The 120000-nt window shown below is 41.8% G+C and overlaps 5 protein-coding genes and 1 long non-coding RNA gene across 9 annotated transcripts; 5 read left to right on the forward strand and 1 right to left on the reverse strand.

Moving 5' to 3' along the window:
• The first annotated feature begins 28312 nt into the window (after positions 1-28312).
• Positions 28313-36693, forward strand: LOC143296453 (uncharacterized). Its single transcript, XM_076608392.1, has 5 exons — positions 28313-28467; positions 31100-31162; positions 31582-31895; positions 34682-34786; positions 35222-36693. Exons 1-5 carry the CDS (start codon positions 28446-28448, stop codon positions 35744-35746), a joined length of 1029 nt encoding a protein of 342 aa, XP_076464507.1. The 5' UTR covers positions 28313-28445; the 3' UTR covers positions 35747-36693.
• LOC143296173 (uncharacterized) lies at positions 28589-30993 on the forward strand. Its single transcript, XM_076607982.1, has 4 exons — positions 28589-28638; positions 29250-29516; positions 29717-30621; positions 30965-30993. Exons 1-4 carry the CDS (start codon positions 28589-28591, stop codon positions 30991-30993), a joined length of 1251 nt encoding a protein of 416 aa, XP_076464097.1.
• Positions 36694-38425: 1732 nt separating the features above from the next.
• Positions 38426-50162, reverse strand: LOC143295736 (kanadaptin-like). The gene is made up of 11 exons (XM_076607358.1): positions 49510-50162; positions 48330-48507; positions 47440-47568; positions 46831-46894; positions 45398-45540; positions 44104-44261; positions 43206-43275; positions 42399-42588; positions 41556-41703; positions 40701-41205; positions 38426-40123 (listed from the first exon to the last, which is right to left on the reverse strand). Exons 1-11 carry the CDS (start codon positions 50152-50154, stop codon positions 40074-40076), a joined length of 2280 nt encoding a protein of 759 aa, XP_076463473.1. The 5' UTR covers positions 50155-50162; the 3' UTR covers positions 38426-40073.
• A 1028-nt stretch (positions 50163-51190) lies between these two features.
• On the forward strand, positions 51191-65940 carry LOC143296225 (DNA repair protein XRCC3-like). The gene is made up of 7 exons (XM_076608051.1): positions 51191-51296; positions 52757-52894; positions 55838-55927; positions 59008-59130; positions 60446-60585; positions 61548-61760; positions 63812-65940. The coding sequence occupies exons 1-7, from the start codon at positions 51236-51238 to the stop codon at positions 64124-64126; spliced, it is 1080 nt and encodes a 359-aa protein (XP_076464166.1). The 5' UTR covers positions 51191-51235; the 3' UTR covers positions 64127-65940.
• A 5182-nt stretch (positions 65941-71122) lies between these two features.
• LOC143295868 (uncharacterized) lies at positions 71123-109677 on the forward strand. Of its 4 annotated transcripts, XM_076607532.1 has the most exons (10): positions 71136-71227; positions 76701-76764; positions 91945-92208; positions 100382-100480; positions 102470-102583; positions 103772-103831; positions 104263-104564; positions 105227-105331; positions 107544-107784; positions 109514-109677. In XM_076607532.1, exons 3-10 carry the CDS (start codon positions 92130-92132, stop codon positions 109534-109536), a joined length of 1023 nt encoding a protein of 340 aa, XP_076463647.1. In that variant the 5' UTR covers positions 71136-71227; positions 76701-76764; positions 91945-92129; the 3' UTR covers positions 109537-109677. The 4 variants fall into 4 exon arrangements, with proteins under 4 accessions (XP_076463646.1, XP_076463647.1, XP_076463648.1 ...); XM_076607531.1 differs by lacking the exon at positions 76701-76764 and having other exon boundaries at positions 71123-71227; XM_076607533.1 differs by lacking the exons at positions 71136-71227; positions 76701-76764 and adding an exon at positions 90586-90808.
• A 3005-nt stretch (positions 109678-112682) lies between these two features.
• Positions 112683-114718, forward strand: LOC143295870 (uncharacterized). Its single transcript, XR_013057084.1, has 2 exons — positions 112683-112836; positions 112871-114718. It is a non-coding gene; the product is annotated as an uncharacterized LOC143295870 (long non-coding RNA).
• The last annotated feature ends 5282 nt before the right edge of the window (positions 114719-120000 follow it).

Genomic DNA, 120000 nt, shown 5'->3' on the forward strand with positions numbered 1-120000 from the left:
TTTATTCTCACTGCATGTCGGGCTGGCCACAGCCGAAGATCGATGGGCATGGCAAGGCAAGGCAAGGAGTTTATTGCGTGTGCCCCCCCCCCCCTCCCCTCCCCCCCCCCCCCCCCCGCACCCCCCGGCGGGGGGGTGGGGTGGGGGTGGGGGGGCATTTAAACATACATTCATTTTTTACACGTATCCTGTAAATGAAAAGAGTGATGTCAAAAACTAGAAATAGGCTCATTCGTTCAATCACTCAGTATACACAGTTACAATTACTATTTCACTCATGGTACAAAAAAAAAAAAAAAAATCATATCAATAGACAAAACATTAATGAAAAGAACTACGTATAGCAGAAACAAAGGATTTAAGTTTTATAATTATTAACAGTATTCTTTTGATGTTGTTTTTTCAGAAAAAAAAAGTAAGTAAAGTGTGGGGTGGGGTGGAGTGTAGCTGAGTGATGGGATGTCATGGTGTGGGGTGGGGTGGAGTGTAGCTGAGTGATGGGATGTCATGGTGTGGGGTGGGGTGGAGTGTAGCTGAGTGATGGGATGTCATGGTGTGGGGTGGGGTGGAGTGTAGCTGAGTGATGGGATGTCATGGTGTGGGGTGGGGTGGAGTGTAGCTGAGTGACGGGGTGTCATGGGGTGGGGTGGGGTGGAGTGTAGCTGAGTGACGGGGTGTCATGGGGTGGAGTGTAGCTGAGTGATGGGATGTCATGGTGTGGGGTGGGGTGGAGTGTAGCTGAGTGACGGGGTGTCATGGGGGGTGGAGTGTAGCTGAGTGATGGGATGTCATGGGGGTGGGGTGGAGTGTAGATGAGTGACGGGATGTCATGGGGTGGGGTGGGGTGGAGTGTAGCTGAGTGACGGGATGTCATGGGGGTGGAGTGTAGCTGAGTGATGGGTTGTCATGGTGTGGAGTGGGGTGGGGTGTAGCTGAGTGATGGGATGTCATGGTGTGGAGTGGGGTGGAGTGTAGCTGAGTGATGGGTTGTCATGGTGTGGAGTGGGGTGGGGTGTAGCTGAGTGAGGGGATGTCATGGGGTGGGGTGGAGTGTAGCTGAGTGAGGGGATGTCATGGTGTGGAGTGGGGTGGGGTGTAGCTGAGTGAGGGGATGTCATGGGGTGGGGTGGAGTGTAGCTGAGTGATGGGATGTCATGGGGCAGGGTGGGGTGGAGTGTAGCTGAGTGATGGGATGTCATGGGGTGGGGTGGAGTGTAGCTGAGTGATGGTATGTCATTGGGTGGGGTGGAGTGTAGCTGAGTGATGGGATGTCATGGGGTGGAGTGTAGCTGAGTGATGGGATGTCATGGGGTGGGGTGGAGTGTAGCTGAGTGATGGGATGTCATGGGGTGGAGTGTAGCAGAGTGATGGGATGTCATGGGGCAGGGTGGAGTGTAGCAGAGTGATGGGATGTCATGGGGTGGAGTGGAGTGTAGCTGAGTGATGGGATGTCATGGGGTGGAGTGGAGTGTAGCTGAGTGATGGGATGTCATGGGGTGGAGTGTAGCTGAGTGATGGGATGTCATGGGGTGGAGTGTAGCTGAGTGATGGGGTGTCATGGGGTGGAGTGTAGCTGAGTGATGGGGTGTCATGGGGTGGGGTGGAGTGTAGCTGAGTGACGGGATGTCATGGGGTGGAGTGTAGCTGAGTGATGGGATGTCATGGGGTGGAGTGTAGCTGAGTGATGGGATGTCATGGGGTGGAGTGTAGCTGAGTAATGGGATGTCATGGGGTGGGGTGGAGTGTAGCTGAGTGATGGGATGTCATGGGGTGGAGTGTAGCTGAGTGATGGGTTGTCATGGGGCAGGGTGGAGTGTAGCTGAGTAATGGGATGTCATGGGGTGGGGTGGAGTGTAGCTGAGTGATGGGATGTCATGGGGTGGAGTGTAGCTGAGTGATGGGTTGTCATGGGGTGGAGTGTAGCTGAGTGATGGGGTGTCATGGGGTGGGGTGGAGTGTAGCTGAGTGACGGGATGTCATGGGGTGGAGTGTAGCTGAGTGATGGGATGTCATGGAGTGGAGTGTAGCTGAGTGATGGGGTGTCATGGGGTGGGGTGGAGTGTAGCTGAGTGACGGGATGTCATGGGGTGAAGTGTAGCTGAGTGATGGGATGTCATGGGGCAGGGTGGAGTGTAGCTGAGTGATGGGATGTCATGGGGTGGAGTGTAGCTGAGTGACGGGTTGTCATGGGGTGGGGTGCAGCTGAGTGACGGGATGTCATGGGGCAGGGTGGAGTGTAGCTGAGTGATGGGATGTCATGGGGTGAGGTAGGGTGGGGTGTAGCAGAGTCACGGTGTGTCACTCGTGTTCGGACTTCAACAGTCACCCTTACCTGCCTGTTGGTGACAAGAGTTACATATATATGCCTAGGGTTCGTTCACCTGCACAGTCACGGCAAACAGCTTCAACCCTGTTTCGTCGAGGTCTCTCTCTCTGTCTCTCTGTCTCTGTCTGTTCCTGTTTCTCTGTGTCTCTCTGTGTCTCTGTCTCTCTCTCTATGTGTCTGCATACTGGTATATGAGTATTTCTGTTCCTTACTTCGGTTGAAGTTCTTCAGGGCTGCCTTCTGTCTCCAACACTCTTCTTCTTCTCCGCTCGTGGGCTACAACTCCCACATTCACTCGAATGTACACGAGTGGGCTTGTACTTGAATGACCGTTTTTACCCCTCCATGTAGGCAGCCATACACCGTTTTCGGGGGTGGAGGGCTTGGGAGGGGGTGAGGGGGGCGGCATGCTGGGTATGTTCTTGTTTCCATAACCTACCGAACGCTGGCATGGATAACATGATCTTTAACATTATGTATTTGATCTTCTGCTTGCGTATAGGTTCCAGGCGTAAGCAGGTCTACACTTACGTTGGCCTGGGAGATCGGGGAAAAAAAATCTCCACCCTTTACTCAACAGGTGCCGCGTCACTGAGATTCGAACCACGGACCCTCAGATTGAAAGCCCAACGCTTTAACTCACTCAGTACGGCCAGTCCTCTCTTCTCCTCTACACAGACCCCTCGGATGTCCAGTGGGTGTCTGAATGACCCAACCTTTAGCTTCCGTCGTCAGAATTGTGGTATTCTTTGTCAATATTCACGTCTTCAGTATAAGAGCGTTCCGCTTGCAATATTTTGATGATGGAAATTGGGATGAAACGCTGTTAACGTCGTCTCTTTCGCCGTTCGTATGGAGAGAGTTAACCACTCGGCTATTAGCGCCCGTCACACTGTCCCGCTGTGTCTGGCACAGTGGTGTGGAGCACATGACTCTTCTCAGTCTGTGATGCAGAGTTTGCAGTTCATTTATTAAAAAAAAAAAAGAAAGAAAAAGAAGAGACTAGAAATAAAATAAAATAATAATAATAACAATAAAACTCTTCCGTTCTGCCAGTAATCTTATTCACGGCTGTAATGATTGGTATAAGGACAGGCCCGGCGCTTCCTTTTTTGAGGAAGTGTCTGGGTTTATTCCAATGTACCTTTTATTTACCTGTCTGCTAGCTGAATCGGTAGCGTAAGCATCACTGACTTGCATTTGTGTACCTTGTGTAATGGAGAGAGTTACCACTCTTTACTATTTGTTAATGATTTCATCTCCTGGCCTCATTATTTGTTAATTTCCATGACATCCCATATAATTTCCATATATATATAAATCATATCAAATAAAAACTTTTTCGTTCTTCACTGGCTCTTCAGCAGACCCATCTGTGTATGCTCTTGCCCAGGTATCGGGTATTTGGTGCTTAGTGCTTCCAGAGTCTGCTGGCTGTGTTCGTGCGTGTGTACGTGTGCTTGTTTCCGTGTTGGTGTGTGTGCACACGCTTGTCTGCGTCAGGCCTGTCGTACATCAATGAGTCAATCTATATTATTGTTACTGTTTCTTCTGCTGGTGGTGGTGCTGCTGCTGCTAATGATGATGATGACTTTGTATTTTTGTATTTCTTTTTAACACAACAGATTTCTCTGCGTGAAATTCGGGCTGCTCTCCCCAGGGAGAGCCCGTCGCTACACTACAGCGCCACCCATTTTTGTTGTATTTTTTTTCCTGCGTGCAGTTTTTTTGTTTGTTTTTTTTCCTATCGAAGTGGACTTTTCTACAGAATTTTACCAGGAACAACCCTTTTGTTGCCGTGGGTTCTTTTACGTGCGCTAAGCGCATGCTGACCACGGGACCTCGGTTTATCGTTTCATCTGAATGACTAGCGTCCAGACCACCACTCAAGGTCTAGTGGAGGGGGAGAAAATATCGGCGGCTGAGCCGTGATTCTCTCGCTTCCTAGGCGGACGCGTTACCTCTAGGCCATCACTCCACTATGATCACTCCATCATGTCGATGATGATGATTTTGCTTCCATTACTACTATGGAGAAGTTCCCCCCCCCCTAGCTCCCTCCCCCCCTAACCCCCCCCCCTACCCCCCCAACACCTCCCCCAACCCTCCCCCCCCCCGGTGGAAGTTTTCAGAGGGGAATAAAATTGTATGCTACACCGGCTGTACCGACAGGACAAGCGCTGCTCAACAATGCAATGACTATATATAACGTGAGAAGTATGTAACACCTGTTGAGGACGTGTTGTCACGTGTCGACATCAGTTTTAGGGGGGAGCGGTCACTGTGAGACAGGGCTTCAATGGAAACAGTTTGACTGCAAGAGAGAGGAGGAAAAGAACCTGGGAGTAAAAAAAGGTTTGGTGTGGTGTGGTGTGGTGTGTTGTGCTGTGCTGTGCTGTGCTGTGCTGTTCTTTGTTCTGTTGTGCTGTGTTGTGTTGCATTTATTTTATTTATATGTATATTTTTTATCTAAAAAAAAAAAATGTAGGGCCTCTGTTGCATGCAGACAATGGAGCACCCATGTATCTTTTTCTTTTTCCTTTTCTTTCCTTTTTTCTTTCTTCTTTTTTTTTAAATTTGGTGCATCATCTTGCCTCTCTTCATTGGCCACAACAACAACAACAAGAAACAAACAAAACCAAAAAAACAACAAAAACAAAAAACAAACAAAAACCCACCACACATACATTCATTTACAATTCGACATGTCACTGATTTTTTTTTATTACAGATGGACAATACTACATCTTGCTTTAGTGTTAGCTCATGTCACAATCATGTCTGGGTTTTTTAACTGACATAGAGTGCTTTGTTTTAGTGCTTGTTTCTGTGCCCTCTCTCTCTCTCTCTCTCTCTCACACACACACACACACACACACACACACACACACACACACACACACACACACACACCACACACACACACTCCGTACAATTGGACATGCTGGCATAGAGTATCGTGCATTTGTGTTTGTATGTTCATGCGCATCCTCATGGAGGTGTGTGTGTGTGTGTGTGTGTGTGTGTGTGTGTGTGAGAAAGAGAGCACGTGCGCGTGCGTGCGTGCATGTGTGTGTGCGTGTGTGTGTGCGCGTGCGTGTGATCTCGTGATAAAACAAACTTAAAAGTAATATGTAGCATTATTTGTGAATGCACAGGTCTGTTATCTATGATTGCTGTTTTGCGAGTTTTTTCAATGACAATTCTCTATCAAACATACAATAAAGGTGTATGGCAGTGCCATAGCGAAATTTGCTGATGCACATTTTCGCAATGAGAATTAGACGATTCAAGTATTTTACCATTTTAGAAGAAAGACCACTCTTCGCAGGACTCCCAAGTAAGGCTTCCGACATAGATAGAACTAATCGTATATAAAATTTTCAACAACAACAAAAAAAGCATTTTCTACGCATGACCATATGTGACTAATTTTGTAGCAGTCAAAGAAAAAGTGTTCAACATAATCTACCTCGTTAGTGTAAAATGTACATTTCATGTTGTTGACAATTCCCATTTTGAACAGCAGAATGTTTGTTGGATATAATTATATTGTGCAATTTTTTTACAGTGTAACTCCCGTAATCTGCTTTCAGCAGTTGTTTTTCTAGCTAGACTCCAGTAAGTCTTGGCTATTGAGATTCCAGATTTATTTAACCAGAAATTTTCACAATGAGGTATACAAGCAAACCGTTCAGTCATGCTTGTGTGAAACTTGTATTGTATTGTTGTCCTTTTTTCTTTGTGTTGCGTTGTATATGTATTCTGCAAAATTGCACTGGCTATTAGTGCTGCGGCCTTGTGGGCTGGTTGGCCTTTGGGAGCCGTCCCTACGCCGACTGTCCTAAAACCCTCTTGGCCGAGAGAGTGGGGATGTACCTTGGGCAAGACACTCTCCACTATAATCAAATTCTAGCCCAAATAGTCGGAACAGCAGTTGCCTCCTCTGCTGTTCTGATGGTCATAGTCGGACACGACTGACTGTCATATATATATTCTGCTTTGCAGTGTTGCGGGGCGTTTCGTTGTCTTGCCTTGTCTTTCCTTGCCTTGGTCCCTTAGCTCCGTGCCGGGGACAGTCGGGGCACCGTGATGTTGACTCGTGCTCCAGCTTTCTCCATTCTGGACGGTCATGTGTCAGTGATTGTGTCTCGGCAAATGTCAGCCCCGTCCACACTTCAATGTTGTCAGACCTTTTTTTTTTTCCTCCCTTTGTCTGCCTCTTCTTCTCTTCCCCTCTACCGTTCCTTGGAGGATGACTTTGGCGAGGCCGTTTGATGTTGCGGTTTGACCATACCGTTTCAGTGTCCGTTTCTTCATGATGGTCAGTAGGTCGTCGTGTGGCCCTGTGTGTTGAGTGATGGTGTCGCGCCCCGACCCTCCTGGGACGGGACCCACCTTCTCACACAGAAGGAATCAGGAACTTGAAAAGTTAAATAAAGTTTATTCCCCAACAAACAATTGCAAATACAAACAAATGACAAAAAAAAAAAAAAAAATTTACTGTTACAAACTATGGCATACAACACTGATGCAATCAAAGCACACACATGCACGCGCACGCGCACTCACCACACACACACGTACACATGTTCACACATACACAACTCGGATCCCGAGTGATGACTGATGACTGATGACTTCTGCGTTCACTCGTATGCACACGAGTGAGCTTTTACGTGTATGACCGTTTTTACCCCGCCATGTAGGCAGCCATACTCCGTTTTCGGGGGTGTGCATGCTGGGTATGTTCTTGTTTCCATAACCCACCGAACGCTGACATGGATTACAGGATTTTTAACGTGCGTATTTGACCTTCTGCTTGCATATACACACGAAGGGGGTTGAGGCACTAGCAGGTCTGCACATATGTTGACCTGGGAGATCGTAAAAATCTCCACCCTTTACCCACCAGGCGCCGTCACCGTGATTCGAACCCGGGACCCTCAGATTGACAGTCCAACGCTTTAACCACTCGGCTATTGCGCCCGTCTAATGACTGATGACGAAAGTCGATGATGCTCCTTCTGGGAACGTGAGGGACAGAAGGGGAGGGGACAAACACATATCTTGATCTCTCACCTAACCCCTGACCGCAGACGGTGATCGGCAATGTCGAAGGGGTTGGTGGACGAGCTGGATGGATGAAGTTCTACACTTGCAGTTGAGCAACGACTGTGATGACGGATGATTTGAAGATGGGTGAAGGGGCGTTGTTGGGGGAGGGTCAAAAGGGCGTTGTTGGGGAGGGTCAAAAGGGTGTTGTTGGGGAGGGTCAAAAGGGTGTGGTTGGACCGGGAAACGGGAACCAATTTGGTGGGCCGGAAGGGAATAAATGGGCTGTAGTGTCCGCGCTCAACTCCGGACATCGTTGTAGTCAGGCGAAGAGACGCTGACTTGTTTGCCGTCCCAGCGGACCCAGGCGGAAAAGAAAAAATACCAAGAACAGGAACAGGCCTAAAAGGCCAACATTACTATGACAGTAATATAACGAACTAGAAAAAAACAGTTGAAAAACGATTTTAAGACGAATTCAATTATGTTATCTGCGTTAATAGTGCTGCACTTGGCAAAAATGGCTCAGTTCCGATAAATGGTTTACATAAAACCCAACTACAAAACAACAACAACAACCACTACTACTACTACCATAACTGCCACCACCACCACTTCTACTGTCACTACCTGGGAAATGAACTTTCCGAGACGTATTACGATACGGGAAAAATTACAACAATGAATTTGACTCAAATCCCCCAAAATACTAGGATGAGTAATGATTTAATAAAGTGCAACAAAAAAAATCAATTAACCACGTTTTACATCAAACAAGCTAGCCAACCACTTTTACACTTTACAGAATCATTTCGAAAGAGACCCCTTCCTATTTATCCAATGTCGCATTCAGACAAAAAAAAACACGAGAACATTTAAATGTTTAACTGAACATAAATACTGGCTACTCATATGGAACAACTTGTTCCCCTGGTGGACTTGGTTAGTCAGGAAATCCCGACCTCAACACACACAGGTGTCATACAGAACTGGGCAAGACATATTGCCACACAGAGAACATCCACTTGGATGTTACCTTTGAGAGCTCTACCGCGCGTCTGCCTTCCAAAAATCAGTTCTAAAATTTCAGCTGCTGCTGCCCTGAGTACAGATGTAGATGTAGATGTAGATGTTTTATTCATATAGGCCATAGCCCCTTAGAAGGGGGTACACATGGAATTGACATTAAGTCACATTACTACAAAGAAAAATTATGTTACATAAGCATTGCGTTGTTTAAAAGCTCTATGCAAATATAAAGCAAAATGTTGTACAATAGTTTCGTTCGTAGACGACAATAACAAAATGAGTTTAAATAAACAAGGCTGTCTATAAAATTTGAGTGGAATTAATCGTTCTCTAATATTTCTCAATGCTGGACAACTAAGCACAAAAAGTACAGATTAATGGAGAAAAAAAAAACAGCACGTGAAAACCCAAGAAATTACACTATATGAAACTCAAGCACAAAAACAACAGGCGTTCGAAGTTTATACATTATACAAATCCATCCACACACAGGCACACGAAATAGGAAAAGGATCAAAAGGTAAAAAATGTAATCCATCTCGCGACAGGTGGTCTGGCGAACTTGCTCATTGGTGATGTGTTCCAGATATCATTTTCACAGCTTGGATTTTCTTTTTTCTTTTTTTTCTTTTTCTTTTTCTTTTTTTTTTTTTTTTTTTTTTTTTTTTTCAGTTCTGCCGTGAGTGTCCAAGCGTAGAAAAATCTGGAGAGTACCAATGCACACATGAGCCTGAGCTTGTGACTGATGATGATTCTGCTCTCTTTCCACATGGGCTTCAGTCTTGCCAGTTTCTGCAGCTGTTTGAGCAACTCTCGTTTCGCTGCATTTCGTTGTATTGTGTAAGGTTTGTAGCACATTACTATGCATTGCAGTACATTGTCTTTTTTGTCTGTAAGTGTATTTGTTTTGTGTTTTTTTTACTATCAAAGTGGATATTTCTGTATAATGTTTGCCAGTGACATCATTTTTTGTGGCCACGGGTTCTTTTACGTGCGCTGAATGCACGCTGTATATATACCCTGACAAACTAAAAGAGGAACTTACACTACACTACACTACACTACACTACACTACACTACACTACACTACACTACACTACACTACACGAAACAATCATAATACAAGCACTACTTTGTAATTATATTGTGTTATGGTTGCATTATTGTGATTGTATTGTGAGTGAGTGTTTTGGAAGCAGGTCGGATTCGTCAGTTCCCCTCTGTGTGTGTGTGTGTGTGTGTGTGTGTGTGTGTGTGTGTGTGTGTGTGTGCGTGCGTGTGTGCGGGGTGTGGGGGTGTGCGCGCGTGTGCGTGTGTGTCCATATGCGTATGTTTACTCATGTATGTATGTATTCTATTATTCTGTATTCTATTATCTACACTACCACTCCACATACCCTTCCCAAACCCCTACTCTACCCCCACACCCTTCACAAACCTCTACTCTACCCCCACACCCTTCCCAAACCCCTACTCTACCACCCCCACACCCTTCCCAAACCTCTACTCTACCCCCACACCCTTCCCAAACCCCTACTCTACCCCCACCCTCCCAAACCCTACCTACCCCACACCTTCCCAAACCCTACTCTACCCCCCACACCCTTCCCAAACCCCTACTCTACCACCCCACACCCTTCCCAAACCCCTACTCTACCCCCACACCCTTCCCAAACCTCTACTCTACCCCCACACCCTTCCCAAACCCCTACTCGACCCCCACATCCTTCCCAAACCCCTACTCTACCCCCACACCCTTCCCAAAGCCCTACTCTACCACCCCCACACCCTTCCCAAACCCCTACTCTACCACCCCCACACCCTTCCCAAACCCCTACTCTACCACCCCCACACCCTTCCCAAACCCCTACTCTACCACCCCCACACCCTTCCCAAACCCCTACTCTACCACCCCCACACCCTTCCCAAACCCCTACTCTACCACCCCCACACCCTTCCCAAACCCCTACTCTACCCCCCACACCCTTCCCAAAGCCCTACTCTACCACCCCACACCCTTCCCAAACCCCTACTCTACCACCCCACACCCTTCCCAAACCCCTACTCTACCACCCCCACACCCTTCCCAAACCCCTACTCTACCACCCCACACCCTTCCCAAACCCCTACTCTACCCCCACACCCTTCCCAAACCCCTACTCTACCCCCCACACCCTTCCCAAACCCCTACTCTACCACCCCCACACCCTTCCCAAACCCCTACTCTACCCCCCACACCCTTCCCAAACCCCTACTCTACCACCCCCACACCCTTCCCAAAGCCCTACTCTACCACCCCCACACCCTTCCCAAACCCCTACTCTACCCCCACACCCTTCCCAAACCCCTACTCTACCACCACACCCTTCCCAAACCCCTACTCTACCACCACACCCTTCACAAACCTCTACTCTACCCCCACATCCTTCCCAAACCCCTACTCTACCACCCCCACACCCTTCCCAAACCCCTACTCTACCACCCCCACACCCTTCCCAAACCTCTACTCTACCCCCACACCCTTCCCAAACCCCTACTCTACCACCCCCACACCCTTCCCAAACCTCTACTCTACCACCCCCACACCCTTCCCAAACCTCTACCACCCCCACACCCTTCACAAACCTCACCACCCCCACACCCTTCCCAAACCCCTACTCTACCACCCCTACACCCTACCCAAACCTCTACTCTACCCCCACACCCTTCCCAAACCTCTACTCTACCACCCCCACAACCTTCCTAAACCCCTACTCTACCCCCACACCCTTCCCAAACCCCTACTCTACCACCCCCACACCCTTCCCAAACCTCTACTCTACCCCCACACCCTTCCCAAACCCCTACTCTACTACCCCCCACACCCTTCCCAAACCCCTACTCTACCCCCACACCCTTCCCAAACCCCTACTCTACCACCCCACACCCTTTCCAAACCCCTACTCTACCACCCCCACACCCTTCCCAAACCCCTACTCTACCACCCCACACCCTTCCCAAACCCCTACTCTACCCCGACACCCTTCCCAAACCCCTACTCTACCACCCCACACCCTTCCCAAACCCCTACTCTACCCCCCACACCCTTCCCAAACCCCTACTCTACCCCCACACCCTTCCCAAACCCCTACTCTACCCCCACACCCTTCCCAAACCCCTACTCTACCACCCCCACACCCTTCCCAAACCTCTACTCTACCCCCACACCCTTCCCAAACCTCTACTCTACCCCCACACCCTTCACAAACCTCTACTCTACCCCCACACCCTTCCCAAACCCCTACTCTACCCCCTACATCCTTCCCAAACCCCTACTCTACCACCCCACACCCTTCCCAAACCCCTACTCTACCACCCCCACACCCTTCCCAAACCCCTACTCTACCACCCCCACACCCTTCCCAAACCCCTACTCTACCACCCCCACACCCTTCCCAAACCCCTACTCTACCCCCACACCCTTCCCAAACCCCTACTCTACCACCCCCACACCCTTCCCAAACCTCTACTCTACCCCCACACCCTTCCCAAACCTCTACTCTACCCCCACACCCTTCCCAAACCCCTACTCTACCACCCCACACCCTTCCCAAACCCCTACTCTACCACCCCCACACCCTTCCCAAACCCCTACTCTACCACCCCCACACCCTTCCCAAACCCCTACTCTATCACCCTCACGCCCTTTCCAATTCTCTACTCTACCCTCCGCCCACCCACCCACCCCACCCTCACACACCCTTCTCAAAGCACTACTCTACCACCTCCACACCCTTTCCAAACCCCCTATTCTGCCACTCCTACACCCTTCCCCAATCACTACTCTAAACCCAAGCTGTCTTCCCTGCTATATTCCCTACAATACCCTTCCCTAACCCACCCACCCCCCCCCAAAAAAAAAAAAAATCCTTCCTCTCTGGACTCTAACCCCAACCCCACTATTTCCTTCATCAACCACCGTACCCTACTGATACTGACATGAAAAAAGCTAGCATTTCCCTCCCACAGTAAACTGTTCTACTGGATTTTTCTCTTGTGAAATAGAACTCCTTGGTATTTCTGACACAGATTCAGCTATGTCTCTCCTCTCTCTCTCTCTCTCTCTTTTTTTTTTTTTTTTTTTTTTTTTTTTTTACACAACTGTCTTTTTATCTTCTCTTTGCTAATTCTCTGAAGAGAGACACCCACCCGCACCCCATCTACAGAATGAGAGAGAGAGAGAGAGAGAGAGTCAAACATGAAAAGAAAAAGAGAGGCCGGGAGAGACAGAGACACAGGTGTGTGAGAGTGATGCAAGAGAGTGACGTTTCACGCGTGACACACGTCAGTCATGGAGATGTCACCGCTGTATAAAGTGACAATGGCCTCCATCCACCCACAGGACAATGTCTGTGTCTCATCCCTCTCTCTCTCTCTCTCTCTCTCTCTCTCTCTCTCTCTCTCTGTCTGTCAGTCAATCTGTCCGTGCGCCTGTCTCTTTGCCCACCTATCTGTCTCTCCCTTCCTCTCTCTCTCTCTCTCTCCTTCCTCTGTCGGACGCTTTGCTACAAAGGCAGCTGCTTAGACACATAAAATGCTATGCCGCATTTTAAGAAAGCTTTTGGTAGAGTTTTCATATAAAAGATTTTTTTTTTTTTAATGTTTAAATGGCAAAATAGCGCAGGCTCTAGAAAAGTATGCATGAAAATGTTAAAGCAAAGGTGCGAGTTGGTGTCCTCGTTGTCTGAAACAAGGTACTCCCCATTACTTTTTTTCTTTATTAATTTATGAATCGGTCTCAGATGTACCTACGGGTTGGATACATAGCATCCTTATAATAAAGATAATAATAATAATGATAATAATAATAATAATAATCATAATAATAATAATTATTATTATTATTATAAGTTTATTCATATTGCGCCTAATCAAAGTATTTTGCTCTAAGCGGTGTACAACTACAGTTTTATCCAGCCTACAGCCCTTGAAACAGACGGTTTCTTCTTCTTTTGGGTTGACCATTATATCAGACTGTAAGAGAAGAACCTTTGCCATGTCAGCCAAACGTTACAGAAAACCAACTATGTCCAAATTTGCTATTTCGATTTTTCTGTGCGCAGTTACGAAGCTGTCAATTTTCGGTTCACAAAGCATTTTAGCATGAGTGCAGAGCTGAAACAGGTCGTGATATGCATTGCCGTTGTACTGTAGTGTGTCAGTTTTTTTATTTTTTTTTTTATTTTTTTTTTTTACCCGGACTTTCTTGGGTCGACCATCGTTTTATATATATATATATATATATATATATATATATATATATATATATATATATATATATATATATAAAGGAACAAAATAACAGCAACAAAAAGGATACAGTGAACCTGAGCAAACACACACACACACACACACACACACACACACACACACACACACAACAAAAATAAAACAACAACAAACAAACAAACAAAAAACCGTGTCAATAATCAAAAGCAATACCCTGCATTCCATAACTATGTCGTTTTTTCCCCTTTTCTTTAAGATTCATAAGGTATTATATAATATATCGATGTCTAATACTGAATTGCTGTTCAAAGATCAGTTGTCAAATAGACAGTCTTTTTGGGGTTTTTTAGCAATACTGATACACATTTTACCTATCAAAATAATATGATTTATTTTTTATAAGATCATGTTTGCTATATCTGTCATCCTGAATTCCAAATAAAACGTCTGTGGGATGTAATTTCATACCTTCACCTTCACCTCACCTCTCCCGTAGTCTGGGTTCAGACCGTTGGGGCACCGCTGCTGACCTGGCCACCACTCCTCTCCACTCTTCACGGTTTTCTGATTTCCTCAGGGCGTCACCGAGCGTCAAGCCTGTCCACCCCCGGATGTTGTCTTCCCATCTCTTCTTCTGCCGTCCTCTCCTTCTGCCTCCTTGTACGGTGCCTTGCAGGAACGTTTTGGCAAGACCAGATGATCGGGAGATGTGTCCATACCATCTAAGTTTGCGTTTTTTCACTATGGACAGAAGGTCTTCGTAGGGTCCAATACTTTGCTGGATTCTGTTCTTCACTTCCGTGTTAGTGATGTGGTCTCTGTAGGAGATGCCAAGTAGTCTACGAAAGCATCTCATCTCGACAGCTTGGATTCTTCTCTCGATGTCTGCAGTCAGGGTCCAAGTCTCGCAGGCGTAGAGCAATATTGATATAACCAGGGAACGCATCAGTCTGATTTTTGAGCTGAGAGCGATGTTTTTGTTGTTCCAGATGGTGTTCAGCTTGTTGAGTGCCGTTGTTGTTTGGGCAATTCTCGAGAGTACTTCTGGTTTAGATCCTTCATCTGACACGATTGCTCCCAGATATTTGAAGCTGTGGACTGTTTTAAGCTTTTCGTCGTTGACTTTGATGTCAATGCTGATGCCGTTGGTGTTGTTAGTCATCAGTTTGGTTTTCTCCGCACTGATTTGCATTCCATACGATGTGGAGGCTTTGTCTAGATGTTTGACCAGGCTTGCCAGTTCTTCTTCTTTTCCAGCCAGTCCATCAATGTCGTCGGCAAAACGTAGGTTTGTGATTGTTCTGCCGCCTATGCTGACTGTTCCTACATGCTCTTCCAGTGCGTCAGTCATTATTCTTTCTAAGAAGATGTTGAAGAGTGTTGGGGAGAGTAGGCAGCCTTGTCTCACTCCGACTGTGGTTCTGAACCAGTCCCCGATGCTATTGTTGAGGTAGACGCCGCTGGTGGCTTTGTCATAGAGGTGCTGTATCAGTCTGATCAGGTTGGCGTTGATGTTGTACAGATTCATGGTAGCCCACAAAGCTGCATGCCAGACCCTGTCAAATGCCTTCTTAAAATCAATGAAGACATGGTAGAGGTCTTGTTGGTGTTGATGGTACCTCTCACATAGCAACCTCAAGTTGAAGATTTGTTCAGTTGTGCTCCTTCCTGGTCTGAAACCTGCCTGTTCTTCAGCAATGATGTTTTCTGCTTGTGGTTTCAGTCTGTTAAGCAGGATTTTCAACATGACTTTGCTGGGATGACTAATCAGGCTGATGGTGCGGTAGTTTTGACACTGCTGGAGATTGCCCTTTTTGGGAAGGGTGATGATCAGTGATTGTGTCCACGGTGTGGGCCATTCCCCTGTTTGCCACTTACCAGTATTTCTAAGTAGGTAGTGTGGGGGGTAGTGTGTCAGTTAACATGACTGGTCGATTCGCGCGATTAGTATGTTTATAGTTAACAAGTTTTGTCAGCGTCATTTTTTGCATTTCATTTAAAATCCATTCACATATGGTTGCCGCTGGATATGTGTGGTAAGCACGTACGCGCATGTGTGTGTGTGTGTGTGTGTGTGTGTGTGTGTGTGTGTGTGTGTGTGTGTGTGTGTGTGTGTGTGTGTATTCGTGCGCGCATGGGAGAGAGAGAGAACACTGAAATGTTTCATATTATTTGGCTGATTAGCTGTAAAGCTCTAGTGACAAAGTAGGTTCAAATCAGAACAAAAATGGTGCAAAACAGATGTAATGGAACAGAAAGAAAAAAAAACCAGAATTGAAGCAAAATAAACAACTAAGGGATAAGCGAGAGAGAGAGAGAGAGAGAGAGAGAGAGAGTGTGCGTGTGTGTGTGTGTGTGTGTGTGTGTGTGTGTGTGTTCGTGCGCGCATGGGAGAGAGAACACTGAACACTGAAATGTTTAATATCATTTAGCTGATTAGCTGTAAAGCTCTAGTGACAAAGTAGGTTCAAATCAGAACAAAAATGGTGCAAAACAGATGAAATGGAACAGAAAGAAAAAAAAAACAGAATTGAAGCAAAATAAACAACTAAGGGATAAGCGAGAGAGAGAGAGAGAGAGAGAGAGAGAGTGTGTGTGTGTGTGTGTGTGTGTTCGTGCGCGCATGGGAGAGAGAGAGAACACTGAAATGTTTGATATCATTTAGCTGATTAGCTGTAAAGCTCTAGTGACAAAGTAGGTTCAAATCAGAACAAAAATGGTGCAAAACAGATGAAATGGAACAGAAAGAAAGAAAAAAACAGAATTGAAGCAAAATAAACAACTAAGGGATAAGCGAGAGAGAGAGAGAGAGAGAGAGAGAGTGTGTGTGTGTGTGTGTGTGTGTGTGTGTCAGTGTGTGGCGTAATTCCGGTGATTGGAAACAGACACATCTTTCAGCGTTCCTCCGGTTATTGTTATTTTTGTGGTCTTCTGCGCTGTTTGTAAGTACAGGTTGCATCGAAAACATCACTTTGTTTTTGTGCAACTTACTAAATGTTATTGGCAATATCCACAATTCTTCCCCTCAAGACGGAATGAGTAGTGTTCACAACAAGGTGTGGACGTTCAGTCACACAGAGGAGTGGAGGGGAAGAAAATTTAAAATGGATATTCCCGTTTTATTTTTTGTATGATTAACGTGTTATATATATATATTTCTGCATGTGGTGCTTCGCAAGCGGCGACACACAGGTGCATCTGTTCTGTGTTCAATCAGTGTTTTAGTTGTGTTCGAATCGTTTCTGAGATTGTATTTTGTTACAGAGTGGTGCATAAGTGTGAAATTTAAACAAATGTGTGATGATTGTAAAGCTGCTTGTGGTGACACTTGCGGTATTTCGGACTTGTGTGTTTGGTGTATTTGTGTCACCCTGTGGTGAAAATGGCGGACAGCGAGGAGGTACAGGCGCCTGACGGTATGACTGCGACTTTCTTTTAAGTTTACAGTCAGTTCGTGACCCCAACATTTATCACAACTGTTTCCCAGTGAGCTAATCTGTGACAACGAAAATGAAAGAGCGGATGGAAGAAAGAAAGTGCGCAAGAGAGGAAAGAGAGGTGGTGTGAAGAGAAGATTGAGGAAAAACACAACTGAGCCTCCGTTGCCATCAGTGATACTGCCAAATGTCAGACCAATTAACCCAAACGGAAAGGAGTGTGACTTGGACGAACTGTCGATTTTTAAGTGACTTTAGGAACGCGTGTGTACTCTGTTTTTACAGAAACTTGGTTGTGTGAAAACATGACGAATGAAAGTGTTACGATTGATGGTTTTAGTTCTCCGTACAGAATGGACAGACATTGTGAGAAAGTAGGGGGAGAGAACTGGTGGTGCAATGAAAAGTGGTGTGACAGCGCAAATTTGTGCGTGAAAAAGTGATTGTGTGCGCAAGAACCGGAACTCAGTGTCTCTGAGACCTCGGTATCTGCCACGTGAGTTCGACCGCAAATTTCTGACTGTTGTTTTCGCCCCAGTTTTCAACCAGGCATGAGCTGCGGGAAAGATGACCCCCGCTGCTGTGCGCGACCTGTGGCCATCTCTGCCGACGCCCCGTGTTTTATGCTTGGAGATTTAAATCACTGTGACTTTACGGAATGCCCTTCCTTCTTTTAAACAGTATGTTACATGTCACCCGACTGGACAAGACGATTGACTTGTGCGATGGCAACCCCATGCACAAAAACCTGTGCACATGGCACCAATTGGTGCATCTGATCATGATGTTGTCCATGTAATTCCATCCTTTTGACCAAAGATAAAGACAGAGCCGATTGTGAGGAAGAGTGTGAAAGTATGGACGTCAGAGAGTGTGGATGAACTGAGAGGATGTTTTGATTGTACTGACTGGAGTGTGCTGACTGACCCACGTGATAATGTGCATGAAGCAGCCGATGTTGTGACTTCATGATAATTCCAATCAAAATGATTAAACTCTTTCCCAGCAAGAAACCTTTGATCTCAAAGTCTGTCAAAAGCATTTTAAACAAGAAAAAGGCAGCATTTCAGTCAGGGAATATGATGGATGGAAAACTAGTGCAGAGGTAGCTTAGAGGGGAGTTGTGGAAGGGACAGAGGGAATTCAAAGCTAAGGTAGAGCAGCAATATCAGACTGGAAGAATGGCTGATGCTTGGGATGAGTTAAAAACTCTCACTGGAGAAATGAAGAAGAAAACAGTTGTTTGTCAGATGACACCACACCAGCAGGCTGACTTCTCTAATAATCTGAACAACGTTTACTGTCGGTTTGAAAGGAATGATCTGGCAGGGGAACTAGATAGTGTGATGTCACAGATGTAGGGAAAGATCAAAGACAGAGACAGTGAACAAGACTTTGAGATCGATGGGAAGGTTGTTAAATCATTATTTTCCAAACTGAACGTCAAGAAGGCAATTGGTCCTGATAACGTATGTGGAAAACTTTTGAAGACATGTGCTTCTGAAATGTGTGATATATTTTGTAAACTTTTCAGCCAACTGGTCTCTCAAGAACTGCTCTGTCCCAGACATCTGGAAAAACTCTACTATCTGTGCTATCCCCAAGAAAAAGAACCCAACTGCACTGAATGATTACCGTCCTGTGGCCCTGACTTCAATAGTAATGAAATGCTTTGAAAAAATTGTTCTCCGCCATCTATCATCTTTCACTAACCAACACCTTGACCCTCTTTTCTGTAAAAAAACAGAGTACACATGCGTTCCTAAGTCACTTAAAAATCGACAGTTCGTCCAAGTCACGCTTCTTTCCGTTTGGGTTAATTGGTCTCTCTCTCTCTCTCTCTCTCTCTCTCTCTCTCTCACACACACACACACACACACACACACACACACACACACACACACACATTGTGACACGCGCATGCATACATAGTTCTCAGGAATTCAGGGATTTAAAAGGTGAATTGAACATCGTAACATGGTCTTCTGAGCCCTGGAGTTTATTTTAAACGTTCTGTAGCGTCGTCCTGATGGCAGCAGCTCATGGTGCTTTGCTAAACTATGTGTGTCGTCAGTTGTTATCTGCCTGGCTTTCTGAAACACTCGCCTTTCATACAGCTCTTGTATACTAGCTTGATTCTGTCTTCTCATAATTGATGTGCGGTATGATACAGGCAATGTTAGCCTGGGTGTATTTCAATATGTTTTCAATAATGATTAATTACAGCATTTTAATTAGTGACAAGAGAGGCAAGGCCTTCAAGACTCACTTGTGATACACTTTAAAAAAAAATCTAATCGTTAAAATGTGTTCTGTATTTGTTATCATAAAGCTTCGCGCTAAAAAAAAAAAAAAGAAAAGAAAAAAAAGTCTTAACCAGATTCGAATTAAGTCCCCTAGCATTAATTACAGAGTAATTTCCCTTTTTTACTATCTGCGCCAAAACGTTTGCAAAATAAATAAAACTTCCATGCTTAGCAAAAGAAGTTCCTGTTTGAACAAAAAATGATAATCAGAATATCAGATCAAAGTGCCAAGTTTAGAGAATACAAAAAATATAAATATAACAGTAAATGCAGTTTGCATATAATTAGGCTTCTTTTTTTTGTGCCCATCCCAGAGGTGCAATATTGTTTTAAACAAGATGACTGGAAAGAACTGAATTTTTCCTATTTTTATGCCTAATTTGGTGTCAACTGACAAAGTATTTGCAGAGAAAATGTCAATGTTAAAGTTTACCACAGACACACACACACACACACACACACACACACAACCAAACACCGGGTTAAAACATAGACTCACTTTGTTTACACAAGTGAGTCAAAAATATGCAATAGTTTTTATATCAGCGTCTTATATGTTATTGATTCTTTTCATATGTCATGTTTATGTTTTTGTGTTGGGCAATCGTCAACGTTTGTTTTGCCACACCTGGTGTAATTTCTCTTAATGAGATGATAAAGTTATTCTTTTCTTATCTTATTTATCGGCAGTTTTCAAGATTCGTCGACTTGGGTAACCATACCGTCACTTCAGTTTCAGTTTCAGTCGCTCAAGGAGGCGTCACTGCGTTCGGGTAACCATATACGCTACACCACATCTGCCAAGCAGATGCCTGACCAGCAGCGTAACCCAACGCGCTTAGTCAGGCCTTGAGAAAAAACAACAACAAGAAAACAAGAAAGGCAAGGCAAAAGAAAAGTCCTAACCAGTTTCGAACCCCGTGTGTTCGGGTGAGAAGAAACTGTCTTACCCATTACACTATCGTGGATCCTTCACTTCAACGTACCATTACTGTACCATGTCTGTTGCTGCCGGACCCAGCGGTATTATGTCAAAACAACTCAAGTCAATTGAATGTGAAGATTGTGAGTTTGAGGAGTGTGTGATGGGTGCCTGGAACCCAAACTGTGCAGCGAAGGGGAAAGGGAAGGGGGAAAGGTAAAGCAAAAACACTGATGGCGAAGCTTGCTCTGTCAACCTAACTGATAGTGAAGTGGAGAAAGACCTTGGTTTCTACATAGACAACAAGAACTCCTTCAAAGACCATGTGGTCCAAGCAACGTTGAAAGCCAGTAGAACGTTAGGAGTAATAAGACGAACTTTCGACCACCTGTCGAAAGAGACATTCGTCCAGCTGTACAAGTTTCCCGTCAGACCTGTGCAGGAATACGGCCAGCTTCACCATAAAACTTTGTGTGCTGAAGTTGAGAATGTCCAACGCAAAGCAACAAAACTCCTGTCCTGTCTCAAAGACAAACCACACCCGGAACATCTGGCTGCTCTCTGCCTCCCCAGTCTCCAGCATCGACGTGCCCGTGGTGACATGATAGATTTATATACTAAATCCATGGTATCTACAAAGTGCAGAATCCAGGATTTCGTCTACTGGAAGGTAGGGACACAAGGGGCAACTGCCTAAAAGTGTATAAGGGGCACAGCCGATTGCACAGAAGTCATTACATTGCAGAATGTGTCATCAACACCTGGAATAACCTTCCGGCCCATGTACTTACAGCACCAACGGTCAACAGCTTGAAGTCCAGACCAGATGCCCACTGGGCAAACTTACCGATAAAATATAATCCTGCTTGCCTTGAATAGGTAGATAACAAGACCTGAACCACCACGCATGCAGGAAGAGTTCAAATCCTGGCGGTGAACAGGCCTTGAACGAAGCCTCAAGCACCACAGGTCAAGTTCAAAACATAAGTCAAAAAAATCTGAAGTAAATAATGATGACGCTTTTGATCTTGCGTCACAAGTAGTAGTAGTGGTGGTGGTGTCGGGACTGGCGGGTTGTCTGCCAAGGCCTCACGGCATTTTTATGTCCCCTTCAATATCTGTCTCTTTTTCCTTATTTGTGGGACACGCATACGCTATTTCGCTGTCTCAATTATTAGCTGTAATTCATTCATCAAAGTAAAGAAGAAAAAAATTGGTGTTCTTATCAAGGAGATTTTTAAACAGGTCAGTATTCCGTGCAAGTTTAGTTTCAGTTGGTAGTGCATTCCATATTTGTGCAATTCTTTTAGCTAAAGAATTTTTCCTTGGGTTGGTATTACAGTGCTTCTTACAAATTATCATCACTGAGTTTCTTGTGCTGTCATAATCTGACACTCTAAAAATATCGTTTACATTAACATCATTAAAGCAGTTTTAACATTTTGTAGGTTTCGAATAAGTCTCCACTTAACCTTCTTCCCTTTAATGGATGGAAATTTAAGTATACAAGTCTCTGTTGGTAGCTTTTAGCAATTGCTCTTCTTTGCACCCTTTCTATAGCTATAGATTGTCTCTTGAGGTATGGGTGCCACACAACATTACCATATTCTAAGTGTGATCTAACGAATGTTTTATATAGTTTAAGGAAATTATCTTTATCTAAATAAGTAAACGTTCTCTTAATTACTTCAATCATTTTGTATATCAAAAGTAAGTCATGGAACTTCTTGTTCCTGTTATACAATCAACTCTGAAAAAAGCGTTCACCAACAGTATACAATCTATTATTGCTGGACTCTCAGATTTGCTCATCTGTCATCTCTGTCTCTCGTGTATACCTAGATTTGTTTACCTACGTATGTGCTTTTTCACCTTGCATGCGAGGATTACGATTGTGTACACGCGCGTGGTTACATATTTATTTATTTGAGTGCATTCGAATTTCCGTTTCTGTCTGTGCTTCAGTAATTCTACATTATCTTAAGCGAATATTTTGATTTAGTTTTCTCCGTTGTCCGACGGCTAGATGTACTTCTAATCTCTCTTATCTCTCTTTCTTCTTCTTCTTCTTCTTCTTCTTCTTCCCTCTCAATTTATCGCTTAACATTTTTACCTGGCAAATTACCCTCGGTTGGTCATTTATGATGGCACTAATTATTTTTTTAACCAACATCGTCCCACTGAAAGTGATTGCCTTCAACGTTGTTTTTATAGCTGACTATCGATCCAGCATACATAGTTTGCGCTTCTTTGTTGACTTTCCTGTTTTGCTGCATGTGTGTGTGTGTGTGTGTGTGTGTGTGTGTGTGTGTGTGTGTGTGTGTGTGTGGTGCGTGTGTGTGTGTGCGTGTGTGTGTGTGTGCTTTCTTTTTTCTTTTCTTTTCTTTTTTTTGGAAGGGGGAGGGGGGTAGTTGTAACATAAAAGCCAAATAGGTTATTGTCAATGAAGAATTTTCATTTCATCTCTCTCTCTCTCTCTCTCTCTCTCTCTCTCTCTCTCTCTCTCTCTCTCTCTCTCTCTCTCTCTCTCTCTCTAAGCCACTGTATCTTTATTTCAGCATTACTTTTTTTCAAGATGGATGCATGTTACTTGTCTTTCGTCAGTTTTTTTTTTTTTTTTTTTTTTTTTTTTTTTTAAGAGCAAAGTTTGACATTTGGGAAGACGTTTGAATATTGTGCATGTTTGTAGATTGGAAATCAGTGGTCTAAGTGGAGTCAGTGACCCAGCTGCTTTATTGACAGTGCAACAATCGCGACTCTGAAACTGCCAAGGATTAGGACACTCAAGAAAAAAAAATATCAAAGTTTGTATTGTGTCTGGATTTTTTTCTTTTTTTTTGTATTTTGTATTTCTTTTTATCACAACAGATTTCTCTTTGTGAAATTCGGGCTGCTCTCCCCAGGGAGAGCGCGTCGCTAAACTACAGCGCCACCCATTTTTTTGTATTTTTCCTGCGTGCAGTTTTATTTGTTTTTCCTATTGACGTGGATTTTTCTACAGAATTTTTGCCAGGAACAACCCTTTTGTTGCCGTGGGTTCTTTTACGTGCGCTAAGTGCATACTGCACACGGGACCTCGGTTTATCGTCTCATCCGAATGACTAGCGTCCAGACCACCACTCAAGGTCTGGTGGAGGGGGAGAAAATATCGGCGGCTGTGCCGTGATTCGATGTGCTCAGATTCTCTCGCTTCCTAGGCGGACGCGTTACCTCTAGGCCATACCTCCACTGCATTCTGTTTGTACGTCTTGTTGTTGTTGTTGTTGTTTTATTTTTGTTGGTTGGTTTGTTGTTTGCTTCTTTTTCTTTTTTGTAGTGTTTTTGTTGTTGCTGTTTTTAGGTTTTTCTTTTCAGTTTCATATCTATTCAACGTGAATGTGAAAATACCTATTGATTAAAATGTATTCAAAATATTTTAAAAAGGAATTATGAAGAACAAAAAAGGGGAGGGTGGGGGTCGGGGAGGGGGTGTGGGGTGGGGGTGGGGGGGACTGAAGACGATCAGGAGGGAAGAGAATGCAAGAAGACATCACCATTACTATCAATATCATCAAATCATCATTGTTATCATCGTCACCATCAGAATCAGAACAACTTTATCATCTCGGAAGAGAAATTAATTGTGGAGAAGTCTCTGATACAAACTACAAGCAAAGCGGTAAAATATGGCACACACAACAAATATGACAAAATTGCAGTCATTGCGTCATTATAAGATAAGATAAGAATAACTTTATTATCTCCAACTGGAGAAATTTGGTCAGGTGCATTATCATAACATAGACAAGTAAACAACATGGGGACCGTAACTGTAAAAGCCAACAACAGCCCCTACAAATATTACGAAGATACAAATGTAAAAAATATCACATACATCGTTTCATACATACATCCACACACTGCAGGTAATAACTAGTATTCTTAATGTAAAAACAGAAAGAATTAAGAAACATTATTTGAATATAATTATAAACATAGCCTACTGTACTGCACATTGATTATAATAGACAGATAAGATAAGAATATAGATGAATTGCGGAAAACCACACCCACCCCACACACGCGGATAACTTGATTAAACAAGAGTAATAAACATATGTTCTCAAATAAAAGCATTTCACATATTCGCTTTTAAAAACATTGCAATTAATTATTACATCGTAATTATTAAACACCGTCAACATCATCATTATCATCATCATCTGTTCGTCAGGCATCCTTCTCCAAGGTGGTGACATGCGCAGACTACGGGTGTTGCTGGTGATCATTGTGACAGCGGGTGCTGGCTTTGTGGCGGTGATTTTACGTCACCACGTACATGGCGCTTGGGACTGGGTCCAGACATTGCCCCGCCGGCAGCAAACTCAAACCCTCCGCCTTCGAAATGTCTCCCCCTCCTCCTCCTCCTCCACTACCTCCATGGATGTGTTCCCCGAGATTGTATCAGGTATTGTGCAATTATACAATCATCAGTTATCATGTAGAAAGAAAATCGTTTTAGGTAAGATAATGTTACATTTTAATGTAGAGTAAAACATCTGTGTTTGTGCATGCGAGACATGTGAGACGTGTGAAAGTCCGTGCATGATAGGTTGTACCTTGTTCTAGTTGTGGTGTGTGTGTGTGTGTGTGTGTGTGTGTGTGTGTGTGTGTGTGTTTACTGAGCTTAAAAACGTGACAATTGGTTATAATGAATGTGCAATATGTAGGAGGAATAATGTGCAATATGCAGGAGGAATGTACAATGGAATATGTCTAATGCTAACGTCCATATTCTAAATATATTTCTGTTAATAATTACGATATAATAATTAATTGCAATGTTTTTAAAAGCGAATATGTGAAATGCTTTTATTTGAGAACATATGTTTATTACTCTTGTTTAATCAAGTAATCCGCGTGTGTGGGGTGGGTGGGGGGTGGGTGGGTGCGGGTGTGTGCTGATTATCTGGTTGCGGTTTTCCGCAATTTATCTTTATTCTTATATTATCTGTCTATTATAATCAATGTGCAGTATAGTAGGCTATGTTTATAATTATATTCAAATAATGTTTCTTAATTCTTTCTGTTTTTACATTAGGAATACTAGTTATTACCTGCAGTGTGTGGATGTATGTATGAAACGGTATATGTGATATTTTTTACATTTGTATCTTCATAATATTCGTAAAAGCTGTTGTTGACTTTTACAGTTATGGTCCCCATGTTGTTTACTTGTCTATGTTGTGATAATGCACCTGACCAAATTTCTCCAGTTGGAGATAATAAAGTTATTCTTATCTTATCTTATATACTTCACGTCTCTCATTACCTGTTTCACATCTCTCAATCTCTCCTTTATGTCTGTCGACATCTGCTTCGCATCGCCCCAACGGTCAGCTTATATTACAGACTGACTTAAGTATACTGTTGGGTCAACAGCAGAGTGATAGCTGCATGGTCAGTGGTTTCTCCGTTGCAGTGGGAAATCATTTCCATCTTAGTCTTTTGTGAAGGACTATGACTCCCAAACTAGGAGGCAAGATTGCACCAGCTCTTAGTGCTGCAGCCTTTGGGAACCATCCAAACGCCGACTGTCCTAAAAACCCTCTTTGCCGAGAGAGTCGGGATATAACTTTGGCAAGACGCTCTTTACCATAATCAAATTCTATCCCAGATAGTTGGGACAGCAGTTGCCTCTTCTGCTGTTCTGATGTACAAAAAACAGACACAACTGACTATCACACATCTGCTTCACATCTCTCAGTGTCTACTCCACATCTGTAAACATCTGCTCCACATCTTTAAACATATGATTCACGCCTCTCAGTGTCAGCTTCACGTCTCAATCTGCTTAATGTCCTCAATAGATAATGATAATGATAGGGAGGCTCATCTTGCGTGGTTCCTTGCTTTCAAGAGCAGGCTCACCGCGCTTTACAGTAGGAACAGATATGTAACATTTCAAAGGTATGATGATTAAAATAAGATATAACGATTCACACCAACATATCATTCACTGCGCAGAACAGGTACATCGCACACATACACGCGCGCGCGCGCGCGCACACACACACACACACACACACACACACACACACACACACACACACAACTAATAAATCCTCCTAAAAGGTAAAAAAAAAAAAAAACGACACAGAGAATCAAAAGAAATTAACGAACAAAAGAGGAAAATTTTTCTTTGAACTGCACATTGCACTCATAGCATAAAATTAATCTGAGTAAAATAAAACACAACAGACACTTCTCATGAAAATAACCAATTGAAAAAATTAATATGCAATAAGCATCTGAAGTAATAATCCAGTCACACTTCCCCACTCTTCAGTGGAGTGATGGCCTAGAGGTAACGCGTCCGCCCAGGAAGCGAGAGAATCTGAGCGCAGTGGTTCGAATCACAGCTCAGCCGCCGATATTTTCTCCCCTTCCACTTGACCTTGAGTAGTGGTTTGGACGCTAGTCATTCGGATGAGACGATAAACCGAGGTCCCGTGTGCAGCATGCACTTAGCGCACGTAAAAGAACCCACGGCAACAAAAGGGTTGTTCCTGGCAAAATTCTGTAGAAAAATCCACTTCGATAGGAAAAAAACAAATAAACTGCACGCAGAAAAAATGAAATGGGTGGCGCTGTAGTGTAGCGACGCGCTCTCCCTGGGGAGAGCAGCCCGAATTTCACATAGGGAAATCTGTTGTGATAAAAAGAAATACAAATACACTCGGTCACATAACGCATATACAAACAATACTCAACATGCAAATGATTACTCAAAATCACAACAGGGAAAGCTTTAGGAATTAAAGTAAACGTTTGAGTAGCGAACAACATGAATAAAAGACTAAAGAGCAATGAGTGATTGTTTCTGTTTTCTGCAGATGGCGATGTGTTGTGCGAAGAGGGGCTGGGGGTGGGGGGTGACTTTTATTTTTAGATTTTGTTCGGTGAGATTACTTGTTTGTGCATTGTGGTATTTGTGACTGACTTTTAAGAGTTGGGAGTGGATTTTCAGTATTGTGATATGGTTTTGATGTATTAGGAAATTGAATTGGGAGCAGTTTAAATTTTTGTGATTTTTATTTTTTTTTTTTTTATTTTTTTTTTTTAGTTTTGTGGTATTGATTCAGGAATTGTGATATGATATCTGAATTATTTAGGCATTGTGATGTAGGTGTATAATTAATGTTCTCTCTCTCTCTCTCTCTCTCTCTCTCTCTCTCTCTCTCTCTCTCTCTTTGTCTGTCTCTGTGTGTGTGTGTGTCTCTCTCTGTTTCTCTCTCTGTCCCTCTGTGTGTGTGTGTGTGTGTGTGTGTGTGTGTGTGTGTGTGTGTGTGTGTGTGTGTGTGTGTGAATAAAGATTAGTACTTGAGTGCTTCGTCGGCTTACTGCGCAAGTTTATGCATGTAGGTTTTTCAGTTTAGTGTTTCACGTTGTTTTGAATGTCTGCTTCTACATTGAAAAGCACAAGTGGGCGTGTTGTTAGCACGGAGCGCGCTTTATGAATTCATTTCATAGTGGTAATAGTTGTTGTTTTTGTTGTTGCAGCAGAAGCAGTAGTAGTATATGCTTCACGTCTCTCAATAATCTGCTACCTCTCCCAATATATGCTTCACGTCTCATTATCTGCTAAACATCTCTCGGTGTCTGCTTCACGCCCCTCAGTTTCTGCTTCACGTTTCTCAATATCTCCTTCACGTCTTTCAGTGTCTACTTCACCTCTCTCAGTATCTGCGTCACATCTCTGAGTATCTGCTTCTGCTCTCAATATCTGCTTCACGTTTCTCGGTTTGCTTCACACAGTGTCAATATCTGCTCGGTATCTGCTTCACGTCCTTTGAATATCTTCTGCTTCACATCTCTCAATACCTGCTTCACGTATAACTCAATATCTGCTTCACATGATCGGTCACCTCTCAGGACCTGCTTCATATCTGGATATCTGCTTCACATATTATATCATTTCAGTATCGGCTTCACATCTCTCCCTGTCTGCACCGCTGGACGGCGATCCATCAGGCGCCGGACGGGCGACAAAACCCCACGGAGGCACGGTGCCAGACAACGGAGCAACGGACACAGACGACAGCTACAGCGCTCTGGTGCAGATGTACCTGGCCAGGTACAGAGGTGAGCCACCAGTTCTAGCACTCTGGAGTGCAGAGACAAAGAGGCGCTAGCAGTTAGATCTCTTGAGGTGCAGGAACAAAGATGGTACCAGCAACTAACTAACTGGAGTGGAGATGTAAATATGAGCGACCAGTTACCACTCTGGGGTGCAGACACAAAGGTGGACCAGCGGTTTAGCTCTCTTGAGGTGCAGAAACAAAGATAAGCCAGTAGTCAGCTCTCTTGAGGTGCAGAAACAAAGATAAGCCAGTAGTCAGCACTCTGAGGTGCAGAAACAAAGATAAGCCAGTAGTCAGCACTCTGAGGTGCAGAAACAAAGATAAGCCAGTAGTTAGCACTCTGAGGTGCAGAAACAAAGATAAGCCAGTAGTTAGCTCTCTTGAGGTGCAGAAACAAAGATAAGCCAGTAGTTAGCTCTCTTGAGGTGCAGAAACAAAGATAAGCCAGTAGTTAGCTCTCTTGAGGTGCAGAAACAAAGATAAGCCAGTAGTCAGCACTCTGAGGTGCAGAAACAAAGATAAGCCAGTAGTTAGCACTCTGAGGTGCAGAAACAAAGATAAACCAGTAGTCAGCACTCTGAGGTGCACAAACAAAGATAAGCCAGTAGTCAGCACTCTGAGGTGCAGAAACAAAGATAAACCAGTAGTCAGCACTCTGAGGTGCAGAAACAAAGATAAGCCAGTAGTCAGCACTCTGAGGTGCAGAAACAAAGATAAACCAGTAGTTAGCACTCTGAGGTGCAGAAACAAAGATAAACCAGTAGTCAGCACTCTGAGGTGCAGAAACAAAGATAAGCCAGTAGTCAGCACTCTGAGGTGCAGAAACAAAGATAAGCCAGCAGTTAGCACTCTGAGGTGCACAAACAAAGATAAGCCAGCAGTTAGCACTCTGAGGTGCACAAACAAAGATAAGCCAGTAGTCAGCACTCTGAGGTGCAGAAACAAAGATAAGCCAGTAGTCAGCACTCTGAGGTGCAGAAACAAAGATAAGCCAGTAGTTAGCACTCTGAGGTGCAGAAACAAAGATAAACCAGCAGTCAGCACTCTGAGGTGCAGAAACAAAGATAAGCCAGTATTAGCACTCTGAGGTGCAGAAACAAAGATAAGCCAGTAGTCAGCACTCTGAGGTGCAGAAACAAAGATAAGCCAGTAGTTAGCACTCTGGGGTGCAGAAACAAAGATAAGCCAGTAGTTAGCACTCTGAGGTGCAGAAACAAAGATAAGCCAGTAGTCAGCACTCTGGGGTGCAGAAACAAAGATAAGCCAGTAGTCAGCACTCTGAGGTGCAGAAACAAAGATAAGCCAGTAGTTAGCACTCTGAGGTGCAGAAACAAAGATAAACCAGTAGTCAGCACTCTGAGGTGCAGAAACAAAGATAAGCCAGTAGTCAGCACTCTGAGGTGCAGAAACAAAGATAAGCCAGTAGTCAGCACTCTGAGGTGCAGAAACAAAAATAAACCAGCAGTTATCACTGTGAAGTGCAGAAACAAAGATAAGCCAGTAGTTAGCACTCTGAGGTGCAGAAACAAAGATAAGCCAGCAGTTAGCACTCTGAGGTGCAGAAACAAAGATAAGCCAGTAGTCAGCACTCTGGGGTGCAGAAACAAAGATAAGCCAGTAGTCAGCACTCTGAGGTGCACAAACAAAGATAAGCCAGTAGTCAGCACTCTGGGGTGCAGAAACAAAGATAAGCCAGTAGTCAGCACTCTGAGGTGCACAAACAAAGATAAGCCAGTAGTCAGCACTCTGAGGTGCAGAAACAAAGATAAGCCAGTAGTTAGCACTCTGATGTGCAGAAACAAAGATAAGCCAGCAGTTAGCACTCTGAGGTGCAGAAACAAAGATAAGCCAGCAGTTAGCACTCTGAGGTGCAGAAACAAAGATAAGCCAGTAGTCAGCACTCTGAGGTGCAGAAACAAAGATAAACCAGCAGTCAGCACTCTGAGGTGCAGAAACAAAGATAAACCAGCAGTCAGCACTCTGAGGTGCAGAAACAAAGATAAACCAGCAGTCAGCACTCTGAGGTGCAGAAACAAAGATAAGCCAGTAGTCAGCACTCTGAGGTGCAGAAACAAAGATAAACCAGCAGTCAGCACTCTGAGGTGCAGAAACAAAGATAAACCAGCAGTCAGCACTCTTAAGTGGAGATATGAGGGTGAGCCATTGCTCAGGCTTTTTGTTTTTGTTTTTGTTTTGTTTTTCTTTATAACGATTCAGTGAGTGAGTGATTGGTGATTAATTGGCTAATTGATGGTTTGGTTTGGTTGGTTGTTTATTCATTCGTTGTGTATTGTTTTAACTGTTAATTGTTCTCTCTCTCTCTCTCTCTCTCTCTCTCTCTCTCTCTCTCTCTCTTCTCTCTTTCTGTGTGTGTGTGTGTGTGTGTGTGTGTGTGTGTGTGTGTGTGTGTGTGTGTGTGTTATCGATCTCTTCGAACGCTTAAACATGTGCGTGTCTTTTTAAGTGTTGGCATTGTGAGCGACACGACCACATTTCAGTTCTCTTGAGAGATGAGGTCAAGGTTTAGTGTTCGACTGGCTGTGGGAATTAACAGCTGTAGGGGGCCGGGTGTGTGTGTGTGTGTGTGTGTGTGTGTGTGTGTGTGTGTGTGTGTGTGTGTGTGTGTGTTTCAGAGATGAAAGTGGTTGCTGAAAACTTGCCCAGTACGGATTGCCCCCCTTTGCCCAACAACAACAGTAAGTGACAAGGAAAAAAGTTTGTTTTCATCACGCTGTTACCCGTGTGTGTGTGTGTGTGTGTGTGTGTGTGTGTGTGTGTGTGTGTGTGTGTGTGTGTGTGTGTGTGTGTGTGACCTCTGTGTATGTTCGCGTGTGTTGTTTTTTCGTATTGTTTGTGTGACCTCTGTGTACGTTCGCGTGTGTTGTTTTTTCGCATTGTTTTTTGTGGGGTTTTTGTTTGTGTTTTTTGTTTGTTTGTTTGTTTGTTTCACAAAAGACTAAGCTGAAAATGATCTTCCATTGCATTGGAGAAACCATTGATAATGTAGCTCTCACTTTGCTGATGGTCCAGCTGTAAACTTATGTCAATCTGTGACATAAGCTCATGCAGTACACGCCATTATAATAATAATGACGATGGATCCTTTTCGTTGCAGACACCGCTTGTTGGATGCCCCCGCAAAGATGCAACGCCTCTTTTCTCCCCGTGGAAGAACGTTTAGGGCGGGTATTTCAAACTCAGCATCCAATCACGAAACAGCAGAGAATGTTGATTGACAGCCTCGCCAATCACCCAGAACCCGTCGACTTGGTCTTCATCACTGCAGCATCGGCCAATCATTATGAAGAAAGCCAGGGATTGATCAGAGACCTCCATAAACTCGTTTTCCCAGAGCTTCGAAGGCAGGGGGAATACACGTTTCACCTCTATTACTACGATTTGGGATTGAACCCCAGACAGTTAAAGCAGGTACATGACTGAGGTGTGTGTTGTGTGTGAGTGTGTGTGTGTGTGTGTGTGTGTGTGTGTGTGTGTGTGTGTGTGTAGGATATCGAGTTGTAGCAGCAGTAGTAGTAGTAGTAGTAGTAGTAGAGAGAGAGAGAGAGAGAGAGAGAGAGAGAGAGAGAGTGTGTGTGTGTGTGTGTGTGTGATATCGAGTTGTAGCAGTAGTAGTAGTAGTAGTAGTAGAAGAGAGAGAGAGAGAGAGAGAGAGAGTGTGTGTGTGTGTGTGTAGGATATCGAGTTGTAGCAGTAGTAGTAGTAGTAGTAGTAGAGAGAGAGAGAGTGTGTGTGTGTGTGTGTGTGTGTGTGTGTGCTGCCAGCTACAGTTGTTAAAATGGCATGGCAAAAAAAAGAAAAAGAAAGAAGAAATAAAATAAAGCACATTTACGACGGAGTGGCGTACATGGTTACGTAGAGAGGGAGAGGGAGGTGCTGGGGTCATGGGTTCTAATCATCATCAAAAACTCATCACAGTGTGTGTGTGTGTGTGTGTGTGTGTGTGTGTGTGTGTGTGTGTTCATCATTATGTTGTCTGTAACGGTAATAGTGAGTGAACAGGTCAGAAATTCCAAATCTAAACTTTGTCATAATACATTTTCGGCGTTTATTCATATTTGATAATGATAATAATAATAATAATAATAATAAAGTGCATTTTAAGACGCTTGTCCCCTTGGAGAACTCTAAGCGCCATTCCAATTTCTTAAGAAGGCAAGAACATTTACACACTTGTCCACAAAACTATGCTCATCCACACACAAACATATATATATATCTACACTTGTCAACAAAAAGGTATGCACATAATTATATATACATAAAACATTAAATGGTTTCAGCACTTAAAACCTATGGCGTAGGTTACACCTGGTGTTAACTTATTCAGTCAAATGGAGTTTGTAAATAAATAAACTGGCACATAAATAAACTGGCACAGAATGATTGTGTCAAGTTAACCCTTTCACCGCCAGTCAATTTAGAGTACAAAATTCCCTTGTGGTATAAACACAGAAAAGACAGTGGCTAAGAATAGCTGGGGATTCCCCCTGCGATGTGTAGAAAATATGGCCTATCCTACCACCAAACTTTAAGAGCGGTAGGTTCATGGATGACAGACCAAGGAATGGTCACCTTTCAGTGACATGGGTCCTCTACCACGCCTGTGCATAAATGCGAGCTTGGCGGTGAAAGGGTTAACTTGTGTGTGTGTGTGTGTGTGTGTGTGTGTGTGTGTAATCGAACGCCCTACTCACTATGACCATTTATGCCAATGTCCGGAACTATACTGTCAGGTATAGTCCACCTCGAGAGCGCTTAAGTAGTTGTTTTATCAACACTGCAGATTGTACTTCCCCCTCAGAGATACACCAAATATTTCATTAAAGAAAAAGCAGACTTTAGCCCCGATAATAAGTCTCAAACCTTAATGGGTTTCCATGCAGTGTCCATTCGGGTCTTTGATCACCAAAACTAAGAACTAAATGAATGATAATGATGATAATAACAATACAATAATAATAATGATAATAATGATAATCATCATCAACATCATCATGATAATGATTATTGTTATAATCATATAGATTATGATCATATCAAAAATAATAATTAAGAAACGCTTAATGCCGCCAAAAATTTGATACTATCACGTTGGGAGCCAGGATGGATGGCGAGGTATTTTGAGCGCCAACTTAATCTTTTGCATGTCTGCTACAAAGACGAGAACCGCAATTTCAGTTGAGGAGAAAAATCCTTTCAGGATCACTTGTTTTGTTTTGTTTTGTTTGTTTTGGTTTGGTTTTTTGTTTGTTTGTTTTATTTGTTGTTTTTTTGTTTTGTTTTTGTTTTGTTTGTTTGTTTGTTTGTTTGGCGCGTTTTTGTTGTTGTTGTTTTAACATTATTTTACTTTTAACCTTAAATTTAGATGGAACATTTAATTGCTGTAGGTTCTCACTAACCCCCAAGAACTGCCCCCCCCCTCGCCCCCCCGTCCTTCCACCGTTTTAACCTTCTCCAGACAAAACACAACAGCAAAAAAAAAATAAAATAAAATAAAATAAAATAAAAAAATGAAATAAATTGAAATAAAAAAATAAAATAAAATAGGGCATCTATTTCTGATGCAATGTGCACCAGTGATCAAGGTTCGAGGCCCCTTAAATTCTCGGCATGGTGTTGTGTCCTTGGGGAAATAAAGGCACTTTGCCCAGACTTCGGGCGCCATAGCTGAATGGTTAAAGCGTTGGACTTTCAATCTGAGGGTCCCGGGTTCGAATCACGGTGACGGCGCCTGGTGGGTAAAGGGTGGAGATTTTTACGATCTCCCAGGTCAACATATGTGCAGACCTGCTAGTGCCTGAACCCCCTTCGTGTGTATATGCAAGCAGAAGATCAAATACGCACGTTAAAGATCCTGTAATCCATGTCAGCGTTCGGTGGGTTGTGGAAACAAGAACATACCCAGCATGCACACCCCCGAAAACGGAGTATGGCTGCCTACATGGCGGGGTAAAAACGGTCATACACGTAAAAGCCCACTCGTGTGCATACGAGTGAACGCAGAAGAAGAAGAAGAAGCCCAGACTTTCTTCACGTACTCCACCCAGCCGTGTCCCGCTCCTGTGGTCCTTCATGTCCCGCAGCCCCACCTCCCAAACTGAGTCTCTCCGTCCCTCCCAAGTTTGTAGCAGAGACCTCGAGCCACGAGTGACGGAACGGAGTCACAGCAGAACTGTGTGTGCCGCGTGTTTCAGTTGAAGACGCACTGCAACTGCACGGTAATTCCCTTCCCCTTCTCACGCCTGCCTCACCAGTTCCACCGACTGAGCACGTGCATTTGGAAACCGCTCATTCTCAAAGTAAGTGTGGCTTGATATACATATATAGTGACCCATGTGTGGGGGTGAGGGTGTGTGTGTTGGGTGGTTGTGCGTGCATGCGTGCGTATTTGTATGTGTCTGTTTGTTTGTTTTTTTGTTTTCGCGCGCGCGCAGGCACACACACACACACACACAGACACACGCACACTCGCACAGACACACGCACAGACGGACACGCACACATACGCGCGCGCGCACACACACACACACGCACGCACACTCACACAGACACACACGCACACACCACACACGCACCCATACGCGCACACACACACACACACTCAACCCCCCCCCCCCCCCCCTGTACCCCTTCCCCCCCTCCACACACACACACACGAACACACACACACACACACACACACACACACACACACAAGAACCAACCAACAAAGCTCACTACTACTGTCCGGACAGGCACACCTGGCCACCTCCCGCATCACGCTGTGGATGGACGCCAGCGTGAGGTTCCGGACGGCCAACCTCTCCTCCCTGCTGCAGCAGACACAGCGCCGGGGGGTTCTGGTGGCCCACACTTCTTTCATGCTGCCCAAGCACGTGCACCCCGCCATGCTCTCCTATTTCCGCATCCAGCAGCCCTGTCAGCTAGCGTCCTTCTACGAGACGGCCGGAGGGTTCGTGGCCCTCAGTAATGACCAGTTGGTCCACCAGGGGATCCTCGACCCGTGGGTGGCGTGCGCCTTTTCCCCGAGGTGTCTGTGCCCCAGCGAGGGTCTGAGGGACTGCGAAAGCTACCTGCCTTGCAAGCCGCGGAAGGGCGAGACTTACTTCCAGTGCCACAGGTTCGACCAGTCGGCGTTGGGGATTCTCCTGGCCCTGCTGTTTGACTGGAGGGTCTCGGATCTGTCTTACTGGCTCCAGAAGGACGGAACTCCGTGGTTCGCTTTCCGGAGAGGGAGAAGGGTGAAATACTTTCCTTAGGAGGGGTGTTGGGGTGGGGGCGCCAGAACGTTTTCCTTTGGGGCACTAGATGGACCTCCCTTCTTGACAGACATCTAGGACTCACTCCCCTAGAACACGGAAACCTTCACTAAATCAAGGCCCAAGCGCTTTAAAGGCGTTGGGCAATAGGTCTATAAGCTCAACAACCATAGGGGAGGATGTTGCAAGCTTACATTTGGAATAAATGTGGTAAGAATGCTCACAGTATGGGAAGAACCTTTTACTTGTTTTCACACAGTTTAGGTGGTGACAAAAAAGTAAATGTGGACAAGGGTTGTTGATTTTTGTGTGTGTGTGTGGTTTGGTCCTGAGTTCAAAATATCAACAACAGGTGAAAGGAGAGGTGAAAGTGAAAGAACACTGATATGAGGACTGCCTTTTCTCTCCGCACCACTGACATATCACTGATGTTCAACAATAAATCAAGGGGTCCGGCAGACGATTGAAAAGGGAGCTGTGGGGCGTTTTCTATCTCAGCTACCCCTTTCCCCCATCGCCCCTCCTCCCCAGCCCCCCTCGGAACGCCAGACGAACAGCCAGGACTTCCCCTCGGAACGCCAGACAGACCTCCCACCCAGACAGACATCCAGGGCTCGCCCTCCCGAACAGCACAACCTTCACCGAACAAAGATCTGAACAACTTGACTTGAACAAACGAACGGCATGAGCCAACAGGTCCTTTGACTTAACTCTTTATGTTTCCATTTATATGGTCTGTCAAATCTTTCAAAAATCATAACACATATAGAGCCACCACTTATATTCTTTTATGATAAATATATATATATATATATGCAGAGAACAAAAGCTGGTTAATCCTCATTAGGTTTTGGTAATACCACTTTGACTCCATTCGATCATGATCGAAATTCAAATGTCACATTCAAGAAATAAGCAAGACTCCTGTTGGAAAAGAAACACCTTCAGTGTTATGGACATTTCCTCTTACACACACACACACACACACACACACGACATACACGCACGGACACACACACACATATATATTGATTGAAGCAGATTTGTACAAAATGTAATGTTTGAAGGCCACATTTGCACTGAGACTGTGTTTCAGTATGACAAATTTAACAGGGAAGTTTAGTGCATATGACAGGACCAAGATATGTAATGGCATGCTGTCCTTGTAATTTTCATTTTCAGTCACAATATAAATTATGTGTGTGAAATTTGGATCCACCTCTTCCAGAACACAACACAGCACAGCATCACCACTGTTTTGCTTGTGAGAAATGATTTGTATAAATTAGCATTTGGTGGTGTTTCGGAGGCTCAGACAATTGGTAATGTCAAAATGTTTTTGGGCAAGTTTAAGCAGCGTCTGGTTTTCTCTCAAGTTTGGCATTCTGTTCATTAGTATCACACTTTTTATGATGTGTATTCAACACAGTCCCTTTCACTAAAACCTTATTTGAAATATTCAACTTACAACTAGTCCCTTTCACTGAAACCTTAGGTTTATATGAAATACTCAACTTAAACCAGTCCCTTTCACTGAAACCTTAGGTTTATATGAAATACTCAACTTAAACCAGTCCCTTTCACTGAAACCTTAGGTTTATATGAAATACTCAACTTACAACCAGTCCCTTTCACTGAAACCTTAGGTTTATATGAAATACTCAACTTACAACCAGTCCCTTTCACTGAAACCTTAGGTTTATATGAAATATTCAACTTACAACCAGTCACTCTCACTGAAACCTTAGGTTTGTATGAAATATTCAACTTACAATCAGTCACTCTCACCAAAACCTTATTTGAACTATGTTAAAGATACAAATATGGATCATGCTTTCTCGTGGTTTGGACTTGGATTGTCCAGTTTGCGCTCAGACTTTTCTGCTGTTCAATCATGATGAGCGTGTCACAGGGCAAAGCAGGAATTGTCTATTTTGTGATGATACTCTGGAAACTGAAATGCATTTGTGTGTGTGTGTGTGTGTGTGTGTGCGTGTGCTAAGCACTGTTCTCTTTGTTCTAAGTTTATTCCCGATATATTTCAGATAGCGCTTTTAAGATTTCCGTGTTGTTACCTCGTGAAAGAGATTGAATGTCAGCATATGCAAATTCGTCTTCATAGTGGTTTCAGTACAAGCAAATGCTGCACGATTGTTATTGCTGTCCACGTAATTAATTGGTCGTCCTTTTATTCATTTCGACAGGCGCAACAGCCGAGTGGTCAAAGCGTTGGACTTTAAATCTGAAAGTCCCGGGTTCGAATCTTGGTAATGGCACCTGGTGGGTATATTCTTTTTGTCTTTGTGAATTCCATAATCATGAATCTGTAGTCTGACAATTAAACATTTTGACTTTGACTTAACCACCACTGTTTAATTTGTGCGCATGTATAACACACACACACACACAGTTGAATTGATATCACACGTTCAGATACACAGAGGCACAGAGAGAGAGACAGTGAGATACACAAAAAAAAAAAAGTCAAGGCACGTGTGTCTTGCTGTGTTGTGGGAGGGGGGGGGCGGGTTAGGAAGAGCAGCTGGAGGGGTTTGGGCTGGGAGGGGGGGGGGGGGTTGTCAGAGTAATGCTGCTTCAGTGATGTGGATGAGGGGGCATCAAAAACAAAAAGGAAACAGGAAAAGAAAAGAAAAGCCTGCTGAATTATTCATTTTACTCGCATGCACACTCACACAATCACCTACGACTTCAACAAAAAATATCCCCGGCTGACAATTTTTTTTTGTTTACATATATTCAAAGTAATTAGTCAAAATAATATAGCCCTCACATGAACTGATTAACAAACAGTTAAGAGTGGTAACTCTCTCCATTACACAAAGTACACAACTTCAAGTCAGTGATGCTTACGCTACTGATTCAGCTAGCACACAGGTAAATAAAAGGTACATTGGAACAAACCCAGAAACTTCCTCAAAAAAGGAAGCACCAGGCCTGTCCTTATACCAATCACTCAACATGCGCACACAGCAGCGCTCACACGAACTATTTGTGCCAGCTTTGAATGAACAGACTCTCATAAACACATGCACACACACACACACACACAAAAAAGGAAGCACCAGGCCTGTCCTTATACCAATCACTCAACATGCGCACACAGCAGCGCTCACACGAACTATTTGTGCCAGCTTTGAATGAACAGACTCTCATAAACACACGCACACACACACACACACACACAGACAGAGCAACACACACACACACACAATACACACACTCATGCATACACATAAAGTTACTCGAAACACTCAAGCACATATTTTGTCTTTGTACAGCAAATGTAAAACAAGTTTCACCATTTATCTTAACAAAAAATCTCAGCATCATGTGCTTGTTCCAAGCACAAAACAAAGATTAGTGAAATACATTAATTACGTCAACATCATTCACATGCTGAACGAGCCTGCATTTTACTTTTTAGATGAAAAGCACCATTTACATTTCAACTACATCACTGCAGTTACTGAAGGACTTAAAAATCTTTGAAGAGAATCAAGAGTTGTGTCTGACAATGGCTATTGCGACAACATGCATTAAAATGTCTGGATGAAAACCTAAACTAAAGAAATAGGGTTGTTTCTGTGAGCTTGAAAAAAACAACAAATCACTGTTTGTATTTGTATTTGTATTGCTTTTTATCACAACAGATTTCTCTGTGTGAAATTCGGGTTGCTCTCCCCAAGGAGAGTGCGTCGCTACACTACGGCACCACCCATTTTTTTTGTATTTTTTCCTGCGTGCAGTTTTATTTGTTTTTCCTATTGAAGTGGATTTTCTACAGAATTTTGCCAGGAACAACCCTTTTGTTGCCGTGGGTTCTTTTACGTGCGCTAAGTGCATGCTGCAAACAGGACCTGGGTTTATCATCTCATCCTAATGACTAGCATCCAGAATACCACTCAAGGTCTAGTGGAGGGGGAGAAATATCGGCGGCTGAGCCGTGATTCGAACCAGCGCACTCAGATTCTCTCGCTTCCTAGGCGGACGCGTTACCTCTAGGTCATCACTCCACTGGTTTAAAAGAAAGAAAGAAGGAATGAAATACACAAACAAAAAGAAAGAAAAGATTAAGGCAGAGGAAAACAACAACAAAAAAGGCCAAAGGAGTTGCACTTTTCATGTGAATTACCAAACCAAATATTCTTCAGGTGGGTATTTGTTCATCATCATCATTTATCAATTTTGCAATCAATCAATAAATGTTCCTTCATTATAAAAAAAAAAAAAAAAAAAAAAAAAATTCATGTCCCTTTTTTACACTCTGAATTTTTCTGAGTTCCAGCCATTCATCAGCAAATTCTGTTCAGTATCCCAGCTTATCGTTCAGGCTTGTGCGTCCATCCCCTGACTGCCCTGTTAAAAGCAAACAACAGTCATTCAATCAATCAATCAACCAATAAATCTATTATCAATCACGTCAGTGTCTAAAACACACAATGTGTAAATATCTGCCTTTAAGCTTGTCAGAAGAAAGGGGTAAAATGTTCAAACTATTTCTAAGAAGAAAACAAAACAAAAAAAAAACCACAAAAAAACATTCATTAGAAGTAAATCGTATTTAGAAGCAATGTGAAAAAATCACTCACACACATGATTTATGGCAGGGATGAGTTGGGGGAGAGGGTGTAGAAGGGAAGGAAGGACATCTCAATGAACTTAGTTGTCACAGAGTGATATGTACAGTAAAAACATGAAAGTTTGACAAACAAATGCGTCAGTTAAAAGTCAATATAACAATAACAACATATACACCAGCTCCTCTATACTACTCAAATGAGTATCAATGCACAGAAATCCAACCAAACACTCAAACACAAAATAAAATTTACATATAATACATACAAACACAAAAAAATCATACACCACACAACACTCATCGATCATACATCCACAGAATGGAACCTACAGGCGTCAGCACATGACAACATACCTTGTGGAGGCATCCACATTGCATAGTTTGGGTCCGAGTCATCGTAGTCCACTTTCTTTGGTTTTCGAGGAGGGGCAGTTTTCTTCTTCTTCTTCACAGGTGCAGGCTCTGTGTTCACTGATGAAAGGTTCTCTTCTTCCTGTTTTCTGGCCGCCGTTGCACTGAGAGGCAAAGCTGGCCCCTTCACCACAGAGTCACGGTCTTTCTCAGCACCTTTCAATGGCACCGTTTTGGAAGCTAGTTCTTTGATGGAGGCTAACACAGAGGGTTTCTGTCGACTGTCCTCCTCTTTCTCTACAGTCTCTGATGCACAGCTGGGAGTGATGGAATTAGATTTTTTGGATGTGGAAGATTGGCTGGCGCTATCATCATGTGTAAGGCGAGAGGCGGCAGAGGTGGCTGAAGTGGCTGGTTTCACTGTCTTGTCGACTGGAGTGTCACCGTCCTCATCCTCCTCTTCTTCCTCCTCCTGGAAATTGTCTTCTCTTGATTGTACAGGGTCCACCTGAAACATAAACAGAGAAACATATACTAATATTCAGATATGATTTTTTTTCCCCTAAAAAGTAAGTTGAATGGACTTGAACCATCAAATGAGAGAGGAAAAAAACAACGAAAACAAAAAAACCCATCAACTGTTTGGTACACAGGCTGCAGGAATGGAAGATGGTTAATGGAAAAAAAAAGACACTGCAAACATAAACAGAAGGGAGGTAAAATATTGATAATGAGGAAGGCTGCTTGCTGCTACTTTGTTGTCCTGGACAATCTTTTCTCAAAGCAAGCATTCGATAAACTTTATAACTGGATTTTTTTTCTTCTTCTGAATATCAAATTCCCACCACATAGACTCACCACAGGAAGAGGCAGTGGCGTCTTGGGCGCCTTGGCCACTCCGATCTTCCTCATGCCTGACGCGATGCCTGACGACGCCGTCGTCTTTTTCTTCTCATTCCCTGTCCCTGTTGCTGATGCAATTGGCTTTTTCAAACCACTCTCCAATCTGCGCAAATAGTACGAGTAGATGAAGCAGAGTACAGCAGAGTGGAGTGGAATGGAATGGGTTGGGGTGGGCTGGTTAACACAGGAAATATAAACATAATAATACCAGTATCATAAATGGGTATCTATAATGCACTCTACTCCTTAGCACAGAGAACCAATCTCTGCTCTTTAGTACAGAGGCCTAGAGTACTAACAATTAATATCAATGTAGGGGAGAGGGGGAGAATGTTACAAAAACTGTAACAAGGCACAATAATCACGACTTACAAGCAAGATAAAAAGTGTCAATGACCACACACACACACACACACACACACACAACAAGCCAACACCTAAACTTAACATCCAAGAAAGCAAGATGTGTTCTGAGGCCAGATTTGAACTGAGATTTTGTTTCAGCATGACAAATTCAGGTGGGAAGTTTATTCCAGGTAACAGGACATGAGTATGAAAAAGCACACTATCCTTGTAATTTCTTCCTGTGGTGTGTGACTGTACAATCACTAACATCACTACTTTAAAATAATTAGGAGAGAGGCCACGTCTCTCAAAAACCAGTAAGTTTCAGTTTCACTTTCAGTTACAAGGAGGTCTCAGAGCATGCAGACAGATCCATATGCACTGTCCACACTCCCTAACACCTCAAACAAGTAAAAAAAACAAAAAAACAAAAACACAAACAACAAGTCATACTTTTTTAGTTCCGGCATGTCAGCTGGCCTGGCCAGGTTAACCAGCCTCCGCAGTCGCTGCTCTTCGGTCCTGAGCGAGAGCAGCTCACGTTTGAGGGAGAGGCGAGTCTTGGTGTCCATGACCCCTGCCTTGATGGCTGTCATGTACGCGTCCAGTGCGTCATCCTCCTCCGATGCCATTGCGTCCGCCTCTGCAGAATACAGAATAATTTATCATGATAATAATGAAAATAATCATGAGATTTTCTATTGTGTGCCTTTTCTATGAATAGGGCTCTAGAAACTTTATAACAAATTTTTTTCAACACAACCATGCACACATGCACACAAACACATGCGCACACACTCAAACACAGACCAAATAAATCTTACATCACTCTATCTGGATCGACTTAAAACTGAAGAACTAAAGCACACACACACACAACGCACAAACACATACGCACACATACACACACAACACACATACAGATGAGAAGTACACAATGAGAACAATGGAATTGTGGTGGAGGCACGGCAATAACCAGCTGACCATGTCACCCTTGAAATGATAATTAAACTATCTCAAGGTAGAGAGAGAGGAGATTCAAATGAATCTTTCTTTTTTTTTTCTAAGATCTGAAATCTCAGTAAACATTTACCACATGCAGCCAAAACTCTCTCTCTCTACATATATACTTATATATATATATATATAGATAGATAGATAGATAGATAGATAGATAGATAGACTGACATAGATATATAAAATTACATATATCTAAATACAGGAATACAAGTAATACAAGAATATTAATAATGAACTTACGAGCTTTGGCCTGCTCCAGTTTGAACTCAATCTCTGCAATCCGCTTTTGAACTTCCTCATGCTTTGGCACCTGTAACAAGCCACAAAAAGAACTGTCCTTTACCCTCATCATAATACCAGTTAGGCTATCAGGGCAGTGAATTCTCAGCCACAGTGTCAGTGCTCAGCAGTACTGCAGGTACTGTATCTTCTCAGGCCTGTGAAGGAAAGCACAGATTTCTGGGACTCTCTACACAAAAAGGACTCCACAGCATAACACCATCGTCACTGAAATTAACCATCATCTGGCGACCCTTCAAGCCCCGCCTGCAGAGATTCCACTTCAACTTGGGCACAGCTACAAGTACGGTCACATTCAAGCACATAAACCTGGGACATGCCTCTGATTTGAGTCAGTCCATAATTTTTTCAACACAGGATTCAAAACAACAACTACTACTAACGTGAACAAAAACAAATACATAATAACAAGTGTACAAAACCAACAATTCCTTACATGCGCCTCACACATCCTGGGTGCAAAAAAAGATTACAACATAATAAGAACCCAATTATCAAGTCCAGAAAAAAATATTCAAAAATTTATAGAAAAAAAACAAAAAAACCAAGTGAATGGACAGGCAAGGCAGAAAATCAACAAGGAAGAGAAAGCAGAAATAAAAAAAAAAAGAGAAAAGATCAGAAACAACGACAGCAAAAGAAAGGAGGAAACGTCTAGCACAGAATTTCCAGAAGGTGGGGATACTGTTAGTTTATACCAGAAAAGCCCACAGTGGGTTCCAATTGGTCCATAACGGCTGTGCTGGTGTGTGACTGCAACAGAAGGACGAGCTCCGCTTGTTTTATCAGCCAACTGTTTCTGCCCTGCGTTAGGTTTGTGGTGCCCAATGCAACTTACCAGACTGTCATAGGTTTCGGCCTGCTCCTCCTTCCCAGATTTTTTCATCCGGAATATTCGCTTTTTCTCTATGGTGCCAGTCCTGTCCAGGAAGGTGTCTTCATCGCTGTCATAGAAGTCATTGTCTTCCCAGTTCTTGGCTTTCCTTTTCCTGCTCTCTGGAGATACAAAAAAACAACAATCATCATCATCATCATCATCATCATCATAACAGTGGGTATTTATGATGTACTCTGTCTTCTTACCACAGGGACCCAGAGTGCCAACAATCAACATCAATATGGGCTGGGAAAAAATAGACATAAAAAATTAACAACACAGCTTATTATGAATTTTAATCAAGACTAACGAGCAAGACAAATGGAATGTATCAGTGACAAAGCATGCAACACACATACACATCACACACCAACACACTTCTAGAATCCATGAAATTCATAAAAGCAGATTTGTTCAGAGGTGTCTTGAGGCCTGATTTGAATTGAGATTTTGTTTAAAAGAGAGAGAGAGAGAGAGAGAGAGAGAGAGAGAGAGAGAGAGAGAAATGGATTCTTCCTGAATCATGAATGTAAACAATAAAGCTGTGAAAAAGGGAAGCTGAAAACACAATAACCACACCCACTTAAACATCAAACACAAGGACTGATAAACTAGACATCCAGAGCATGAATTAGGAATCAAAATCTTTATGCACATCAGGACTACATACTGTCTCTTTCAGCAACAAAAGAGGCAAATTTTTGTCAGTTTTGATTCCTCATTTGACTGCCTCTTCATTAGTGCCATTTCAGGCCGCTGATTCTGAATCACTCATATACATATATACAGCCACACCCACATTCATCTGCCGCAGTGCCACAGCCAACAATCTACAATGTCAGGTTGCCGTAAGGCCATACACAAATGGAGACCCTGCATCACTGCTGGATCACTTTGGTGGTGTTTCGGTAGTAGCTGTTCTGATTCAATATAAACAGGACATCTCCCACTAAAGCCACCTACTGAACACACACACACACACACACACACACACAGAGACTAGTTTTGTTCCACACATCAGTCCAAAATCACAGAGCAACATCAGATGTTCTAAAATGTTTGTTTAGTGCGGTTAACAGGGGGAAAAAAACAAAAAAGTAAAAAACAACAAAAACTGAAAAAAAACAACCCAAAAACCCCCACACCACCAACAATATAATCCAAAGCAAAATTCCAGATCTGTCTGCCATTGTCCATCAGCATGTGCACAGCACAGGCACTGAAGAAGAAGTCCCAAGAGACAGTTGTTCCTTACCGTGTTTGGAAGCATGCAGCATCCCATGCATATCCAGCAGCCGACACGCCTCAAAGGCGCAGGCCACCACAGCATCCTTCTTCTTGCCGGACACCGTGGCTTCAGCGATGAGGACTTCGCCATTTGGACCATCCACCGGTAACCTGCCCCCAAGTCACAGAAAAACACCACTATTGAATGAACAAGAAAAATAATAAAATAAAATTTACAAAAAGAAGTTTCCAGACTGTGCTGGCCAAACACAAGAATTTTTTTTTTTTTTAAATAATCAATAATCAGTCTCTCTTCTTTCAACTGACGTAGAACATCCTGCACCAATCCACTGTTGTGTGTGTGTGTGTTGTATACTTCTCATGTGTGTGTGTGCATATATGTTTACCACTTTTTGTAGAGCGCCTCCATTCCATTCCATTCATTCTCCTGCCCGGGATGGGCGTAGAGGAGACATGTGGGACGATTCCGTAGTCAGACGACGCCATCCAGTTCTATCTTCTGCCTGTCGTATCAGCATAGCGCTATCCATATTAGTCCATTCCTTGATGTTGTCCATCCAGCATTTGGCTTGCCTCCCTCTTCGCCTACCACCCTCTAGCGTTCCCTGTAGAACTGTCTTTTGCAGTGAATTGTGGCGTGTCACATGCCCGAACCATGACAGCTTCCTCCTTTTGACAACTGCTAAGAGTGGTTCCAGTGGACCCGCTAGCATGGTTATTTGGCTCTTGACAAAGTCATTGGTCTTTCTGTCCTTCCATGAGATTCCAAGCAATCGTCTGAAGCATTTTGTCTCAAACGTCTGGACTTTCCTAGTAGTCTCTGCTGTTAAAGTCCAACTTTCACATCCATACAGCAGTATGGATAGCACCAGGGATCGGTACAGTTTGATCTTTGTTGGAAAGCTGATCTCTCTGCTCTTCCAAATCTTGCTGAGCTTAGCCATTGCTGATGTTGCGATCGCTATCCTAATCTTTATTTCAGTTGTTGAGCGACCGTCGTTTGTGAGGGTGGAGCCGAGATATTTGAAAGCATCCACTTCTTCAAGTTGTTGTCCGTTCATGAAGATTTGAGCTTGGGTGTTGGTTGAGCTGTTGAGCGCCTACAGGGGGAGTAAAGCCCCATTATACAGCAGGCGCTATCTAAAATAACATTATTATTGTCATTACTATCATCATCACCACCATCATCATTATTATTATGATTTTCATATCATGACATTTAGTGATTCAACTTTTACAAAGAAAAATAAAATACAAATCTCAAATCAGAAGTGTTGTCATGTATACTCAAAATCGAAAACAAACCTTTTTTTTTTTTAAACTAGTATACAAATGTAAAATGAGAAGAAGAGGGAAAGAGACAGGGAGAGACAGAGAGAAAAGATACAGAGACAAAGAAACAGACTCTAACGAGCAGACAAGACAAAGTGATCAACTCACTCAACGACACATTTGTGCTTGCCAAACCCGACTTCTGTGAACTGGTAGTCAGGAAGATCACAACCTGGGGGGAGGAAAAATAGTCACTGAGAATCAATCAAATGTTGTTGGGTTTTTTTCGATTTTTAAAACCAGTCACTCAAAAAATCAAGAACACAAGAGTTTCTAAAAGAATTTTGTTTAAATCAATCACCAGTCAAAGCAATAAGTCTAGCAATTTAATTTATCAGTCAGTTAATAACAACTATCAGTTGGACTGTCTGAATAACTTACAAAGCAAATCATGACATAAAATAAAATTATTAAATTTCGCAGGACAGTATTTGATTTTGCTGTTCTTTTTCTTTTCTAAGTACACAGTCCATTTGATAAAATGATTTCAGTACTTTCTTGAGATCACCTTTGTACAGAATGATGCTTATACTAGTCACAGATGACATAATACAAAACTGCAAATACTAAAGTTTCCAAGACTGAATGTATAACAAGGCTTTGGAACATAAAATTAAAAAAACAAAAACAAAAAAAAACAAACCCCTTCCTGCTCAGCTGATAAACCTGTACAATTTGCCTTTTTCACATTGATTTTGTCTTTCTTTTAAGAACTACCTTCCCGCTCATAGAATCCTTTTAAGGCCTTCTTGGGGTCATCTTTATAGAGATGCTCATGTTGTGGAACCAGGCCTGTAACACTTGTGGCTGTTGGATTTTCCTCATCCTCCTCAATAGCATCTTCACCTGTTGGGAAACATAAATTATAATATTAATAATCACACCCATCACAACAACAACACAAACTGTCCCTTTCCATACAACAAACTGTATTACAGTAAGATTTTTTTTTATTTTTATTTTTTTTTTTTTAATGTCAATAAAAAAAGAAAAAGGAAGCAAATCAAATGTCTACAGCACAGTTTTCAAAGACATTCAAGATAGGTTTCATCCATTAAAAAAAAATCCTGCAATCAAAAGAGGAATTAAAGAACATTTTCAACTTTTTTTAGGAACACTCTATCAGACCCTCATTCACAACAGCATACAGGACACATACAACATTTACCTGCACAGTACACATGTACACAATAATTAAATGTTACATGCAACAAATCAATTACTGTTTTTGAGGCTGAACACGATAAATTTGAGTATAATTCCATTAGGCCTGAATTTGCACTAGGTTCAGTGTCTCTTCAGAGACTGGTCACTGCCCAACATGTGCATAGTACACCATGTATGTTGCAGAACTACCAAACGGCTAATAAAAAGAAAGAAGGCAGGTGACCAAAGCCCACCAAAAATGAACTCATCAGAAGAATTCTGACATTTGTGAAACATCGAAAGAAACTACAATCGGTCTTAACAAAACACAATGAAATCAGGGCATTTGGTATCATTGCATGTATGCAAGTATGCACTGCAACAAACAAACAAAAAAGACAAAAAAAAGACAAGATACTTTTTATGGTTTTGATTGACATCTAATTAACTTAATTCCCTACCCATGCCCCAGGAGCACCCTCGCAGTTCCAGAATTTTCTGTCGCTGTCTCTCCATCTCTTCCTCCTCTTCCCTCTCAGCTTGCTTCAGCAGCTCTGTTTCTCGCTTCAGTCTGGCCGTCTGTTGCTTCAGCTCTGTGATACTCAGCTCACTTTCTGGCTCCTGGTCAGTTTCTGGACCCTGAAACCAGTGAGTTATCACAAATGTAGTTTATAGTACGGAATGTTTCACTGCTGGATATAATTCTATTAATTTCAAACAATTATTTTACATGTTTTCAAAAACAACAACAAAAAAGCCAATAAATTACTAAAGCTCTATTTCCAACATTTCAGTCACTGCCATCAAACTATCATGACTAATTATATATATATATATATATATATATATATATATATATATATATATTGTTTGTGTGTTCCTTCTATCTATTTACAAAGTCAACTTAATCCTAGTGCAGCTGGGTAAAGGCAAAGGATCTTGTCCTTGTATGTAAGTGTAGGAGTTCAAATAATGTAGTTAGCATTATGAAATGATGTTGCTCTGCTCACATTTGTCTTATTTCTTTATTTCCTGTTTGATGTAAATATGAAATAAAAAGTTTCATTACAAAAAAAAAAAAAAAAAAAAAAAAAAATAATAACAAAAATATAAAAATATAATAAAATAAAATATAAAAAAGATTATGAATCTATAACAAGTTAACAGCAGCAAACAAGAACAATAAGAATGATAATGATGATAATAACAATAATATGATAATGATAATGTCTTTGAATCAGATACACTGTCCTTTGGATTCTTGATTATAATAACTTCAGTCATAGAAAAATCCCTGACTGAGTGACACCCTCTTCAGAGTCTAACTCTAAGCATCAACTGATCAAGGAAACAAACAACAGATTTAAACAGAGAAAATCTCCAAATTAAATTAAATGAACACTCTCTCTCTCTCTCTATCTCTCTCATAATATTAAGTATGATTTACACAATGGGACACTCACAACCAGTGGGACTGCACCACATTGCATTTCCACTGAAAGTGACTGACATCAGTATTGTACATTTGCAGTACTACCAGACGTGATGAACATCATTCAAGGTTGCTCAAATACACTTTAAAAAAGCCCCCCCAAACCTCCCCACCCCCACTAAAAAAAAAAATCATTAAATGATACAAACCTGAAGTATGTAAAGACGAGAACTGCCCCCAAATTTCAAAACATGGCCAACGTGCAGTCGACGATACACTTTAGGTTTTATCTTCTCCTTGTTGACCCAGGTACCATGTGTACTGTCCAGGTCATACAAATACCAGCCACACTCGTTGCCATCCTCGGCAGTCTCTCGATACTGCACCACTGCGTGGTGGCGAGAGAGAGACGGATGCTCCATGCACACATCGCAGCTGGGTAGACGACCGAACACCAGCCATGGCTTCTGGCCCAGCTCCACGCTGTCGATGACTGTGCCATTTTTCAGTACATCAAAGCTGTACTTTTCAGACTCCGGTGGCACACCGCCCCAGATAGGCTCTTTGTACGGTATGGAGACTTGGGTCTGTTTCAGAGTCTCAGCTGGGGATCGTTCTGATGTCTGTTTCTTTGGCTTGCTTCCACTTTCACTCGGCGTGTTAGCAGGGACTACGCTTGTTTTCTTTCGATCGATTAGCGAAACATTAGGATCTGGTAGTTTGAATTCCACTTCGTTCTTTCCTTCGTCATTGCTGCTGGTTTGCCTTTGTCTTGGAGGCTCTGGAGGAACAAACTCATTTAATTCTTCCGTTTTACCCGAAGAATTTTCTACTGGTCCACTGGCGGCCGCCATGATGTTTGCACGACGTTGTTAGTTTGTGAATGGAGTTATTTACCTTTATCAACAAATAACATCCTAGCATCTTTAAACACAAAAATAATGTAGCTGGCCCTGTTGTTTTCTTTCTTTCTTTCTTAGTTTTGTTTTGGTTGGTTTGTTTGTTTGTTTTTTGTTTCTTTTTTCCGAATTTGTCAAGAATATAATGAAATATGGCTTTCGGCTGTAAAATCATATATAAATAGATAACGTGTGTGTGTGTGTGTGTGTGTGTGTGTGCGTGTGCGTGCGCGTGCGCGTGCGTGTGCGTGTGTGTGTGTGTCAGTATTTCTGCCACCAGCCACAGAAATTCAAGTTGTGTTGCTATGGGTTCTTTTTCAGAGAATCAAGTATGTGCTTTATCATCTTATCGGAATGACAAATCACTAAGTTTGAATTTCCAGTCAAATTTGGAAAACAAAAAGAAAGAAAAAAAAGGGGACGATACCGGGAATCGAACCCCAGACCCTCATGAACACATCTGCAGATAAGCGTACCAACAGAGTTTCAGAGTTTGTTAATTCCTATTAGCTCTTTTGAGTCATAGAGAAACAAGGAAACATGACAATATCAGGATGACGGCCACCGTGAGGAAGAGCGAAGATAATTTAAAAAGAAGAAACAAAAGGGGGGATTATACAAATGGGGAAAAGAATTAAATGAAATAAAATAAAAGGCCAAATGTAATCATCAGTCTGATACAACGCAACAGGAATAGCGAAAGCAATACTCCATAGACAAATGTGCAGATCACAACTTAGATTTACAATACGGCTCTGTATCTGACTAGTTGAGCCTGAACTGGGAACTGAGGAGCATAGCAATAACAATGACATGGTGTAACAAAATAAAATATACAATAATTTGTTATTTTAGCACCCATTTGCCAGTAATATTGGAACTGGTTTGATATATACAGGCCTGTCACTTTCCTTATATAAGGGACATAAACACAGCTAATTGTTTCAATACAGAGTGGTAGTAGTTTCCCTTTGATCACATATGGCGCGGATTGTGGATTGTGTACCTTTTATCGAGTCGAAGTATTTCAACAGACATGGCTCTCAGCATTGGGGATCTTGAAATCAACCCAAGAATCATTACTGCTGTTAAAAATGGTAACTGAAGACATGCTTTTGTAGCCAAGTACTTCTCAACAGACCACCATCAACTTAAAAACGTGCCGGATGAGTGAAGAAACTATTGTGATACAACGATTCTTTAGCAAATTCTTGGCATAAATCATTCAGAAAATGTTTCCAAACTTACCCACCAAACTCTGCCATGGATTACGGAAGCTTTAACGTTTTGGATCTTATGCATGCACATATACACAAAGTAGTTTGAGACAGTCGCATGTCTGGCATGTCTGCCCATAAGTATGTTGACTTGCGAGGTGGGGGAAAAAACAAACAAAACCAAAAACCCATTAAATTAACCCATCAAGCACTTGCTGTTTAATCCACTAGATACTTGCTGTATCCTTGGATCGAAAGCATAAGTCTGTCCAAATGACAGTCTTTCAATGCAAAATATGCATATAAGTATCATTAAACTATACCCCAGATTTTAGGACACTAGAAGGAGATCTGCCGCAGTTAACATCTTCAATCAATGGTCCAGTTCAATATACATTAATTAGTCCATGTGTAAAAATAAACTGCCACACAGTCTGTCTGTCTCTGACAGCCTCACTCTGTCTGTCCATCTAACTGTCTGTCTCTCTCACACACACACTCACACTCATGCCCCCCCCCCCCCCCTTTGCCCCCCACACCCCCACACACACAACACACTCTCACACACACACATTTATTTGAAAGCATACATTATTAATTTATTAGTTGTCTTGTAAACACATGCATAATAATGTTTGGAAAATAAACACAGTGACACACCTCTGACACACACATGCACACACACACACACACACATACACACATATATGCATGCACACACACACACACACACACACACACACACACAGTGATACACCACTCATGTACATGCACATGCACGTGCACACTACACACACACACACACACACACACACAAATACAGCTTGCTTGTCCCCTAGTCATTTGAGTGTCTGGCCAAATTCAGGACAAATTTTAATTTTTTTAATTCTGTTCATGATCTGAGTGACTAAGTCACTTTGCAGGATATTTCAACTAAGAACATTTGTTTCTAAAAGGTTCAGGAGATTTCTTAACATGATGTCAAGGTCAAACCTGGAGTGAAATATCTGTCTTTCTCTTTTTTGTATACATTTTACTAGTTCACTATTAACCCCTTAACTGCTGCTGACAAGTATGCTTGTCAGTAGGGAATCATGAATGCCCGTTGCTTGAGATCAGATTTAGGCTAGAGGTTGGGATGTTGGTCACCATTTTTAATGATTTGGAATTGGACTTCTTCTGGGGATAGCAATACTTTTGTGCATGGCACCCCTTAGAAAAGCACAAAAAGCAGTTCTTGCACATCAAATTCATGCAACACTGATCTCATTTCACCAAGATCCAGCAGTCAAGGGGTTAGTCAACATGGTGATTAAGTGTGAAATTGTTTTGCTTTGCAGCAGGCTTCCATGACGGTAGAGCAGTGATGAACTTGTCCAGTGCAGAAGTGGAACGTCTGACCGGCCTGTCTGTTGCTGATGTCACACATCTGAAGGACGTCATTTCACAGACTGTGCTTGGACAGAGTGCAGTGACATGTAGGTGCTTAGTAAATGACAGTAATATTGATAATAGTACATTTATGTCTAGCACTTTCAAGCCTCTCAAAGTGCTTTTACAATAGTATGTCAGTTAGACAGCACATAAAACACACACACACACACATGCACACATGTATACACACACAAACCTGTGTGGATGAACTTTGTATACTGAGCTACATATTACACATCGATCACCAGAAGATAAAAGTTCTTTATTGAAGCAGTGAGTCAAACATAACTAAGTTACATGTTTCTTATAAGACTCTGACAAATTTAAGATTTGATAATGGAATAAAACTGTTTATGATAAACTACATAACAGTTACATTCAATCTGCATTCAGGGCTTGCATCAAACTATTTCGGTAGTACCAGCAGTATTTATTGATTTTAGCATGGTGCTGTCAGTATAGCATCATTAATTGTAGAATCCATCCGTTCTTTACATCAATGTTCTTTACAACAGTAACACTGGTGACAGAAGAAGTCTAGTTCTGCCATTGTTATTTCCCACAATCAAGATTAACAGTGCCAGCACTCTATAGACAAACAACATCCAAGGACATGTGTCACACTCACAGTTACAGTGTTAGTTGCATTTTCCTTTCTTTTTCTTTCCTTTTTTGTTTTGTTTTTGTTTTAATGATATACCTCAGTAAGTATACAATATCCAGAGCGAGTATATTTACAATTGGCGTTTGAAAGCACTTTCTGCACTTGGTCTTCCCTGCCCGATCCTTTCAGCCTCAACACACAACCACTGCTGTGGTTACAGATGGGCATTCCTTCTTAAGCACTGTCTTTCCAAAGAGACACTTCCAGGGATTTCAAGCCTAGACAGGCTATCCCAACATGGAGCCCCAGTCTTCAGTCAAGGGCCTGTCAGAGGATGACTTTATTGTCACTTTGGAAGCAAGCACCATGTCTTTCAGACACACGGTTGCACCGCAAGACCCTGTCAACTCCTTCTGGCTTCCTTACATTTCAACAGAACCTGCATGGTGGACACCTTCATCCCTCAAGCACACAGCAGCTGTTTCCTGATTTACCCATGCTGATTGGTGTCCTCCTAGGACCAGTATATGATAATCAGTCGTGTACAACAATGACCATCAGAACAGCAGAGGAGGCAACTGCTGTCCCGACTATTCGGACTGGAATTTGATTATACAGTTTATAGTAGAGAGTGTTTTGCCCAAGTTGCATCCCCACTCCCTTGATCAAGAGGGCCTTAGGACTCACCATTGGGACGGATCCCAAAAGCTAGTTAGCCTCCAAGGCTACAGCACTAAGTCCCAGTGCAATTTGACTTCTAGTGTGAGAGACAGTCCTTCATCAAAGACTAAGCTGCAAACGTTTTCCCTGTGCAATTAAGAAACCACTGATAATACAGTTCTCATTTTGCTGTTGGCCATACTGTAAACGTATGTCAGATCAGTGATTTGATGTAAGTGGCCAGTACAACACATCTAGAGCCACTTTTCCCCCTGCCCCCGCCCCGTTCCATCCCAGACTCAGTGCGCACCACACACACCCAGAGGCCTGTCGTGGATCCGGTCCCCTTTCTCACTAAAGAACCTTCAGCGAAAATTTTCCCCATGGAAATCCTCTTCCATTAGGAATTCCACCACAGAATGAGACTCAGTGACCTGGAGGCACATGAAGTGCACTCCCACAGCCTGATCCAACCCATCCATTGACTGCCGACAACTTTCTGCAGGTTGCTCCAACATGCCACACTCAGGTAGAGAAGCCACCAAGCCTTCCATATGCCCCTTCGTGATAGTACCTACCTGGGCAATTACACAGCCCTGTCCCAGAGACACCAGGGACCTCAAGTCTCTTGTTGCCAAATGTCTGCCATTCTATGCATAGGCAACATGCCAGTGCTGTTTTTTGGCAGCGACAAAACAGTGGTGGGGGGAGCGCCCATCGCTTGTCAGCTCGCATGGAGGAGCTCTACAGATCTGGCTGTCACGCCTAAGGCAAGCCCAACATGGTGGGCTACCTCTGTCTCATGCCACAGTTTCCTTCAAACATATATCACTTCCACTATCAGCCCACAACCAATGTGAAATCATCAGATCAAACCACATGTGCACCTCCTTGCATTGACGCTCAACCACGCTCAAGTGAGACAACCCTATAGGGTACATGTTTCCTTCCCTTCCTTTGATTCAAAGGGCTCTCAATAAAGTGTGAATAAAGTGTGGATTCTACACACTGACCCGATTTTCTTTGCGTTACATTTATCAGCACAGCTGTGGTCCACAGACCTCTCCCACAATACAGCTGCGGACCTCAGTCTTCTTTGCCCGCACCAATATCCTTAGGTGACACAGTACACTCAACCTTCATGGAATTCTTCTTGAGGGACGTCTATTGCTTTAGGGATGATGGCTCAAGAGGCGTTGCCTCTGCGGTGGTCACACAACAGGTCATCGCAGCGCACTGGCGATAGAACAGATGAGCCCTCCACCTTGCCGTGCCATTCTGCACTAGTGGGTCACGGTTAAGTATGTGTAATTGAAAGGAAATTTTCTACCTAAAATTACGTTTAAGTAACATACTTACTGTGACCCACATTTAAGACCCTCTTGTTCCTCCCCGCTTTCTGTTCTCCCTGCACACTGTGCTGGTTGCGGCAATTTGCCGTAAAAAGAGGGCACTAGTCAGGGGGGCAAAGGGAAGGTTACCTACTTCCGGGAGGTTATCGGCCGTAGCTACTTTTGTTTTCTCCTCATAGGCGGATAGTAGTTTGCACAGGACAGGAATGTCAGACCCCTGCCGGAGTCTGCACTAGTGGGTCACAATAAGTATGTTACTTAAACGTAGTTTTAGGTAGAAAATTTCCTATCAGCAGCATGTATATTATTATGTGCAAATGTTAGTCATCAGTACAAAGTCAGAAGCAGTTTCATTAGTGTTTGACTTTCAGGCTTACAGCTGTGGCAGGCAGAAGATGACAGACAGGCTTGCAGGCACAGATTGTCCACAGGCTGTGCTCTGCTGGACAGAGCACTTAGAGGTAACTTTGTACGTGAGAGGGAGAAAGAGAGAGAGAGTGTATGTCAATGTGAGAGTGGAAGTGTATCTTTCTTCCTGTCTGAGTTCATGCATGTGTGTGTGTGTGAGCGAGCATGCGAGCACATGTATGTGTGTGTGCGCATGTGTGTGTGTGTGCGCGGGCGCGCGCACGCGTGTGTGTGTGTGCATTTTACTTATAAATACGATTTATTTGAAGGATGTTCTAATATGCTGGATGTTTTTATTTGTTTACATTGTTATGCAGTACGTTACCGTCTTAACGTGTGCGTGTGTGTGTGTGTGTGCATTTTACATTTATATATGATTTATTTGTTGGATTTTTTTTTTTTTTTTTTTTTTTTTTACATTGTTGTACACTACCTTGTCTTTACATGTGTGTGGGTGTGGGTGAGAGTGAGAGTTAAATATTTATATTTTATTTTCTGTCGGTATACGTTGTTGTGCAATAGTTTATTGTCTTAATGTGTGCGCATGTGTGGGGGGATGGGGGTGGGGGGTTGTTTTAGTCAGCTACTGAGAGTTTTTATCTGACTCGTTTTAGTGTATTGTATGGTACATATGTTCATTTCTATGTTGGTGTCTACAACAAGCCTGTGATTGCACACGTTAATTTCTATGTGGATTAACCCTTTCGCTGCCAGGAAAATAAGATTTAAGTGAAATCTATTTGCCAGGGTTTTTTCACAAAAAACGGGTATAAATTTTCAAAAAATTCTGTGCTCTTTGTTATTGGAGAAAGACCCATAAAAGTATATATTTTCTGAAAGGGAAATGAATAAAGAATACAAAACACATGATGTTTTCCCATTTTATGCATTTTAAGTGACATGCTGTTGTTTTGAAATCAGTGTTTTGTTTTTTGTCACATTTTCAACTTGTTCATTACAAACATTAGTCTGGTAATTTGCACAAAAATATCATTTTCTGGACAAATGGATATCTGCACACACAAAATCATACTAGAACAACCACAATATAAACAAACTGACAAAAGAAATAGATGCATTGTGACTTCTGCAAGTGATAATATGGATGTGAGGCCATGCCCCCTCAGTCTCCACCCCCCTCCTCTTCACCCCTCTCACACCGTCACTTCATCAGACCGCGTTGGCTGAGTGCCAAGAAAATAGCTCATACGGTGCCCTGCTAAAAATTCGTCTGCTAGAGTTGAACAGCCTGCATCACTCACTGATAGTTGTATCTTGGCCACTCTCTTGATTGCTCCCTTTATTTTCTATCAAATCGTCCTATAAATGTTCACCACTGTCTTCTCCTTCGAATTTATGCTCCAATTCTTTCTGAGCATTAGCTAAAGAAAGTAATCTTGGTTGATTTAGTTCGCCACGAGCGCATGTCTTGAGCACGGAGTCAGTCCGACATTTTGTTGAGCGAGCGAGGAGAGGAGCCAGGCAAAGACTGCGGCCAGTAACCCAACCAAAACGTTCAAATAAAGGACTGCCTTATGACGCAGATGGTGTTTCTAGCTATGAATAGAATCCAGAAAGATTCCCCAAGCTAAAGCTACCAGCATTTTTGTCAACGAACTGAATGCAAAGCAGGGAAAAGTCAGAATATTTCGATGACGAGTTATCTCGTCATGCAGGCAGCGAAGCACACATGCTTGCCATGACGAGTTATCTCGTCATGCAGGCAGCCTAGGGGTTAATAAAGTATTTTTGAATTTGAATTTGAATTTGAGTCTGTTGCTCCATCTCTTTGGAATTCAATCCCCAGGAACATTAGGAAAAATGTCTTGTCTTGTGTATAAGATACAGCATGTGCGTCATTGCACATCAGCATTGGGTACAATATTCAGAATACACTTGCTTCAGCATGAGCGACAACATTTTCAAGATAAATACTTAGCAGGGTTTATGCATTTCAGAATGAACAAATTTATATATTTCGTTTGGTTACTGGCAATGATATATTTTTCTATTTCATATGATCTTTCATTCAAAGTGCAGGTTAACCCCCTGTGTGGGCATTGTTTTTCCCATTTTGTATCTATAGATTAGAAAAATTTGCAGTCAAAATAATCAAATCAATAACTTCATCAGTTTTAACATTTCTTTCACATCCAAATAGCACGAGATGTTCACTTAAGTGGAATGAAGCAGCCAGCATACACATTGGAGTGAGAGCAGTCTGAAAATCATCCCAAAATTACTGAACAAAATGGCGATTAAAAAAAAAAAATTGTTGAACGTGAATGTTTTCTTTTTTTTTTTATGTACATCAAGAAAAGCACTTACTGGATCCAACTGGACTCATATTCATTAGCATTGCATTTGTTCCTAAAATTCTGTGAACTATCCTAATTTGAAGTCTTATTAGTTTCACCTGTTTAACCTTATAAATCTTTCTAACAATAACATTTCACTGTATATTTCTTGTAAGTCTTCTGTCTCAAGTTTGACAACAATTTAGCCATATATCACTTTTTACTAGTAATCATAAAGCCATCTCACACCTTTCGGGATCATCCCATCTGTAAACCAATCTTGTTTGCGAACAGAGCAAGATCCCTCCATTGTTTTCTCTTATGAAATCAACTCTCCCTCCATTGTTTTCTCTTATGAAATCAACTCTCCCTTCATTGTTTTCTCTTATGAAATCAACTCTGTTTTATCTTCTTAGTCAGTTCTGTCTGTCTCTGTTAATTTTTTTTTCTAATTTTCTCCTCTAACATTTTTTCACATGCAGCATTTTCTTTTTCTTTATTTTTGCAAAACCAATTGCTTTAGCTTGAATCTTCATAAGCATTGTATCTAAAAGTAGCTGGTCACTAAAAAAGAACTGTTAAGTCTTCTTTAAGGTATCTGATCTATACTATCACATAAATATTGAGATAACGTAACACATATTCTTCTAGGACTGAATTGATTTCAGCATTCATCAACACAGATTTTAATTTTCAATAGTGAACTGTTAAATTTCCTCAAAAACCGATCTCCTCTCTTCGTTTTCCAGTCCAAATGTTTGTGCAATGATTGAATGGTCCATTTTGTAACCAGGCAGTAAGTATGTCTGCATCACACATCCATATTTTGTCTTCAGGGGGACTGCTGCTGCGAGGCCTGACAGAAGTGACGGGAGAGAGCGGTACTGGAAAGACACAGTTGTGTCTGCAGCTGTGTCTTACTGTGCAGCTGCCGCCATCTCACGGAGGACTCGGTGGAGGTGAGAGAGAAGGGCCCTCTGTGTTCTGCAGGGATCCAGAGGACTGTAGGCCATATAGGAATAGGACTGGATCTTCCTTGTGATAATGATGATGATAATTGTAATGATGATAATAACGGTAACAGTAATAGTAACAATGCATTTATTTAGCCCTTTGAAACCTCTCAAAGTGCTTTTCGGTAACACATCAGTCAGACACACAGCATACAACTACAAGAGCAGAAACACTCCACGCACATACACACACACGCACACATGCACGTGCGCGCACATGCACACACACACATACACACACACACACACACACACACACACACACACACACACACATTCAGTTGGTACTACCATTGTTAGTTGATTGTGAGTACATTGTGTTTCATATTTTGTAATAGTTATATGAAATATGTAACAATTTCATAAACCTCCAGTGGGGTTCCTGAAATAAACGCACCTTGTCTTGTTGTCACTGTTGTTGCCAGTGTGTACAGACGTATTTGCATGTGATGAAAGGGATGTAATTGGGCGTGAATGTATGTGGATGGATGAGTTTGTGTGAAACAGAAAGTGAATGTTAGTTTATATTGTGTTTCAGTGTTAAGGACATGTTTTTCGTTGCCTGGTCAAAATTGATATATCATGTTATTATTGTGTTGCATGTTTTAATGGATGTTCATGTTCTGTGTGATCATGCTTAGTATGTGTGATGTTGGATACATGTATAGGGGCATAAAGAAAAATTTCTGTTAATGTGATATGGATACTTAAATGCGCCTATCTTCGGTTGGAGACCAATTTCTAAGTGCTTTACAAACTCAGGGTCATTTGCACAACAGGCTGCCTAATTCGGTAGGGCTGACTGACGGCTTCCATTGGGCGCTCATCATTCGTTTCCTGTGTCATTCAATCAGATTTCAGGCACGCACACATACACATTCAGACGGACATGTAACATTTTACGTGTATGACCATTTTGTTTATTTACCCCACCACATAGGCAGCCATACTCCATTTTCGGGGTTGGTATGTTCTTGTTTCCATAACCCACCAAACGCTGACATGGATATTACAGTATCTTTAACGTGCGTATTTGATCTTCTGTGTGCGTATACACATGAATGGGGTTAAGGCACTAGCAGGTCTACACATATGTTGACCCGGGAGATCGGAAAAATCTCCACCCTTTACCCTCCAGGCTCTGTTACCGAGATTCGAACCCAGGACCCTCAGATTGAAGTCTAACGCTTTAATCACTCAGCTATTGCCCCCATCACAGACCGTGAAGTTGTGTCTTAAAGGGATGGGTTTGTTTGTTCAGGAGCCATCTACATCAGCACGGAGGGAGCGTTCCCCAACAGGCGCATGAACCAGATGGCCCAGCACTTCTCCAGGCAGCACTGCTCTGTGCTGAAACGCAGTGTCATGGACTGCGTTCTGCTGGAACATGTGGCGGATCTGGTGAGCTGTACAGTGGTTCTTAAAAAAAATGTTACATGTCTGTCTGTGTGTATGTATGCGTGCCTGAAATCTGATTGAGTGACACATGAAACGAATGATGAGCACCCAGTGGCAGCCGTCAGTCGGCTCTATCCAGGTAGGCAGCCTGTTGTGCAAATGACCAAGGATAGGTGCTATATAAGTATCCATGTCATTCATTCTTTCTTATGCTGATTTTGTTGCTGATGTTGTCAACACATGTGTGTGTTTCAGGGGTGGGGTGAGGTGGGTGGGGCAGGTTGTGTATGCAGGCATGAAATTCTTCAGACTATAGTCAGAAATGAGTCTAAAGGAACGCAGAATACAGTATTATCTCAATAAGAGATATTCATTTGTGGTGTAAAACACATAAACAATACACAAGAATCACAGTCATTCAGCGTGTGAACATAAAAAAAAAAAAAACATTGAATGTTTAGCTGTCACCCTAGAGAAAATCATACATACAATAATCACTATTGACGACTGCAACAACAGCAAAATCAGGAAAGTGGAAAGTTTTATGTATACGACTGCAGGTATTGCAGTGATTTCAGTACTGGAACACAAAGTCTCATTCTCATCCCTGGTAGCAGTATCAATTTCATCAAATTCTGGTGTAACACTGGGCCACAGGTGCCATATGAAAACAATCTATGAGCAAAAATTATCATGCAAAAATTTCAGGAAGACATCTTTGTGTTTGAGGAATTAGTGCGCATGTTTTTTTCACTAGGGTGGAAACCCTGAGTTTTCACTCGGCACACAGGAATGACAAACTTGTTGAAATTTTCACCTGGCAAGAAGGGGTTAACTACCCTGATGGCCAAAAAAGGCTGTGGGTCCTTAGACTTTTTTTTTTTTTTTTAACCTTTAATAATACTGTGTTCATAATATTAAAGTGAAAACAAACAAAAAACACCTGGTTACCATGGTGGCTTCAGGAAGGTCTGAAAGACTGCCTGCAGAGGAAGCTGCCCATGGCGGTGAGCAGGCGGGGGGTGAAGTTGGTGGTGGTGGACTCTGTGACAGCGCTGTTCCGCTGTGACAGCGACAGCCACAGCCTGGTGGGCCGTGCCAAACAGCTGGCTGCACTGGCCATGGCCCTGCGACGACTGGCCGACCAGCACAGCGTGGCCGTCGTCTGTGTGAATCAGGTGAGCCAATCTGCTAATGATTCCACACCGTGCACAGTCATGATGATGATGATTATAAAAAATAAGTTTAAAAGATAAGAAGAATAAATATTATGATAATAATTATAATGATAAATATCATAATAATAATGATATTTATAATGATAATAAGAATAATCAAAATAAAAAGTAATAATATCAGTAATAATAAGAAGAAGAATATTTGTATAGTACTTTATATAATTTTCGGCATATAAGGCACTGTAGCGCGTGAGGAGCACCCCCTCATTTTTTTTTTTAAAGTTATTTTGAACTCATACAAGGTGCACACATCTGATAAGCTGTAACTGCCATGAAGTGAAAGTCCTCCATTTTCTCTCTGATAACAGCAGATGTTGTTTTCCGAGTAGTGATGTCATCTTTGAAAAAGTGGATCGGAGAAGACTTGATTTTGTCTGCTTGTTGACTTGGTTCTGTGTCTCTGTTTGTCTGCTCTGTTATCAGCTGCTTTTTTTTTCTTGCTTTTTTTTAACTTTTTTTTTTTAATACAATTTTACAGCCTTCAGTCGAATATTTGCTCAGTCAGAATCCAGTCTGTTAGCCCTGGCTTTCAGTCCCATCCGCCATTTTGCTTTGCGTTCTGCTTTCAAAAAATGGTCAGTTCATTTCAGATTTCTTTACTTTCACACCATGAATTAATTTATCCTCAACTCAGACGCTGCTCATTTTTCGTGGCCTAGTGGTGAAATGCGATCACATGTAGTTGAAATTTTGTGTGGTATACGATTCAGTTTCAGTTTGCTTCGATGGTGAACAGTGATAAGACTGTTGCTAAGTGATTGTGTGCATTCATTGTTATCAACGATGTTGTAATATATTGAGTTTGTTATGTCAGGTGGCCTCATGTGGTGGTCAGAATTTAGTTTTCAGACACAGATAGGGCGCATGCAGCCTATAAAACGCAGGGCTCACATTTGAGAAAAAATGTAGCGCCTTGTAGGCCAAAAAGTATGGTATATGGCGCAGACTTCCCACATTGTGGGCTCTAAAGCCTAAGGGACTCACATCAGACAGTACATATACAAGAGTGCATAAAGGTATACAACAGTACATGAAGACACACAAGAAAAAAAATCAACACAGATCTCTCTTTCTCTCTCTCTCTCTATCGGGGAGTTAACTATTGGTCATGAAGTGGTTTAGAAAACATTTGCAGGTAATTTTTGCAAGAAATAAAACTTTTTTTAACATCTTAGAGCAACGATTATGATTGAATATTGGCATTTTTGCTGAAACCCTAACCATTACAAACAGCCAACATGTCTAAGGTATCTGTCCATGCATGTCCAGGAGATGAAAATATGCCCTAGGTATCTGTCCTTTATGTCCAGGTGACAGCCAACATGTCCAAGGTATCTGTCCATGCATGTCCAGGTGATGAAAACATGTCCTAGGTATCTGTCCATGCATGTCCAGGTGATGAAAACATGTCCTAGGTATCTGTCCATGCATGTCCAGGTGATGAAAACATGTCCTAGGTATCTGTCCATGCATGTCCAGGTGACGCCAAACATGTCCAAGGTTTCTGTCCATGCATGTCCAGGTGACGACAAACATGTCCTAGGTATAATGTCCATGTATGTTCATATGATGGAAACATGTCCAAGGTATCTGTCCATGCATGTCCAGGTGATGAAAACATGTCCTAGGTATCTGTCCATGTATGTCCATATGATGGAAACATGTCCAAGGTATCTGTCCATGCATGTCCAGGTGATGAAAACATGTCCTAGGTATCTGTCCATGCATGTCCAGGTGACGGCAAACATGTCCAAGGTATCTGTCTATGCATGTCCAGGTGACAGCCAACATGTCCTAGGTATAATGTCCATGTATGTCCATATGATGGAAACATGTCCAAGGTATCTGTCCATGCATGTCCAGGTGACAGCCAGCATGTCCTAGGTATAATGTCCATGTATGTCCATATGATGGAAACATGTCCAAGGTATCTGTCCATGCATGTCCAGGTGATGAAAACATGTCCTAGGTATCTGTCCATGCATGTCCAGGTGACGGCAAACATGTCCAAGGTATCAGATGGTCCTGGGCCACTTCGTCAGTCCATTCCCGCTCTGGGGCTCGTGTGGGCAGACCATGTCACCTGTCGTCTGCTCATGTCACGCAGAGAAGACGCTCTTTCCTCTTCCTCCACACTGTGTGGAGCATACCATTCCAAGGAGGGGCCCACCACCATTGATCAAGCACAGATGGCATTGACATCCAAGCGACAGCTGGAGGTCGTGTTTGCCCCACATCTAGCCCCTACTGTGGTGCCCCTGGTTATAAGTAGGAAGGGGATCACCCATGAAAGTGCTGGTGTGTAGAACTTTGGGTGGATTCTGCTGTTCTGAAGCTATTTAAGGTGATTGATGCTTTGCTGGATTCAGCAGTTCAGAGAGTAATGGTGCTGGTGCCAGAAGTGCTGACGTCAATGTGAAGATTCAGTGTCAGTAACAATGCACTTGTATTCCATGACTGATTGCGATGCAGTGTGTCAGTCATGGATCATGGTGACATTTTATCCAAAGATGTTAACTGAACGAAAACCAGCCACACAGAAAGCTGTGCAAATGACCACACCAACCAGTCGCTATGACAGAGTGGTTTAGCCTCATGGACTGACTGGGAGGATGCAGGTTTGAGCCTCATCAGAGGTGGGGTTTCCTTGTCCCATGGCTGGCTCCTACCCAGAGCTCAGTGTGGACTCAAACGGGAAGACATGAACCACACAGTCAGGGGTCATCCACTTCACAGTTGTGACTTTGGGAGTGTTCCTCAATTTTCCTGACCAGCACTGCAGGTGTCCGCATCTCTCAGTCTGGTTGACTCCAGGTTTATTATTATTAGAGTACACCTTCACCTGCAAAAAAAAAAAAAAAAAAAAGAAAAAAAGAAAAGAAAAAAAGTCCACACCAGCAATGTGCATGGGGTGGAAATTTGCTTAGCTCTTGAATGAAACTTTCCCATAAAAGTCATGAAGAACCAATGAAATTATGGTGTTCATTTGTGCACCACATGCTAGCTTCATCCATAGGAGACATTTCAGAAACGTTGCATTCTGTTCTGAAATATTTCTTACAAAAAAATAAATAAATAAATAAATAACAGTGATGTGCAAAGAAGTGAAATGAGTATGATTATACTGAGGAAGAAATGGACAACATTTTGCAATAAAATAGAAGAATTGGAGAATATTTTACAAAATGCAGGATCAGATGTTTAGAATCGCTTAGGTATTGGACTTAGATCTGGTGTTCAACATTGAACAGGGTTCTAGTCCCCCGTTTCAGCATGTTGTTGTGTCTTTGGGGAAAGTCATTTTTCTCCAGTTTTCCTCACTCCACCCAGGTGTGAAAGGGTACCTTACTTCGGATGGGGAAGGTTAACTCTGTCCATACGAACGGCGAAAGAGACGACGTTAACAGCGTTTCATCCCAATTACCATCATCAAAATATTGCAAGCGGAACGCTCTTATACTGAAGAGGTGAATGTTGACAAAGAATACCACAGTTCTGACGACAGAAGCTAAAGGTTAGGTCATTTAGACACCCACTGGACATCCAAGGGGTCTGTGTAGAGGAGAAGAGAGGACTGGCCGTACTGAGTGAGTTAAGATGGCAGAAGGAGAGGATTTGGCCCCGAGGTACTAAACGGAGCCCTAGACACAGTGGATATTCACTGTCTCGATGGCCATAAAACTAAAAGGCTGTGGGACTTTTAACCTTTCTTTTTTTTTCCTTTTTTTTTTTTTTTTTAACAGAGTGAACAACTTCATGCCACATATGTGTAAGGTACAGAGATTGTTACTGATCATTACCAGTGCTGAAGATGATTGCTCAGTGCTGCATGGCAACATGGATATTTTTGGAACCATTTTTTAACCTATAAAAAAAATATGATAAAAAAAGAATAATAGGAAATTCTCTGTAAGCTGTTTGCATATATGAGGATTAATCTATATTTATGTGGAGTGAGGCCTAGAGGTAACACGTCCGTCCAGTAAGCGAGAAAATCTGAGTGCACTGGTTCGAATCCTGGCACAGTCACCAGTATTTTCTCCCCCTCCACTAGACCGTGAGTGGTGGTCTGGTTGCTATTTATTCGGATGAGACGATAAGCCGAGGTCCCATGTGCAGCATGCATTTAGCACACATAGAACGACCCATGGCAACAAAAGGGTTTTCCTATGCAAAACTCTGTAGAAAAACCACTACTGTTGGAAAACAAATAGAACTGCAGGCAGGAAAAAAGTACAAAAAAAAAAAAATGGGTGGTCCTGTCATTGTTGCAACACACTCTCCCTTCGGAGAGCAGCCCGAATTTCACACAGAGAAATCTGTTGTGACAAAAAGAGTAATAAAATACAATACCTTTTTTTTTTTAATCATGAATTAATACAAAGCAGATTTCAGTTACTCTGAACCATGATGATTATAGTCAATCAACTCTTTTGCTTAAGAAAAAAAGAAACAGCTTTCATAAAGATACATTGGACTGATGCTCACATCAATGTTTGTATTTTCCTCACCAAATTACTGAAACTAAGATATTGAGCAAGACTTTCAGGCGTTTTGTAACTCACTTGATCAGTTTGACCAAATTCCTCTAGTGTAAATGTTTCCTCAGAATCTTGTTCATGGAACTGTATGACTTTGAAAAATGTGTGTGTGTGTGTGTGTGTGAGAGAACTCGAACTTGAATTTGAAAAGTTTAATCAGAAGTGTGTGTGTGAGAGAGAGAGAGAGAGAGAGAGAGAGAGAGAGAGATGTGAATGAAGGAAGCTGGAGTGAAGAATTCAGCTATTCAGTTATTTTATGCTCATTGAAATACTCTTTGTTTCCTCATATTTTTACTGGTGTGTAAAAAAAAAAAAAAAAATTCTTAAAAGAAGAAGAAGAAAAAAGATGACAGGCCAAATTTATCTCCCTTCCTCCATGAAACTTCAGTGTTTTTGTTTTTGCTTTTAAAAAAAGAAAAAATAAGAGAGAGAGAGAGAGAGAGAGATAGTTTTAAAAGTGGATGAGCCAGGGTGGGTGTGTATGGGGGAGTGATGACCAACAGGTTTGGGGTAACGCCACTGGAACCTGGGCCTCTTCTTGGTTTCCCTTATTGCAAGTTTGGCTTAATTTCTCATTTTTGTACCCTGCGTTCAGAGACCTATTTTAACATCAATTTTTGTTCCATCGCTGAAATGATATTATTAGTAGATGTTGTGACACATTTTCTGCGGTAGTTGCCTCTGCTGTACTCCATTTTGATGTAAGATAAGTCGCAGTGCTGATGTGCAGCCATCTTGACAGGTCCTCAGAATCACCTGCAGTGACATGTTTGTTCATTCTTTGCCAATCAGAGAGCCATTCGTTCTGTTTATAGGCCCCGAAACATGCAGAGGTGAACAAGAAACATGGTGGCTTGTTGGTTCGTGTTCATGATATTGGTCATTTCATGTCGTTTTAAATCCTAACACTTGGTTAGAAAGGATTGCACACTAAATATCATTACTCACTTGATGAAATGTATGAAATGTTTCATTTAGATTGGCCCCAGGATTTTTTTTTTTCACCTCAGTTGCATACAAGTCATGGAGCACTATTCCTCTCTCTCTCTCTCTTTAACTGTTACAAACATTTGAAATTTATAATGGCAAGATTTAGATTAGGTATTTCAGAAATTGCTCAACACTATTATCGGTACAGAAAGCATACTGTGGATGAGTTGAATTGCCCTCTGTGTAGAAGTGGTGTTGAAGATGAGTTACACTTTATTTTATGTTGTCCTGCTTTAAGTAAATTAAGAGAACAGTATATTCCACGAAAGTATTTTAAGTTTCAAATCAGTTTCGGCTAAGTCTTTTGATGGCATCTAATAAAGAAAGCATTGTAAAGAATTTGTCCATTTACATATATAAAGCATTTAAGTTAAGATCAATAATGATATCATAATTCCTTTGATGATTGTTTCGCCCTGTGCACTTGCATGTTTAATAATGTTGTATACTGCACCCCTTCATGAGGGGCAATGGCCTATATGAATAAATCATCCGAATCCGAATCCGAATCTCTTTAACTGTTCTCTCTTTTTTTCTTTGTTTTTTCTTCTACTTGCCTTCTTCATTGGTGATTTTTTTTTCTCCAAAATTCATTTAACAATGCATATATCTGTATGTTTCTAAGCATGGACATTGGACCTTGTGTTTTTGATGTATGATGAATTTGGTGTTGTCATATCAGTTATGTCTGGAATTGTAAGTGACCTTGTTAGTGACTTTGTGTAATTGTGAGTATGCTTTCTTGTTATTCTAGAAAAAGACATGCTGTACATCATTACATTTTTTTAAACCAAGAAAAAAAAGGGGATAGAATGAATAGATAATTTCTATTTTGAAATATTCTGAACTTTTTTTCCTTTTTTTTTATTATATGTAATTGAAGTTGTGTCAACTTGAATCTCTCTGGCAGTCTAAACATGGATCAATGATTCTCTGAATCTTTTTTCGTCAAAACAGCTTCTGTGGTGTTATGGCTGGGATGATGATGCTGACATGTTGACTAATATGTGATTATGTGTGTATGTTTTTGTATGTGTGTGTGCATGTGTGTATATTTAAAGAGAGAGGAATGAGGAGAGAGGGACGGAGGAAGAGAAAGGGAAGGGAGGGAGAGAGAGAAGAGAGAGAGAGAGAGAGAGACCTCCAGTTGTTTTCTGATCGACAGGTTCCTTCCTCTTTCCTCCTCATTCTCATTTCTTTGCTTCTCCAACTCTTCTTTGCTTTTCCTGTTGGATCCTCTCATCCAGTCTGCCTGTCTTGTTGTTGACAGGTATTTGTATTTGTATTTTTATTTCTTTTTATCACAACAGATTTCTCTGTGTGAAATTCGGGCTGCTCTCCCCAGGGAGAGCGCGTCGCTACACTACAGTGCCACCCATTTTCTTTTGTATTTTTTCCTGCATGCAGTTTTATTTGTTTTTCCTATCGATCTGGATTTTTCTACAGAATTTTGCCAGGAACAACCCTTTTGTTGCCGTGGGTTCTTTTACGTGCGCTTAGTGCATGCTGCACACGGGACCTCGGTTTATCGTCTCATCCGAATGACTAGTGTCCAGACCACCACTCAAGGTCTAGTGGAGGGGGAGAAAATATCGGTGGCTGAACCATGATTCGAACCAGCGCGCTCTGATTCTCTCGCTTCCTAGGCGGACGCGTTACCTCTAGGCCATCACTCCACACGTGCAGTTTCTCTGTCCACTTGATGGCCACTACAGCAGACAGCTTACAGGTTGTCAAGCCACCCCACGCCCCAGCCCCCTCCCGACCCATTCCTCTTGGGAATGCAGGGGGCACTTTCAGCATAAACAGTGTCCCTACTCTCTGGAAAATCCTCTTTTCTGTTGCTCTTTTTGTTTCTGGCTTTTCCTTTTCTTTATGTTGTCTCTTCCTTTCTGGTGTATCCACTGAAAAAAGATTTTAAGAAGCCTTGAATATTTTTAGTCTTTTTCTGGACTTGATAATTGGGCACTCTTATCACCATTAAAACTAGGCAAGCAGCTCTGGCATAGACTGAAATTGGAAAGATGTGTGTGTGAGTGGCAAAACAGTATTGTGTGTGATTTTTTTTTTTCATACAGTAGTTAGTAGGAACAACACATTTGCCACTGTTCAAATAAACTTTCAATTTATAATCCACCATTTGTGTTTTGCATTTACACATATTCCTTTCTGGGTGCATCTGTGTCCATCTCCTTGTCTCTTATGAAAAAACAAACAAAAAATCCCTGCGTGTTTCAGTATCTGTTTGCTACTCCCTCTCTCTCCCCCTCTCTCTCTCTCTGGCATGTGAAAAATGTTTCTAGCTTTTTGTCAATGGTTGGTGTGTGTCTCCTTGCTTAGGTCACTCTCATGCACATTCACATTTGCACTCATAGGATGCACTTGCATACACATACATGGCTGCCTGCACACATGCACGCACACACACACACATGTATGCATGCATGCACACACACACATGTGCACACACACATGTGTATGATGTGTGTGTGTGTGTGACCTGATCTCAGTTGTCTCTGTCTGTCTATGTGTGCATGTAGCAAACTTTAATGTTGGCATTTTCTTGGTAACCGCAGCTGGAAAAGTAATCAAACTTGGTAGTGTAAAAGATATATGAATAGACCTTCCCTGTCAAACCCTTTATGTGTGATATTGTAAGTTCGGTGTGAGGTCAAAGGTCAAGGACATTGTTTCACAAAAAGTGACTCATCTACAACAAAAAAGAAGAAAAGATCAATCTCAAGGTCACAACAGAATTTGATTTCAGCAAGTCCTATTCCAAGATGATATCCTACAATAGTGCCCGCCCCCCCACCCCCCCATCCCTGTCCCTTTTCTACTTATTCCATATTTTTTTGTCTCAAACTAATAAGCAAGTCATAAAGGCCATGGCTGTCTTGTAGAGCAGAGTAGCAGTCTCTATGTTGAATGACTTGTACTGGCAAAAGCCTTTAGGGTTTAGATGTACAGGGCTTTGGGCCTTGATTCAGTGAAGACCACAGTCTGATGTCTGTCTGGCAATCCAAGGGATGCCCTGGCAGTCAAAGGGGGTGAAATCCCACCTGGATCTTTTCTTCTTTTTTTTCTTCCTTTTTTTCTGCTTTCCGAGTAGAAAAGTCCTGTCTATTACGGAGTGTTTTCATTTCTGATTTAATCCTGTAACCTACGTGAGAGGTCTGTTGGCTAATAAACAGTATGAATACAAATATTGAATCCTTTTGCTCACCATGATGTAGAAAAGAATTCTGTTTGATTGTATTTTACAGTGCTGTGTCTTACCATATCATCTTGTGTACGTTGTAAGAACAAAGCAAACGGATGATGGACTGATAGATAGATTGATAGTCCTTTTGTCTTTGGTCTGGTTTAGGAGTTTTTTGTTTTGTTTTGTTTTTTTGTATTTTTTCAAACCCACTTGATTCAACACAAGCCGAAAATTAGACTTCGTGGATTAAGATGATTTTATTTGCGTTGGTTTTGTTTTGTTGGGTTTTTTTTTGTTTTTTTTGTTTTTTGTTTTTGTGGGGTTTGTTTTGGTTTTTTTGTTTGTTTTGTTTTTTGTTGTTTGTTTTTTTTTGGGGGGGTTTTTTTTTTTTTTTTGCTTTTGCTTTTATTTGGTCGCGTATGGATAGAACATAAAATAAATAAAGGGAAGGAACTCGACATGCACCCATTGATTACCATCTCCCCCTCCGTACAGTTCAGTCATGCGTACAGGCACTGCACGCAAGCGTTTTTGAGTCGCCACAGCGCCTGCGCACTCGAGTCAATGTGTCACCTGGGATTGGGTGGCCCACGAAGCAGACGTGAAAATAACCAGAAACGGGACGGCAGGAGTACCTTCTTTTTCCCTCGATGGCGGACCAATCTGCAGAGGTAAATGTCATTATGATCCACCTTTTGACAATAGATAATTCTTACTGTTCACAGTGTATATATTAAAAATGACTCCAAGATATGGTATTGTAAAATCCATGTCGCTGCCGCGAGGTTGAATTTCCCGGAAGACATTTTGTTGTTTATGGTTTGCCTTTCGTGGTTTGCCTTTCGGAAGAATCCCAGATGGAATCTGGAATGATACGTTGCAGGAACCTTTGTAGATTATCGTCGCAACGAGTGATTGGAGCGCATGGCTTGATTAGTTTATGAATTTATTTATTTTTGTTTTAAGCTCAGAGAGGTTTTGGGGCCCGGAAAATTTTCAGGGTAGCAATACTTGTTACGGTCCTATAGAGAGACATAGCTTCTTGCAAAGTTAAGGTATAATTATCCTTTCAGTGGACATCGACCGTATTTTGCGTTCTTTCCTCTCTCTCTCTCTCTCTCTCTCTCTCTCTCTCTCTTTCTTTCACCTGATGACTGGTGTGTGTGTGTGGTGGTCATGAAAGGGTGTACCGGTTTTTCATTTGTTTTACATCACTTATTTCTCTGTTGACGAACATTTGAATGAGCTTACTAAAAAAATTTTTCTCCTGTTCTAATTGTTTGAAGCAGACAATAGTCTTTTGAAATGAACTGAATTGAGATCCTGCCCAGAACTTAGAATGATAAAAATAAAATGTACATCGAGCAAAGCAGGCGCACTGACGCACATCACGGATACAAACGTGTCACATGGAGCCGGAGAGAGAGAGAGAAGGGAGGGGGGGGGGGGCGGGCAGTGAACGACCCTCTTTGACCAAAAGTATATAAATATCTACAAAACTGGCATACATGCAGAACATAGACCTGTTTAATATCTCAGAACACGCAGATGTGTATAGCACATGTTGATTCGGATTACTTGCTTGCTTTCAGTCGGTAACCCCCCCCCCCCCACCCCCACACACACACACGCGCGCGTTCGCAAGCACGCACACAAACACACACACATGCGCGCGCGCGCACACACACACACACGCGCGCGCGCGCGCGCGCGCACGCACGCACGCACGCACTCACACAAAATACGTAATTATAAAAGAAACATGTCGAAATAAACAGAAATGGACACCGGTAAACAGTGGACGCTCACTGACTTACATTACGGACACATATGTATTGATTTATGAAGAGAGGAAGAGAGAGAGAACATTTATCTACCCGTATACGACGGGCGCAATAGCCGAGTGGTTAAAGCGTTTGACTGTCAGTCTGAGAGTCCCGGGTTCGAATCACGGTGACGGCGCCTGGTGGGTAAAGGGTGGAGATTTTTACGATCTCCCAGGTCAACATATGTGCAGACCTGCTAGTGCCTCAACCCCCTTCGTGTGTATATGCAAGCAGAAGATCAAATACGCACGTTAAAGATCCTGTAATCCATGTCAGCGTTCGGTGGGTTATGGAAACAAGAACATACCCAGCATGCACACCCCCGAAAACGGAGTATGGCTGCCTACATGGCGCGGTAAAAACGGTCATACACGTAAAAGCCCACTCGTGTGCATACGAGTGAACGCAGAAGAAGAAGAAGAAGATCTACCCATATGAAACAAAAAGCATCTGTAATACTTCCATCTGATGCGTGAAATTATAAATATTGATCTAGTCATATAAGCATCTTTCAAAACTCACTACCAAAGCCGCACACGCACACCCACATCCGGCCCCGTTCTCCCTACTATACACAGAAGTTGAACACATACACACAAGCATAGTACAGTCTACATCTAACAAGAGTTTAGTCTGAGCAGCAAGTAAAATTTGCTGGCATGCAGATTTTCAAGCTGATCAGTTGCTCGCTTGCTTTGGCACAGTTACTCTCTCTCTCTCTCTCTCTCTCTCTCTCTCTCTCTCTCTCTCTCTCTCTCTCTCTCTCTCTCTCTCTCTCTCTCTCTCTCTCTCTCTCTCTCTCTCTCTCTCTGTGTCTCTCACTGTCACTGAAAAGTACGTCTCAGAGGCAGTAGATACACGGAAAAAGAAAATAAATGATCAAAACGCCCGTTAATTCAAAATATATGCAAACATTAATTGTTTCCAAAATGATTTCTTTGAGGGTCAAAATAGAAGCAGATGGAATTAGTATTTGGATGGTCAATCTGATGATGATGATGTTGTTGTTATTTTTGTGTGTGTAATTTGTTGGCTGTTGTTTATTGATATAACCTTTGTAATATTAGGTGCGTTAGTTTTTGTTTTTGTTTTGTTTTGTTTTGTTTTACTTTTTCAAATGATTGGATAAAACGACACTGTAACTTCCCCTATACCTCCCTGTCACATGGGCTGTTAAGCTAATGACAGTAAAGAGTCAAAGTGTCTCTCTCTTTCACACACACACACACACACACACACACACACACACACACACACACACACACGAGTGGATAGTCTCATGCCAGGTGTTCCGCGTTGCCCAGGGTAACCAGTTGCTGACTGTCAATGAAAGAGTAACTCAGCAGTCAGCTTCAGTGCAGACCGAAACCTTTTGTGTTTCTGTGTGTATGTATATGAAGGAGAGAGAGAGGTTGAATTGGATATCAAGCTGTTGATGAAATGAAGCTCCCTGTGTGGTTCTTGCTGTGTGTATGTATATGAAGGAGAGAAAGCAAGAGAGAGAAGTTGAATTGGATATCAAGCTGTTAATGAAATGAAGCTACATGTGTGGTTCTTGCACCCCATAGTTACGAACACCAATCCTGCTGCTCCATGCTTCACAACTTATTATCGACCAGTTTCTAACCTTCCTATCCTGTCCTAACTCCTTGAAAAATCTGTCCTGAAGCACCTCAACAACCACCTTTGTTTCAACAATCTCCTTCACCCTTTTCAGTTTGTATATCGTGCTGACCACAGCACCGAAACCACTCTCCTTCACATCCTGAACAATCTACTGCTAGCGTCCGACTCAGGAAAAATTCCCCTTCTCACTCTTCTCGACTTGTCAGCCGCCTTTGACACGATGGACCATTCAATCCTTCTTTCCCGTCTTAAATTATATTTGGCATCATCGGCACTGTTCTCAACTGGTTCAAATCTTATCTCACTGATCGATTCCAGTCTGTCATCGTCGATAATTTCCAGTCTGAACCTGTTAAAAATCAAATACGGAGTCCCACAGGGATCTGTTTTAGGCCCAGTTCTCTTCACACTGTACACTGCTCCTCTCACTGAAATTATCAACCACCACAATGTTAGTCATCATTCCTATGCTGATGACACTCAACTTGAGAAGAGTGATACCCCTGAAAAATTGTCCTTGCTCTTGCAAGAAACATCTGAATGCTTCCTGGACATTCAAAACTGGATGACTCTAAATAAGTTACAATTGAACGCAGACAAAACCGAAGCAATGATCATCGGAACTAGACAAAAACTCTCTTCCATCACAGCCGATAAAATCAAACTTGGCAGTACATCCATCCCTCTTTCCAGCTCAGTCAGGAACCTCGGCGTTGTCTTTGACAACACACTGTCCATGCAAAAATTTATCAGTCAGGCATGTCAGTCCTGCTACTGTCAATTGCGACGCATCAGTTCCGTTCGGAAATATCTGTCCACCGACTCAACATCTAGACTTGTCGTTTCTCTCATTCTCTCTCGCCTTGACTACTGTAACTCCCTATTGTCTGGTTTGCCTGCTTCATCCATTCAGTCCCTTCAGCGCGTACAAAACTCTGCTGCCCGACTCGTCCTCAGAAAGAAAAGATCTGAGCAGATCACTCCTATTTTGCAACATCTCCATTGGCTCCCTGTCTCACACAGAATAAAGTATAAGATCAGTACTCTATGTTATAAATGTATTTACAGATCTGCCCCTTCCTATCTTTGTGGCTGCCTTCACCTCTACACTCCATCTCGCTCTCTACGATCGGCTTCGGATTCCCTCTGTTTACAGTTTCAGTTTCAGTAGCTCAAGGAGGCGTCACTGCGTTCGGAAAAATCCATATACGCTACACCACATCTGCCAAGCAGATGCCTGACCAGCAGGTAACCCAGGCCGTAGTCAGGCCCAAGGCGTAGTCAGGCCTTGAAAAAACAACAAACAACAACAAAAAAACAACTACGCATACCCAGATTCAAACACTCCACTGTTGGACGCCGTTCTTTCTCTGTCTCTGGACCTTTATTTGGAATGAACTTCCTCTTTCGCTTCGTCAGGTCTCTGCACTCAGCTCTTTCAAGTCTGGCCTTAAAACACACCTCTTCACAAGATAGCCTCCCTCCCCTGCCTCTTCCTTGTCTTCAGTTTCTTCAGTTTTAGAGTTATGCATGCGTGTAAATGACTGGTGTGAAAGCGCTTAGATTTGTATCTGCACAAGATTCAGCGCTATGTAAATACTATATTAACAATCACCCTTTATTTCATGGACTGATTCACGCAGCTGGATCCTTATGAGCAAACGGAGTGTCGCTGTGAAAACGAGTTCCTGGTTCTTTCGAAATGTGTTTCGAGAAAATAAAAAAATTCACAACAGGGTTGGGTTACCTGAAGTTTTTTAGAGAGAAAACAAAACAACAAAAAAAAAGAGAGAGATGGGAAGAAATATATAATGAACATCTTTGTTTTGTTGCACTATCATACTTCATGTACATTATATATATATATATATATATATATATATATATATATATATATATATATATATATATATATATATACATACATACATACATACATACATACATACAAATCTGGTGAATACTTTTCTCTTCTTTTCTTTTGTTCTTTTCCCCCGAAATCCTCAGTGAAGCTGTATTTGAATAATGACATAACATCAAAATGCTGCAATGCTACTTTTTTTTTCTCTTTTTCTTTCTTTCTTTTTTTTTTTTTTTTTTTTTTTTTTTTTTCATCTAATTTTCTTCTGTTTGTGTGGCTTTTCGGAGTCACCCGTGCCAAGTTGAAACTACGCGCAAGTGTATACCGCGCTTGTCTTGCCCATGAGAAAATTACCGGTAAAAAACGACTGACATACGTGTGTGGTTTGGTTTCGGCGGGGCCATGAACGATATCGGGTGGCTAGATTGTGGATAGGAGTCAGTGACGAGGAATAGCTGTAATGGGATATGTCGAGAGGCACGGTGTACTCTCAGTGTCTTCCTGTTTTTTTCAGGTGTCGCCATAGTTGAACGCATCACCCCTAAACCACCGCTCGGTGTGTGCATGTGTGCGTTGTGTGTGACACATACGAACACACACCAGTGCGTGTATGTGCACACGAACACACACGCACACACACACACACACACACACACACACACACACACACACGCGCGCACACGCGCGCGCGCATACAGTTACACGCCCCCGTGTTATGAATAAAAGAATAATAATAAATAAAAGATAACATTTTTTAAAGAGTTCATATTCGGTGCTTTGTCTTTGCACCTGTCCTGAAACAACCCATTGGCGGTCGGCACGTAAACGCAGGAGTCCTGAGAGCAGATTTGAAGGAATGAATATATCTACATTCTACATCCTTCACATCAGCAGGGTAGGTGTAAAGCTTTCTACAAACGCTCCTTTCCCAGTCGCCCAGATGAGTAACAACACTGAAAATGTGTGCATAGCAACACTAGAATAAGATTTGTAATGGGTACAAATAGTATTAATGATATATGATTATGACAGTAACAACAATATAATAACATTATTGAGGATGATGATAATGATGATGATATGATAAGAAGAAGAAGAATGCACGGGAGACGATTAAATGAAGATCAACAAGAGAGGCAAGGCCTTCAAGACTAACTTGTGGCAAATTAAGTCCCCTAGCATTAATTACAGAGTAATTTCCCTTTTTTACTATGCACCAAAACGTTTACAAAATAAATAAAACTTCCATGCTCAGCAAAAGAAGTTCCTGTTTGAACAAAAAATGATATTAATGACTGCTCTTGTTGTTGTGTCGAATATCAGATCAAAGTGCCAAGTTTAGAGAATACAAAAAATATAAATATAACAATAAATTCAGTTTGCATATAATTAGGCTTCATTTTTGACTCACTTGTGTAAACAAAGTGAGTCTATGTTTTAACCCGGTGTTCGGTTGTCTGTGTGTGTGTGTGTGTGTGTCTGTGTGTCCGTGGTAAGCTTTAACATTGACATTTTCTCTGCAAATACTTTGTCAGTTGACACCAAATTAGGCATAAAAATAGGAAAAATTCATTTCTTTTTAGTCATCTTGTTTAAAACAATATTGCACTTCTGGGATGGGCACAAAAAAATAATAAATGAAGCCTAATTATATGCAAACTGCATTTACTGTTATATTTATATTTTTTGTATTCTCTAAACTTGGCACTTTGATCTGATATTCTGACCCAACAACAAGAGCAGTCATTATTACCATTTTTTTTTTTTTTTTTTTCAACATTTTTTATTCAGACAAAGGTTAACAGATACAGAATTTATATGTTTTGTGCATTAGAAAGTATAGGGTAGGCATATAATTAAGTTCTAAGTACTGACAAATCTATAACAGCAAAACAATATATGTTCAATGTCAAAGTTCCAAGGTATCATTGAAAAGCTTAATCTTGTATCAAACAATTATAAAGTGCCCATTTTTCCACAAACTTGTTATATTCCATAGTTATGTTAAAGGCATACTTGTCTATTTCATATGCCTGTTTGAGGTCCTTTTTGAACATTTGTAATGTTGGTTTTACTTTGTTGATTCTACATTTGTATATATAGAATTTAGCTGTCAATAAGATATATGAGAAACATTCATCAGTTTTCATTTTGTTATGTCCAAAAAGCACCAGTGTGTCATTCAGGTTAAGTCTATCACAATGTAAACACATTTCTTTTAAATATCTCACAAACTCCTTCCAAAAATGTTGTACATGGTTACATTCCCATAAATAATGCAGAATTGTATCTCTTTCATCCTTACAAAAATTACACATGTTATGTGGGAGTATTCCCATCTTCATCAAAACCGAATTTGTCACAAGAATATGGTAATTAATTTTCATCTGGAACCATTTCAACCTTATTTCATGGATTTTTTTTGTATTGAAAAAAATGTTTTTCCAATCAAGCTTGTTTTCAAAAATCAAGTCCCAATTTTTACAGGCATTTGGCTTTTCTGGTTTTCCAATTATTATTTCGTAGAAACATTTCGTTCCTCTTGGTGCCTTTATCATTGTAGTGTATGCTTTATTAAAACTGATTCCATTGTGATCATTGTTTTCAAATGTTATGTTTTTTTCTCTTAAAATTTTTTTAACTGAATTAACACAACCAAAAAATTCTAACATTGGGACTCGATTTTCAATTTTATCTTGGATTTCTTGAATATTGAAAAAATGTCCATTCCCTTTCACAATGTCTCTCACATAATAAACATCTTTTCTGACCCAGTCTTCAAAATACAAGACTTTACCATCAATCTTAAATTTGTTATTGAAAAACAAAGGTTCCATCAGGATATCGTGCTCAACATGTATATCAGTTTTGTCATAAAATTCTGTGTAGCTACGAAACACATCTTTCCAAAAGGGGTTTATTATACGTCTTCCAACTGTAAGAACTACTGGGCCATATTCTTGTAACATTTCAACTTCTGGACATTCTTTTGATAATATAATTTTCCATTTTGGACGATACGACATATTGTAGCATTTTTTCAACCATGTGAGTTTTAAAGCTTTTATAAATGATAGAATATGTGGAATATTTATACCTCCGTTTTGTACACTGTGCACTGCCACTGATCTTTTAACTTTGTCCTTTTTATCCCATACAAAATTAAAACACATTTTTTGCAATTCTTGAATACTGTTATCTGGTGGATTTGGAAGCATAATCCATAAGTAAATTAATTTTGACAAGATAATCGACTTAAGGACAGCTACTCTTCCTAGAGGTGTAATTGGTCTTTTTATCCACACGTTAAACAGTTTTTTTGTTTCATTGAACTTATCAGCTATATTTAAATCTATCATATTACTTAAATCATTAGTAAACCAGAGCCCAAGGATTTTAAACTGTGGTGGATTCCAATTCATTTTCAAATTTGATAAATAAACTGTATCACAATTACGCTTATTTCCCAGCCATACATTGCATGTTTTTTCGTGATTTAATTTGAGTCCTGAGACTGTTTCAAAATCTTCTAGTTCTTTGAACAGTTCTCCATATGATTTTTTGTCACCCTCTAAAAAATAAGACGTATCATCAGCAAACTGGCTAATCTTAAATTCTACCTCTGATATCTTAATACCTTTTATGTTTGTATTTTGACGAATTTTGCAAGCCATTATCTCTGCGCACAAAATAAACAAATATGGCGAGAGTGGGTCTCCCTGTCTACAGCCTCGTTCAATCTGTATACTTGTAGATACTTTACCATTAACTACTATTGAGGATTTCATATTGGTGTAGAACGCTTTTACCCATCTACGAATATCCTCACCAAAACCCAAATGTTTTAAAACTTTATGCATATATTTCCAACTAACTGAATCAAAAGCCTTTTCAAAGTCTATTGAAACTAATAGTCCTGGTAGATTTTTTTCCTTCAAGTAATAGATTATATCATAAATAAGCCTTAGATTATCTCCTATATATCTGCCAGATACAAAACCCGTTTGATCTTCATTAATAAGTTTATCCAAGACTGTTTTCATTCTATTTGCGATGCAGGTAGAGCCAATTTTATAAGTTACGTTTAACAGAGATATTGGACGCCAGTTTTTAAGATATTCTCTGGGTTTATCTCCTTTTGGTAGGCAAATTATGATACCTTCTCTCTGTGTAATGGACATCTCTTTTTTCTCAAACCCTTCATTTAAAGATCGTACAACAATACCACCTATCTGTTTCCAGAAAAATTTGAAGAAATCAACTGTCATTCCATCTGTTCCTGGGCTTTTACCATTTTTCATATTTTTTAGTGCTAGTGATGCCTCATTCAAAGTTAATTTACCTTCTATCGAGTTGGCTTCTGTCTCTGTTAGTTTAGGCGAATTATTAACGTACTTTTCTAACTTAATGTCTTTTACTTCCTGCTCCTCATACAATTTGTTGTAATACTCTTTCGTTTCTTGCAGCATATCTTCTATCTTATCTAAATTTCTACCATTCTTAGATACTAGTTTAAACATTTGTTTGCTAACATAATGTCTCTTTTCAAGGTTACAAAAATATTTTGATACCTTTTCTCCTTCCGCTGCCCATCTAGCTTTGCTTCTTAACAATATTCCTTGTATTTTAGTTTTTCTTAGTGTAATTAAACTATTCTTCTTCTCTTGTATTTGCTGTAAATCTTCCTCAGATTTACAACTTTTACTTTCTAAGCTTGTAATTTCTTCTTCAAGTTGCTTTTCTGTTTGTGTGTCCTTTTTCTTCTTTCTAGAACTATACTCTATTGATTTTTTCCTTATTTCCATTATCAAGGTATCTAAGAATAACTGATCCGATATGGTAAATTGTAAATGTTCTATGGGAATATTACATATTTCTGATCTATTATATACTAGTGCAGCATACTGTTCTTTTATGTTTTCAATTGTATTATTTATCATATCTACATATTCTTTATCTTTTAAAAGTGATGAGTTGAATTTCCAAAAATTCCTTGACCGAGTATCTTTTCTAAACTCAAACTTTATTGAAATAAAAGAATGATCACTCCTATATCCGAACAAAATGTCTACATCTTTTACATTAGCTAGTGAATTTTCGGATATTAAGAAAAAGTCTAATCTAGCTTGCTGCAGTGGATTTAATCTTCTCCATGTAAATCTATGTATTTCTGGGTTTATTTCCCGCCATATATCTACCAGTTCTAGATCACCTGTCAATTTAATAACTTCTGTTTGTGCCTTAGGATTGTTAACATGTTTGTAATTACTGTAATCTAATGGTGGATTCAAAACTAGATTCCAGTCCCCTCCAATTACTATTATTTCGGATTCCAGTTCTTTAATCTTATTACTTAATTCTACATAAAACTGAGGATTATCCCTATTCGGACCATAAATATTTACCAGTGCGATATTTCTTTCCATAGTTTGAATTGATATGATCAGATAGTTCCCATGAACATCCTTAATTATATTTTTTACTTTGAAATCAAAATTATTATTAAACAGAATTGCTACGCCTCTTGATTGTGATGTATATGATGCAAAAAAGCATTCATATCCCCATTCAGCTCTTATCTGTCTCTCTTGTTTACTTACAAAGTGGGTATCTTGCAGGAAATATATTGACGTATTTTTTTGTCTAAGAAACTGAAAGACATCACGTCTTTTTTGAAAGTCACCTAGGCCCTGAACATTAGCTGAAATTATTGAAAGACTAGACATTAATTATAGTCTAAAGATTTCATATCTACCCCTCTGTACATGATCTGATAAACCCTGTCTGTTTTTATCAAAATCGAACATAAAAAAAAAAAAAGAAAAGAATGGTTCAAAGTCAAACATAAAAATAAACAAAGAACAGAATGGTTATTACACGTATATAATGTTCCACAGAAAATACACATACATATAAAACAAAAACAAAACAATACGGCACTAACACTGAGTACTGAAAGAAAAAAAAGAAAAACAATCAAAAAGGCTGATAATCTGGACTTTCTCTCTCGAGCAAAAAGTGCAATCCATAATTTTTTGAACAATATTCTTTTAAAGCATGGACAGGAGCTAACCACAAAAAAGGTACATATATAAATAAATAGATAAATAAATAAAATTTAAAAAATAAAAATAAAAGAGGTTTGCTTGTATGTATGTGTGTGGGGGATCGGGGTTGGGTAGGGATGAGGAAGGGAGATGTGTGTGTGTGTAGGTGTGGGCGTGCAGGGAACCGAAACAGGTTCCATCAAACTGTCCTTTATCCATCCAGCTGGGCACAAACCATGTTCACTGTTCATCCTGACATGCCTCTGACCTTGACCTTCAGGCAAAACTCACGGCGAGGTGTGGGGGGGGGGGGGGGAAACTTCATGTACAATTAAAAAAAAAAAAAAAAAAAAAAAAATTCCTTTTCCCCTTACCTTTTTTTTTCATCATCTAAACACCTCAACCTGTCTTTGGAAAAAACAACAACAAAAAAAAACAACAACCAACAAACAAACAAACAAACAAACAAACAAAAAACAAAAAAAAAACAAAAACACAAAAACACACACACACACACAAATGGTTGCGTGCGTGTGTGTATGTGTGTGTGTGTGTGTGTGTGTGCGCGCGCGCACACACGTGTGCGAACAAGTGAGGAATTGTGTATGGGTGGATGTGCTTGGGTGAGTGAGTGTGTGCGTTTTACAAATATCTGGGGGAAATAAGGAAAAAACAGCCACAACAACAAAACCACCACCCCCATATTACTTTTATCACACATTTCAGAAACAGCAAATGAAACCACTTCCTGTAGGGATGAGCGGCCCGGAGGTCTGTTCTGCATTTCAAATCATACTGCATCCCTCCCCAATCAAAGAATACACACATCAAAGAAAGAAAAATCAAAACACCAAGACACCCCACTTCCCCCTTAAGTTTGAATCTTGGCATTATTGACATCGAATAGTTTACCAAGTGAAGCAATGGAGGAGCACATATTTTAGTATTGCTATGACTGCACTTGCTACGTGTTATTAAAATGCGCGCGTTCCTGAAGGGTTGGATGCAAATATTAATTTGTGTGTGTGCAGTGTGTGTGTATGTGTGTGTGTGTGTGTGTGTGTGTGTGTGTGTGTGTGTGTGTGCGCGCGCGCGCGCGCGGGAGAAGCATGTATGGCTGTGTGTGCATGGGTGGGTGAGTGAGTGAGTGCGTGCGTGCGTGTGTGTGTGTGTGTGTGTGTAGGTGTGTAGGTGTGTGTGTGTGTGTGTGTGTGTGTTGCAGAAAAGAACAAAAAACCAAAAACAAAACAGAAAAAAAAAAAAAAAAGGATTGATCTGTTCACAAACCCATTTAGCTGTGAAAAAAAACAACAACAAAAAACAACAACAACAACAACAACAACAAAAATCACGTGTTCTCTGTTTACCCCGTGTTGCACATGGCAGGCGCGGGTGTACATTTTCATACATTTCTATCTGTTGACATGTCCTTAAATCTGACCACTCATAATGATAATGAAAATAACTGTAACGCAGGTACAACTTCACAGACAAAAACATTCATAACTCTGGCACGCTAGACTAGACAGTAAAAATACCAGCCGGCCAATCACATATCTCAGACGAGGAGTGAAGCAATAATCTTTACACTCAGAAAACAAGTGGGTCAAAACAACACCCAATGTCAACAATCTAAATTGGAAAGAAATCAGAATGGTGTATGTTGATTTAAAGATGTCACTTTAAAATAATATTTACCCAGAAACAAATATCTGGGGGAAAAAACTAAAAGATACAAAACTACAACTACAACAACAACAACAAAACCACCACCACCATATTACTTTTATCACACATTTCAAAAACAGCAAATAAACCACTTCCTGTAGGGAGGAGCGGCCCGGAGGTCTGTTCTACATTTCAAATCACACTGCATCCCTCCCCAATCAAATACACACACATCAAAGAAAGAAAAATCAAAACTCTGTGTTTGTGTGTGCGTGCTCGTGTGTGTGCGCGTGCGTGTGTGTGTGCTTATGCATGTGCGTGCGTGCACGCACTCATGTGTGTGTGTGTGTGTGTGTGTGTGTGTGTGTGTGTGTGAGTGTTGGACTAGAGATAAATCGTGATTGCAATTCCTTCTTACATTTCAAAGAAAGCTTAGGTTTTAGCTCTGTTATCTAATATTCCATATCTGCCCGGCACAGAAAAGAAAATAGTTTTTTTTTCCTTTTGTTTGTTCTCTTTTGTTGTTGTTTTTGATATTTCGCCAAATTCACTCTCTGATCTGTTACCCTCGAATGTTTTCGGACATTTTTCATCTGTTTAAAATGTCACTTTTTGAATATCTCATGAAAAAGAAAAATAGTGTACAATGAGTAATGAAACTGTAATGAGACTGTTTACAGTAAATAAATAAGAAAATCAAGAGGTATTGATAACAGGATTGAGGGGTTCCAGTGAACAACATCCATCCCACTTTGAACAGTGCATATATAGTTGTGACAATGTCACCGCGTCACGATACAATATCACTATAGCTGTAACATCGCAGGCATTGAAGCGTTTCATTTACTTTCATTGTTTTATACATCAACCACAAATACGCATCAAAAACATCAAAAACATTTCAAAGTCACCGACATTATTACACGGGCTCTGTGTAGTTCTCCAATATCAACCTCCGTTATCTGCTTTTGACAATGAAGAAAACAGTTGTATCAACATTCAACACAAGGGTTAGGTTGTTTGGATGAGCAATATTATTCTTGTGTGCGTGTGTGTGTGTGAGTGTGCGCTCTTGTGAATATGTGTGCGTGCGTGCGTGTGCATGTATGTATGTGAGTGAGATGATTGTGTGTGCGTATGTGTGTAAACCAGGATATTTGTGGAAATATCAAGAAGTGCATGTTTCTGGCAAAATATGAACACATGTAGATAAAATCCCGACACCCCCATCCTTCCCGTCTCATTTTTAACTCTTTCCTCTCCCAGTGTAAACAACATCGTTAACAACCTCAAAAATGCGTCGTCATTTTGTTCCAGGCAATAAAGTTTGCAAAAACACAAAACGCAAATCACGAAAGAAAGAGAAAAATTGTATTAAATTCATTACACTATGATTAAAGAAAATGGGAATTGTAGAAAGGTTAAGGGGATACGAGAGGGTATTTTACCGAATTGTGATTGGGCATTGAGCACAGGGGGCTCACATGGACATCCTGACGCATTGGATCAGAAGATCAAAATCTCAAAAGAATTTTCTTCCCCCTTTTTTGATTAAGAAAAGGGAAAAAGAGAGAGAGAGAGAGAGAGAGAGAAAAAAAGATGAATGAAAGGCGTCAAAAAGTGAAAAGACAATCACAGCAAACAATTCTAACATGATTCCTTACGTTATCGAATTTGTTTTTAATGAGCACCTCCTATCATCTCTTTTTTGAAAGTGTCTTCCAAATTCATGTTGATGTCAACTTTAAATGTTTTGCCATTTTTTAATTTCACTAATATTTTTCCATTCGATGTCCACGCAGAAAGAGTTGCAGAGTGTTTTTGTGCGTTCATTAGTAGGTTATAATTCAGTTTGGTTAAGTCCTCACCAATCGATATCCCACTCTGTTTCAACTTTCTCCGGTTCTCTAGCACACTTTTCTTTTTTTGCCGAGAGTAGAACCTCACCAAGATGGGGCGTGGTTTGCCAGTTCCAGGACGACCTGAGCGGTGAGCCATTTCTATGTCCTCTGCATCCACCGAAACACCCACCTTGTTGGTAAAGATCTCTGTACATTTTTTTACACAGTCTTCAACACTTTCGCCTTTTCCCTGAGTTTCTTCCTTGACACCAAAAACACGCACATTCCACATACGGCCGTGTTGTTCCAGGTCATTCTGTGCCCACCTATAGTTCTTTATCTCAGTCTTTTGCTGTTCCAGTTGACCACGCAGGCTAAAGTTTTCATCTTTTAATTTTTTTACGTCTGTGTTTAATTTGTCCTTATCTGTCTGAAGTTCGAAGATAACACTTTTTAACCAGTCTATCTGTTCAGTTAGATTTGCTGTCAGTTTGTCCATATCGTCACGTATTTGTTTAACGTCTTTCTGGGTATCCATTAACATTTCTAGCTTTTTGTTGATTTCTTCTAATTTAACATGAAGAGCCATGTCTTTATCTTCATGTATACTGTTATCACTCACTTGTTTCTTCTTGCTTTGCCTTGTCTCTCTCGTCTCTGGGCTTTCACACAGTGAAGAAGAACTTTCCTGTGTCTTCTTGCTGCCAGTCTTTCCAAAATATTTTGACACAGAGGTGCTCATTGCGCTGACTGCTACCGCTGCATATTTTCAAAAGGAAAGAAAAATAGTAGTAAAAAGAAAAAAAAAAGAAAAAGAAAGAAAGAACGGAAAGCTCAAGTCACATAAGGTTCAGCACTTTTTCTCGTGAAAACTGCTAAGTTCACATCTCTGCAGTGAGCAAAGTTGGTGGACGGGAGAGCTGGTCGGAAAACGTCCGCACCGTCCGACGAACGGAAGTCAAGTCCTTATTACCATTTTTTGTTCAAACAGGAACTTCTTTTGCTAAGCATGGAAGTTTTATTTAAATTGCAAACGTTTTGGTGCAGATAGTAAAAAAGGGAAATTACTCTGTAATTAATGCTAGGGGACTTCATTCGAAAATGGTTAGGACTTTTTTTTTCTTTTCTTTTTTAACGCGAAGCTTTATAATAACAAATACAGAACACATTTTAACGATTAGATTTTTTTTTGTTTTAAGTATATCACAAGTGAGTCTTGAAGGCCTTGCCTCTCTTGTTTATTTTTTTGTACCCATCCCAGAGGTGCAATATTGTTTTAAACAAAATGACTGGAAAGAACTGAATTTTTCCTATTTTTAGTGTCAATTGGTGTCAACTGACAAAGTATTTGCAGAGAAAATATCAATGTTAAAGTTTACCACGGACACACACACACACACACACACACACACACACACACACACACACACACACACAGAGAGAGAGAGAGACAACCGAACACCGGGTTAAAACATAGACTCACTTTGTTTACACAAGTGAGTCAACTAGAGTTGAAACACTGAAAATGTTTGCTCGGAAAATGAAGGAAAGTGACAACAGGAATAAAAATAAAAGTGCTGTTCAAACAACTAGCTGCAATAAAATAGCATGACTGATTGTTATGAAAAACCGACAACGGTACAGAAGACATAACTTTATTACATAAAAAAAAACCCAACCAACAACATGACTTTGCTTAAAGATTTTGGGTGTGACGTGAGCAGTTTACTCACTGAAGCCGCGATGTCTTCTGTCAGAAATCTTTGTTGGTTTGTTGGTTTTTGTCTTTTTGTATGCATCTAGTTATCTATCTGTTTGTCTGTCTGTCTGTCTATTTATCTACCTACATATATATATATATATATATATATATATATATATATATATATGTTTTAAAATATATATATATATATATATATATATATATATATATACATATGTTTTAAAAATACACACACACACACACACACACACACACACACACATATATATATATATATATATATATATATATATATATATATATATATATATATATATATATATATATATATGTGTGTGTGTGTGTGTGTGTGTGTATTTTTAAAACATATTATGTATGTGTATATATATATATATATGTAGGTAGGTAGATAGACACACACACACACACACACACACACACACACATATATATATATATATATATATATGTGTGTGTGTTTTCTTTGTTGTTGTTGTTGTTGTTTTTCCTCAGTCATACACTAGTAGAGAACAAGACATAACTACTGTTCAGTTAGTTGATTTTGAGTTCTATGTGAGGAAAGGCGATACATAAATGTTTTGTTTATATTGTGAATGATAAGAATACAAATATTGATAATGATGATCACACATGGTGATTGTTTATTAGTTAGTTATTTATTTTTATGGTATGACTTGGTATACTCTTACTTATCCAGAACACATACAGACAGAGAGAGAGAGGGGATGGGGGTGGGGGGTGGGTTAAAATTCAGATCTAGCTTTGGCCCCTGTCTGAGAGGGAGGGGGGTAATAATACGATAATTACAATGACAACAGTTGAATTATTTAAACGGAAGAGAAGTATGAAACATTTTCCATCATTATGTTCAGTGGGGAGAGAGATGGGCAGAAAATAACAAGGATAAGGGCATTTCCGAAGTCCTACTAGTAACTGGTCACATGACAGTAACAACAGCAGTAGGCCCCAAACAACAACAGTGGTGATGAAAGCAATAATGATCAATGTTAATTAATACAATGAACTACCGCATCTGCTGTTGCTATTACTGTTACAAAACTCTGCTGCCCGACTCGTCCTCAGAAAGAAAAGATCTGAGCACATCACTCCTCTTTTGCAACATCTCCACTGGCTCTCTGTCTCACACCGAATAAAGTACAAGATCAGCACTCTATGTTATAAATGTATTCACAAAACTGCCCCTTCCTATCTGTGGCTGCCTTCACCTCTACACTCCATCTCGCTCACTACGATCGGCTTCGGATCCACTCTGTTTCAACCCAGATTCAAACACTCGACTGTTGGCCGCCGTTCTTTCTCTGTCTCTGGACCTTGTGATTGGAATGAACTTCCTCTTTCGCTTCGTCAAGTCTCCACTCTCAGCTCTTTCAAGTCTGGCCTTAAAACCCACCTCTTCCCAAAATAGCCTCCCTTGCCTGCCCTTCCTTTTCTTTAGTTTCTACAGTTTTAGTTCAAAACATTATTATGAAGAAAATCCATACGTGGCAGCAATACACTGTCCAAGATGTACAGAAACAACATTGAACAGGAGATCCTGTCAAGGAGAGGGTAGGGGTGATGAGAGTGGGGTGGAGAGAGAGAGAGACAGGGCAAAGGGGGTGGGGGGAGGGAGAATATGACAGGGACCTAGAGACAGACATAATCGGGTCCAGATAATGTATTCATATACTTCGTATTTGTATTTTGTATTTCTTTTTATCACAACAGACTTCTCTGTGTGAAATTCGGGCTGCTCTCCCCTGGGAGAGCGCGTCACTATACTACAGCGCCACCCATTTTTTTGTATTTTTTCCTGCGTGTAGTTTTATTTGTTTTTCCTATCCAAGTGGATTTTTCTACAGAATTTTGCCAGGAACAACCCTTTTGTTGTCGTGAATTCTTTTACGTGCGCTAAGTGCCTACTGCACACGGGACCTCGGTTTATCGTCTCATCCGAATGACTAGCGTCCAGACAACCACTCAAGGTCTAGTGGAGGGGAAGAAATTATCGGCGGCTGAGCCGTGATTCGAACCAGCGCGCTCAGATTCTTTCGCTTCCTAGGCGGACGCGTTACCTCTAGGCCAATACTCCACTCAAAAGCTTTTGTTGCAGGAATTCGTGATTGACAGAAGAGAGATTGGGGTAGAGCGGTGTGGGGTGGGGGTGGGGGCAAGAGGAAGTGAACAGATGGACATGGAGACACAATACACAATCAGGGACATATTCGGATAAATAATTCATAGCCTGTGAAGGCCTTTGCCTATGTTTGAAGGGTGAGAAACACACAAGACAACAACTTAAACACAGCACACGGGATTTCAAACACCTTCTATGTAAGGCGCACACATTCCCAATGATGGCATATACACAACTGACTTGCCACAGGGAAGCAAAAACATAGCCAACGAAACTTTTATACAACTCGGGCAAGGTCCAACGGGACGAGGATATAAATAAGTGTGTTACGAGGAAATGTGATGCCGAACTTGAATGCACATCCTGCTTGTTCGTGGAGTGAGTGTATGGCACGCTCTTTTCTTCTTCTTCTTCGTTCGTGAGCTGCAACTCCGTTCACTCGCATATTACACGAGTGGGATTTTACGCTGGGTATGTTCTTGTTTCCATGACCCACCGAACGCTGACATGGATTACAGGATCTTTAACGTGCGTATTTGATCTTCTGCTTATTCGTTTCAAACTTTCGCTCTGTTCTGTGCCACACACTGCCCTCACAAAGTGGAAAACGAAACGAAACGAATTTTTATTTCACGAGGGCAGTAGAGAAAGCACAGCTGTTTGTTTTTTGGTTTTTTACACCCAGCCCTCAAGGGTAAAAAAAACAACAAAAAACAAAAAGAAGACAAAGCAATGACATGGTTCAGTATGTGGCACGTATTTTTCTTTCAACGTACCTTGCTTCTATGATGAAAAGAGTTCATTGAAAAGAAAGATACGTGGGTGTACACGTTGATGGTCTGTGCTTGCCTAGCCGGTGTTCGGCTGTGAGTTGTCCTGGTGTTTGTATTCTGCATGGAGAAGGGAGGTGCGGACAGTTTGGGTTTGTTTATACATTTAAAAGAAAAAGAAAAGAGGGATAGTAAAGGTCCTAAGCCTTTTACGGTCATTGGGGCAGTGAATTCATTCCCACTGAGTCGACGGGCGCAACAGCCGAATGGTTAAAGCGTTGGACTGTCAATCTGACGGTCCCGGGTTCGAATCACGGTGACGGCGCCTGGTGGGTAAAGGGTGGAGATTTTTACGATCTCCCAGGTCAACATATGTGCAGACCTGCTAGTGCCTGAACCACCTTCGTGTGTATACGCAAGCAGAAGATCAAATACACACGTTAAAGATCCTGTAATCCATGTCAGCGTTCGGTGGGTTATGGAAACAAGTACATACCCAGCATGCACACCCCCGAAAGCGGAGTATGGCTGCCTACATGGCGGGGTAAAAACGGTCATACACGTAAAAACCCACTCGTGTATATACGAGTGAACGTGGGAGTTGCAGCCCACCAACAAAGAAGAAGAAGAAGAAGATACCCACTGAGTCTAAAGCTCGGCACTGGAGGACGGGGCCCAATCCTCTCCTCCCGTCGTTTTACCCCCCACCACCTCACCCCTAAAAGATGTCAGGTACCCGTTTATACCTGGGGGTAGTGAGCAAAATCAGAGAAGAGTGCCTTTCCCAAGGACACAGCACCAAGCCGAAAGGCGGCCTCGAACCCTGGTCACTGGGTCACAAGTCCAACGCCTAACCGATTCTGCCATCGTGTCTCCATACATAGCCTACAATGCCTTATGGAAATCAACATTATGCTTTCAAGAATTTTTTTTTTTAAAGTCCTCGGCTTGTCGCTTTGTTCCTTTTGTTTATCTTTCTTTATATTTTTATTCACCTGTATGAAAACGAATATTTTTGTTTACCTTTAAGCGAACGAATAGCGTCATGCAGCAATGAATTGAGTTCATGTGCCCTTGTCTGTTCCAAAGCTTCAGTTTGTTTGCTTCAAGCAGACATTAAAACGTGGACTGGTCAATATGATTTATGATACACAGCATCTAAAAATAGTGTTAACAAAAGAAGCAGGTGCCTGACACACGCATGGACCCAACACGCTGGTATCACCACAGGTATCACCGTATGTATAAAACATCCCCCCAGAATATGATAAGATATACAACATGCACAAACGTGACCATAGTTTGTAGTTTTATATAACCACCTGTTCACCCATTAGATGGAGGGAAAACAAAGAAGCAGAACAACAGACATGTTCACACATGTAAACGCATTTTATTCACTCGCTCCTCTTCTTCGTTCGTGGGCTGCAACTCCCACGTTCACTCGTATACACGAGTGGGCTTTTTCGTGTATGGCCGTTTTTACCCCGCCATGTAGGCAGCCATACTCCTTTTTCTGGGGTATGCATGCTGGATATGTTTTTGTTTCCATCACCCACCGATGTTTCTGCTAGCGTATACACACGAAAGGGGTCCAGGCACTAGCAGGTCTGCACATATTATGTTGACCCGGGAGATCGGAAAAAAATCTCCACCAGGCGCCGTTACCAAGATTCGAACCCGGGACCCTCAGATTGAAAGTCCAACGCTTTAACCACTCGGCTGTTGCGCCCGTCATTCACTCGCTCAATCTCTCCTTATTTCCCTTTATCTATTATGCATCATACCACGACACTGGCATAGATGTATCGATTTGGCGGGCTACGTATTTATAAATATATGAATTATTGACGATCTTTCCGGAACAGGAAAAGTGGATCAGAAATGGACGCTAGTGAAAGCGAAGGTGTGCAAAACTGTCCCAGCATCCTTGGCCACAATTATCGAAGCTAATGACCAGACACCACGTCTGTCGCATGTGGTTTCCGGGACCTTGGAGTGACAAGAGTGAAAAAAACAGAAGGAACAACTTACGATAAAAAAGGAGGAAATAATGTTTTCCATCATCAGACAGGACGGACAAGGGGTGGCCGTCCGTGTGCTGAGGACCACGATGAATCAGAAAGCGAAAGGTGAGTTGTTTTGCGTTGTCGTTTACATAAAAACAACAACAACAACAACAAACAAAACAAACAAAAAAACCAAAACAAACAAACAAAAACGAATGTTACTATGCCAATGGGTCTATTTTGGTGTGTTTCGTTATGATATGTGATGTGATGTTGTGTGATATTATGCGCTGTGTTGTGCTGTGTTATGATTCAGCTTGTAGAAACTGGTGTAACGCCTGTTCACTTTCATGACATCAGACGTTACATAAAAGGCGTGGGACGAGAGAGAGATAGAGAGCACCTCGCCATAAATACGCAAAGTACAATTAACAAGCAGATATATTACTGTGGGTGAACAGAAAAAGTCTGTATTTTATCGTGCAAAGTAGTAATGAGGGAATACGCTCTCGCATGGAGTTGCAAGAGAAAAAAGCCGTCAGTGATCAATGTTTATATTTTGTTCGCAAATGCATATGATTCTTTTTATATGTATGATGTCTTAAAGGCATCAGTTTTTCATCTGTAAATGTGAGTGGTTGTAGTTAAGTGTTAATACGAAAACAGCTTTTTAATTCACCTGTTTTAAAGTTGTTTTCTAATTGGCCCGTGTTGTGTCGTTTCGTGTGAAGTTGTAATGAGTCGTGTTGTGTTGTAAAGTGCTGCTCTGCATAGTATTACTCTATGTCGGCCTGAAATACTGTGCGTTGCAGTGCATTGTGCATTGTCTTGATTTGCAGCAAAGTATACAGGACTATAATTATTGTGTGACTCTTACTTCCCGGTCCCCCTAACCCCCCCCCCCCCCCCCCCCCACACCACCACACACGCACACACATGCATGCATGCATAAACTCTATAATCATATTGCCGTCTCAAGACCAGCGTTGAGAACTCGCTCTTGCAGGTCCGATTCGCCTATTCTGGTTTCGCCTATTCTTTGATCGTGCCGCCACCGTCAGTGACCTCTCGAGAGCTTGATTCTTTGTCCGTTTTGCCTACCCGCCAGTCCCGTTTCACCCACTCAGCCTCTCTCTCTCTCTCTCTCTCTCTCTCTCTCTCTCTCTCTCTCTCTCTCTCTCTCTCTCTCTCTATATATATATATATATATATATATATATATCTATTAATGAATTGACCTCAGATGTCCTTGCGGGTGAAATGCATGGCATCCAGCTTTCTCCCGATTTTGTCCAACTCTTGATCTTACTTTTTTGCTGATGATGTAACTCTACTCTCTAATTGCCCAATCGGTCTTCAAACTCAACTCAGTATATTGTATGACACAGCAAAGCGACTTGATTAAATTGTGAATAATTTTCATTTAGAAAAATCTAATGTGGCGGTTTCTACAAATGCTGGTTACCTTGGTGCGAAAGAAAGATGGTTCTTTGGTAATGAACTTCTGAAAACTGTGAAAGTTTGTAAGTACTTGGGTATCTTTTTGTCAACCCGCCTTAGTTTTTACAGCAACATTAGAAGATCTTGCAAGTCGTGCCAAGGAGTCGTTGCTATCATAAGAACACTTTGGGCGATTAGAGAACATTCTCCCCTTTTTATTTTTTTTTATTTTATTTTATTTTATTTTATTATTATTTTTTTTTAATGTTTGACTGTCAGATACAACCTATGTTGACATGTGGTGCTGAAATGTATATTTTATACATGACAAGTAAATCAAGGTCGGGGACACTCTCTATGCTCTGTCTTATCCATTTATGTTTATATACCGACCCACAGAAGTCAAGATGAATGTTGTCATCATCTGTTATATAAAAAAAAGGGGATTCGTTATATGATAAATAATATTTTTGTTCTTGGTCCACTTCTTTCATATGGGCCTAACAAATAAACCATTGTCTTGTCTTGTGTCGTCTTGTCTTGTCTCACACACACACACACGCGCCCGCGCGCGCGCGCGCGCGCATGCACGCACTTTTTTGTGTTTTTTTTTTTAATAAACGGACCCAAAGATTATGTGAGTACTGTCACGAGAATAACTTCCCAGCGAGTAAAATACATGTCAGTGATAAGGTAAAGCTTTATCATTGGTCGTCCACAGCAAGAGAGGCGGACACATTTAGCTGGGTCACACTAACCTAACAAACTTGTACAGAGACCAGGATGTCATCAACCATGCAGACCTGCCCAACAATGAAGAAAGGCGAGTGTTGGTTTTGGTTGCTTTCTTTAGACAGTCAGACACACACGCGCGCGCGGACACATACACACAAACACATACTCAAACACACACACACACACACACACACACACACACACAGCAACTGAGTACATTGGTGAACTGGGAATAATGTGAATTGGGATCACCAATTGAGTGACATGCGAATCGGAAACACACACACACACACACACACACACACACACAGGAGTTCATTCACAGGAGGAATTGACTCTTTCAATCATTGCAAAATTGTTTCTATCATGATCATAATTATATGTTGCTCGGTTGTTACACATTTCTTCTGCTTTTATTTATTACCCATTCTGCTCAGCTCATTGCTTTTTTTTCTCCCCTTCTTCATTGTTGCTGCGTTCATTTGCCCGCGTCTTCAACAAACCCATTTCACACCACCACTTTCTGTATCTCTGCCGTCTGTTTCGCTGTTCGACTCAAGCCGCACGTTACTGTATATCCAGCCAGCTCACTGATATGTAATTATGTTCAGCTCAGTGTGGCAGCAGTACAATAGATGTAGGCAGCATTTCATACTACTACGCGGGTCCAGCCATGGCCCTCGTAAAAAATAAATAAATAAATAGCGCGAAGGCCATGGTCCAGGCCACGGACATGAATATAATAATCATAGGTTCGTGGGTCCAGGCCGCTTGCAATAACTGTGTTCGCCATCTTGCCAACTGTTATGGCCGACATATGTTGTCGAGTCACCCCCTCCCCCCACCCCACCCCCCCCCTTCGGCCCAAGCCGCACGTTACTGAATATCCAGCCGGCTCACTGATATGTTATTATGTTAAGCTCAGTGTGGCAGCTGTACAATAGATGTAGGCAGCACTTCATACTGCTCCGCGGGTCTAGATGTCTTGTTGTCAGTCTGTCGTAACCATTTATAGGTAAATATGCACGGAGTCTTGGCTCAAGATTTTCTTATCAGACTGGTGGTGGTGGTGTTTTTTGGGGGACTGTCAGATCTGGCCATCTGACGCTCATATTAAATCAAATACAGTTAAGTGAAAAAAAGAACAGCCGGGTTTTTCATTATTGCTTAGAATATTTTATATGAATGCATTTGCTTAAGTACCTTTACATTATTGAACCCAACAGTTTCTAAAACACAAAGTTACAATGTTATACAAAATTCGGGTACGGTTTTTTTGTTGTTTTTTTTCTCGAAATTTCTTATAACCAGATAGCCTGTTCTGGTGGTCACCTCACGTTATGCAGCCTCCATTCGGTTCATCCAGTCTGTAAAACATTATCTTATTTTTCTTCTCTAGATGTCTTCATTAAGCAACATATTAACATGTCAGCAGAAGTCAAGTGAAAACTCAAACACTGACACACAGGATATTAAACAACGCCTGTATCTTTTGCAGACTGCACTGTTAAAATAATTGGACGCTTGGGTCTGAAAATGAGTGACAGTAACAATACCTTGTTTACAATACTGAGAGCGGATTTAAAAATAGGCATAAAACACGTCGCGCGCGCTGGCACACACATGAAGGCTACGTGTGCGTTCACACACGCACGCACACACACACACACACACACACACACACACGCAGATCTCTGTGTATTCAGATTGGTGTTCCCATGGCAGAATTTTGCTGCTCTTGGCAGATGAATGCATCAGTGTGTCTTCCATACCAAGCAGAAGACGCTATTTGAACTAAAAAAAAAAAAAAAAAAAAACCCACACGTAATCGGTGTGCCAGTAGGTCAGATAAAAGTCCTAAGTTTTGTGAATGAGAAATAAAAAATGCAACAGGTTTTTTTTGGTTTTTGTTTGTTGTCTTCTTTAAAGATTGCTGTGTCCTTCCCATAAGTGCATTGTCATTATCATTGGAATATGTGGAAAGAACTGATTTTTTTCCCCATTAAGCCGTATTTCTAGAAAAATTGAATCTATTAAATTTATCACAGACACACACACACACACACACACACTCTCTCTCTCTCTCTCTCTCTCTCTCTCTCTCTCACACACACACACACACACACACGCACGCACGCACGCACGCACACATCCGAAACACAGGGTTATTGCGTTGACCCGTGTTGTGCTTAAACACACAAGTGATCCCCCGAAAAACAAAAGAGCAACAAGAACAACAACAAAACTATCCAATAAAAACTCTGCCCCGATAACGCTTGGTTGTTAGTTGACACACGCGTGTGCTGCACTCTTAACTGCGATGCGCCATGTTTCGCGTACGCGCGTTTTACCTACGCGTTTTTCGCATACGCGCGCTTTTCCTTCAGACTGTCAAGTACGTTCGTTTTGCCTATGCTTTGTGCACCAGACTACAGTCCGTCAAAGACCCAAATGCATTCTGACTGAGTTAACGAATGGTATTAACATCCGCTAACATCACGTGGAGTGATGGCCTAGAGGTAACGCGTCCGCCTAGGAAGCGAGAGAATCTGAGCGCACTGGTTCGAATCACGGCTCAGCCGCCGATATTTTCTCCCCCTCCACAAGACCTTGAGTGGTGGTCTGGACGCTAGTCATTCGGATGAGACGATATACCGAGGTCCCGTATGCAGCATGCACTTAGCGCACGTAAAAGAACCCACGGCAACAAAAGGGTTGTTCCTGGCAAATTTTTGTAGAAAAATCCACTGGAGTGATGGCCAAGAGGTAACGAGTCCGCCTTGGAAGCGAGAGAATCTGAGGGCGCTGGTTCGAATCACGGCTCAGCCGCCGATATATTCTCCCCCTCCACTAGACCTTGAGTGGTGGTCTGGACGCTAGCCATTCGGATGAGACTATAAACCGAGGTCCCGTGTGCAGCATGCACTTAGCACGCAGGAAAAAATACAAAAAAATGGGTGGCGCTGTAGTGTAGCGACGTGCTCTCCCTGGGGAGAGCAGCCCGAATTTCACACAGAGAAATCTGTTGTGATAAAACTCGAGAAATAAAATTTTTTTTAAAAATACTGCGATAGGAAAAACAAATAAAACTGCACGCAGGAAAAAATACAAAAAAAAATGGGTTGCGCTGTAGTATAGCGACGCCCTCTCCCTGGGGAGAGCAGCCCGAATTTCACACAGAGAAATCTGTTGTGATAAAGAGAAATACGAATACGAATACGAAATTTTAATCAACACTCCTTCCGTGTAGATGCTCACCGTTAACTGAGCCCCTTTGCAAACTGAAGCCAGCGGAAGTTTCAATCAGCCATTTTGCCACTCGTGTCAGTACAGCGCGAAGCGGTAAACTCATATATGTAGCCGAGCACTCAGCTGGCTACGTTGACTGCTTCAGGGCAAGCTTTCACTTGCTCGTGGCGTTAGTTAAAGTGACCATCCTGTGTGTGCCACCACAGCAAGTTTGCTGTGTCACTGCACTGTTTCCCTGTAATAACTTTGGTAAATAAACCAATGGCAGATATCAATCAAGACACAACATTTGGCATGTAGGGACAAGCATAACACGATTTCACCGAAGATACACGTATACAGTTCAGAAACTACCACCAGTCAGCAGATGACCTTTCAACGGACTGACAGGCGGATACGAGTGTCAGTATGGCGTCCAGATGGCTTCATTGAGCCTGACCTCATCTCGTCGCAAAACCAACGCACGCGCGCGCGCGTGTGTGTGTATGTGTGTGTGTGTGTGGGTGGGTGGGCGGGCTTATGTGTGGGCGCGTGCGTTTCATGTGTTGGTGAGACACGACGGTACACTCCGAAAATTCTCGCTCCTGGGTTTTCAAAGAGACAAAGGTGTTTGCTCTAGCAGTTCGGACGGGGGTGTTGTGAATGCTGCATGGTGGGACGGGTTGGGGAAGAGTGGGGAGGGGAGGGGAGGGGCGGGGGGGGGATGGAGGCGATGAGTGTTGCTGAGTATTTCAGTGCATTGAAAGGCCTTTGTTTTTTCAGTCCTGGGTAGACTACATGAAAACCGTAAATTTACGCTACCATTCTTCTCAGAGCTCCCCTGTGCACGCACACACACACACACACACACACACACACACACACACACACACACATATGCACACTTTCTGTCTGTCTGTCTGTCTCTCTATTACACACACATACACGCACGCGCGCGCGCGCGCACACACACACACACACACACACACACACACACACACACACACACACACACACACACACGCTAGCCAAATGGTCTTTACCAATAGCTTCTTCTTCATGGTTGTCTATAATTCAGAAACCTTGAACACATTACGTTTAGTTCAGTGTGTAGTACCAAGGAATCAACGTTTTTCGTTGGTGGGAATCTGACGCTTGAAAACGCAGTGAATTTTGTTCCCGATGTCTTAATCATTTCACAAATGTCAATTTATATATATATATATATATATATATATATATATATATATATATATATATATATATGTGTGTGTGTGTGTGTGTGTGTGTGTGTGTGTGTGTCTAAATGCATCGCTGAGTGGTTCTGTTTAAATGGTCTGTGTACGGTTCAGTGTACTGAGGCGCAAAAAAAAAGAAAAAAAAGAAGTGAATAATAACCGCTGTAGTTGCAGCCTTCAAACCAATATTTCTCAGGCTGGAACATAATTTACCGTACTGTAATCTATTGTACTGCACTGTACTGTACTATACTGGACTTATTTACAGAATCTATTTCCACACTATGTGAGCACATTCAGTAATAAAAAGGAACTGGAGAGAAATAAAACAAAGTGATGCGAAGAAATCATTTCAAAATTACAAATGACACCACATAAAACCAAACGAGAAAAGAAAACAGCAACAACAACAGAGCATCATATTTATTACAAGTCATGGAAAGGAATACGTGAAAATTGTACAAACAAACACAAACATACTGTTCAGAATAACGTATACATGTGGACAGAATGCAGAGAAAAGAAAGACAGACAAGCAGACAGACAAACAGAGACACTTCTGTGCATTATTTTGTATGGCAGGTTTTTGTCCGCTGCCTGACCTGTACTGGTCACTGCTGATCACTAACATTGTTTATATTGCATTACTTTGTTTTGTGGCGATTATATAGTTAAGGACTTCTTGACAGAATTTCAGTTGACCACGACTAACTGCTGACTATTCTACCGGCTGACCATTAATTGCCACTGTTGATCTCTCACCGACCACCTCGCTACAAGTTTCAGAGTGCGTTGTTTTGTGTCGTCTGTGTTTTATTATGACGTATTGGCGGGGTGTTCTATTCACCCCAAAATCACTTCTGACCACTACTGAGCACTATCTAACTGTTCAGATTGCATTACTTTGTAACGGTCATGCAATATTACGACTTCTTGACATGATTTGACCATTACCTAACGACTACTGACTACTGATGATCATTGTTAATCTCATCTGACCACTACCCAATTTTTATTGTTGTTTTGTGCACTATTAAGACTTCTTGACTTGGTTTGACTGTTCACTAACCAGCTCTGACCACTGTCCAAAAGTGTGCAGATTGCGTAATGTTAACATCTTTCTGCTTTGCGAGCACTCTCCAAGGCAAGATTAGTTCTATTTCACCGAGTTTGACCACTGGCTACAACTGAGCTACTGCTGAGCACTGCCTAAAAGTGCATTATGAAGAAACACACACAAAACCGGGGGTGGGTGGGGGAATCTATACCTGGAGCCGAGAAAAATAGACCTATCAAACTTGCTTCTGGTGGGAGCGTAGACCTAAGGGAACATGCACTGGGGGACATAGGCCCGGTGGAACATAAGACCTATGGGGAACATGCAATCACAGTATAATACAGTGCAATACAATACAATACAATACAATGCAATACATCTTTATTAGTCCGATTAGAAATTACATGGCTCGTCACTCACACCACACAGTCTCTCAGCCCGAAGTCGAGTCTAACATAAACATATATGAACATGGCAAAAATTTGACTTGGACATGATTAGACACAGTCGTGCTTCTGTTTGAGAATTGCGTGCACGTTGAAGTTCGCGAATCTGTGGGATGGCCGGTTTTACATGCCTGTTGTGTGTATCCTTTCAGTGTTCTTCATCATCAGTGTGGTGGCATTTGGTCTCGTGTGGCTGGCGGGGACCTGGCACCCAGATTGGGATTACAAGAGACAATACGCCTCGTTCACAGGTAATGCTTTAGTTTTAATGTATTAAAAAGAAATCGAAGAGAGTTAACCCTGTCTTCTCTGACTTGTTGAGGGAGCTGGAGCTTTGTCGGTACAAGTGCTCACCCCTGATTGCTGAATAGTACCTCTTTCCTGTGGTTCTCTTTGTTCAAAGGTTTTGTTTTGTTGTTGTTGTTTTGTTTGTTGTTGTTGTTGTTGTTTTGGGGGTCGTCACTTCCTATCGTATTTTCTGTCTTGAAGGTTCATTCATATGTGTGCTTTGTTGCCGTTGTTGTTGCTGGTGGTGGTGATGATGTTTTCGTGTTTGTCTTCTTATTTGATAATTTGACGCTTATGACTATTTGTGAATATTGACGATTTCCTTTTTTTTTTAATCTGTGTGTACGTGCTTTTATTTATTTATTCATTCATTTCTTTATTTCATTTATATATCTGTCTATATCTATCCATCTTTCTTTCTTTCTTTATCTATTTATTTGTGTTTGTTTGTTTTAGTTATTATTTATTCATTTATTTATATATTTATTTATTTATCTATTTATTCGTTTATTTGTTTATTTATTTATTTATTTATTCACTTCTTCATCCATCTGAAGAATACTGTGTATAATCACATGATTACATTCAGGTAGATTATGTTTAAGCCGCGCTATTTAAAACTGCTGTGGAAAGTCACACTCCAGAGGCGAAGTTATTATTCTAGTTCTTTACAGTACTTGTGTGGTGGTTTGTTAAGAGCAAGGCAGTATAGCACGAAATTAACTTCACTCTCAGTGGCATTTCTAGACAAAGTGGACATTCCATATTGCATTTACATTGCGCTCTTTGTCAAATGAAAAGAAGTTTGCATCTGTATTTGAAATTCCGAACTGAAATTTTAGTCAAAATATCCCACACTAAAGATTCTATTCTAACATAAGGTAAGGCTGTATAAATAAAATAAATACATAAAAAAAGACAACAATGATGATAAATAAGCAAATAAATGTAAAAAAAAAAAAATGCAGACAGACACATGAATAACAAATGAATAAAGAAAGACAGACAGAAAGGAGCAGATACCTGACCTGAGCTGGCGCCCCGAGAGTCTAACCATAGGTTGGCGCAAAACATTAACACGAAAAGAACTAAATCATTTCAACAAAATGTTTTAAGTAAATTTATGCATTAATTGTCACCTACAACTGAGCATTATTAAAAAAAAAAAAAAAAAGAGCTGAAAGTATGGTATTGTTTTGGCACTGCATTTTTGTTTATGTTTTGGGGAGAAATGCACACACACACACACACACACACACACACACACACACACACACACACACACACACACATATATATATATATATATATATATATATATATATATATTCGTATATATATTCGACAAAAGCGTATTGACATGTGTTTTTCTTTGAAAAGTTATTTGGCCATTAAATTTTTGTCTGTGTTTTCTCGGGTGCGTTTCATTATATTTTGACGTTTCTTTTGTGTGTGTGTGTGTGTGTGTGTGTGTGTTTTCCACACCTTTTTGTAGGACAAAAAAAGAAAGTTCTTCTTTAATTGCTTGACGAGGAACACGTTATTTGCTCATTTATTCATTTGTTTGTTTCTCGGCCTCTTGTTTGTTTGTTTTTTCTGCCTAGGGTTAGAGCGGGTCTGTGGAGGGGGTTGGGAAAGATGAACGACTTATGGAACTATCAAAGAACAGAATGCGCGCGCAGTTAACAATGGTCATACCAGCTGAACGTGTGTCACGTGTGTGTGTGTATGTATGTGTGTGTGTGTGTGTGTGTGTGTGTGTGTGTGTGTGTTTGTCGGTTTCTCTTTCTGCCAATGTAACTGTGTGCATGTGTTGGTGGGTGGAAATATGGGGGTTGCTCTTTTCTTTCATGCAAAGAAGATGATAAATCATTATTACTCGCATGATACCTTTTATCAAAACGTCTCTTCCCAGATGCTATTGCACTGTAGACGATTTTTGGGTGTTAAAGAATCCATGGCAAGAGCAGTACCACCGAGCTTCCGATACGAGCCTCTGAATGCGACAGAAAAGGTGGATCCAGAGACTGAAGAACTGCTGAAGGTTTTGCTGAAAAGGCTTCAAAGTAAGGACAACTTTTCCCTCCAGGTTCTTTTCTTTTAAAAGCATTACAGTACAGCATCAAGTACACAAAATCGTAAGTATAATTATTACATGCCATAATTATATTCATTTACACAACGCAACACCTTGAACAACAACAAAAAACGGAAACGAAAAACGAAAACACAACAACCTAAACACACACACACACACACACACACACACACACACACACACACACACACACACACACACAAATTTAACCCCATCTTTCTTTATCTTTATGAATTCGTGTTTTTAACATTTATACAAATCTATTGAATGAACAATCAAAGTTATATTATCTATGATCAAACACATTAAAGACGTAACACTGGAAAAGGTAGAAGAACAACATAAAAATTAGATAATGTCATCACACCACCGTCACACGTAACTTTTCGCGTTCCCACTGTTGCTCCTTCTCCACCACCCACATACAAACTTCACAACAACAACAAAATAAAAGGAACACTTCATGAAAAGCAGTGATGTTTTCACAAAATGTTGTTGTTGTGGTTGTTTTTAAATCGACAGTCGACTCATTGAATACAAGAACTGCTGTTTGATGTATACGTGCCTCATAAACAGCTTGAAAAATGCGTTGGAAAATCGATGATTTAGCCGAACAGTTTCACTTATTTTCGTTGTGAAAGATGAAATGCACATTCGAGAAAACACCTCTTGTTATGAGTGGCACCCATTACAGTGAACGCATACGCAGCTGCTTGCCGAAAATTCCACATAATTTCTCCATGCCCCCCCCCCCCCCCCCAAGACGAAAACTCTGCAAGTTCGCACGTGGTCCTTAACTTCTTGTGAACTTTCCATAATAGATAAGGAAAATGATGAAAACAAAGAAATACAACAATACAAAATGGAATGGAAAAACAAGCTGCATGCTTCATGTCCAAACGAATACATATTCTTGCACATAAAAGAATATCAGTTACTCAGTGAAAATTGATTGTTGTTAATTCGTTACTGCTAAACTCGTCATAATTTACATGTTCATCTATATAAAACGTACAGCCAAACACATTGCTTCAGTTTATTTGCAGATAATTGTTTGCATAGTGCGTATACGTTCATACGGTTTCCGCTCGCATTATGCATTTCTCTACTGCTATGGATTTTTTTCTGTGAAGAGAATTGAACAATGATGTTTCAGGATATACGGGACCAAAGCTGGAATGGACGAAGTACGTGTGCCACAAATACGTTGAGAACAGTAAGCCTGTGTTCAGAGTAAAACGTGTCGTCAACCTTCTCGTCATTAGTACGTCTGTGTTGTGTTTTATTATGTTGTTTTGTATTGTATATCAGCCACAACAATTTTCTCTGCGTGGAAGTCAGGCTGTCCCCCCCTGCCCCCCTCCCCCCCGCACCCGAACCATGGAGCCTTTGCTTTCTGAGCAACCGCAGCAGCCACTAAGCGACACTCTACAAACGCTTATACTAATTTTTAAAATAAACGTAAAAAAATATATATATGTGTGTGTGTGTGTGTGAGAGAGAGAGAGAGAGAGAGAGAGTGTGTGTGTGTGTGTGTGTGTGTGTGTGTGTGTGTGTGTGTTTACGCTTATACTAATTTTGAAAATATACGTAAAAAAAAGATATATATATATGTGTGTGTGTGTGTGTGTGTGTGTGTGTTCTAAGTCGCTCCCTGTTACGACACCACATGTCCTGGTCAGTTTTCACCTTCGCTGCGGACAAGGCTGAAGCAGGTCCTGGCCACACGGTCCCCCATCCCGGCCCAGTATCTGCAGGCTCTGGCGTCAGCCGCGCAGTCCGTGACGCCACACAAGTACATCTTCGCCACGGGTACATCATCGAACCACTTCCGGGAGATGGAGCTGTTCTTGCACACGGCGCTGACGTCGCTGCTGCCCCGCATGGAGGGTAAGGACTTCGCCCTCCTCGTGTACGACCTGGGGCTGACCACGGAGCAGAGGGAACGGGTGAGGAGGATGAGGAATTTTTGTTGAATGTCCCAGTCACACATGACATATACCTACCGGTGACTGAAGACATTTTGTTAAGAGTACTGATGAATACATTTTTTTGAGTATTATCGTTTAGAAGAGGACAGGGTGTGGTTGGGATGAATATAGGAGAACGGGTGAGACTCCCTTTTCGTTTATTTTTTTTTTTTATAGTTATTTAGTTAGTTTTTTGTTTATTCATTCATTAATTCACTCATGTATTATGTTTGTTTTGAGTCTGTGTGTACGTGTGTGTAGATCCGGTGAGACTCCCCTTTCATTTATTTATTTATGTGTTTGTTCTCTCTCTCTCTCTCTCTCTCTCTCTCTCTCTCTCTCTGAGTGTGTGTGTGTGTGTGTGTGTGTGTGTGTGTGTGTGTGCTAATATCTGTTTGTGCTTTTTGTTGTGAAGGTGGTGGTGGTGGCGGCGGTGGTATTGCAGATAGTTATTTGGCTGTAGGTGGATCAGACCTTAGCCCCTTCATTGGCCTCGTTCGTCCACGTGCCAAAACCAAACTCACCCGCATACGCTTCAAAGGTTTTCTGTTGACCGATGGCGCTTCTTTGAAATATAAACTTTTTTTTTTAAAAAGAAAATAGTTAATAAGTTTAATGAAAACTGTTGTGTGTGTTGACAGCTGCAGAAGATATGTCGCTGTACCGTGCTTGACTTTCCCTTCTCTGGACTGCCTGACTTTGTCAGTGAACTGAAGTGTTACACCTGGAAACCGCTGATCATTGCTGTAAGTATACATAACGAATGGTATGGCAGAAGAACGGTGTGTGTGTGTGTGTGTGTGTGTTGATGGTGTGGGTCACAGACCTCGTTAAGGCTCCGATGATCTGGCAATGGGGGCTGCCGCACGACAGCGCATTGCGAGATGCTTTATGCCAGTGTTGAACATCACCGTTCCCATGACTCGGGTTCGAACGAACGAACTTTTTTTTTTAATGACGGAAGTGGAATAAGCATTCACATGCTTTTTTACATCCAGTCCTGAGGGCAAAGAGAAATGAAATCAAAAGGTTATAGAACTACACACATGACATTCAAATACACTCAAATGCACAGTAAACATTTAAAGGTACATAATCATAATGCAGTGACAAAAATGTATATAAATATAACAATATATAAAAGTGCAAAATGAGAGAGAGAGAGATAATGATGATGATGGTAATGATGATGATGATGACGATGGCGATGATGAAGTACACACATGACATTCAGATACACACAAATAGATACGTAAACAATCAAATGTAAATTATGATGATGCCTGTAGTTGAAGACAGACTGAAACAGAAAGAAAAAGCAAGATGATGAGAAAATTTCGAACAAATTCATTTGAAGGTGTCAGCAACTTCTTTCATTAAATGAGCATGATAAGCATTTTTGAATTTATTTAATGAGGTGTGGTTATGCAGAGAGGATGGAATATTGTTCCAGAGCAAACCACCAGAATATATGAGGCTGGATTTAAAAAGATCGGACAGTGCAAGGCAGGGTCAGGCTGAAACTTGGGCCAAACTCACTTACCAGTTTGGTCATCCATTGATGTATAAAAGCAGACAAAGTATGGGATTTTATTATGTTTCTTACAGCTGTTTACTTATACGAAGAAAAAACCTGCACCTGCCGAGGCCGTCCTACACTTGGCAGTATCTGCACCTGTGGGACTGTGAGCGTCAGTAGGCGAGAGAGTGGGGAAGGGACTGCACAACTCCTCTTCACTAAAGCAAAAAAACAAAACAAAAAAAAACAAAAAAAGTCACCTGTGCTGGTCAGACATGGAAGACCCTGCAAGCGCTTCAAGGACACCTTGAAGACAAACCTCAAAGCCTGTGACATAGACATCGCTTCCTGGGGAAACTGATGCCCTTGACCGCTCTTGCTGGAGGATGCTGTGCTCTATTAGCATAAAGACGTTTGAAAACAAGAGAACGCTGGCCATTAAGGAGAAGCGTGAGCGAAGGAAGCAGGGCTCAACTTCTGGAGACGTTTTCCCTTGCAACACCTGTGGGAAGTGCTGCGCATCCAGAATCGGCCTCTTCTCCCATATGAGGACACACACCGACAGATAAGCCTGCCTGCCTACTCATACGTCTGACCGACGGGAGACTCCATCACTTATACGGAAAATAAAAACTGTGACAGTGGTTTCCCTGTAGAACACTATTGGCGGTTAACACGACATCAGAGGTTAGATCGAGATTCACTTTTGACAGTGCGTTGAAGTGCGTTGACTGATTTAACTATATGTAGTGCACGTGTTCTGTAGATCACTCTTCTCTTACCTCATGCTTGTTTCTTCTTATCTTCTCTTTCTCTTTCTCATTCCTTATGCTTACTTATTTCTTCTTATCCTCTCCCTTTCCTTCTTCTCTCATCTCATGCATCCACTGTTTTCTTCTTGTCTTCTCCTGTTTCTGTTCTATTTCCTCACTGATGGTGATGATGATGGTGGTACTGATGGTGATGATGATGATGATGGTGGTGGTGGTGATTGTGATGATGATACTGATGGTGGTTGATGGTGATGATACTGATGGTGATTGATGGTGATGATACTGATGGTGATGATGATGATGGTACTGATAGTAGTTGATGGTGATGATGATGATGATGGTGGTAGTGGTGATTGTGATGATGATACTGATGGTGGTTGATGGTGATGATACTGATGGTGATGATGATGATGGTGGTGGCGGTGATTGTGATGATGATACTCATGTGGGTGATGGTGATGATGGTAATTATACTGATGGTGGCGAAGATGATGATGATGATACTGATGGTGGTGATAGTGATGATGATGATGATGATACTGATGGTGATGATGACATCGAGTGGTGGTGAAGAAGATGATGATACTGATGGTGGTGATAGTGATGATGATGATGATGATTTCGATAACAAATAACTGGAAACCTCTCTGTCCCACCCGGAGACAGTCTTTACTGGAGAAAGCTGAGTACCTGACATGGGCGACTCCTCCATCCGATTCCGAGACTCAGACCCGTTCCCGGAGATGTTCCAGAAAGCCAGAGAGAACGGCTTCCAGTCACGTTATGACGACGGCTCTGTGGCTGTCCGCACCAAACGTCCCATGGCCGACTTCTTCGGGGATGAGCTGTGTCAGCACTCGGCCTTCACGGAGCTGGAGGCCAACTTCATGGTGTTCTACAACGACAGGTGAGACAGGTGGTGCGTGAAGACCAGTTTCTCTGACTCGTTCTTTTTTTGTTGTTTTCTTTTCTTTTTTCTTTTTCTTTTTCTTTTTGTTGAACGGCTACAAATTCGTGGAGACGAGTTATTTTCAGATTTTGGGTATCTCCTTCAAGAAGACCATTTATTCTGAATGTACAAATCTTTTTTTCTTCCCTGCAACAAATTCGTGAAAACCAGGTGTGTGTTTTTTTTTCCAAACTATACATACTTTTCCCCCCTGCAACAGGTTCATGAAGACCATATATTCAGAATGTACAGATCGTTGTTCCCCTTCAAGAAGTTCATGAAAACTTTTTTTTCAAACTGTACAGACCTATTTCACCATGCAACCGGTCCATGAAACCCAATTTTTCAAACTTTACAGACCTATTTCACCCTGCAACAGGTTCATTAAAACCATTTTTTCAGACTGTAAAGCCCTATTTCACCCTGCAACAGGTTCATAAAAACTTTTTTTCAAACTGTACAGACCTATTTCACCCTGCAACAGGTTCATAAAAACTTTTTTTCAAACTGTACAGACCTATTTCACCCTGCAACAGGTTCATGAAAACCATTTTTTTCAGACTGTACAGACCTATTTCACCCTTCAACAGGTTCACGGAGACTTTTTGTTTTTGAACTTACAGATCCCCTACAAGTTCATAAAGACCGGGTGGGCTTTTTTTCTCTTTTTTTTCTTTTTTTTTTAATATATATATAGACTGTACACACCTATTTCACCCTTCAACAGGTTCAGGAAGACATTTTTTAAGAACTTACAGATCTTTTCCCCTCCAGCAACAGATTCATGGAAACCTTCTTTTTTTCAGACTGCACAGACCTTTTTCATCCTGCAACAGGTTCACGAAAACCATTTTTTCAGACTGCACAGACCTATTTCACCCTGCAACCGGTCCATGGAAACCATTTTTTAAGACTGTACAGAACTATTTCACCCTGCAAAAGGTTCACGGAGACTTTTTGTTTAAGAACTTACAGGTCTTTTTTCCCCTACAACAAGTTCATAAAGACCAGGCTGTTGTTGTTTTCGACTGTACAGACCTTTTCCCCCTACAACAGGTTAATGATGACTTTTCTTTAGACTGTACAGACCTTTATCCCCCTACAACAGGTTAATGATGACTTTTCTTTAGACTGTACAGACCTTTATCCCCCTACAACAGGTTAATGATGACTTTTCTTTAGACTGTACAGACCTTTATCCCCCTACAACAGGTTAATGATGACTTTTCTTTAGACTGTACAGACCTTTTCCCCCTACAACAGGTTAATGATGACTTTTCTTTAGACTGTACAGACCTTTATCCCCCTACAACAGGTTAATGATGACTTTTCTTTAGACTGTACAGACCTTTATCCCCCTACAACAGGTTAATGATGACTTTTCTTTAGACTGTACAGACCTTTATACCCTGCAACAGGTTCATGAAGACCATTTATTCAGAACATAAAGATCGTTTATCCCCGGCAACAGGTTCATGAAAACCATTTTTCAGACTGTACAAACCTTGTTCACCCTGCAACAGGTTCATGAAAACCTTTTTTTCAGACTGTACAAACCTTTTTCACCCAGCAACAGGTACATGGAAATCAGTTGTCGTTTTTTCCCAGACCGTACGGGTTCATGAAGACCATTTTTCTCTCACTCCAATTTTGTTGTTATTGTTGCTGTTGTCTCTTCTCGCAACAGATTCACGAGGGAAGCGGTCATGAAGCCGTGGATCTCATGCGCCCTGAACCGGACCTGCATGTGCCTCAGCAACTTCACCGACTACCTCAGCTGCAATCAGGGACCCCCAGAGAGGGTGTACGAGCGGTGTCACCGCTTTGACCAGTCCGCCATCAACTTCATCTTCACCAAGCTGTACCTGGAGAACAGGCCCATGCTGCAAGTGCGCGGCAACATGGTGAAGATCGCCAGGGGCACCAGCCTGTCTGACTACACTGCAGGCGACGTCCTGCTCGTGGTGGCAGCGTCTGTGTCTGTGCTGTTGGTGGTGCTTTGGGCGTGGTGGTGGTGGAGGAGGAGGAGGAACCTTGGGAAGGCGAAAGGTTACGTGTGCTGGTGATGCGATAAACAGTGTTTATGAATGTCTTTGCTCACACTGATTTTGGAGCATGGAGGATCGCAACTTTAAGGAGATAACGGGGCAGCTTTTTTTACAAGTTATTGCAGTTGGGGTGGGTCTTCACACCCCGGTTTTGGGAGCCTGGTGGACAGCGCCAAGGAGATAACGGTCAGCTTTTTGAACAAGTTACAGCTGTGGGGTGATTGTCTTCACACCCCGGTTTTGGGGGAGCGTGGAGGATAACGACAAGGAGAAAACGGTCAGCTTTTTGAATCGCTATTAGCTCCAAGGAGATAACGGTCAGCTTTTTGAAACGTTACCAGTTCCTGAGTGGGCTTTCAAGGCCTGACTAAGCGCGTTGGGTTACGCTGCTGGTCAGGCATCTGCTTGGCAGATGTGGTGTAGCGTATATGGTTTTGTCCGAACGCAGTGACGCCTCCTTGAGCTACTGAAACTGAAACTGAAACTGAGTGGGCTGTATGTCTTTACACCGGCTTGGCGTTGGGATCATGGACTGGAGGATAGTGATGAGGAGTTATAGCGGCCAGCCGTTTGAATCACTGGCCAGTTACAACAGTGGGGGTGGCTTTGTGGATAACTCTGTCCTCCTCTCCTCCACCGTGAATAGAAACGAAGAGAGTTCTTTCGCTGGTCTTCAGTTTCAAGGAAACGTCAAAGTGTGTGGACTGATGCATGTGAGGTACACCACATTTGTTTTGATATTTTTTTAAGCACACACACAAAAGAGACAAAGCCTTCATGTCTGTCTCATGTGTGAAACAAACTTAATCCAACAAAGGAACAACGAGAAAAAAAAAAGCAAAAAAGAACACTGCAAAGCAGTTCACATGACCAAAAAGACACATTGAAGCGACGTTGATCTTTGCAACACATTTCTGTTCTAGCCATCTGGCCAAAACCATACCCTGTTAATTGGAGATTGTATTAACAACCGAAGTTCTATGAAGTTTCTACGTTTTTCCCAATAAGCTGTGTTGTGACCTTGAGCTTTGACCTTTACGCATACTTCTTTACATGCCTATTAGTATCAACATGACCAATCATTTTACCAAATTTTATAAAGACTATATACAAGACCTTTTCTTTCTTTAAAGTAGAAGCTTTGTTCATATTGTTTGCCATGTTGTAATCTTGTCCTTTAACCTGTGATTTTTACTTTCATTAAGGATCACAATACCAAGTGTGATAAACATTGATTGTAAGATTCCACCTCAGTCAAGCTTTTTCTGTTATGCGCATGTCATGACCTTGAGAGCCTACCATTGGTGTGATGAAACATTAAACGGAGATGAAATTGATATATTAAAAAAGATTAAATAATTATATTTTTTCATGAAGGAAAGACGGCTACAAAGAAATCAAATAACTGAAATGAAAGTAAGAATGAAAATGGGCCTCTGTGTGTGTGTATGTGTGTGTATGTGTGTGTGTGTGAATGATAGAAGAATACACAAGAAAAATGATTAATTAGAACAGCCCACTGAAAATCCTGTAAATACTGAACTGTGACAGAAATTTGCAAATCGAAAATGAAAAAGCAAATGATAAATATAAGTCAAACAACACATGCACTCCAATTAGACCAATGTAGCAGGGACCAAGTAATGCATACGTACGTGAATGTGTGCGCGCGTGCGTGCGTGTGTCTTGCAAGGACCCCCTCAGTGTTTAAACATCTGCTAGCTGTTATTGTTGACTGCTGGGGTTTTGCACGCACAAACGCATCACAGCGCCTTGTTCCATGAAGGAACAGAAGAAGAGGACCCTTTTGGTAACGTCCTTCGCCTTCCGTTGAGATAGCATGTTGCTCCGTGTCTGCAGGTACTGATTTTTGACTCACTTGTCTAAACAAAGTGAGTCTATGTTTTAACCCGGTGTTCGGTTGTCTGTGTGTGTGTGTGTGTGTCTGTGTGGCCGTGGTAAACTTTAACATTGACATTTTCTCTGCAACTACTTTGTCAGTTGACACCAAATTTGGCATAAAAATAGGAAAAATTCAGTTCTTTCCAGTCATCTTGTTTAAAACAATATTGCGTCTCTAGGATGGGCACAAAAAAAATAAAGAATGAAGCCTAATTGTATGCAAACTGCATTTACTGTTATATTTATATTTTTTGTATTCTCTAAACTTGGCACTTTGATCTGATATTCTGACCCAACAGCTAGAGCAGTCATTATTATCATTTTTTGTTCAAACAGGAACTTCTTTTGCTAAGCATGGAAGTTTTATTTATTTTGCAAACGTTTTGGTGCAGATAGTAAAAAAGGGAAATTACTCTGTAATTAATGCTAGGGGAGTTAATTTGCTTTAAACTGATCTTTCTCATCTTAAACATTACATTTTGAAATTATACTCAATACATAAAAAAGCTTCGATTTTTTTTTTTTTTTTTTTTTTTTTTTAAGTGTATTACAAGTGAGTCTTGAAGGCCTTGCCTCTCTTGTGTTTTGTTGTTGTAGTTTGAATATGCTTTTCGCGTTGTTTGTTCATTTATATAACAGGCGATTTAGAATTGAAGTCTTTCCAATCTTTTGTGTATGTATGAGTGTGTGGTGTGACGTGTAGTGTTTGCGCGTTTGTGTGTGTGTGTGTGTGTGTGTGTGTTTTAACAGATTTTCCGTCCTGAAATGGCTCTCTGCACGGTAGGCTGTTACGCAACACACGGTTTTACGTGAGGGGGATTCCAGCCAGGCTCATACGCGCCACAGAGTTTACAGTTTACAGTTTGGTTGTTGTTGGGGTTGTTTGGGCTTTTTTTGGGGGGGGGGGTTGTTGTTTGTTTGTTGGTTGGTTGTTGTTTTTTCAGCTTCCAGCGGACCAATAGTTTTTCAGCCCTGCTAAGGCCCTGTGTGGTCGGTAAGGCTATAAGAAACAAAAGACGAAGATAAGGAGAGAGAGAGAGAGATGGAGTCGTGCAGATGCGCAGGTCAACAATGAAATTGAACACTGCCGCAAGACAAGTAAAGGGAGACAATTTCAAAGTTTCGGTTCGCTGGAAGTATCCTCGTTCTGTTTCACACGAACTGACGCCTTTTATTTCAAAACTTCACCACAGAAGTGTGCAATAGAAATGTTTGAATATTTCATGTTTATTGATCTATTAAAGAAAAACAGTAATCTCGGAAACTTTTTCTAATGTGGACTGTGGTCGGAAATTTTCCCGTAAGGTGGTCTTGTCTTTTAATTGCCCCTGTCACCTCCCCTTTACACACACAGCTTGGGAAGGTGACTGCTCTTCAGTATCTGGGCTGGGGAGAAATCTATGATAATATTATCTTTGATCGGGCCGTCTGTCATACCCAGAGTTGTATCTTCCCCCTTCCCGCCACACACACACACACACACACACCATCTGCTCTTCCTATGATGTAATGTGTGTTAGACCTGTCGTCACAGTGTATGTTATACATGTGGTTTGAATTGGGTGAATGAGAATGGAGAAGTGAATGTGTAAATCATTCACTCAACGTCATTAAGACAAACTGGGATTGGTCAAATTGTTTCAACCAATTGGGGAGTATTGTAGTTTGCAATTAGTTTGCACAGTGTGCAGTGAGGTAGGAATAAAACTAGTGTGCACAGCTAATTCTTAGCTGTCATCTGAAAGAACTGGAACCAGGCACAGATTGACCAACTGAAAAGGTGCAGTGAGAATCGTGCCTTCATCAGCGTTTTTTTAAAGAACAAAATCCAGATTCTTTCAGCAAGTTTTTCGTGAATGGTTGCGCGAACAGCACCTGTGATAATGCGCAGTGTATCCATATGGGGACTTTCCTATATATATATTTTTTTTATTGGTATTCTGCTCAGTTATCCTAGATAGTGTCAGCATTGTCGAACATTGGCATTATGAAGTATTTGTACGTTGTTTCCAGAGCTCTTCTGGACAGGTTATACAGAAATGATCAACCAATGGCCCGGCCTTGTTGGCCATGTAATTGACATGTGTTCACCCCACCTGCAATTATTTTGCAAGATAACCCTTATGTGTGTTTGCTGCTTGTGTTTCTCATTGTTCATTAAAATGTCTCTTTTCTTTCTTTTCTTTTTTTTTCTTTTTCTTTTTTCTTTTTATTTTTTTGTTTGTTTGTTTACAGAAAGAACATTTTGTATTGTTGACCAGTGCTGTATCATTTTACTGTCATTGTGCCCAAGTACAGACTTTCAAAAAAAGTTAAGGACCCCTTCCGAAAAGCAAATAAGCCTTAGATATGTGTTTTGATCAACATGTTTTAAAAAGTCGAGAGATGATTTAAATTATGTAGGCTGCACAATTATGGTCTAATACTGGTCTCGTTGAATACACAAACGAGTTTTTTTATGCATGCGTGTAACAAAAATAATAGGCGAGTAATCAAGTGGCTTACAAACGATTGTCAGTTATTCTGTGGGTTTTAAACGACAGATGTGGTTAAAAACAATGATAATGATAAATAATTTATTATTAGATATATATATATATAGATATATATATATATATGTGTGTGTGTGTGTGTGTGTGTATAAAGTGCCATTGATTATGAATGGTGACCATTCTTTTTTCTGCTGATCACGTCACTGCCTGTCTGAAATTCAGCATCAATTTCCCATGCCCACAAGCAGAAAACTGCAGGTTCCAATGTGGTCGTTAAATTTTTTGTGAACCGTGTCTGTGCCTTTGGATTGCTTCGAGTGAAGCATTGGCGTTAAAATATAAACTTTCTTAAAGATGACATCTGTTCATATTATTCTGTTTAATACAGTTCGGGGCCTTGATGGCTGTTTCCGTTCTTGTGATCTGGAAGTGAATAAAATATTTTTGTACGATTCAAGTGTGTTCAGTGACGACTGGACTGGATTTGTGGGTGATACTAGAGGGGAGCAATTGTTGCTTACTTATCAAGTGATACCAATCAGTGTTATCGCCATTGGACCAGTAAGGACTTGCACATTTCAGACTGTCACACAGAACGCACACACACGCGCGCGCACATACACACACACATACACACACACACACACACACACATACAAACACACACACACACACACACACACACACACACACACACACACACATACACACACACAAACACACACACACACGCACGCACACACACACACACACAAACACACACACGCACACACACACACAAACACACACACACACACACACACACACACACACACACACACACACACACACACACACACACACACACACACATACACGTCTTCTGCATGCGTATACACACGAAGGGAGTTCAGGGAACAGCAGGTCTGCACTACTGTCGACTTGGGAGGTCGGAAAAATCTCCACCCTTAATCCACCAGGTGCGCCGAAACCGGGGTTCGAACTCAGACGAGAATCCAGTCCTTTAACCACTCGGCCACCACACCTGCCGCTCTCTATCACAGGGGTATGGGAGGGGGTGAGGGTTGATCTGTGTGTGGTAGGGTTTTATCCACTAGGAGCACGCTAAAGTGTGCTGCGTATGCATTCGTGTGTGTGTGTGTGTGTGTGTGTGTGCGTGCGCGCGCGAGGTGGGTGGGTGGATGGGTGGTTGAGTGTTTCCGTGCGTATGTGTGTTGTGGCTGTCTGTGTGTTGTGTGCAAGTGCATGCTAATGTGTGTGTGTGTGTGTGTTCGTGTGTGTGTCTGTGTGTATGTCTGTGTGTGTGTGTGTGTGTGTGTGTGTTAGCCCTGAGATGGCCTTAGTGGTCGGCGAGGCTCTAAGCACCATAATTTGTGTCTGTATCAGAGTATATATATATGAACGTTTGTATGCATGTCAGTATTATAAAAAAAAATGTGTGTGTGGATGGAGGAGGGTGGCGGTTTACGTGACACTGGCCATGCAGGTGCACATGTTAAGACCATATGAATGATGACTAATGTAATGCAGAACTTGATAATGATCATTTCTTTGTGACAAACAACCCAGACTGCACCGAGCGGCCGTTCTTTCGCTTTTCAATGCTGTCATTCAGTGGACCCCAACAAACACCTCCAGGCTGAAGTGCGCGCGCGCACACACGACACACACACACAGACACACACACACACACACACACACACACACACACACACACAGACACACACACACGCACAACACACACACACACACACACAGCCACACACACACACACACACACACAACCACACACACACATACACAACCACACACACACACACACACACACAAACACACAACACACACACACACACACACACACACACACACACACACACACACACACAGGCACCAAGAGAGAGAGAGAGAGAGAACTTGAATTAAAAACAGCATAAAGGACGAGGGGGCCGCGTGTCGCGTGTTTTATTTGCCAAAAGCTGGGGACGGAAAGATGACAAACTGAGTGTATGCGTGCGTGCGTGCGTGCGTGCGTGCGTGCGTGCGTGTGTGTGTGTGTGTGTGTGTGTGTGGACGGGTGGACAGGTAGGACAGGTGTGTGGATGGTGAGGCTGGAAACGGAAATGTGATGATTGTGTGCGTTTGTGTGTGCGTGTGCGTGCGTGTGTGTGTGTCTGTGTGTGTGTCTGTCTGTGTGCCTGTGTCTGTGTGTGTCTGTGCGTGAATATAATGCGTGTTTGTACTTGTGTATGTGTGTGTGTGTGTGCTTCCCCACGCGCTAGTTGTGATAAAGATCAGAGGATGATGGCAGGCGTATATCGTTATATGCTTCTAGAAACCCGCAGTTCAAGTAAAGCGGGCGTACAGCAAGCAAGCTTTTGATGTTGATGAATACATGATGATGATGTTGACGACGACCTGTAATCACAGGCAATGCCAAGGCGAAAACCGAGCTTTTGATGGTGATGATGAAGTCGATGACGACGACGACGACGATAATAATAATAATGTCGTTTCTGTTTCTGTCTGCATCATGGGCAACGCCGCGGGCGCTTAGTGAGCTGGTGATGGTGGTGGTGGTGGTGGTGGAGGTGGTGGTTGTGGTGATGGTAATATCTGGCTATGTCCAGGATAGTACTCATTACAGAGCATTGCACATGGCATGCCACTTGCGTAATAGAAGTAATCATGATAATAAACGGGTAATTGTAATGCGCTGCTTCTACCTCTTTAGCCCATGCACTAACAATTGACATGGATATGGGCAAAAAATTGTTTGCAGAAAATGGCACCAACCTATTATCATGATTTCAAGCAAGACAAATGGAATGCGTCTATGACAAAGTACAAACACATACATACACACACAGAGAGTTGATGCCATGTCTATGGCGCTAAACTGAGGATAACGAGAGAGAGAAAGAGAGAGAGAGAGAACTCAGAACTCAGAACTGTTTTAATGTCAATAGAAATGGGGGTACAATCAAAACAACGACAAAATAGTTCTAAAAAAAAGATTAAACGACTATTCAAAACATACCATTTTTGAACGTCTATTCAAAACATACCATTTTTTAAATCCATTGATAAGGCATCTACATAATTTCGACCATCCAGTTTACGAAGTCAGTTTCTTAAAGAACAACAGTGAGTGATGTTTTTTCTTCGAAAATTATATGCTTCGGCAATATACTTTGCCAGAGACTGGATTGAATTTTCTTGATGTATGTTAAGTACACTGCACAGATCTTCATTCTTTGCAGAGCATGTTTTAAAGACAGTACATTTTTCACGAATATCAGCGTACGCTTTGCAATGAAACAAGAAATGTAACTCATCCTCCTTTATAAAACCGCACATCGGACAAGGGGAGAGCATGGATGGGTTAGTTTGAAACCAATACTTATGAGAGAGAGAGAGAGAGAGAGAGAGAGAGAGAGACATCAGTAGAAACGTTGCAGCAGAATAGACAGGGTGGGCGGAGAGAGGGTGGTGGAGGGAGCTGCGGAGGCACGATGATGATGATGATGATGATGGTGGTGATTATTATTATTATCATCGTTGTTGTTGTGTCATTGTTATTATTGTTATTTTCATTACCATTATTGTTATTGATGGAGCTCGACAGCCCGGGAAGGCAGTCCATCTAAGACAAGGAAAAGTCTGAAGTAAAACCCATGAAGTGCTAAGGAATGCAGGACAGTCTCGACATGCATTGACCCTGGGTCCATGGCCATGTCCCGACTTTCAGTAGCCGCGCCCCCGTGCCTCCGAGGAAGGTTTTTGAGCCAGAGGCTAGGACAAGGACAGTCTGATATAAAACCTACGACCTGAGGACCTCACTGTCACCGTCCCAGCTTGCTAGGCTATGGCAGATGAACCACGGGTGTAAAGGGTGGGGCCAGTACTGCGCACACTGCACTCCACCTAAAAATTCCATTGCGCAGGCTTGAAGGACACGTCCACGTCCGCGCCACCAACTATTCCAAGCCCTGTAGCGATGGGAAAGGGGCGAAAACGGCAGGTGGAAGATGTCACTGGAAGCCGCAGTTCCAATCCTGCATGCAGGCGGTTCAGGATATTGGTCGCCTGATTGTTGACCCGGAGGTGACAGCATCACTCGGCAGCACCCTGAACGACCAAGCAGCCTTTTCTAGGGACAGCACTGCTTGCTCCACACGGAGAGGGGCCTAGAAAAGGTGGTCCAAACAAATGCTCATCTCCATACCCCCCAGTTGGCTAGCCGCGGTCAACGGGCATCTCCAAACGCGGTCGAACAACAATAGAGAAGAAAAGGCCGGCACCTGCCTCACAATTAGGTGCAAAAGGACTACAGGTAGCATGCTGGAACATCCGAACCATGCGTGACTCTGCAGACAGCAACCACCCAGAAAGGCGTTCCGCTCTAGTCGCACACGAACTTCAGAGACTGAACATTGACATTGCTGCCGTCAGCGAAGTCCGCTTTGCAGGGAAAGGCAGCCTCCAGGAACACGGCGCTGGGTACACCCTCTACTGGTCAGGCAAGCCAGAGACCGAGAGACGCCTTTATGGCGTAGGCTTTATGGTCAGGAGCACCATTGCCTCCAAGCTTGAAAACCTGCCAACAGGACACTCAGACCGAATTATGTCCATGCGCCTCCCACTACGGAACAAACAGCATGCCACTCTGTTCAGCGTGTACGCTCCAACCCTCCAAGCGGACCCCACAGAAAAGGTCAAGTTTTACACTGATCTGCGCAACCTCGTTCAGAACACCCCTGCTGACGACAAGGTCATCATCCTTGGCGACTTCAATGCCAGAGTTGGCCAAGATTCAGAAGCCTGGAAAGGAGTCCTTGGCAAGCATGGCGTTGGTAATTGCAACGACAATGGGCGCCTTCTTCTCGAGTTCTGTGCAGAGCAGCAGTTTACCATCACCAACACCATTTTCCAGCAGAAGGACAGCCTGAAGACAACGTGGATGCATCCTCGGTCCAAACATTGGCACCTCATTGATTACATCCTGATGCGCCAGAGAGACGTACGAGACGTCCTACACACCCGAGTGATGCCCAGCGCGGAGTGTCATACTGACCACCGCCTCGTCCGCAGCAAGCTCAGGCTCCACTTCAAGCCCAAACCAAAGAAAGGAGGAGCTCCTAGGAAGAAATTCCAGGTCGGCAACTTTCAGTCAGCTGAAGTGAAAGCTGAATTCCAGGCGAAGCTTCAGGACAAACTTGAAGACCCCAGTTGCCCCACAGACCCCTCTCCAGAAGCACTATGGGCACAGCTGAAATCAGCCATCCTGCAGTCCTCTGAAGAAGTCCTAGGGTTCTCGTCGAAAAAGAACAAGGACTGGTTTGACGAAAACAACCAGGAGATCCAAGAATTGCTGGCGAAGAAGAGATCAGCCCACCAGGCTCACCTTGCACAACCGTCTTGTCCGGTGAAGAAAGCAACCTTCCGGCTCATATGCAGCAACCTCCAGCGCAAGCTTCGTGAGATTCAAAATGGGTGGTGGACCAACCTGGCAGAGAGGGCTCAGCTTTGTGCAGACACTGGTGACTACCGGGGCTTATACGAAGCCTTGAAGGCGGTGTACGGTCCCTCATACCAGGTCCAGAGTCCTTTGCGCAGCGCAGATGGCCAGGCGCTCTTCACAGACAAGACGTCGATCCTGAACAGGTGGTCGGAACATTTCCAGGCCCTCTTCAGCGCCAACCGCACGGTTCAAGACTCGGCAATTCTCCGCA

The sequence above is a fragment of the Babylonia areolata genome, chromosome 21, assembly GCF_041734735.1.
Source record: "Babylonia areolata isolate BAREFJ2019XMU chromosome 21, ASM4173473v1, whole genome shotgun sequence".
In the NCBI taxonomy this organism is placed as follows: domain Eukaryota; kingdom Metazoa; phylum Mollusca; class Gastropoda; order Neogastropoda; family Buccinidae; genus Babylonia; species Babylonia areolata.

Bases quoted from the DNA above. Each gene is read 5' to 3' on its own strand.
- LOC143296453 (XM_076608392.1), top strand. From the start codon at position 28,446: ATGTACCTGGCCAGGTACAGAG. The intron at 28,468-31,099 runs GTGAGCCACCAG...TGTGTGTTTCAG, and splicing joins GTACCTGGCCAGGTACAGAG to AGATGAAAGTGGTTGCTGAA. The intron at 31,896-34,681 runs GTACATGACTGA...CGCGTGTTTCAG, and splicing joins ACCCCAGACAGTTAAAGCAG to TTGAAGACGCACTGCAACTG.
- LOC143296173 (XM_076607982.1), top strand. From the start codon at position 28,589: ATGAGCGACCAGTTACCACTCTGGGGTGCAGACACAAAGGTGGACCAG. The intron at 28,639-29,249 runs GTTTAGCTCTCT...TCTGAGGTGCAG, and splicing joins GACACAAAGGTGGACCAGCG to AAACAAAGATAAGCCAGTAG. The intron at 29,517-29,716 runs GTGCAGAAACAA...TCTGGGGTGCAG, and splicing joins CCAGCAGTCAGCACTCTGAG to AAACAAAGATAAGCCAGTAG.
- LOC143295736 (XM_076607358.1), bottom strand. From the start codon at position 50,154: ATGGCGGCCGCCAGTGGACCAGTAGAAAATTCTTCGGGTAAAACGGAA. The intron at 46,895-47,439 runs GTAGTTCTTAAA...TCCTCCCCCCAG, and splicing joins AGGATTCTATGAGCGGGAAG to GTTGTGATCTTCCTGACTAC. The intron at 42,589-43,205 runs GTAAGTTCATTA...TGTATTCTGCAG, and splicing joins ACTGGAGCAGGCCAAAGCTC to AGGCGGACGCAATGGCATCG.
- LOC143296225 (XM_076608051.1), top strand. From the start codon at position 51,236: ATGGCTCTCAGCATTGGGGATCTTGAAATCAACCCAAGAATCATTACT. The intron at 55,928-59,007 runs GTAACTTTGTAC...TTTTGTCTTCAG, and splicing joins GCTGGACAGAGCACTTAGAG to GGGGACTGCTGCTGCGAGGC. The intron at 59,131-60,445 runs GTGAGAGAGAAG...TTGTTTGTTCAG, and splicing joins TCACGGAGGACTCGGTGGAG to GAGCCATCTACATCAGCACG.
- LOC143295868 (XM_076607531.1), top strand. From the start codon at position 92,130: ATGTTTTCCATCATCAGACAGGACGGACAAGGGGTGGCCGTCCGTGTG. The intron at 92,209-100,381 runs GTGAGTTGTTTT...GTATCCTTTCAG, and splicing joins GATGAATCAGAAAGCGAAAG to TGTTCTTCATCATCAGTGTG. The intron at 105,332-107,543 runs GTAAGTATACAT...ACCCGGAGACAG, and splicing joins GGAAACCGCTGATCATTGCT to TCTTTACTGGAGAAAGCTGA.